The sequence below is a fragment of the Scyliorhinus canicula genome, chromosome 1 (assembly GCF_902713615.1).
Source record: "Scyliorhinus canicula chromosome 1, sScyCan1.1, whole genome shotgun sequence".
Lineage (NCBI taxonomy): Eukaryota > Metazoa > Chordata > Chondrichthyes > Carcharhiniformes > Scyliorhinidae > Scyliorhinus > Scyliorhinus canicula.
Window position 1 is genome coordinate 130,016,205 of NC_052146.1, and position 144,179 is coordinate 130,160,383.

Consider the following 144,179-nt stretch of genomic DNA (forward strand, 5'->3'; position numbering starts at 1 on the left):
TCACTGTCTGTGCAGAGTCTGCACATTCTCCGCGTCTCAGCGTAGGTTTCCTCCGGGTGCTCTGGTTTCCTCCCACAAATCCCGAAAGACGTGGTTAGGTAATTTAGACATTCTGAATTTTCCCTCTGTGTACCCGAACAGGCGCCGGAATGTGGCAACAAGGGGCTTTCACAGTAACTTCATTGCAGTGTTAATGTAAGCCTACTTGAGACAATGAAGATTATTTTTTTTAAAATAATGATTAAAACAAAGAATACTGGAAGTTCTCAACAGGCAAGACAGCATCCGTGAAGAGAAATTAACATTGCAAGTCTGATGCTTCCTGACTCGATTCCTGGCTTCGGTCACTGTCCGTGCGGAGTCTGCACATTCTCCCCGTGTGTGCGTGGGTTTCCTCCGGGTGCTCCGGTTTCTCCCACAGTCCAAAGATGTGCAGGTTAGGTGGATTGGCCATGCTAAATTGCCCTTTGTGACCAGAAAAGGTTGGTTGGGGTTACTGGGTTACAGGGAGAGGGTGGAGGTGTGGGCTTAAATGGGGTGCTCTTTCCATGAGACGGTGCAGATTTGATGGACCAAATAGCCTCCTGTACTGTAGGTTCTGTAAATTCCAGCATTTTGTGTTTCCAATAGTTTTATAGATTTTGGTTGAGGGAAAATATTGGCTCGGGTACTGGAGCGAACACCCCTACTCTTCAAAATAATGCCGTGAGAGCTTTAATTCTTCTGAGGTTCGGCTTGGAACCTGTTAACTGAGGGGACGTGCAGCCAGCAAGTCATTGCAGAGGAAACTATACATCAGCAGTCACCACTCCTCTTCTTCATTTGTGTTTCTACCCAGTCAAATGGACTTAACTTCTACTGGCATCAGTGAGATTATTGAAAGATACAGATACCCTGTAATCTACATGGAACAGCAGTTGAGTGAAGGAAGGTGAAAAATCTTACATAGTATTATATAGGATATATGGCACAGAAACAGGCCATTTGGCCCAACCAGTCATTGCAGATGTTTATGCTCTACTCAGGCTTTCTCCCACCCTCATCTAAATCTGCCATTGTTGCCATCTATCCTGTTCTTTCGTGCTTGTTTAATTTACCCTTAAATGCATCTATACTGTTCACATTCCTGTGATAGTGAATTCCACATTCTTATCACTCCTTGGGTGAAGAAGTTATTTTCTGAATTCCCTATTGGATTTTTTTGGTGACTAAATTTGGTGGCCCCACAAAAGGAAACAATCTTTCTGTGTCCATGCTTATCAAAATCTTTCATAACTTCAAAGATCTCTATTAGGTCATCCACAGCCTTTTTTGAAGAGGCCCTGACTATTAATCCTTACCCGATGTACATAGCCCACACATTTCTTGTATGAACTTTGTAAATCATCTCTGCACCCTCTCCTGTGCCTCTATATTTTTTTATTATAGGGCGACCAGAACTGAATGAAGTGCTCACCAAGATCCAATATAGGTTTAACATAAAGCTGAGTGTTTTTTTTTAATGGCCTTGCTGACATTTGGTGCAACTATTTCATTTTTGAACGTTCCTCCGATCTGGCACGTTTATATATTTAAACTTATTGTTTATTTATTATATTAATGGTGCCCTTCATGGGAACTTGCCATTTTGACCTTGCGTCTCAAGCAGAGAAGGTCCATTTCAAATTTGCCTCTGCAGCCCAGGCGTGGGAGAAGGCACCACTCAAAGCCGCCAGATGCCGCTGTGCTCGCGTCAATCATCGCTAAAACGGGGAGGGGTCACACCTCGACGTACTCAGCCTGGTGGGCGGGGACACAGGACTGGCGCGTGGGGGGCGGGGCCGGGTATTTATGGAGCTAAGGGGCGTGGCCTTTCCGGTCGGCGCCAATCAGGGGCAGCGCGCGGGACGGAGGGGCGGGGCCGGCGGCGGCCCTGATCGGGGCGCGTGCGCAATGAAGCTGGGCGGGAAGGCCGAATCGGGCGAGCTGCTGGAGTAGTTTTTGCGGCAGAAGCTTTCCCGCTGCTGGCGAGTGGAGGCACATTGTCTTCATGGCTGCTGTGAAGTGACTTTTAATCCGACTCTCTGAAGCCAACGGCACTTCGCGACCGCCGCCGACTCTATTATTTCGTTGTTGCTCTCTCTCTTTTACAAGGCCATTGGTAACTCAGCTATGTCTGTGTCGGAGCCGCAGCCCCGCACGGAGGTAAGAGCAAAATGGAGGCGGCCGGTCTGCCGGGGGCCTCCCACCCAACTTTCAGCCTCTGCCGCTGGGGCTCCGGGGGAGGAATTATTCCCACCGATAAGGCTTCTCGAGGCTTTTGTCTGTCGGGTGGGCCCGCTGCCTCCTTTCCGACAGTTATACCACTAAACTTGTGGGGCCGTTGGCGTTTTCCAGCCTGTCAGCCGCTGCGTTTTTTCCCCGTCTCCAGTGGGTTTAAATTTGTCAGTTGCTGCAGTTCAAAACTCCATCGTTTATTGAATGGCTGTTTATATCTTGAGTAACTGGAGATGATCTTGTTTCTCTCCGCTGTGTCTGCCCTCGATTCTGATTTTGGCGGGGGAGTTGATTCAGGTTAACACAAGATGATCCTTGTGATGTAAGGGTGGCAGATGGCGGTTTACTCCCTAAACTGCTCATTGGTGCAGCATTTACTCACTTTCTGCACCTTAAAAGTTTCCCTCCTCAATCGAGCCACCGCCCAATATCCTCGACATCACCCGCTGCTGTTCTGCGAATCTTCTTTGTCATTTTTATTGCACAATTTTGGAAGCATTTGTTTCATCTCATTTAATATTTCAATATTTTCGCCACCTCTAGAAAATATAACTGCGGCATAAAGCATATTGCCTGATGCGCGGAAAGGTTAACAAGATTAAACAGAGTGGCTAGAGAACTATTCTGCATTTTTTTTAACGTCTTGGCGCTCATGTTGTCCTTCTTGGACTGTTTGCTTCTCTGAGTAGAATAGACTTGTAATCTCATTGAGTTTAGAACAATGAGAAGCTATCTCATTGAAATTTAAAATTCTTCAAGGCTTGATTGGGGCACTTTTTGAAAGGTTCTGTACTGGAGAGGCAAGAACGGTGGTTGTCGTCTCACGGTTAAGGGCTGGTTCCATAGAACTGGGTCGAGCAGGAACTTCTTCACTCGGGGATTGTAAATCTTAGAATTACCTGCCCAGAATGCTATGGATATTCAGTTACTGTATATCTGAACACAGTAAGAAGTCTTACAACACCAGGTTAAAGTCCAACAGGTTTGTTTTGAATCACTAACTTTTGGAGCAAAATATTGTATTGCATCTTTTGCCTATTAAATATCTATGTTTTTGGAACCTACCTCCATTCAGCTGAGGAAGGAGCAGTGCTCTGAAAGCTAGTGATTCGGAACAAACATGTTGGGCTTTAACCTGGTGTAAGACTTGCTGTGCTCACCCCAGTCCAATGCCAGCATCTCCGCATTATGTATATGTAGACTAAGGTCAACAGAATTTTTGGATGTTAAAGCAATGCATGAAAGTGGAGTTAATGCAGTCACAATCTTATTGAATGGCAGAGCAGCTCCGATGGGTTATGTTCCATTCACACTCCTGTTTTTATGTTCTCATGGATTCCAGAAGATTCCCAAACCAATACATTAAGTGTTGTCCTTTGTATCTGACTCTCGTGGCTCACTGTATAAAATGCTCTGCACAATGTGCTGAGCTTAAACTGCACAGGCCCAGGTTAAGTATGCTGAGTCTGAGCTAGCTTTCTTACTTAAACTTGTTATCCAGTGATCTGTGGTGTAATGTGATTATTAGATAAGAATAAGGTGGGGGCTTAATTGACTTCTGGAATGACTTTATTTTAAGTTATTGTTTATGTGGGCTCCAGAGATTTGGATCAAGCATTTAGTACTTTTGGTCGCTGGACAGCGTTTGCAATTCTGTTGACCATACCAATCTTATTTTTTCCAAATGGACCATAAAGTTTCCATGTGCAATGGCTGGTGTGTGTCTCCATTGTAAACTCTTGCACGAGTGCAAAATGCAGTATTAAAATCACTTTTGTTTTTCATGTTGGTGCATGAAACAGTTAATTTATCTTCCTAGTGTTGTTGAATTGCATTGGTAAAATGGGTTTCTGTTATTTGTCGGAAAAACACTGGCCTTAGTGCTGAAGCAGTCTCTAAAAGTCCAGTACAACAGTCACATATCAATAGCTGTTTAGTTTTTGAACATTTTGTTTTGTACTCATGTCCTGTATTGTAGCTGCTTTCTCATTTATCTAGTTGCTAGGCTGTGATAGGTGCTCCAATTGAAGGGGAAACATAAGAAAGATGCGTTCTATAAATTTTGTGTCTTTATGATTTGCTGATGTACAGGTTTGTATCTGTGCATATTGGTACAAACTCAATTCTGGTTATTCATCCATGAGCAGTTTTGAATGCTAAATTGCCATCAGCAAATTAATTCCATGTCATGACTGCCAAAAACGAAAAGGTGCAATTGCCCACAAATCCTTAAGTTAGTAATGAAAATATTTTACTTGCAATATGCTGGGTGATGAAATTGGCTGTAAATAGGGTATTAATCCTACTTGTTTTTTGAACTACTTGCCCCAAAACTGTGATCCACAAAAATGAGTAATAGATTTCAAAAGTTAATTTTAAAACAATCCTAGGTTGAAGTACAATAGAGATCAGACAATTCTAACAAACAATAGATGAAGTGGAATAGGTTAGGTGGATTCATCATGCTAAATCGCCCCTTAGTGTCCAAGGTGTGTGCAGGTTAGGTGGATTGGTCACAATTCAGGGGCTGGTTTAGCTCACTGGGCTAAATCGCTGGCTTTTAAAGCAGGCCAGCAGCACGGTTCGATTCCCATACCAGCCTCCCCGGACAGGCGCCGGAATGTGGTGACTAAGGGCTTTTCACAGCAGGTTCACTGAAGCCTACTCGTGGCAATTTTCTTTTCATTTATGTGTGGGGTTAGTGTTCTTTCGGGGGTCACTACAGACTCGATGGGGCGAATGGCTTCCTTCTGCACTGTAGGGATTCTGTTCTATGAATGCCTGTGAAAGGCTGCTGTAAACTTTCAACTTTGTGCTGAGTTTTAAAATATCCTTCTTGGAAATTGAACCTCCATGCTTGAATAACGATACTTATTAATTTTATGGGTTTTTTTTTTGAGTTTCACATTAAGTATCAACCTAGGGAATGTAATATTTAAACAGTTTTCCCCTGAATATTCCCACTTCGAAGAAAGCTGAAGATTGGTGCATATGTACTTAATCCAATCAGGTATCTGAATAAGTTAAAGTTCGTTAAAGGATATCCGGGTCCTGGAGAAGGTGCAACAAATAACTACATGAATGATATTGTGCGGTTGTAACTATAAAAAAAGATCAATAGGTAGGGACACTATTCTGGAAAAGAGAAGACTGAGGGATGATGGAAAATTATGAAGGCGTTTGACACAACAGATGGTTCAAGCTGTTTCCCTTGTTAAAATTAGTATATGGTCATCAATATTAAATTCAACAAGGAATTTAGGAGAACCTTTTAAGAAACTATTACCATCCATCTTAAAATACATCTGTTCAACTCAACTGCTCTGTTTTGGTATTTTAAAGGGTGCTAGAGGACCACAGAGGGACAAAGGAACAGAAAAATATACTGATATATTAAGTTGGGTGGAAGTAGGCTTGAATGGAGCATAAACATTGGCATGGACCGATTGGGGCCAAGTAGCCTATTTCTGAACTGTAAATTCAATGTTATTGATTTGTGAATCTGCTTGGTTAAGACTGTTAAAAATTATTTCTCAAATAAAGATGGATGAGGAAATCTTTGTCCTCACTGGTCTAAATTTATGCCCAAAGTGGAAGTCAATGGTTGTAATAAAGTGCACCTAATTGTTCTCTTCCCTATCAACTTTGAAATATTGGGAAGATTCAGGGAAAATCAATTTGTACCTAATGAGTTGTGACCAAAATAAGATCATTTTTTGTATTTTCTTTACAGTTAACTTTTGGTGAGGAGAAAACAAATGACAGCGATACTGACAGCGGCAAGGGAAGTTGTGGAATGGTCTCTCCGAGTTTGAACAAAGAAACATGCCACTCTGACAGAGGTTTGTGTTCTTTCCTGTGTGGTCGCCAGCAATTTGTTCTCGATATCATCAAATCTGATGTTTATTGTCTTGAGCGCTTTGTCAAAAAATACTCGTGTGCCAATTGCACTGATCTAAGTTACCTGTTTTTTGCGTTTATTGAAATCATTCCCACTATCAGGTGGTGGAAAGCATTGTACTCTGCTTCCATTTAATTCTCTTTTCTTGGCTTATCTAACAATTTTTTTATGGAAATGGTTGAATGAAGCTGACAGCCAATGAGATCCTTGGCTTTATAAATAGAAACACAGGAAACATTAATAAACCTTTCCCAGTCACTGGTTAGGCCCAGCAGGCGAATCGGGTATAAATCTGGTACCGCATTTCAAGGAGGGTGTCATGGTCTTGCAGGAGATACAACATGAATTCTTTGCAGACGTGGAATGGTGATCCTTGAAGCACATGGAGATCCAATATGCAAAATTTAAGTGTTCTGATACAATATGGAGAAACTGTTTCATTTGGCATGTGTGTTGGTAACCACAAGCCGTGAAATAAAATCATTAGTGGAAAAACTGATGGAATTATGTGGTAGAATCTGAAATGTTCTATTGAAAGGGTGGTGGTAGCAAATTCCATAGTATCTTTGGATATATGCTTGAAGATGACCTGCAATCTGCAAGGTTTTGGAAGAAAGTCAGGGTATGAGATTAAATCGGACAACTTTCAAAGGCACAATGGGTGTTATTCAGCAGTGCTGTATGATTCCATGGTTCTTTTAGACTTTCAAATCTCAGAATGTAAACTTTAAATAAAAATTATTTCTGTATTCTCCTTTTTCACATTTTCTCCCAAATTTACACCCACCAACAATAATGAGTATCAAATATGTCAATCACCATATCAATAACAACGCTCCCATCCTCCCACCAAACCCCAAACATTTGCCCGCATGTTCACATAAACAAATGACAAAAAGGAATCAGTAATCACCCATTGCCACCATTAACACACACAGCCCCCACCCCCCCCCCCCCCCAAACTAATGTTCGATGTTATCCAGTTCTTGAAAGTGCACAATGAATAATGCCCATGAATTGAGGAAACCCTTCATCCTTCCTCTCAGTTCAAACTTAACCTTCTCAAGAGTCAAGAATTCCAACAGGTCCCACTGCCACGCCAGGGCGCAGGGTGGAGAGGCTGCTCTCCAACCCATCAGGATCTGCCTTTGGGCGATCAACGAGGCAAAGGCTACAACATCTGCCTCTGCACCCGTTTCCAACCCTGGCTGGTCTAACACCCCGAATATGGCCTCCCAGGGCCCGGGTCCAGTTTCACGTGCACCACTTTAGAAATTACCTAAAATTCTCCCTCCAGTAATCACACCTTCTATTCCTTCAAAGAATCAGCTCATCCTCATGAGGTGTGCTCTGTATACCAGTTCATCTGTATCAGCCCCAACCTCGCGCACAAGGTGGAGGCATTCACTCTCCAGAGCACCTCACACCAGAACCCCTCCTCCATATACTCTCCCAATTCTTCCTCCCACTTTGCTTTGATCCCTTCTAGTGGTGCCTTTTCCTCTTCCAAAATAGCCCTGTAAACCGCTGACACTACCCCCTTCTCAAGTCCCCCTATTGTCAGCACCTCCTCCAGCAATGTGAAGGCCGGCTCCACCGGGAAGCCCTGTATCTCCTCTCTGGCAAAATTTCGAAATTGCATGTATCTAAACATTTCCCCCTGCTCCAGCCCATACTTCGCTTCCAGTTCCTTCAGTCCTGCAAACTGACCCTAAGAAACAAATCTTTTAGTGTCTTAATCCCCTTCTCCTCCCTGGCTCATATCTGTGGTTCCCCCGAATCGGCATTTCCCTTGACCCTTCCCCCAACCCGAAGTATTGGTGAAACTCCAAATTCTCAATGAAGCTATTATTACCAGACTCCGAGTACTTTTCCGGGGCTATCGGGAGTGGCGCTGTTGCTAGTGCTTTCAATCCCGACCCCTGCACAAATTCTCCTCCATTCTGACCCGCTGGGAATCAACCCCTCTAACCCAGCTCTGCACCGTCTCCACATTTGCTGCCCAGTAGTAGGTTTGGAATACCCAAACCCCCTGCCAGCCTTCCCCTCTGTTGCAGCACCTTTCCAACTCTGGCCACATTCCCTCCCCCTATGAACGACGTAATTCTTCCCTCAATCTCTCTGAAAAAAGCCTTTGGCAGAAAAATCGGCAAGCATTGAAAAATAATCAGAAACCGCGGCAACACGTTCATCTTAACCTCCCGTAACCGACCCGCCAGTGACAGAGGGAGACCATCCCACCTTGCTAGATCAGCTTTCACTCTCCCCACCAAACTAGAAATGTTGTACCTGCAGAGCCCCCTCACCCCAAACTTCTGGGCAACCTGCACCCCCAGGTACCTAAAGTGAGTGCCTGCCCTACGGAATGGCACCCCCCCCCCCCCCACCCCTGGCTGAGACACCACAAAATACTCAGTCTTGTCTAGATTTAGTTTGTACCCCGAGAAAGACCCCAACACTCAAAGCAGCTCCAATATAATTCCCCCCCCCCCCCTCCAGCACTATTCCTTTCCATACCCCCAAACTTCCTTAATGCGCTGGCCAACGGCTCAATCGCAAATGAATACAGCAAGGGAGACATAGGACATCCCTGCCTCGTCCCACGGTGGAGAGAAAAGCATCTCGAGCTAATGTTGTTTGTGCGGACACTCTCCCTCGGCTCTTGATATAATAGCTTTACCCAGTTCACAAATCTTGGTCCAATCCCAAATCACTCCAGAACTGTCATCAAGTACCCCCATTCTACCTAGTCAAACGCATTAGCGTCCAATGCCACAACCACCTGCTTCCTTCCCCTCTACCGGAGCCATCGCGACGTTCAATACACTTCTAATGTTTGAAAAGTGCTGCCTCCCTCTCACGAACCCTGTCTGATCCTCACCTATCACCTTCGGGAGGCACTCCTCCAGCCTACCCGCCGGTACCTTCGCCGATAGTTTTGCGTCCACATTCAGAAGTGATATGGGCCTATACGACCCACACTCTGTCGGATCCTTATCTTTTTTTAGCAACAGGGAAATCGATGCCTGCCCCAAAGTTTGTGGCAACACCCCCTCATCAAACATCCCCACCACCAGGGGTGCCAGCTTATCTTTGAATTTTTTATAATATTCCACTGGAAACCGATCCGGCCCTGCCACCTTCTGCGACTGCTTCCTCCCAATCGCATCCTTTATCTCCTGCTCCACTATCGCTCCTTCTAATCTAGCCCTGTCCCCCTCCCCTAACCTTGGGTAATCCAACCCATCTAGAAATTCCTGCATCTCACGGTGTCCTCAGATGTCTCTGACCTGTACAATTTCTCATAAAATTCCTCAACCTTGTTAATCATATCTGGAGCCACCACCAACCTCCCTGCCCTAGCCCTCACCTACACAATTTCCCTTGCCGCTGCTTCCCTCCGGAGCTGACCTGCTAACATATGCCCTGCCTTATCTCCATGTTGGTAAACTGCATCCCTTAATCATCTGAGTTGGCACACCATCTTACTGGTAGATAGGTCAAAGCTCGCCTGTAGTTCATTCCTCTTTTCCAGATTTGCTGGGCCCCCATTCTCTGCATGACTCCTATCTACCTCCAACATCTCATCTAATCCCACATTGTCCTAATTGGGTCCGTACACACTTAACAGCGCCACTAGCCTCCCCTCCAGCGCCCCTTTCACAATCACATATCTGCCACCGCCTTCTCCATCTGGAAGCGTACTCTTTTTTTTTTTGCTGACCATTACCGCTACCCCCCGAGCCCTTCCGTCAAATCCAGAGTGAAACACATGACTAACCCAGCCCTTTTTAAGTCTCACCTGGTCCTTCACCCTCAAGTGAGTCTCCTGCAGCATTGCTAAATTGGTTTTAAGATGCGCAAGCACCCTTGCCCGGACCTCCTAACCCCCTCACATTCCACGTGACTATCCTAACTGGAGGTCTCTTCCTCTCTCTCTCTCTCTCCCCACCCTTCTTATCCACCATCATCATACCATCGGGCCCTGCTCATGAGCCTGACCCGCCCCTATCCATTATTAACATCAAACCCCCCCCCTTCCCAAAACCCCCCCCAACATTTCCTCTCGCAAAAACATCTCCCAGCATCAATCCCCCCTCATCTCGTAGGCCCATTGAAACCTACTAACCAGGCTCCAATGTCCGCAGCCCTCCTCTCATCTCACCTCCATTCACTAGCCGACTTTAGTTAGCTAGCGTGGTGGCTCCCCCACCAAGATATACCGTCCGTCTCTCCCCCCCCCCCCCCCCCCCCCCCCCCCCCCCCCCACCCAGTCCCAGAGAATGAAAAAACAACAATCCAACCCATACAATTCACTGAAATACTATATAACTGTCGCAACACAGAATGCCAATCAACCCAACCAATAACCTGAACTTTGTAACAATGTGAAGAGAAGTAAATTACAATATACGTCAGTAAAAAGAAAGTTGTATCATTTATACATTTTTCAGCTGCCCAAACACAGTCCACTGTCTCTCTTCCAGCTCTGCTCCTCACATCTGTCCCAAGCCTTCTGCCCTCATGCCTCCGCTGTCTTGAAATAAAGGTCTTTGGCATCATACGTCACCCTCTACTTCGCCGGGTATACCATACCAAATTGCACCCCCGTTTTGTACAATGCTGCCTTCACTCGCCTGGACGCCGCTCGAGTTTTTGCCAACTCCACCGTCGAGTCCTGGTAGATCCGAACTCCAGCACCATCCCACTGCACCTCATGTTTCTGCTTCGCCCAGCTTAACACCTTCTCCTTCATGCAGTACTTATGGAAGCAGATAATTACTGCTCTTGGCGGCTCATTCACTTTGGGCTTTGGCCTCGATGACTGATGAGCTCGTTCCGGGCGGGGTTCTCACCCTCCCCCATCAGCTCTGCCAACTTCTTAGCGAAGTACTCTGTTGGCCTTGGACCCTCTGTCCCTTCGGGCAAGCCCACAATTCTCAGATTGTGCTGCCTCGAGCGGTTCTCCAAATCCTTGAGCTTTTCTCGGAGTCTTCTGTTGACTTCCACCACCCTCTGCAGCTTGGCTCCTATCGAGGTGAACTGGTCACTGCTGCGACATGGCCTCCTCCACTTCCTTCATCTTCTCGTCCTGCTCTCTCACCTAGACCGATGTCTTTGCCATAGCTACTCCACCGGGCGATTGCCTCCACCAATGACTTCAATGCGACCGCCGTCTCCTTCCTCAAAGCCTCCATGTGCATCGCAAACGGCTTTTCCAGCTCCACCACTATCACCTTGGTCATCTTCGCCACCGTAAGTAGTGCAACCCCACCATGTGATCCAGCCTCCTCCATCTTGTCAGCACTTTTGCTCGTCCTCTCATTCAGTGGCGAGCCTGTGTTTCGTCACTTCCTCGCTTTTCACATCCTTTTAACAGCTTATTATTTTTCCTTTTTCGCACCCTTCCTTCCTCCTTCAATCTCAAATTTCTTTAAAACTTCTTTCTCTTTGTTTTTGTACACCTCCAGAATTTCCCTGGGACTTCAGTCGTCTTACCATATTCTAGGCGGGAGCCACCCGACGTGGGACATCTCACCTACGTCGCGCCCTGGCTTCGGAATCGCAGCCTGTGCCTCTGTTTGGCTCCGCCCCTGCTGCTCCTTTCAAGTTTTAAGGAGAGAGAGAGAAAAAAATTATCTCCGTGCTCTTTGAGCCCTTCGGCTTTCAGGTTGTTTCTGAGGGAACAAAGTTGCGATCCCCGCTCTTCCTCCACATGCAGCTGCTCCGCCGAATCCACCAGGACCAGACTCTCCTGTCCTGCCCTTCCAACCCTCTGGCTCCGTGAAACGGAGCTTTGACGCTTTAACAGGCCGAGGGAGGCAGGGCCGACCCTGGAGAGGTTTAGTTCTTTCAAAAAATCAGCTGGGAACCCCCTAAAAAAGACCGCAATATCGCGGACCGGCAGGAGCTTCTCCTCAGAATGTAAACTTGAACATTGGCTATTATGTCAGTGGGCCATTTGTGATCAAGTTTTGATGCGGCTTGAATTGATTACAGTAGATATTGGACGTGAGTTGTGCTTCCTGACTGAAAATATGGGTGATGAAAACGTATTTAAGTTTTAAACAATAACTACTACAATTCACAAGTTTGTTTGTGTCCTGGCATATGGTCAGGTTGCTCTGCAACGTGAGGATTAATATGCCCGACAAACGGCAGTTGAATAATACACCAATATTCAAATTACACTCTTCTCCCCAATGCTCCAGCGTTATGTTCATGCTGTGACAAAGTGCTTCTCTTGTGAAATATCATTTAGGCTGTTTCCTAGTTGAGTAGCAAATACTCAAATTTGTTTATTTTTCTGCGATAGTATAAATTCAATGAAGTTGACATATAAGTACTTCAGATAAATTGACAGTGTAATATATCAATTTGTGATCCAATCACTTTTTGTTTCCTTCCAGACTCCGAGGAGGAAATTTTTACTTGTAAGAAAATTACAAGAAAACCTCTACAGGAGAGTGATAGTGATGAGGAGGCAAGCATTGTTAACAAAATCAGCAATTTAAAAGCGGAGGGCGAAAGTGAGAACGAGAAGCAAAGCTTGAATGTTAATGCTGGAGACAAAAGCAAAAAATTACGACGTGTTCGGAGAGTGGCATTAGATAGTGATGAAAGTGACTTGGACGTTCTCAACAGTAAAGACCAAGCTAGGATGATAAAATCCAGTTGTGTTGGCAGTGAAGATGAAGAACTATCCACAACAAAAACCCATCACAAAAACTCTGATTCTGACAGCTCTTCACTTAGCCAAGAAAACTCAAAATGTTCAAAGTATCGTAAAGAACGGGCAAGCCGAAAGGACAAATCCCAAAGACAGCGAGAGAAAGCACAGAAAAAACTTGAAGTGATTGAGAAACTGAAGAGAAAGAACAAACAGACAAAACAGGTGTGGAAAATAGATATTTAACAGGGTGCCTTAAAACAGCGTAAACCTGACCACCTGAACTATTTATTATAATAATAATAATAGTTATTGTCACAAGTAGGCTTACATTAACACTACAATGAAGTTACTGTGAAAAGCCCCAAGTCGCCATACTCCGGTGCACATTCGGGTACACGGAGTGAGAATTCAGAATGTCCAATTCTCCTAACAAGCACGCCTTTCGGAACTTGTGGGATAAAACCGGAGCGCCCGGAGTAAACCCACGCAGACACGGGGAGAACGTGCAGACTCCGTACAGACAGTGATCCAAGCTGGGAATCGAACCTGGGAGCCTGGCGCTGTGAAGCAACAGTGCTAACCACTGCTACTGTGCTGCCCTTTATTTGACATAAAGATTTCTTTTAAGTCTTATTTATTCCAGCACTCTGAAGATAGTATGTAGTAGTAATTACATTAATCGCCTTTGTTAAGTTCTCTGAACTTCTTTAACTCTTCTATTCTGTTCAGGAAGAGGCTACAGAATTCAAGGTAGCAGATGACAGCGGCTACCTGCTAAGCAACAGTGACCTGTTTGAGACTGAAATGGATGATGAACATGAACTCGATGCAGAGGACGATGAGTTGTCATTGGATGCCATACGAACAGCAGTAAAAAAGAAAGCAAAGCAACACAAAGTGAGTGTAATCTTAAACTTTTTAAAATCCTTTGCCTTTTTTGTGTCATAAAAGGGGTAATTGGTGTTTGGTGCAATACCATGGGCTTAAGCAGTCCTTCCACTGCCTGGATTTTATCATCTATATATAACCTTCAACCCTTTGAGTACAGTAAAGTCCTGTCTTTCGTGACATCCTTGTTTGTGAATTTACTTACCCACGCTACCGTGCTGCAGTGGACAGAAGAGGGACTACACCACCCTGCCTAAGTGCTGCAGCCACAGGACAAGATGAGTGTACAGGGACCAGGGATGGCCTGGTGGATTGGGAGGGGATGATCAGGGAGAGGGTAGGGTGGAGGTGAGGCCTTAACGGTTAAGGCATCCAGTCAGGAGGTGGCTTCTGATGGAGGGGCTTCACTGTGGTTAGCACTGCTGCCTCAGCACCAGGGACCCGGGTTCAGTTCCAGCCTTGGGCGACTGTGTCTGAAGTTTGCACTTTCTCCCCATGTCAGTGTGGGTTTCCTTTGGGCACTCCTGTTTCCTCTTACATTCCAAAGATGTGCAGGTTAGATGGATTGGCCATACTCAATTACCTCTTGGTATCCAAAGATGTCCAGGTGGGGTTAGGTGAGGCAATGGGCCTAAGTAGGGTGCTCTTGCGATGGGCGAATAGAATTCTATGGAGGAACCCCCATTGCCACCAACAGAGATTTAACTTTGATTCTTTCTGGCCTTCTTCGTGAAGGTTTAATGCTCCCGCCAGCTTAAGAATTGAGGCTGATCAGGAGACAGCCCTAATTTAAGGGCCTCAGTTAGGGCAAGGGCCGGATTCCCATTTGAGATCATAGAACATAGAACAGTACAGCACAGAACAGGCCCTTCGGCCCTCAATGTTGTGCCGAGCCATGATCACCCTACTCAAACCCATGTATCCACCCCATACCCGTAACCCAACAACCCCCCCCCATAACCTTACTTTTATTAGGACACTACGGGCAATTTAGCATGGCCAATCCACCTAACCCGCACATCTTTGGACTGTGGAAGGAAACCGGAGCACCCGGAGGAAACCCACGCACACTGGGAGGACGTGTAGACTCCGTACAGACAGTGACCCAGCCGGGAATCGAACCTGGGACCCTGGAGCTGTGAAGCATTTATGCTAACCACCATGCTACCCTGCTGCCCCTAGATCGTGCCTACCCAGTGTAAAATTGCAATTTCATGCTCTCTTTCTTCACGTCCTCGTTCAACCCTGTCTAGAAAAACTGCTGGTGGGGGGCACAAAATTCAGTTCCATGGAAAAGGGCGAGGAGGGGGAGTAATGTGGATCCCTGATTGCAGTGGCTTATTTCATTGTGCAGGAATGGGTTTTGTGAATGTACATTTCATCGTTAAGCCTAAATTTAAGGTGGTGTGGTGAATCCAACCTGTTTGGAATTCAATAATCACCAAATCATGTACAGATGTAACAGTTATTCATTAACACAAGACGTTTACCAGAACCAGTGGTATTGGTTATTTGGAATCAATCATGGCCAAATTTCAGCTATTCATGGTAGCTACCACTTTGAAAGTGCAACCCTTATCACTCCTGTGTACATTGACTGACATTGGTTCCAAGTGAAGCAACATCTTGAAGGCAACACCTTGTTTTCAAATCCCTCCATTGTCTCGCCCCTTTCTTTCCCTGTAATCTCCCCAAAAGCCACGACCCGCTGAGAAATCTGTGTCTCTAATTTTGGTCTTGTTGATTCTCAATTTCTTTTATCATTATTGCTTTATCGTTGATGATTAGGCCCAAGCTCTGGAAAAACTCCAGATATCTCTCCGTTCTCTCTCAAGACACTCCTTTGTTACCTACCTCTTTTCCTGAGTCTTTGCTCATTTGACCTAATATCGTCTTTGTTGTGATTTGGTCCCACACTAATGTTTTTGTGAAGGGCCTTGATAAATTTTATGCTAAAGGTGCTATATAACATAAATAGTTTTTTAACAAACAATTTTTGATGAGGTATTTTTGGCATAACAAACGACAACAGTACAAAAACAATAGAGTACAAAGAACAGTAATCAAAAAGCAACTGCTGACATCTGACCCTCCAAGGCCTATTTAACCCCCTACTCTATACTGCCCTAACCCCCCCCCTCGACTATTGAATGGTTGGTTGACAATGAATGATTGCCACCTCCGGGCAAACCCTGACACCGACCCTCTGAAGGCAAACTTGATCTTTTCCAGGCCGAGAAAGCTCGCCATGTCGGTTAACCAGGCCTCTGAATTTGGAGGTCTAGACTCCCTCCAAGCCAATAATATCCGTCGCCGGGCTACCAAGGAGGAAAAGGCCAGAACATCTGCATCTCTCTCCTCCTGAACACCTGGGTCTTCCAGCACCCCAAAGATTGCTACCCCTGGACTCATTTCCACCCTTGTCTTCAATACCCTGGACATGACATTCGTGAACCCCTGCCAATATCCCCCAATTTTTGGGCATGCCCAGAACATGTTGACATGGTTCACTGGTCCACCCGCACACCTGATACACTTATCTTCCACCCCAAAAATCTGCTCATCCAGGCTGCTGTCATGTGCACCACCTTAAATTGGATCAAGCTGAGCCTTGCGCATGTAGCGGTCACGTTGAATCTGCTCAGCACCTCCGCCATAGGCCGTCGTCCATCTCTTCTCAAATCCCCCCCCCCCCCCCCCCCCCCCAAGTTCCTCCTCCCGCTTACGCTTCAGCTCTTCTATATGCGTCTCCTCCGCCCCCATTAATACTTTGTAGATGTGCGAGATGCTCCCCTCCCCCGCCCATCCCCTAGACACTACCCTATCTTGAATCCCTCTTAGTGGCAGGAGTGTGAAGGATGATGCCTGCCTGCACTGAAAATCCCGCACCTGAAGATATCTAAAGTCATTCCCTGCTGCCAACCCAAACCTCTCCAGCGCCCTCAAGCTAGGAAAGCTCCCTTCCAGAAATAGGTCCCCCATCTTCTCAATTCCCGCCGTTTGCCATACCTGAAATCCCCCATCTAGGTTCCCAGGAGCGAATCGATGGTTGTCACATATTGGGGACCAAACTGATGCACCCTCTGCACCAACGCACCTCCTCCGTTGACCCCAGATCCTCAGGGCCGCCACCACCATGGGACTGGTAGAATATCTTGCCGGCGGGAACGGCAACGGTGACATTATCAGCGCCCCCAAGCTGGTGCCCCTGCATGAGGCTGCCTCCATCCGCTCCCAAGCCGCCCCTGTCCCCACTACCCACTTATTGCAATATTGGCCGCCAAGTAATAATGACTAAAATTTGGCAGGGCCAGCCCCCCCTCCCGCCGATTCCTCTCGAGCATCACTTTTTTCACCCGTGGGGACTTACCGCCCAAACAAAGCCCAAAATAATTTTGTTGAACCTCTTAAAAAAGGACCGGGGGATGAAAAATCGGGAGGCATTGAAACACAAATAAAAATTAAGGCAATATTGTCATCTTAACCAACTGCACCCTCCCCGCCAGTTACAGTGGGAGCGCATGCCATTTCCGAAACTTGCCCCTCATCTGGTCAACCAGCCGGGGCAAGTTCAACTTGTGTAACCAGACCAAGTTGCGTGCCACTTGTATCCCCAGATATCTAAAATTGTCTCCCACTGATCTGAATGCTAACTTCCCCCAGCTGGCCCTCCTGACCTCTTGCCTGGACTACAAGCATCTCACTCTTCATCATATTCAATTTGTAACCCGAAAACTGGCCGAATTCCCCCAGAATCGCCATAATCTCCCTCATCCTTGCCCCTGGATCTGGTACATGTAGGAGTAAGTCATCCACATACAGCAATACCCTATGCTCCACAGCACCTCTCTCTCTCTCTCTCTCTCTCTCTCTCTCTCTCTCTCTCTCTCTCTCTCTCTCTCTCTCTCTCTCTCTCTCTCTCTCTCTCTCTCTCTCTCTCTCTCCCCCCCCCTCCCCCCAACCAGCCCCTGGAGGCTCTCGGAGCAATTGCCAGCGGCTCTATGGCTATATAATATAAACTGTTGTGCCAACCTGTCTTTTAGACATTTTTTCCCTTTGAGCAGCATTCACCATCTGAACCCAAATTAAATGTTAATCACTTGTATTCACCTTGCCTTCATGTCAGTGTACATATATGTGCACTTTGTGGCAAGAAACATTGGATGGCGATCAAGATTAGGAACCTAGGGAGATTCTATTTTGGTTAATTGTCCCATCACCTATGCAATACGAATATATCTTGCGATTGACTGAAAAAATGTTACTACTTCTGCTCGTTTTAAAGTCTGAAGATGTGCAGATTTGGAGCAGGCGATAAAAGATGGGGTTGGGAAGATGCAGTCGGGGAAGGTGGCAGGGCCGGATGGTAAGGGCGATGATGAGCCGGCTCTTTGAGGTGGTAGAAGATATGTGTGAATGTGGTTGGGGGGGGGGGGGCAAACCATTTTCGGATGCTTTGGGCCTGTCCAAAGCTGGAGGATTACTGGAAGGAAGTTTTTGGGGTAATCTCTAAAGTGGTGCACGTGATACTGGACCTGGACCCTCGGGAGGCTATATTCGGGGTGTTGGAAACGGGTGTGAAAGCAGATGTTGTAGCCTTCGCCTTGTTGATCGCCCAAAGGCGGATCCTGCTACAGCGGAGATCAACCTCTGTACCCTGGCGTGGCAGGGGGTACCTGCTGGAATTCTTGACGCTTGAGAAGGACAAATTTGAACTGAGGGGAAGGATGGAGGGGTTCATGGGCGTTATTCATTATGCACTTTGAGAATTGGAACACATCGAACATTGTGGGGGGAGAAGGACTGTATGTGTTAATGGTGACTACGGGTGATTCCTGATTCCTTTTTGTCATTTGTTTATGTTAACATGCGGGCTAATGTCTGGGGTTTGGTGCGAGGATGGGATTGTTGTTATTGATATGGGGATTGTCATTACATTCGTTACTGATTATTGTTTATTGGGTGTAAATTTGGGAGAAAAAGGAGGAGAATACAAAATATATATTTTTTTAAATGTGCAGGTTGGGTGGATTCCCCACGCTAAATTGCTACTTAGAGTCCAAAGGTGTTCTGGTTGGGTGGGGTTATGGAGTTACGGGGATAGGGGAATGGGCCGAGCGAGGGTGCTCTCAGAGAGTTGGTACAGACCTGATGGGCTGAACAGCCACTTGCACTGTAGGGATTCTTTGATTCTATGATTTCATGATTCTATGGTTTCAATCTAGCATTTAGACATTTGTAAATTTAATTGTGTTGGATGGAGTTGCTCACTTATACAGTTGCAGTGTTTTCTCAGTTGCATTTATTTCTGATTTTAGAAACCGATTCCATCTGCTGAAAATCTCCAGGATTATGACTGTGAGGAGTCTTCGAATCAAATGCAAGAAAAAAAGGTAATATTGGACTAAGCATAGGTCAATATTGATCATTTATCGCATCAGTATTTAAAATTAGTGTATTCTATCTGTAGGAAAAGCCTCTTCAAAGTTGTATTAGTGACTGAATAATTTTTTGACTTTGCCCTGTTCTGCTTTCCTTGGCATCATTAAAAAAGTTCAAGCTTTACAATTGTATATTCTTAAACTCCTTTTCTGAAAAGAAAATTTGACAAACCTATTAGGGTTTAGATATAAATAGCTTTTACAGAAGTTTCCCAGAGCAGATCATGTTCACTGCTATCTGCATTCTTTTTTTAACCAATCTGTCCTTTGATAGGTTAGTTCGGTTGAAGGTTATTTGCTGCAAACATTTTACGGGATTTACTTATTGTTACATGCTCACCTGTGGCAGTTCATGAGTACCTACTTGCTTGATGCAGAATGGTACCCTTCAAGCTGTTTAACCAATTATTTATCTGAGAGAGATGCCATCGGACTCTCATGGACTATGGCAAATTGCCCTGATTACTGCATCTTTAATTGATTTGTATTTTAGAACTCAAACAGATATATGAAGGGATAGACGTGAGCGAGTTCTGTATTAAGTTAAATTTCAATGAGGTAATTCACCTTGCTTAATTCATTCTAATCAGGCATTTACAAGTAAATCAGTAAACCCTTTTGAGTCTTATCAGCAACTCCGTTTGGGCCTATTTTCTCTGGCGTTTAAAAGAATGAGAGGCTGTCTTATTGAAACATACAACATTTTGAGAGATGCTGAGAGATTGTTTCTTCTGGTCTCGCAATCTAAAACACTGGGGCATATTCTCAGGATAAGGGGCCAATCATCTGAGATGAGGAGAAACTACTTAATTTAAAGGGTGTGATTCTTTGAAATTCTCTGACAGAGATGTTCCACCATTGAGTACCTTTCAGGCTGAGATAAACTCTCCGAATCAAGGGATATAGACAGTGGGCAGGAAAGTGGAGTTGAAGCCCACCTGATTAAATGGTGGAGAAGGCTCGCTCAATTTGTCGTTTGGTTGTCTTATCCTTGCAAAGGAGTTAAACAGATATTTTGCATCAGTCTTTACGGTGGAAGATACTTTGAACATCCCATTAATACTAAGAAATATGGGGAAGGAATTAAATACCATCACTAGAAACAGTAGTAGACAAACTAATGAGGCGGATATAAATTCTGCCCCTGATAGCCTGCATGCTAGATTCCTAAAAGAAACAGATAGAGTTAGTGGATGCATTGGTTGTAATTTTGCAAAAATCCTTGAATTCTGGAGAAGTACTTGAGGATTGGAAAACTGTCATCGTGACACTCCCTATTCAACAAGGGAGGGAGACAAAACACCAAATAGCCTAACATCAGTTGTTGGAAAAATGTTGGAATCCATTATTAAAGAGGTAATAGCAGCAGATTTGGAAAGTCATAATCAAATTAAGCATGGCCTTATGAATGGGAAGTAGTGTCTGACTAATTTATTTGAGCTTTTCCAGGAAGTCTCGACTAGAGTGAATAGAGGGGAACCAGTAGATAGATGTATTGTAGCGAGAACAGCAGAGGTGCCGTTACCCGTGCTCCAAAACTTGTGCCCCTACATGATACCGCCTCTACCCACTGCCGCCCATGCCGACCATTACCTCCACCTCCCTCCCCTCGGAGGTCATCATGATTACATTCGAGCGTTCTAACGGCCGTTAACTGCTTGCCTTTGACAAATCTCGTCTGGTCCTCCCCTATCCCTGGTACACTATTCTTGAGGCCAAAGTCTTGGCCAGAAATTTGGTGTCAACAATTAGTAGGGCGATTGGTCTGTATGACCTGCATTTTCTGGGTCCTTCTCCCGTTTCAGGATCCATGAGATTGAAGCCTGTGACATTGTTGGGGGAAGAACACCCTGCTCCCTTGCCTCATTAAATGCCCTTACCAGCGTGGACCCAGCATCCCAGAAAACTTCTTATAAAATTCCACTAGCCATCCAGTTCCAGGTCCTTGCCCGACTGCATAGCCTCCGATCTCTCTACTACTTCCACAATCCCGATCGGGGCTCCCAGCCCCTCCACCAACCCTTCCTCCACCTTTGGAAACTCCAACCCCTCCAAGAACTGCCTCATCCCCTCCACCCCAGCTGGGGGCTGCAACTCATACAACCAACTATAGAATTCTTTGAACACCCCATTCACCCCCACTGGATCCAAGACAGAGTTCCCCCCTCTGTCCTTCACTCTTCCTATCTCCCTGGCCACCTTTCTTCCTGACATGGTGTGCCAGCATCCTTTTCCCCATACTCCTAGATCACCCCTCTCACCTTCCTCAACTGCCCCACTGCTGAATCTCCCCTGCGTCATTCAGGCCACTTCTGGTCCACAAATCCATACACTAGTGGGGAGTCCTTCTCCTCTACCTCACCAATTTCCTGTTTTGGTGATCAAATCCCTTATAAATGGGGGGGGGTAAGGTCCACGAGCAGGTGCTACCAAATAAGCGACCACTCAGTCCAAGGTGACAAAATGAAATGCTGCACGTTGTGATAAGTGCACCAAGCTCAATATTGTACATAACCATCAAGGACTTTTTCAGATTTGAAGCATATCTTTTTAGATATTATTTTGTGATTCAAATGAAATTACAAACTTTTATTATTGCCTTATAGCACTAGCTGAGCATAGATAAAACCAGTTATTGATGATGAGATTAGGTTACCACTGGTGGTATGCTGCATCCTGTGCAGGTTCCTTCTGGTATCAGTGCTCAAAAATAAACATTTTATAGTTAATTTGGATGTTGTATTTCATTTGCTTACTTTCTTTGACTATGTGCCTTTCCATCTGATAGAATTCTTATTGCTTTTGACCTTTAAAGGTACGTACAGAGAGGAAAGCAGCTAAACAGAGTAAGGAGGCAATACGTCAGATTCACAGTGAAACTCAGCGATTGATGCGAGGTGAGGTTTAAAGAGACTTGAGTTGACATCATCTTGTGCAGGCAGTCCTCGACTTTAGAATTTACTGTGCAGAAGTTGGCCATTCGACTCATCGAGTCTGCACCGGCCCTTGGAAAGAGCACCCGACTTTTTTTTTTATAAATGTTTTTTATTGGATTTTTGAACAAAGTATATTTACCGTTATGTACGCAGCATAAGGGAGATATATAATATATATATATACACAGACACACACATTCCTCCCGTCTTTCGTCTTCATTCTCCTCGTTCCCTGCTCCTGGAGATGCCATGTTCGTTATTGTATCCCGTGCCTTCCTTCCGGCTCTCATTTCCCTGCCTCCCCACCTCCTTGGTTCTCCTCGTCTCCGTGTTCGTATAGGGTCCCACGTGCCTGGTGGAGTTGGTGCACTGATTTCCTGGTGGAGAGCAGGTCAAAGCTCCTTTGTAGCTCTTTCCTCTACGGTCGGGGCCTCTGAGTATTTACGGTCTACCTTCAGTATGGAGTCGACCAGCTGCTGCCTAGCCGCCCTTTCCTCCCTATCTCTTCGCGCTTTGAAAGCAATGATTTCCCCTCTTAGTAAGGCCTTTAGAGCTTCCCAGAACGTGGAGGGTGAGACCTCCCCGTTCTGGTTGTTCTCTGTGTACTCTGCTATGGCCCGCGCTATCCTTTTGTTGAAGGCCTTGTCAGCTAGTAGGGCAACGTCCAACCTCCCTGTGGGACGTTGGGCCCTGCCCGTCTCCAGCCTCACGTCCATGTAGTGTGGAGCGAGGTCTGATATCACAATTGCGTAGTATTCCACTTTGTCTATCCCCGGAAGCACCGTTTTCCCCACCACAAAGAAGTCAATTCTGGTGTATACGTTGTGTACTGGGGAGAAGAAGGAGAATTCCTTCTCCCCTGGGTGGGTGAGCTCCAGGGGTCCACTGCTCCCTTGTGCTCCATAAAGTGGCTGAGTTCCCTTGCCATGATTGAGGTTTTCCCCGTTTTGGGGTTTGATCTGTCTTTGGATCCTGTACACAGTTGAAGTCCCCCGTCTCTCTCTCTCTCTCCTTCTTCTTCTCCTCCTTCTCCTTCTCCTCCTCCTCCTCCGCCTCCTCCTCCTTCCTCTCTCCTCTCCCCCCAATGATTAGTCGATGCGTCGTTATGTCAAGGATTTCTGCCATGGTTTTCTTGATGAAGCTCGTGTCGTCCCAGTTGGGTGCGTACACATTAACTAGTACTACCGGTGCCCCATCCAGGGCCCTGCTGACCATGACATACCGCCCCCCTAGCCCTAGTCCCATAGCAGGAATGGTAGGTTTGTCCCACCCAGCCCTTTCTTACCCACAGTCGGTCCTGCTCTCTCAGGTGTGTCTCTTGGAGGAAGACTATGTCGGCCCTCAATATTTCTTAAGTGGGTGAGGACTCTGGATCTCCTCACTGGGCCGTTGAGTCCTCTTACGTTCCAGGTGACTATCCTGGTGGGGGGCTTCTGCCCCCTCGTTCCTGTGGGATTAACCATACTTAACTGGTGGACACACCCCTGCCCACCGGGGTTTCCCTTTGTTAGGGGGCCGTCCAGGATGGCCGCTGTCACTGCTCTCTCCATGCGGTCAGGTCCCTGCGCTCCGGGGTTTCCCCTTGTCCCGGGGGCACCCAACATGGCCGCCCACTGTGTGTCCGCCATGCGGGTAGTCCCCACTGGGTGGTTGCTTGCAGCGATTCCTTGTTTCGAGCCCTTGGTTGTGGCACTTTGTATCCCTATTCCTTTTCTCGCCTTGTTTGTCCCTCCTTCCCTGTCTCTCCCTGTTCCTCCCTCTCCCGTATACCCCTCCTTTGTCCCTCTTACCCCCGTTTGCTCTCCCGCCTCTGAGTGATCACCCCACCCCCTGCCTGGCACCCCCCCCCCCTCCTGTTTCGGGCGTGCTGCAGCCCTGCTTTGTTGCATGCCCCCAGTGCTAGCTTTCCTGCTCGTGCGGTGTCCCCCCTCTCAGGAGCTACTGTCTCGCTTCTTCCCTGCCCGGCCTCTGCGGTTTTCTGCCCGCTCTTCCACTATCCTACCCTGCAGTCCTCTTGCTTGCTCTCCCTTCTCCGCTACACTCATCCCCTCGTGCTGGGGCCTGGCCTGCCACCTGAAGCGGTCCCTCAGGCAGTGGTTTGTTCTTTGTTCAGGGTACGCTCGTGGGGCGGGGGGCCTGGCGTTGCCTCACACCCCCCTTCACACCCTCCCTTGCCAGGGGCCCCTCGTTTCTACCCTCGCTGCTGGTTTCCAGCCCATTTTCCTCAACAAACTTGTTTGCTTCGGCGGGGGCTGTAAAGAAGTATTCTCTTTTTTGCTATGTGACCCAGAGTTTCGCTAGGTACAGCATACCAAAACGCACGTTGCTCTTGTGAAGAGCTGCTTTCGTTCTATTGAACTCTGCCCATCTCCTGGCTAGGTCTGCCCCAATGTCCTCGTAAATTCTAATGGAGCGTCCTTCCCATCTGCAGGTTCTGTTTTTCCTGGCCCAGCGCAGGATTGTTTCCCTGTCTTGGTCCGGTGCAGTTTGGCTATGACTGCTCTCGGGTGATCCCCTGCTTTGTGCTTTGGGTGCAGCGACCGGTGTGCTCTGTCCATTTCTGGTGGGTTGGGAAAGGTTACCCTTGTCACTAAGTTGCCCAGCATCTCAGCCACGTATGTCGTGGGGTTTCTACCCTCGATCCCCTCTGGTAGGCCCACTATCCTGACATTTTACCCTCGAGCGGTTTTCCTGGTCGTCCGCTCTGCCCTTCAGGCTCCCCTGTGTCGTGCCCAGTCTCGCCACCTCCCTCTCCAGGACCATGATCCAGTCGCTCATGTCAGTCGCTGCTTTCTCCAGCTCCTTAATGGTCGCCTCTTGGGCTTCCAGCTTCTCCCCTGGGGCCTCCAGTTTCTCCTCTGCTCTGACCAGGGCCTGCTGCACCTCTGTCAGGGCCTTGGCCATTGCTGCCTGCACTGCGGCCTCGATGTCTGCCCTAGCCTCTGCCTTGTTTACCTGCTGATGTTCCGTTAGTGCCTCGGCAAAGGCTGCCTTCCAGTTCCAGTTCTCTCTTCCCCCCCCCGGCCCCAGGGGAGAATGCAACTGTCTGCCCAGCTCTTTTTGATGCGGCGATACTTCCATTCCGCCGCTTTGTGCGCTGATTAGCTCTTCTGAACTGGCTCGCCCATTGCCCCGTCTGCCTTTGGTGCCCCTTCTGCCTCTGCTTTGGCTCCCTTCTGGCTTTTTTCCCCCCCTTCCCTTTTTTTTCCCCTCCCTTTCTTTTCCCCCTTTTTTTTTTGTTTGTTTCTTCCCTTTTTCTTTTCCCCTCCCTACTCTCCTTTACCACTTTATTTTTCCAGTTTTACAAAATTATTTTCAGGATAACTTGTTTTGGGTGAGAAAAAAGTGCAAAAAAGATTTTTTTGTTTTTTGCAAAAGTTGATTTTTCCATTCTTTTCCCTCACTGACCCAGGGTCGAGAGAGGGAGGCTTCTGGTTGGGAGTCACTCTTTGTTCCTGCCTCGTGGTGGGGGGGGGGGGGGGGGGGGATCGGTCGGTCGGTCGGTCCCCGCTGCTTAGTCCGGACCGCCGCTCGTTGCACCCTGCGTTCTGCTGGGGGAGGTGTCGTTGGTCGCTCCTCCATTCCTTCCTCCCTGCAGGTTCGGCCCCCGCTTCGGTCTGGGCCGCCGCTTGCGTTTGGGGGGGTGCTGCCGGATCGCTCTGCTCCCGAGGGTCCAGTTCTCCTGATTTCGCGGAACTTTAATTTTTGTTTTGGGGGGCCCCCTGCAAAAAGCCCTGACTTCATGGACCTGCGACCGCTCTGCTGACGAACCCTCTAACGCATTTTAATCAAGAGCACCCTACTTAACCCCACACTTCCACCCTATCCCTGTAACCCAGGAACCCCAACTAACTTTTTTTGGACACTTGAGGGCAATTTAGCATGGCCAATCCACCGAACCTGCATATCTTTGGACTGTGGGAGGAAACCGGAGCACCCACCCGGAGGAAATCCACACAGACACGGGGAGGACATGCAGACTCCGCACAGACAGTGACCCAGCCATGAATCAAACCTGGGACCCTGGAGCTGTGAAGCAACTGTGCTAACCACTTTATGACGTTTACGCTGCAGCGTGGTTTTTGGGAACCAATTGTGTTGCAAGTCTGAGGACTGCCTGTACATATGATTCCTTTTGTTACTTCCTGCTGCTCAGTTTTAGCGATTTGATGTAGAATTAGTCTTTCGACAAAAGAAATACATTTGTTTGGTGTACATATATTACGTATATGGTTGAGGAGTACTGCAAATTTTAGGAAACTGTTCAAGAGGGTAAAGTAGTATGGATCCACAGATGGATATAGGGTTGCACAGTGGGTAGCACTGCTACCTCACAGTACCAGGGACCCCAGTTCAATTCTGGTCTTGGGTGACTGGAGTTTGCACATTCTCCTGGTGTCGCATTGGTTTCCTCTAGACTGCACCGCTTTTGATTTGGTACTTTACAGCCTTTCAAACTTGGTATTGGTTTCAACAATTTTTGATCATAACCATTGCCTGATTCTTATATTCCCATTTGCGCTTCCTCAGACCCATCTTTGTACCTTTATTTGTGCCACTGCAATTTCCTTTTGCCTTGTATTATTAGATCTTGTCATTTAATGTCGCCTGCCTTTAAGCCTATTATAAAGTTCAAGAATCTTCAAGTTCAAGACGGCAGCTCACCACCATCTTCTCGAGGACAACTAGGGATGGGCAGTCGCTGGCTTGGCCAGTGACGCCCTCATCCCGTAAAATTACTTTTTTTGAAAAAAACTTTATTTTCATTCATCTATGGCTATGTGCTTGTCCTTAACCTGTTGCACATCTAAACTTATACAGTTTTTAAAGACGATTATCCAACTGAAACATTAAGTCTGTTTCTCTACAGGTGTTGCTTGACTTGCTGAGGATTTCCAGCATGGGTAGTGGGGTTGCGGGCAAGTTGTTGAAGGGCAAGTGCATGTTTTTATATTTTTTAAAAAAGCAACTGAGGTTGGTATCTTGGGCTTTATAAATAATGGTGTATTTTGAGAAGGAGTTAATTTGAACGCTACATTTATTTTTTTTTAAAATCCCTCTGTGAACCACAGTTGCATTGTCATGCTCAGTTTTGGGTGTTTTGATTTTGGAAGAATGTCCAAGTGATGGAGAGGATCATAAATCAATTTATTCAGATGATAACCAGGATGCGAGGCTTTAGTTTGGGGAGAGAGAGACAGAGCAGGATGGGCCATGAGGTGGAGCAGTGCTGGGGAAAGTACAAACCATTGCCCCGCCATGCAACAAAAACATTCTGACCTGGAATGCCAGTTGTTGAAAAGCCTGTAACCCTGTTAGTAACATTATGCATTTCTTTACTCAGAGGCAAGTTTATCTCTACCATATCATCTGCCACAACCAAAAACTATTCATGACTTCTTCAAGAAACGACCACGACCAGCTTGCCAAGGAAGTGCCATGTCCTTGCTCAAGTAAGAGAACAATTTTAGAGATATCTTCTGTATGATAACTTGTAAATCTAGAGTAAATCTCCTGAGGGTTTTGGTAAAGGGTAGTATCATGACTGGTAGAGGCTTGGAGAGCCGAAGGGCCTGTTCCTGTGCTGTATTGTTCTTTGTACATCAGAAGCATCTCATTCTGTACTTGTGCAACACTCCAGTTTCTCACATTTGCCATCTTTTTTTATAAGCAGATAGGTAGTTTTGTAATCCAGACTTGCGCAGCCCAGAAAACTGACTTTCGTAAACTTTAGATGCTTACAATTGCTAAAACACAGATCGACTTTAGTTTGATCTCCAAAGTATAAAGAGCAATCTCTTCATCAGCTTGGTGACCAGCTAGTCAATTTGAAGACTACAAGAATGTATGGATGTTTCCAAGAATTAAATTAAACAAATGACATTGTACTGAAAAAGTTAACATTCTGTCCAGATGGTGGCGCAGTGGTTAGCACTGTATCCCGGATCACTGTTGTTGTGTAGTTGAACATTCTCCCCATGTCTGCGTGGTCTCATCCTCACGACCCAAAAGGTGTGCAGGGTAGGTGGATTGGCCATGCTAAATTTCCCCTTAATTGGAATTTTTTTTTCTTAAAAAGAAAGCGTTCTCTACTGAAAATTTCCCTGGAAATATTCAGTATTCTGAAACCTATTGAAAAAATGCAGGTAGTAACTGTTTTCAGCAGCTAGATGTCACCATGTGCTTCACATTGGTGTCTAGGATATATATTGTCTGTTTATTTGTCATGCAGCATAACTTACAGCAAATTTTTATTTTATTCACACTGGGCTAAATAGCTGACTTTTAAAGCAGTCCAAGGCAGGACAGCAGCACGGTTCAATTCCCGTACCAGCCTCCCCAAACAGTCGCCAGAGTGTGGCGAGTAGGGGCTTTTCACAGTAACTTCATTTGAAGCCTACTTGTGACAATAAGCGATTTTCATAATTAGAATTTCTTTTTTTTTAAATAATTTTAATTGGAATTTTTTGAAAAATATATATCAACAGAGCAATAATAACAATAACAGTAATAAACACCCCCTGGCACCCGTAACAACGCATGTAACAAACCCCCCCACCCACCCCCCCCAAACCCAATAAACAACAAAATAAATTAACAATAAGCAAATTAACTTAAACACTATCCCCCTAAAACCCCCTCCCCCCTGGGTTGCTGCTGCTGCTGACACAGTTCCTTATCGTTGAGCCAGAAAGTCGAGGAAAGGCCGCCACCTCCTAAAGAACCCTTGTACCGACCCCCTCAGGGCGAATTTAACCCTCTCCAGCTTAATGAATCCCGCCATGTCATTAATCCAGGTCTCCACGCTCTGAGGTCTTGCATCTTTCCACTGCAACAAGATCCTCCGCCGGGCTACTAGGGACGCATAGGCCAAAACATCGGCCTCTTTCGCCTCCTGCACTCCCGGCTCCACCCCAACCCCAAAAATCGCGAGTCCCTAGCCTGGCTTGACCCTGGATCCTAGCACCCTCTACACCGTCCTCGCCACCCCCTTCCAGAACTCCTCCAGTGCCGGGCATGCCCAGAACATATGGGCATGGTTCGCTGGACTCTCCGAACACCTGACACACCTGTCTTTGCCCCCAAAGAACCTACTCATCCTAGACCCGGACATGTGGCCCCGGTGCAGCACCTAGAACTGGATGAGACTAAGCCTCGCACATGAGGAGAAGTTCACCCTCTCCAGCGTGTCCGCCCATGTCCCCTCCTCAATCTGTTCCCCCAGCTCCACCTCCCACTTAGCCTTCAGCTCCTCTACCGATGCCTCCCCCACCTCCTGCATCACCTTGTAGATGTCAGACACCTTCCCATCCCCGACCCACACCCCCGAAAGCACCCTATCCCTTACCCCCCGCGGGGGCAGCAACGGAAACCCCTCCACCTGCCGCCTAGCAAATGCCTTGACCTGAAGGTACCTGAACATATTCCCCTTGAGGAGCTCAAACTTCTCCAGTTCACCAAGGCTCGCAAACCTCCCGTCAATGAACAGGTCTCCCAACTTCCTAATGCCCGCCCTGTGCCACCCCCAGGAACCCGCCATCCATGTTCCCTGGGACAAACCGGTGGTTCCCCCACAGCGGGGCCTCCACCAAGCCCCCCACTTCCCCCCCTGTGTCGCCTCCACTGCCCCCAAATTTTGAGGGTAGCCGCCACCACCGGGCTCGTAGTGTACCTCGTTGGAGGGAGCGGCAGCGGCGCCATTACCAGTGCCTTCAGGCTCGTGCCTCCACAGGACGCCATCTCCATCCGTTCCCATGCTGCCCCCTCCCCATCCATTACCCACTTACGTACCATCGAGATGTTAGCCGCCCAATAGTACCCAGAGAGGCTGGGCAACGCCAGCCCCCCTCTATCCCTGCCCCGTTCCAAAAAGACCCTCCTTACCCTCGGAGTCCCGTGCACCCAAACAAATCCCAGAATGCTGCTGTTCACCCTCCTAAAAAAGGCCCTCGGAACGAAAATGGGGAGGCACTGAAACAAAAACAAAAACCTCGGGAGCACCGTCATTTTAACGGACTGTACTCTACCCGACAACGGCAGCATGTCCCACCTTTTAAATTCCTCCTCCATCTGCTCCACCAACCTAGTAAAATTGAGTTTGTGCAGAGTCCCCCAGCTCCTAGCCACCTGAACCCCCAGGTATCTAAAACTCCTCACTGCCCCCTTTAGCGGGAGCCTACCAATCCCCTCCTCCTGATCTCATAGGGTATACAACGAACAGCTCACTCTTGCCCAGGTTCAATTTATAGCCCGAGAAACTCTCAAACTCAGCAAGAATCTCCATCACCTCCAGCATTCCCCCCACCGGGTCTGCTACATACAACAGCAAGTCGTCTGCATACAGCGACACTCGGTGCTCCTCCCCACCTTGCACCAAACCCCTCCACCTTGCACCAAACCCCTCCACCTCCCCGACTCCCTGAGAGCCATGGCAAGAGGCTCAATTGCCAACGCAAGAAGCAAGGGGGACAGGGGCACCTCTGCCTCGTCCCACGGTGGAGTCTGAAGTACTCGGACCTCCTCCCATTTGTCGCTACACTCGCCATTGGGGCCTCGTACAGCAACCTCACCCATTTAATAAATCTCACCCCAAACCTCTCCAACACCTCCCACAAGTACCCCCACTCAATCCTGTCAAAGGCCTTCTCCGCATCCAATGCCACCGCAATCTCCGCCTCTCCTTCTGCTGCCGGCATCATTATCACAATTAGCAGCCTTCGCACATTAGTGTTCAGCTGCCTCCTCTTCACAAAACCCGTCTGATCTTCATGTACCACCCCCGGCACCCAGTCCTCTGTTCTAGTGGCCAAGATCTTTGCCAGCAACTTGGCGTCCACATTCAGCAGTGAAATTGGCCTGTATGATCCGCAATGCAAGGGGTCCTTATCACGCTTCAGGATCAGGAAAATCAGCGCCCGAGACATCGTCAGGGCAAAACACCCCCTCCCATGCCTCATTAAAGGTCCTAACCAACAGGGGGCCCAACAGGTCCGTGTATTTCTTATAAAATTCAACCGGGAACCCATCCGGTCCCGGCGCCTTCCCCGACTGCATGTGGCCAATCCCTCTGACCAGCTCCTCCAACTCGATCGGCGCCCCCAGTCCCTCCACCTGCTCCTCCTGCACCTTTGGAAATCGCAGCCTGTCCAAAAAGCTCTCCATTCCCCCTCCCACCAACGGCTGCTCTGACCGGTACAGTTCCCTGTAGAAGTCCCTAAAGACCTCATTGACCTCTGCCCCCTGCCGCACCACATTCCCACCCCTATCCTTCACTCCACCAATCTCCCTAGCTGCGTCCCGCTTACGAAGCTGATGCGCCAGCATCCTGCTCGCTTTCTCTCCATACTCGTAGACCGCTCCCTGCGCCTTCCTCCACTGTGTCTCCGCCTTTCTGGTGGTCAATAAATCAAACTTGGCCTGCGAGCTACATCGCTCCCCCAGCAATCCCTCCTCCGGGGCCTCCGCGTACCTCCTATCTACACTCAACAGCTCCCCCACCCCACCAGTCTCTCCCTCTCCCCCCTCTCCCTATGGGCTCGGATGGAGATCAGCTCCCCCCTAATCACTGCCTTCAGAGCCTCCCACACCATCCCCACCTGGACCTCCCCAGCATCATTGACCTCGAGGTACCTCTCGATACATCCCCGGACCCTCCTACACACCTCCTCATCAACCAACAACCCCACGTCCAGACGCCAAAGCGGGCACTGATCCCGCAATGCGGCCCAACATACGCCTCATGAAACCAGCATCATCCCAATTTGGGGCGTACACATTTACCAACACCACCCTCTCCCCCTGCAGCTTACCGCTCACCATCACATATCTGCCGCCACTATCAGCCACCGCCTCAAACGCCACCCTCTTCCCCACCAGGATCGGCACCCCCCGGTTCTTCGAGCCGAGCCCTGAATGGAAAAGCTGCCCCACCCACCCCTTCCTCAGACGGACCTGCCACCTTCAGGTGGGTGTCCTGGAGCATGGCCACGTCCGCCTTCAGCCCCTTCAGATGCGAAAACACCCGGGCCCGCTTAACCGGCCCATTCAACCCCCTCGCGTTCCACGTAATCAGCCGGATCAGGGGGCACCCCTCCCCCGTCGACTAGCCATAGCCCATCGACTGCTCGCCCCTAGCCAGCACCCATTCGGCCCGTTTCCCATGGCAATAGAACCTTCCCCCCCCCCCCCACCCACCCACACCAACTCCTCGCTGGCCAATCCAGCAGCAACCTTGGATATCTCTCTCTCTCTCTTCTCTCTCCTCTCTCCTCTCCCTCCCCCCCCCCCCCCCCCCCCCCCCCCCCCCCCCCCCCCCCCAGCCGCGACGCTCCCTCCATAGTACTCCCGTGAGCCAGCTGACTTCTGCTGACCCCGGCAGCTTCTGCCCTAACTCCGACCCCTCCCAATATGAGGTCACCCCTCCTCCCCTGCATCAGCTCCTTGGCACCGCTTGAGCGCGGGAAAACGGATCCGATAGCCACGCCCCTTGCCACCAGCTCCACCCCCCTCGTCCCGCAGCGCGGGAAACCAGAGAAAAGCCCGCGCTTTCACACTGCCCCCCCCCCCCCCCCCCCCCCCCCCCCAACGCAGCTCCCAAACAGCAGTCCCAACCCATCCACCAACTCCGTACAAACAAAAACACAGATCAACCACAAACCCCAGTACCCCCCTTAAAACACAAAACCATAACCCACATCGTCCGAAAGCGAGTGAAAAAACAGAAACAAACAGAATAACCAGCAACAGCATAGACAGTGATACAAAAATAACAAAACTCCCACAGCCCCCAATCTCTAGTTTGAGTCCAACTTTTCAGCCTGCACAAAGGCCCACGCCTCCTCCGGGGACTCAAAATAGCAATGCCGGTCCTTGTAGGTGACCCACAGGCGCACAGGCGGCAGCATGCCGAACTTCACCTGCTTTCCGTGGAGCACCGCCTTCGTCCGGTTGAACCCGGCCCTCCGCTTCGCCACCTCCGCACTCCAGTCCTGGTAGATACGCACTACCGAATTCTCCCACTTGCTACTCCTCACCTTCTTGACCCATCGCAGAACACACTCCCAGTCACTGAACCGATGGAACCTCACCAGCACCGCCCGCGGGGGTTCATTCGCCTTAGGCCGCCTGGCCAGTACTCCAGCTCCAGGGGCAGATGGAAGGATCCTGCCCCCACCAGCGAGTTCAGCATCACGGCCACATAGGCCGGCAGGTCCGACCCCTCCAGCCCCTCCTCGAGGCCCAGGATCCGCAAGTTCTTCCTCCGTAACCGAAACTCCATCTCCTCGAACCGATCTTTTTATGAAGCGCCTCGTGTATCTCCACCTTCCCCACGAGGGCCGAAACCTCATCCTCGCGCTCAGAGGCCTGCTGCTGCAACTCGAGTATCGCTGCACCCTGGGTTGTCTGGGTCTCCAGCAGCTTACTCGTCGTTACCTTCAGGGATTCCAACAACTCCCCTTTCAGCTCCGTAAAATAGCGCAGAAGGGCCGCCTGCTGCTCCTCCGCCCACTGCCTCCACTCCTCAGGGGCTCCACCGGCCTCCATTTTGTCCACCTTCCCCCGCTTTTCCAAGGGAGCTGCTGCCGTTTTTCTCCTTGCCCCACTCCGAGTCCGCACCATAAATCCCGGGGGGTTTTGCTCCAGACCCCTTTATCCACTGGGAATCGTCGAATCAGCGCCGTTTGGGGCCCTTAAGAGTCCACAAGTCCTATTAAAGCAGGAGCTGCTGAACGTGCGGCTTAGCTCCGCATAGCCGCAACCGGACGTCCCATAATTAGAATTTCAAGAGTTAATTCAGTACACTAGACGACTGGTTAAAAAAAAGAAATAACTATGATGCCTTATTTCCTTTCGGCATTGCAAAGTGCTTCATAGTTGATTATTTTTGAAGTGTAATAACTATAAGATTTGCTGGTTTCAATGCTGTACTATTAGGAGCATGTCAATGTGTCAACCTTTGCACAGTGAAAACATGCCCATCTCTGATTAATAAAAGATCACGTGTCCGAAGCACATCATGAACACACTGCATTATCTGTTCTGACACTTCAGTACAGAACTGAGAATGTGCTACTGTGTTGGCAATGTTGAGATGGAAAACAAAAGGTCCTACCTGCTTGTTCAGGTGAATATAAAATACCTTGTGGCACTAATGAAAGTTCACTTTTGAGTTTTGGCTGTCACATTTCCCTACACTACGGTGATAACATTTCAATTATCCTGCATTGGTTGTGATGGATCTACTGATTTGCATAAAGATACGCTTTTCTTAAATGGGCTCAGGAGTAAAATATAATAATTGGATGTTATAACATTTTAATTCTCCACGTAACTAGGATCGAGAAATTTATAACTACACTGGATTTACTTTTCAGTGAGCTGGATTTAAAATGTCTTTGGTGGGAGGGGGATAAGAGACGGGATCAAATCTGTGTTTAGCTTTTTCAAATTTCTGGTTTCTGCATATTTCGTCCTCTACTGCTGCTGAAAATATGAATGGGTTTTTTCTACTGTATTTGTGCTTCTGTATAATATAACTAGAAGTGTATAACAATTTTGTACAAATCACCCCTTTGGACCAATCCTCTCCATCTTTGCCAAGTCAGAAAAATCAAACCACTGCTTCAACATAAATTACTTCTTGCTTCCCAGTGCTGCTTTGGTCCATGTGTTGTATTAAAAAGCTCTATTGCTAAAAAGCACATTGTTTAAATACTAGAGAAATGTCTTAAACTAATCTAGTAAGAGAGAAAAGCCACATGTGAGGATAGAAATGTTCTGTTCCAGTAGAACAGCTTGTTATTGCACAACATCTGCCATAAAGTATGTTTTGCTCCTGGAGTAGCTGCTTTTGTGTTCTGAAGTTATGCAAAGCATTACTACATTTACAGGACTTGCCTAACTTGTAGTATAAAGTGTTATTCATTAACAAAAATATTCTTTGTAGAAGTGTGCTTTATTTCAAAACTGTTCCTGGTTGAAATTGTTTCTTTGGCTGCGAAATTAATTTTTGATCGTAACTAAACGATGCACAATTTTCTTTAAGGTCATCTAGGTATCAACCTTGCTTCCTGCAGAAAGCCTCGGATTCCACAACAGAGATGGAAATATTAAATACCATTCCTCAAGATCCTGGACTGATCAATCAGTTGATTCTTAACAATGAAAATGTCACAACTGCAGAGATTCCAGAAATCGAAGAACCCAACTTAAACAATTCAAATAATAAAGAAAATACATGTCCTAATTCAGCTGGAAGTGACATTCCAGTGGAAAAGAATGAAGGACTGGTTGAGACAATAGAACAGCTTGATATTTCCACTGACCTGGAAAACAAAGAAAAAGACTCTGTAAATACTGAACCTAGCGTAGTACCTGACAATTCCTCTTTTTGTTTGGAGCTAGCTGAGGAAACTGGGTCCAGTGACAGGCTAACAACTGTGCACGAGAATCCGTGTGTAGAGCTTGGTATGGTAATAGCTGATGCTGTGGTGAAACCTCCCAATGATGTACCAGATGTCACGGAAGAAGAACGAAAACAATTTGAGACAACTTCATTAACCAAGCAACGGAAATCCAAATTGGATAAATTACGGGTGTTGGGCGTAGACCTAACATTGAAACCTCGCCTTTGTGCAGATGAGGGTGCATTTGTAAACCTGGAAGAGCCCCAAGAAAACAAAGGTTGTCTTTCCCAGATGTTATATTTACTATTAAGTATTGAATTTTAAGCCAACAGGCATTTATGTTGAGGCACACATAGCAACAAAATGATTGACTTGCATTTTGTGGTCAGTGGTGAAGCAATTCGCTCTTGCCTCTGGCCTTGAAGAAAGAAAGCTGCACACAATGACATGTCAATCTCTCTGGTATGAATTTCCCCTTTTCTGACTATGGTTTGAATATGATGTCAAGTCACGAGGATAGAACAGTACAGCACAGAACAGGCCCTTCGGCCCTCGATGTTGTGCCGAGCATTGTCCGAAACCAAGATCAAGCTGTCCCACTCCCTGTCATTCTGGTGTGCTCCATGTGCCTATCCAATAACCACTTGAAAGTTCCTAAAGTGTCTAACTCCACCATCACAGCAGGCAGTCCATTCCACACCCTAACCACTCGGAGTAAAGAACCTACCTCAGACATCCCTCCTATATCTCCCACCCTGAACCTTATAGTTATGCCCCCTTGTAACAGCTAATCCACCCAAGGATCTCTTATAAGGAGAAATTCCTTCACCCAGAGAGTGGTGAGCCTGTGCAATTCACTACCACAGAAAACAGTTGAGGTCAAAACATTGTATGCTTTCAAGAAGGAGTTAGATATAGCCCTTGGGTCTAAAGGATCAAAGGATTTGGGGAGTAGGCAGTACCAGGCTGTTGAGTTGGATGATGAGCCATGATCATAATGAATGGCAGAGCAGGCTCAAAGGGCTGAATGGCTTCCTCCTATTTTCAATGTTTCCAAATGACCAGCAGGGATGTTTATCAAGCAGGGTAATCAACTAGTCACACACAAGTGTTCCCATGAATAGCAAACCAGGGAGTAAAATGTACCAAATTTTTGACTTCTAATTAATTTTATGGAATAGAAAACAAATGATTGAAACGTACAAATGGAATTGAGGTGGAAGCTGAAAATCAAAACTTTAAAATAAATTCTAAAAATGTGAAGGCAAGAACATGACACCAATAACATGTATGTCTAATTTTATTATCATTGAATTAGTAAATGTTATAATTATATAATTTATTTTGGTTATTTTAGCCAGATTCCCCACCGCTGTTAAATGGTATAACAATGTGACAGCTGGTAAAAGGCATCTAAAAATTGAAAATGTTATGCTGCTTGCTACACATGACCTTTTATGTTTAAAAGATTATTCTTCCTTTTAAATAGAAAACAATATTTCAAATTGAGTTATGGATTGTAGTTAAAGCCAATCTTGATCAAATAACAGGGGCTAGGTGACCTTCATGCTCTGTTGAGGTGGGATCCTACTATGCAACCAATCACCTGGCCCAGTTCTCCATCAGACTTCTTAGTGAAACTTCTCCCACCACAGATATCTAATTCAAAATCTCTCTGTTTAAACTCAGGCCTACAGCTATAGAACACTAGAGTTGGCACAACATGGAATCCCGACAGTGCAGAAGGAGGCCATTCAGAACATCAAATCTGCATAGACCCTCTGAAAGAGCACCCTACCTATGCCCACTCCCACCCTATCCCTGCCGTCTCACGCATAGATCATGGCCAATCCACCTAACCTGCATATCTTTGAATGGATAACAAAGAAATGACTGACCAAATAAATATATACTTTGGTTCTATCTTCGCAAAGGAGGATACAAATAACATCCCTGAAATGTTGGGGGATGCAGTTTAGTGAGAGGGAGAAACTAAAGGAAATCCGTATTAGTAGGAAATTGATAGTATTGAAGGCTGATTAATCTCCAGGGCCTGACAATCTGCATCCCAAAGTATTTAAGGAAGTGGCTCTAGAAATAGTGGATATATTGGTGGTCACCTTCCAAGATTCTATAGACTCTGGAACAGTTCCTACAGATTGGAGGGTAGCTAATGTAACTCCACTACTTAAAAAGGGAAGTGGATTTAGATTGTTTGGAGACCTGGGTGGAGAGATGGCAGATGGAGTTTAATCCGGACAAATGAGGTAATGCATTTTGGAAGGTGTAATGCAGGTAAGGAATATACAGTGAATAGTAGAACCCTCGAGTATTGAAAGTCAGAGATCTAGGTGTACAAGTCCACAGATCACTGAAAGGGGCAACACCGGTGGAGAAGGTAGTCAAGAAGCCATACGGCATGCTTGCCTTCATTGGCCGGGGCATTGAGTATAAGAATTGGCAAGTCATGTTGCAGCTGTATAGAACCTTTGTTAGGCCACACTTGGAGTATAGTGTTCAATTCTGGTTGCCACAGTACCAGAAGGATGTGGAGGCTTCGGGGGTGGGGGGGTGTGCCTGATATGGAGGGCATTAGCTATGAGGAGCGGTTGAATAAACTTGGTTTGTTCTCACTGGAATGAAGGAGTTTGAGGGGTGACCTAATAGAGGTCTACAAAATTATGAGGGACATAGACAGAGTGGATAGTCAGAGGCTTTTTCCCAGGGTAGAGGGGTCAATTACTCGGGGGCATAGGTTTAAGGTGCGCGGGGCAAGGTTTAGAGGAGATGTACGAGGCAAGTTTTTTTTACACGGAGGGTAATGGGTGCCTGGAACCCGCTACCGGAGGAGGTGGTGGAAGCAGGGACGATAGTGGCATTTAAGGGACATCTTGACAAATACATGAATAGGATGGGAATAGAGGGATATGGACCCAGGAAGTGTAGAAGATTGTAGTTTAGTCGGGCAGCATGGTCGGCACGGGCTTGGAGAGCCGAAGGGCCTGTGTCTGTGGTACTTTTCTTCTTTAAAAATGATCATAAAAATTTGATCATATTGGAGCAATTTGTATTCACACATAAAACTATTTTCAGAGTCAACGATGCTGTTCAGCAGTAACATTGAATGCCATTTAAAACCCAGTTGCATCTTATTCAAGAAGATGCACCTTTTATGGTTTATACAGTGAGACAAATGGCATGAAAGGGCAAGTTTCATCAGTTCATTAATTTCTGATTGACTGCAGCCTTTGTTGGGGTGGGGAGGGCAGTGGGCAGTCTTCAAAAGCGCGCCCTATGGTGAAGCATTGAATCACTTGGCAGCAGCTTTTGGGAGTTCCATGTTTACCTGCACATGTGGAAACTCGAGAAATTGCTGTTGATTTTAGTGGTGTAACAGAAGCACATCCAGATAACAGTGCTGCAGTGTGATAGAAAACAAATTGTTATTTCTTGATTTCCCCACGTCAAGAATTAATGATTACAGTAAACCACTAATTGGGCCTGTATCCTTCACAAAAATGAAGGCATATTCAGAAGGTAAGTAGTTCTGGATTATTTTGGGAGTAGTCTTGGAGTGTTAGACATCGATATTGTAAACTATGTGGTGTCAAAAGCTATTGAATATAACGTTGAATATTTAGTCATTTTCAATTGTCTGTTTGGAATGAATGAACCCAGAACCATTCAAATGAATGCTGCATGTCAATGAAGTGACAACAGTGATTTGAAATGACCGATCTCTCAGTCATGCAATGATACAGCACAGAGGGAGGCCATTTAAATCATTGTGCTTGTGAAAGAGCTATCCAATTAATCCTTCTCCCCACAGGACTGAAACATCATTCCTTCTAATATTTAATTTCTCCTTGGAAGCAGATTCAATAATATTCACCTTTTTCAGGCTGTGTATTCCAGATCTTCTTAACCGGCTGAATTTTAAAAACAAAAACCTATTCGTCCTCTTTCTTGTTCGTAGCCAAGTACCTTAAATCTGTCTTTGATGACATGCCATGGTTTCAGATTTAATCTTAAACCGTAACTTTTTACATGCATATTGGATTGGATTTGTTTATTGTCACATGTACCGAGGTACAGTGAAAAGTATTTTTCTGCAAGCAGCTCAACAGATCATTCAGTACATGGGAAGAAAAGGGAATTAAACAAAATACAAGAAAATACATAATAGGGCAACACAAGATATACAATGTAACTACATAAGCATTGGCATCGGATGAAGCATACAGGGTGTAGTGTTAATGAGGTCAGTCAATAAGAGAGTCATTTAGGAGTCTGGTGACAGTGGGGAAGAAGCTGTTTTTGAGTCTGTTCATGCGTGTTCTCAGACTTCTGTATCTCCTGCCCGATGGAAGAAGTTGGAAAAGTGAGTAAGCCGGGTGGGAAGGATCCTTGATTATGCTGCCCGCTTTCAGCGATTATTTCAGTGTTTTTGTTAAATGCGCCAAGCTAATTTCTGCTCCATGAAAGCAAATTTCAAACGAGCTTGCTTTGGTGCTGTTAGTGCAACATGTCCAATATCTATATCAAGGTGTTTCTTCCCCCCCCCACCCCCCCCCCCATTCAGAGCTTCAAGCATTAAAGGAACGATTTCTGAAACATAGCATCAAGCCTGTTAAACAGAACCAAGAGCGGCATGTGGAGCTTAGCATAATTCGGAAAACTTATGCTGATGGGAAGGAAGAACTTAAAGCAGATTCGGTAGCAGTCACCCTGGGCACAAAAGAAATGGAGGAATTTGGACCTACAAAACCAGGCAGGTATTTCAATGATAAGAGATGCATAGGAATTAAGAGCATGGTAGGTCACTTGGCCCATCGAGCCTACTCTGCTGTTTGATAAGACCACAGCTGATCTGATTGTTGTCCCAACTCTACTTTCCTGTCTACCTGCTACACATTCGGAGTCCCTTGTCAATCAGGAAGTCATCTAACTCTGCCTTCAAAATAGTCAATGACCCTACCTGTACTGTTCTCTTCGGAAGAGAATTCCCTAGGCTAGGACCCCACTGAGAGAAAGAAATTCTCCACCACCATTTTAAATGGGATACTCCTTATTTTTAAACTGTCCCCAGCTCAGTCTCATGAGGGGAAATATCGTCCCCGTATCCACCCTGTACAGCGTCTCAAATCTGGCCATCTGAGAACAAGCCATGTCCAAAAATAGAACAGTTTTTTTAAGATGCCATCACCTGACTTTCCCTCATCATCAACAACCAAAGACTGCCGCAAGAGGTGGGTGGATGAAGCTGACGAACAGGATTTTGGGGGAGGGGGCGATTGGTGCTGGGCCAACCTTGCTCAAAACCTACGGGAAAGGCCTCCCGAGACACCATAAATGTGGGACAAGCCACGTTATACCCTATCTTTAATATATTGTAATAAAGGTGCTGCATAGGGTGCACATGACTGGGGCCAGGCTGAACGGTTCTTTGGGGGTGAGGACAGGTGTGGGAGGTGTTCGGGAGGCCCGGCGAATCGAACCCACATGTTCTGGGCGTGTCCGGCGTTGGAGGGGTTCTGGAAGGGGGTGGTGAGGCCCTTGTCCAAGGTGGTCGGCTCCAGGGTGGAACCAGGCTGGGGGCTCGCTATCTTTGGGTAGCATCGGAGCCGGGAGTGCAGGAGGCGAGAGAGGCCGGTATTCTGGCCTTTGCGTCTCTAGTAGTCCAGCGTAGGATTCTTTTACAGTGGAGGGACGCAAAGCCCCCGAGCCCGGAATCCCGGATTAAGGGTTCTTCCGGCAGTGGCAACCTTTTCTTGACTTCCTGGTGGAGTGTTAGGGGGTGAGGGGGTGGTCAATCTCAGCAGCAACCCGGGGGGGTGGATTATGGGTCTGTTAGGGGGGTTTGTTTTTGCAACTATATGTTTGTTACTTTTTTGTTAATTTATTGCTTTGTATTGGGGGAGGGGTATTTCTTTCTGTTTTTTCTATGCCTTGTTTATTTTGTTGAGAGAAAATTTGTTGTTGAAAAATTTGAATAAAAATTATTTTGAAAAAAATATGTTATAATATAATGCAGATAACTGTTACCAGTACATTATATATGGCTGTTGATCAGTCTGTAGCATTGATTTTCCAACATGGAGCTTTAGTCCAGATCTGCAACTATTACAAACACCTCCTCTGGCCATGAGATTGAATAATAATCATTATTGTCACAAATAGGCTTATGAAGTTATTGTGAAAAGCCCCGAATCATAGTTCATAGAATTTACAGTGCAGAAGGAGGCCAATTGGCCCATTGAGTCTGCACCAGCCCTTACGAAGAGCACCCGACTCAAACCCACGTATCAAACCAATCCCAGTAACCCCCACTTAACCTTTTTGGACACGAAGGGCAATTTAGCATGGCCAATCCAACTAACTCGCACACCTTTGGACTGTGGGAGGAAACCTGAGTACCCAGAGGAAACCCATGCAGGCACAGAGAGAACACAGACAGTGACCCAGGCATGAATCGAACCTGGGACCCAGGGGCTGTGAGGCAACTGTGCTAGCCACTATGCTACCGTGCAGCCCCTGTGCTCAGGGTGCAAAATGGTAGTTATAGTAAAGTAAAGCATTTAAAATTAATGACTTTGGTACCTGGGCAATAATCACTACACGGAGTCCACTTTTGATTACTTCCAAGGCGCTCATTTGCAAACTAGTCCCTTTCACTGCACATCATGATTACTTAATTGTCACTGCAGTCCGTAAAACGTGACTCAATTATGTATGGTGAGTTTGAACATATGTTAATCCCACTCTTAAAGTTTAATATGAATATATTTGGTTCTGTTCTGGTTGCAGGTCAAAGCTTTTAGCTAGGTTAAATGAATAGCAGCTTATAAGAAGAGATAAGAGAATTTTTTAAAGCGCCACGATTTGTTGACAGTCAAAAGTCTGCAAAATTAAAGCTGTATTGTGTGTGAAAACTATATTGTACCAGCAATCTGCTGTTTTCACAAAATAGTGTATACCAGAAGCTAGGCAAAATAATGAAGTGCCATGCAACGTTTGGCCTAGGGCCGTAGAATTGTAAACGGCATAAGAGGGTAATCAATTTATGAATCAAGTTTTATGACAAAAAAGTAAGTTATTGTAGTTGTATACTGCTGTACATTTAAAAATGATCTTGCAGGGCAGCACAGTGGTGCAGTGATTAGCACAGCTGCCTCATGAGGCCGAGGTCCCAGGTTCGATCCCGGCTCTGGGTCACTGTCCGTGTGGAGTTTGCACATTCTCCCCGTATTTGCCTGGGTTTCGTCCCCACAACCCAAAGGTGTGCAGGGTAGGTGGACTGGCCATGCAAAATTTCCCCTTAATTGGAAGAAAATGAATTGGTAACTCAGTTTATTTTTTTTTTCAATGATCTTGTATTTTACTGTTGTATCTTTGTATTGTACAGGGGAAAAACTTCAAGTTTTGAAAGCCAAACTCCAGGAAGCCATGAAATTGCGTCGCATGGAAGAGCGTCAGAAACGACAAGATTTATATAAACTTGATAATGAGCAGGGCTTTGAGAATGAAGAAGATGAGGAAGAAGAACTGACCGAGTCTGAAGAAGATGACAACCCTGAGGTATAATTTTTAAAACGGTTTGGCTTGACGACAGTTGAAGTACTGGTACAAGGAAAATGGTGAAAGGAGAGTGCTTCCTGTGCAAAGTATTTTCCCATTTGTGATGATATAAATGAGATATTCCCTGTATATTGGGTTTGGTTTTTTTTTTCACTGCTGGAGGGAACTCCACTGCGGTCTTCATTCAGTTCTGACCAATCTGTTGATATATTTCGCAGCGGGGTAGAGAGGCGAGGTCTTCATGCATCCCAGGGCAACACTTGTCCTCCATACTTGCCTAAAAGGAATGGAAATGCTCTGAATTATTTGGACCAGTTGAATGTCTGAGGCATCAAAGTACTAAAATGGAGGGAGTAAATTTTCTTAGATGGAATGGGAATTATGCACAAATAGAATGATTAAATATACTTGAATGCTCTGGTTGACCTGTGGTGTGGCCTGTATTTGTCGAGTCCTGTTGTATTTCATTTAGGTTGACACTGGTGATTTTGCATTTGTCTCAGACTATAGAATTCCTGCTTGGTGATGGAGAGGAGGCTGTGGAGGAAGCAGACGATGACACACAATCCACTGATACAACACCGAGTAAGAGAACCCCTAAAAAAGCAAGCTTCTTTATTAAAATGACTTCAGATATCCATAATGCAAAAGTAAGCCATTTGGCCTATTGAGTCTGCACGAACCCTCTGAAAGTGCTCTCCCTAGGTCCACTCCCCGCCCTATTCTCATAACCCATCCATTTATCATGGCTAATCCATCTAATCTGCGCATTTTAAGGCTGCAGGAGGAAACGGGAGCACCTGGAGGAAACCCATGCAGAAACGGGGAGAAAGTGCAAACTGTACAGTCACCCAAAGCCAGAATTGAACCCGAGTCCCTGGCACTGTGAAGCAGCAGTGCTAACCACTGTGCCACCGTAAAGTATTAATTTTCTATAGGGTGCTATGAATTGTCTGAATTGGCACAACCCTATGATTATATGTGGCACAACTCTGATCTGTATGCTCAGTGGCACTAGATACTGCCACTGAGCTATATGAGGGGGCGAAAGAGGAGGACATAACCATATCAAGCATGATAAATTCATGGGAGGGGGAAAGACAACTTTTTTTGGTAGACACATTTGTTGCAATAAATCTACAATTTTTTATAATCTTTATTAGTGTCACAAGTAAGCTTACGTTAATACTGCAATGAGGTTACTGTAGAAATCCCCTAGTCGCCACACTACGGCACCTGTTCGGGTGCACTGAGGAAGAATTCCGAATGTCCCATTTAACCTAACCAGCACGTCTTTCGGGACTTGTGGGAGGAAACCCGAGCATCCGGAAGAAACCCACGCAGACACGGGGAGAACATGCAAACTCCACACAGTGACCCAAACCAGGAACTGAACCCAGGTCCTTGGTGCTGTGATAAAGCAGTGCTAATCACTGTGCCACCGGGATGAATCTTTCAATACTGGTGTTCTGGTCTGACTAGTTTTTACATGTCCTAGGATTTGATTTTGTTCAGTTTTTCAGCTGAAAAGAAACTGAGTGAAAGTTAACTTAATAGAATTTTATTGTTTACACGAGTGTAAAATATTGAACATCTAGTTTGCAATATCATCTGGTTTTTCCATGCCGTATACAGTTCATGCAGATTTTGGCACCGTAGACGGTGTAGTGAGACAAGCATTTAACTAATGGATGTGTAACATGCTCATTATTTTAGCTTTAAGACTTCTGTGAATAAGAGTTTTTGAAAAGTGACTAATTGAAGCAAGATTTATTTTTTTTTAAATCCAAAGTATATCATGGAATCACCATTGTCTCCTTTCGACTTTTTATGGGATAAAGGTTTGAAGCTTCCTAAAGTTGATGTCTCGGCCCAAGAAAAATTCTATTCATCTGAATTTATACATTGAAATGCACATCTTCCAAACCTTGATTACAAAAAAGTTGCAGTTTTATATTCCAATAAGTGGATTGATTAAGGTGTTCAGAACGCTATTAAACTTGCTCAATTCCACTTTAAAAGGTTCCTCCAAACACCCAGATCATCTCTGTTGCTTCTAATGTAATAGTTTCATTTTGCGGAGATGCCGGCGTTGGACTGGGGTGAGCACAGTAAGAAGTCTTACAACACCAGGTTAAAGTCCAACAGGTTTATTTCAAACACGAGCTTTCGGAGCACTGCTCCTTCCTCACCTGAGGAAGGAGCAGTGCTCTGAAAGCTCGTGTTTGAAACAAACCTGTTGGACTTTAACCTGGTGTTATAGTTTCATTTTATCATGCTTAACCAATACTGCATCTCTCACTGACCACCTGTTGATGTTTTATTTCAGATCAGGATCTTGTAATACAAAAGGAATCTACACCTACACCAAAACCTATTGCCTTGGAATATTCACAATCCTTAAAATCTGGAACTACTTCGGCCTTTAAATTTGGGTAATTTAAAGATATTTTCAGCTTATTTCATTCTCTGGAGCTTTAAACCGGAGGGAACCCTAGAATTAACTGCCAATATATTAAAGATGATGTGATCTTCTGAGAAATATTTCCCTTCCATCAAGTTTTTTTTTCTCTCTATCTGTGATTTGTCTACGAAATTTATCTTGTACTTAACAATTTGCACTTTGAGCTTGTCAAAAATGCATTCTACGTTTTTGCTTGGTTGCAAAAACTGATTAATATTAGTGCATTTGTAACTGCATCTTAGTTTTAAATTAGTAAGTTAGTTGAGGTTAATGATTTATTTGAATTGTAGCCATGTTTATAGCGAGTCGGATCTCCCAAGAATATCTTTGTATAGCTACATTATCCATGTAATAGGCCAGTGTAGATTTTGTCGGATGACAGAGTATTCATAAGACATAGGAGCAGAATTAGGTCACTTGGCCCATCGAGCCTGCTCCGCTATTCAATCATGGCCGATATTTTCTCATTCCCATTCTCCTGCCTTCTCCCCATCACCCCTGATCCCCTTATTAATCAAGAACCTATTTATCTCTGTCTTATATACACTCAGTGATTTGGCCTCCACAGCCTTCTGCGGCAAAGAGTTCCGCAGATTCACCACCCTCTGGCTGAAGAAATTACCCCTCACCTCTGTTTTAAAGGATTGTCCCTTTAGTCTGAGATGGTGTCCTCTGATTCTAGTTTTTCCTACAAGTGGAAACATCCTCTCCACGTCCACTCTATCTAGGCCTCACAGTGTCTTGTACGTTTCAATAAGATCCCCTCTCATCCTTCTAAATTCCAACGAGTACAGACCCAGAGTTCTCAAACGTTCCTCATACGACAAGTTCTTCATTCCAGCGATCATTCTTGTGAACCTCCTCTGGACCCTTTCCAAGGCCAGCACATCCTTCCTTAGATTTGAGGCCCACAACTGCCTACAATACTCCAAATGGAGTCTGACCAGAGCCTTATATAGCCTCAGAAGTACATCCCTGGTCTTATACTCTAGCCCTCTGGACATGAATGCTAACATTGCATTTGCCTTCTTAACTGCCAACTGAACCTGCACATTAACCTTAAGAGAATCATGAACAAGGACTCCCAAGTCTCTTTGCGCTTCTGATCTCCGAAGTATTTCCCCATTTAGAAAATAGTCTAAATTCCTCCTTCTAAAGTTTCATTTGCCACTTCATTGCCCACTCTCCGACCTTGTCCAAGTCCTTCTGCAGCCCCCTTGGTTCCTCAATACTACCTGTCCCTCTACAGATCTTTGTATCATCTGCAAACTTAGCAACAGTGCCTTCATTACCTTCTTCCAGATCATTAATGTATATATGTACTGAACAGTGAATTTTGGATTTGGTTAACTGAGAGGTGGAGAGAAACTCTGAGATGACATTCTCTGCCAGACCTTTTCAAATTAATTTGCGCTCCTGACCACTCAAAATAATGAGAATTTGGCGGTGTCCTCGAACATAGTTCTGGTGAAATATTGAATCAAATCTTAGTCAAGGAAAGTTCCTTTATGTTTTTAGTGGACATTTGTGAAGTGCCTGCTTGACAATTACTAATAAATGTACTTGGTTTAACTGAGTTGTTGTAATCTCTTCCAGTGAACAGACGTCTGGCAACAAATTGAGACTGCAGCTTCAACAAAGTCCACCCAAAGGGGAAAGCAAACTTGGTAATAAACTTTGGTTTCTGTCTGACGTGTTATTATAAATATCACATAAATTATCAGTGTACTGTTAATTCAAAGGAGGTACTTTCAACATATGTAACCTGAAGTCTTTTTCTCCCTACTCCATTTATTAAATCAAAAGTAGTTTTTGATGTGTATAGAATGAGAAGCAAGGCTTTTAGCCCTTTATCTTTCTTCTGGTGGAATTCAACTTGATTAGCGTTCTTGATATTTTGTAAATTTAACAAAAAAATGGTTGAATGCAATTCAGCAGCACCTAAACCCTCTGTGGAACTCATTTTTAGCAAAATTGCCAAATTGTAATCTAAATTTTTCTCATGGGTCTTCCTTCCTAGAATAGATATTGAGGCAATTCTAACATATTACTGACCAAACTAGTTTATTTTACCTTTATGTTGTAACTCAGACTATCTGTGCCTGGTGATTTTGTGAACCGCTACTTCCTTGCTAAGTGCTAGTTTCTCCTGAAACTGAAGAGTCTGAATCTTGGAACTACCTATGGTAGCTAAATGTACTTTAGAAAACCTTTTGTAATAGTTTTTTAACTTTAGGAGAAACTGGTCACTGCTTCAGTTAAGTTAAGCAATGTGTTTTCAGAAATGACAGGGCAGTTTTGGCCTAGAATTGCTAGTCGTTATTGTACATTTCTCAAACAATTTAATGTGCGTTTCAGATGAAGATGATTCCACTTCACAGGCCTCAACGGCCAAGGAGAATAGTCACAACAGTAGCTTTGAGCTAATTGGGTCAATGATTCCCTCATACCAACCATGTAACAAACAGCCAGGCAGATTTGGAGTTGCTCTGCTCGGTGGATTCCGATCACCATCACCTAACATCTTTAATCCAAACAGTCAGTTCAAAACCAGCTTCATGAGTTCAGCATCTAAGGTAAACTTGAATTGCAAAACTTGAGATTTCAATTTTAAAACAAACTTGATGTCTTGGACCAGAGTACTGGCTTTAGTGTAGCTCCAACGCCAGCAGTTCTGAAATTTAAGAAATTAAATGTACATTTTTAAGACTTGGGCCTTTCTATCTATCTAGCCTGAAGAAAAGTAACAATGGTAATTGGAGAGATCAACTCAAAACAGTGTTGAGAAGTTGACCTTTTTAAAAATATAGGTGGGATTGGATATTGTACATTTGACAGTAAACGAAACAATTTTGCCAAAAGATGATCATAAATACTAGCCCACCAGTCTTTTCTACTTACATTTCAGGTTTAAAAAATGGACATTGTATATCGGAGAACTACAGTATAAATTGCCAAAAATAAAATGTCCATGTATCTTTCATACCAACAGAGTTCTGGAAAGCTATCTGAGCCCTCAATGCCAGTAGAAGATTCGCAAGATTTGTACAATACATCTCCAGAATCGAAAAACTTGACTGGTGAATCTCAGTTCAGGTTCTCTCTTGAAGATGAAACGCAAAGTCAGTTACTAGATGCAGATGGGTGAGTTGGATCTATTAGATGTCTTGAGGTAATGAAAATGGTAACTTAGTGAAAGTTATTATTTTCTGTTGCTCTGACTGTACAATTATTTTTAACACTGCGAGCCGCAACGGGCTCCAGGGTAGGCGAGCCTCAATGAGCTCCAGGGCAGGGTATCTAGTGGGGGTTTCCCAAAGATGCCCCAGGGAAGGATTGCATTACAATTATTCAGAAAGTACAAGCTTCCTTTGGGCAATTGCTCTGCACTGGGAACCATCCAAAAATGCAAATCAAATCACAAACTTCAGACGGTTCTGGCTCATGCAGAAGTAGTGACCCAGAAATAGAAGAATAAAAACCAGCTGTGCTGCGCAGCTCTCGTCTGGCCTGAGTTGGAAGATTGGGCAAGATAAGATTTGCTGGATTTCCAACTTCACCAGAAGTTACAGGAACATTCTTTCCCAGTTATAAAGATTGTAACATATGATGAGTGCTGAAGCAGCATTATTGAAGTGCTTGTGCATTTTACTATCAAGTTACTTTCCCCAAATAAATATTGGGCTACTTTAATCTGTTTCTTGCTGCGTATTAGTAAATGTATTTTTTCAGTTTGTCTGCAGTATATGCATGAAAAATTATGTATTTAAAAATAGTAATTAAATTGAGAACCGGTACGACTTGTAAGTAAACTTTGATTTTTTTTTTTAAAATTGTAGGTTTTTGAATGTAGGTCATCGCAGTAATAAGTGGCAGCTATCAAAACGTCAACTGCTCCTGGATAATATGGATGAAAATGCAATGGATGCAAACATGGGAGAGTTGCTGGGTTTTTGTTCAGGAGAATTTAAATCTCAAAATCTTGATACACTAAAGGAAAAAAACAACGAAAAAGAGGAAAATATTGATGAGTTGCTTGGACTTTGCTCTGGCAAGTTTGTATCTCCAGGTACCAGTAGTTTTTTAAATATATCAATTTTAATTGTATTCTGCTTTTATTCTGTGTGTGTGTTTTGGGAGGGGGTCAGGAGATTGGTGCATGAACATACGTAATGTTCCTGTCTTTATTCTTATCTCACGACATAAACTTGGCAAATATAAATTTGGCACAGTTTCTCGTAACAATGCCGCCCAAATGAATCGAATGATAATTTTCATCTTCTCTATAGCTGAATCCTCGTGTTCCATCTCTTCTGCTGCAAAGCAGCCAAAACCAACCACGGCATCTGATGATCTTATGACTGAGGTGCTTGCACTTTGCTCGGGCTCTTTTCCAACAGACAAGTAAGACAGAACTTCAATTTTGCAATGCTAAATCTTGATCCAAGCACAATGTTGTCTAGATCAGGAGTCCTTTTTTAATATCAGCTGGAATATTACTCTTGAATGAAATTTGCATCTTATTATCTTTAGCACTTTTTTAAATCTCTACTTAGGGAAGATGATGAGGAAAATGAAGATGACCAGTTTCAGCTGCTAACAGACGATGAAGTCTTTGAAAGTGAGGTGAGGGATTGTAGATTTGAAATTTTAGGAATGTGATTTGGTTCCGGTTCTGAATATTAAGGCCACTCAGTAGTTATACTGAAACTGGGCTCTGACAGCAGCATTGTAGGTTCAAATACAACCTTCAGCTAAGGCAATGAACACACTTACTGAACCATAACATTCATGGGAGGGTAGGATAGATGCAGTCCGAGACTTGGTCATTTCCTTTTGATGTAATCTTGTTTTTCTGCTGTGGTGTGCAGGATGGAGAGTTGAAAATAGTGTGAACAGCTGAGGCTGCCTTGCTCATGTGGGAGTGGGTGGAGGGGCAGAGGAGAAAGGGAGATTGGATAATTATTCAGTGGAGATGAGCAGAGGAAAGGGTTTAAACTGCTATGTTTCCTGTGAAATAAGGAAAGACCCACCTTTTGTAGGTTTTGGTTATAACAACAGTTGAGCCTCAGCGAACAGACAATTAAGGGCAATAAGTAGAATGCGACTGAAGAGATTTAAGGAGATAACTCCAGTGTGAGGTCTAAGGCACTTGAAGGCACAAGAGTGAACAGGGTGGGGATCCATTTGTATTTGTAGTGCAGAGGAGACCAAGAGATATGCAAAGGCTAGATAATGGATTGATTTAAACATGAGAATGAGTGCTTTAAATAATTATTGAGACATTGAAGGACTGGAAGTTAACGGAGAACAGTGAAGAAAAGGTTAATAAATAAGTAAGCAGCACTAGAGTACCATACGAAGTGGATGCTGAGTTTTGCTTGATCTTGGTGCTTAGTAGGTGATGGATAGGGATAACTGGGCTGCAGGGCAGTGGATAGTATCTGTAGGTAATAAAGTAATTGATAGGTTTTCAGTAATGGGTTTACAGAAGTAAATGTATAATGGAAACCATGGCTTCAAGGCTTGTATTTTTCTGAAAAGGCAAACAACCTGAGTTTGAGGGATATTAAACAAACTAAGTCTGGAAGACAAAAATTCTCAGGAAACAAACTGGTTGAAACTATATAAAAGGATCCTGAGCCATCCAAGCTCAGATGATCCCAATGATGCAATGCAGGCAGGCTGGAGAATATGGAAGCTCGGAGTAGCCAAATAGATGATTGCTACAGCTGTTTTGGTTACATAAAGATGACAGTGCATCTATGCCATCAAGACTGTTGGAAGCAAAGTTGAGGCATTGCATTTTGATGAAAATCATGACGGTGAAACTCATAGTTGTGTGCTGCTGTCAACTGGAGATCAGACAAAACCCTTTTATGTAAAGGGAGCTGGGATTTACCCGAAGTGGTTCAGCTTTGAACGATTTGGGTTGAAATTTAACACCGTAAATGCTGGGTGGACTGGTGAGTAAATCTGCAAGATCTGTCTTGGTTGTAACTGCCATTTAATGTGCAAGTTAGTTTACAATCGACTGCGTTTGGCCGATATGAAATCCATTTGGGCAATCTCAACAGTGGTTACTGGACCAAAGAGCAAAATGCAACTATAAATTGGCAGCCCTGCTTAGATGCTGGAAGGGTGTCTGGTGAAATGAACAGAACAGGGGCAGCAGGGTAGCATAGTGGGTAGCATAAATGCTTCACAGCTCCAGGGTCCCAGGTTCGATTCCCGGCTGGGTCACTGTCTGTGTGGAGTCTGCACGTCCTCCCCCTGTGTGCGTGGGTTTCCTCCGGGTGCTCCGGTTTCCTCCCACAGTCCAAAGATGTGCGGGTTAGGTGGATTGGCCATGCTAAATTGCCCGTAGTGTCCTAATAAAAGTAAGGTTAATATGGGGGTTGTTGGGTTACGGGTATAGGGTGGATACGTGAGTTTGAGTAGGGTGATCATGGCTCGGCACAACATTGAGGGCCGAAGGGCCTGTTCTGTGCTGTACTGTTCTATGTTCTAACAGTTCACACTGGTTTAGTTAGGGGTGCCCTTCCAGGATTGAAGATTGCTGTCAGAGGATGTTTCATTTGTGTTGCTTCCAATATGCCAAACACTACTTCTAATAAATTTCTGCAGAGAATATGATGTAATTGAAGTCTTGTGTGGTATTTTTGTTTCTGAAATTGATAATGCGAAAAAGATGAATTTGTCAAATTTCTGTAATCAGGATGAGAAAAGTGGTAAAGAGGAAGATAGTGAAAAAGAGGAGAATGAAGAGGAGCAGATGGCCCGGGAAGTTCTCAAGAAACGCAAAATGTAAGTACAATAAAGATTTTTTTTCTCTCTCCCTTCCCCCGAACCACAGCTGCTCCATTGATTATATTTCTAACATGTATTATAATCTAGAACTGGGGATCACTGTTTAAAAATAATGGGTCACTTGTTTAAGACAGATGAGGAGAATTTCTCTGAGGTTAGAGTGTCTATGAAACTCTTCAAAGGGCCGATGGAAGCAGAGTCTTTGTGAATGGTTTTGAGGCAGATCTACATAAATTCTTGACGGTATCGGGGGCTGGTGCGAATGTGGGGTTGAGGTTGCAGTTTGATCAGCCATGATCTAATTGAATGGCGGAGCAGGTTCAAAGGGCTGAGCGACCTACTCCTAATTTGCATGTTTGTATTTCCAACATAAATCTCCTTTGATCATTATTTGACTTAATTGGAAAAGGTTTGTATTCAGTTTAATATTGTAATCTGTGATCTGCTGAATTCTCTGCATCCGTTTTTATTCCATTTATTGGAAAATTAATTAAGACTTCAGAAAGAGGTAATATCTGGCATTTTCCTTTTGGCTTCTGGTATGGTATGGTTGTGATGCCCTTTGGTCAAGTGGCCCTGAGATGCACACTCCAGACCACCTGAAAAGTCACCATTTGGCTGATGTATGTGGGTTGCTGCTGGCCAAAAAAACATACCCCAGCCTTCTGAAGTAATAAATATAGAGGAATATATCTTCATCAAGGTACTGCATCAGATTATTGGTTATTTTAGTCCCAAGTGTGTCTCTGATCTGACATTATTTTATAGGAAACTAAACGATTTTGTAGAGGATGAGGCTGAACTCTCAGGTAGTGAAGTGGCAAGTGATGATGAATATGATGCAGAATCAGATGACTATGAAGAGGACATAATTGATGAGGAACTGCCATCAGATGAGGAGCTGCAGGAACAAGTGAACAAAATTCACATGTGAGTACTTGCCCAACATGTCGGCCCATTTTTCTATATGTAATATTGCAGAAAGGCTAAGGATGAAATAAAGGATTTGATTATTTCACTAAATTACCTTTATCGAACTTTGCCTTTTTGCCAGATGCCGTAGTACACTATGTTTAAACAGGATTAACCAGAAAGTGTTTTGGGACAATAAAACCTATTTCCTAATCTAACAATTCAATGCAGATTTAGATTGAATATAGAGATAGGATGAGCAGAATTGAAATGTAAACTTCAGTTTAACTGCATAAAAGCAGAGGTCTGCATTTTGCAATAATAGAGAGGCTAACCGTGCAAATGAATAAATTAGGCAGCAGCTTGAGTATGCTCTTGTGCAGGCCAGAGTGGAAATCCAGACATCATGGTCCAATTTACTCTTTTTCTTCATAAATTGTAGTAAAACAGAAATTTGGCAACAGACTCTGCATTGAAATGCGTGTAATATATGAAGTTGGGGGACATATCCGCAAAGAAAAAGTTGGGGCTGATGCATTTTGGAGTAATTTTTAATGTCACGATAATTCGTAATTCTGGCAACTTCTCTGGTTCTGAAAACTAAAATTTTATAAGTATGGAATTTTGAGTCCTTCAGTGGAATATTCTTGTTAGAAGTTTAAACTTTTGAACTTTTGTTTTTCAGTCTCTCATCCTTCTTTGTAGTCCATCTATCTCATTGTTTTTCCGTGTGTATTTATGCTTTTATGCTATTGGTTTTATACATCCTAGTTTAAGCTCTGCATGGCTCATGAGAATTCTTCAATCTAACATATGGACCCTGGACCACGCACTGCATTCAACCAAGCCCACAAAGTTTGTGGCAGCTGTCAGTGTCTGACTGCAGAATCTGGGCCATTTGTGTTGCCTGGATGCATCTTTTTCTATGCACTGATGATTCTCCCAGAATTTATGTTCTGCTTTTTCCCCCTCCCTTTTGAAATATGGTTACTTCAACAAGATTTCTGGTCAGCAATTGTGGATTTTTCTTGAAATATGAAGAAGCTTCCTTAGAGTATTAATATAATGTAATTCCAAAGGACAAGTTTAAAATTTGTGTATTTTGGTTGTATATCTATTTCTGGAAATCCTGTGATCTAATTACACAGTAAATCAAATTAAATAGCTTATTGTCCCGTTAATTAACCAGATCGATACTTGGCAAGGCCATCTGGAATTAAACATAACCTGAGAAACCATTAGCGTCCTCTCGACTTGTCCTAGAAGATCTTAAGTTAAATTCCACGCTCAAATAAAAAATGAATGTTGGAGGTTAACTCTTAAGGAGAAGAAAGATACCATAGATTTTTACTGCTCAGCACTTGGGAGCAGATCGTATTTTCTGTTGATTTTTTTTGTTATCGCAAAAGTACTGATTCCTTTCTTCCATTCCATGACCCCACCACTTGCAGGAAGGTATTGATGGATGAAGACAAGCGACAATTGCGTCTTTACCAAGAACAATACCTGGCTGATGGGGATCTGCATAGTGAAGGACCAGGTCGTGCACGGAAATTTCGTTGGAAAAATATTGGTATGTTATATACAGTGTTTTTCCAATTTTCAAAATATTAAGATGAGATCATCATGGGAGTTTATTTAGTCTGAATTTTTCTTTTTAAATAGGACTTCCATTAACTATCAACAAACATTTGTCTCTAAAATATGTTGTTTGATATGGGGCTTTTACTTTAACTTGAGTACATGATCCTCAGGGAGACGTGAATAGCAAGTAATAATGGCTCATTAAAAGAAGTGTTACTTAAATGTGGATAACTTGGTTCTTTAACATCATTTGGGTTGAAGCAGCTGTAGCTTTAATCTGTTGGTCATGTTGGTGACTCTTTCACTGTCTTGAGCAAAGAAAGACACCATCTATTTATTATAGTCTTCTTTTACTTTGACCTGAGATGCAGTATCTATCTTCTAGTGGATTGTGAATAGAACCATTGTGTTGTAGGTGACCGTCTGTTTTGAAAGGCAGACAGAGGAGGGGAATGTGAATTGCTCCTGATCTCAATTTAAAACCTTCATTATTTTGAGTAATATAACTTTGTTTTATTTTCAGATGATTCTTCTCAGACTGACTTGTTTCGTGGAGATTCTGAGGATGAACCAAATGAGGAGGAAGTTGATGAGACAGAAGTAAAATGGCGAAAAGATCGGTTTGAAAGAGAGCAGTGGCTTCGTGAGCAGGTATTTTTATGTCAGCTGGTTTTGGTTCATCTGTTAGATGCACTTAATTTTACTGTGAAATGCCAAAACTGAGGGCATGATTCTCCAGAAAGATTTCTAAGTGTGGTAGCGAGCTGGAACTGCTGAGAGCTTCCCGGCACTCTGCCCAGTGAGACCGGAAATGCTATTCCTGTCGCAAATTTTTTATAATTTAAAAAAATCTTTATTGTCACAAGTAGGCTTACATGAACACTGCAATTAAGTTACTGTGAAAAGGTCCCAGTCGCCACATTCCGGCGCCTGTTCAGGTACACAAAGGAAGAATTTGGAATGTCCAAATTGCCCAACAGCACGTCTTTTGGGATTGTGGGAGGAAACCCGTGCAGACTCCGCACAGACGGTGACCCAAGTGGCAATCTAATCTGGGGCCCTGGCGCTGGGAAGCCACCATGCTAACCACTTTGCTACCATGCTGCCCTATTTACAACTCAACAGCTGATTCGCTGAGACCGTGCTTGCCAGCTCCCCCATTAACTTGCACAGCCAATCCCACTCAGCTTGCAACCATGGCACCGAGAAGAACGGACCCACGATTTAGGGATGCAGAACTGAGAAAGCTCCTCGATTTGAATGCTAGGTCAGGATGGATGTCCTTTTCCCCCTGAGGATCGCGGTGAGTGAGCCACAGGGCAGCCCGTGCCGCCTGGGATGATGTGGCGCCAGCCATAAGCTTGGAGTGTGACCAGGAGGACCAGTGCCATAGGAAGGTCAACGACCTACACCGGGCAGCATGAGTGAGGTGAAACAACCCTGCCCCTCCGAGACCATTTTGCCCACATGCATGCATTCCCCCAAAAAAGAAAACCTTCCTTCTACATACACGCACCACCTCCCCCCACCACCACTGTGAATCATGTGTGTGGCTAATGATTCCTTTTCCGTGTCCCCGCAAGAGGAGCTTTCCCACAATTGCCAGGAGTGGGCACAGAAAGGCAGAGGCGTGCTGGGCATGCGATCCTCAGCACCTTTTAACGAACCTGGAGGTGACGGGAATGGGGCCGAGGACACCGGTCAGGAACACTGAGGTTGCCGGAAGCTGCAGAGTTGAGGATCCACCGGGCCCCACCCGGAGGATCTGCCAAACATCTGTTGTTTTTACATTCTTTATTATTGTCGCAAGTAGGCTTACATTTGCCAGACTGACTGATCCATCTCTCCCATTGACCACATGTCCATTCTCCCCCAGGTTCTCCAGCCGATGGTGCCCTCCCATCCTAGATGGCCCCCTCTTCCGCCTCCCAGGAGAATACCTCGGAGGAGAGCTCCGAGGATGCCATAATCGATGCGTCATCCCCACCCTCCACCAGCGCAGAGACCCACACCTCAGTGGGCAATGTTAGTAGTCAGGCTTTTGGGGCACAATCTGCTGAGCACCACACAGCTGCTGATGCACATCACGAGGAGGCAAGAACCCCCAGATGAGACGGTCTCTGGTACAGGGTTACCCAAAGTTGATGGAGACATTAGGGTGTGGCCAGGACATTCAAATGGAGCTGTCAGTGGCACTCCAGAGGTCCATAGTGCTTTGAAGAGTCCCAGAGGCTATGGGCACAGGAGATGGCACCGACAATGCGTGGCACCGAGGCCAATGCTGCTAGGGTGGCGACCGCAGTGGAGAGCCTGGTGCATGACATCGGCAACATGAGTCATGGTGTCCAAGGCATGGCGCAGTCAGTGACTACCATGGCTGAGGGCCTCGGCTGGATGTCCAACTCACTGAAGGATATTACCCAGTACCAGGCTGGCCGTGATGATGTGCTGTGGAACATGTCCCGCCCTCGGGTGAGAATGGCCGAGGTGCTGCACAGCATGTCCCAGTCAGTGAAGGGCATCGCCGAGGGCATCAACACCTTAGTGCAGGCATCAAGGAGCTGCCAGGGCTGGCAGAGCCAGATGGTGCAGGGACACCCGGGGCTTGAACCAGTTTCCCCTCCGTCCCGAGATGAACCCCAGGGCCATCTGGCCACCTAGCAGAAGGAGGGGGAGCCAACCTGGACCCATCCACCAGCTCCCCCGAGTTCTGCCCCCTATAATTGGGTCGAGCCTCTAAGTCAGCGCGTGCGACAGGGCGGCACGGATGTGCTTGTGTCATCGACAAGTGCCCCGAGGACCTCCAGCCCCAGAGGACGCCTTCCAGAATCATCGAAGGCAACGGGACAAGCTAAGTGGTTGAACTAGGAGTGTTAAGCACATTGAGGATCACTGAAGGCACTGGAGGAGGCAGAGGGTTGGCGGTTAGGGTGTTGGGAAATGAGGGTGTGTTGGGGAATTGTTGGACACCTGCGACACATTACAAACCCCCGAGCACAACCATTATGACGCCTCTGCCACTTTCTTCTGCAATGCGGTCTGACCTCTAACCCTTGACCCATCGATCCAGGCATCCCCTGCCCCAGGCACACTGCATGCAGATGGTGGGTGTGAACGAGCACTCAACAGATAAGCAGGGGCCAGCCTATGGCACAGACAGAAGAGCATCAGCACTCAGCCTACTGCAGATTATCACCACCCACCCCCTGCCCTCGACAGTGAGGCTGACAGTGCCGACAGTCCTGGCACCCTGGAGTGATGGAGCTCATACCGTGGGAGGGTGAGAAATGAAGATGGGTAAGGCAGTGATGGCGGACCAGGCCACGTTTGAAGTGAAGCGGGAGAGTATAAGGGCCTCTCTGGCCCTTCGGGTGCTGGACCCTCACTGCTGCCAACTGTCCTGCAGCCTCCTGCTGGTCTGGTGCCACCTAATCCTTGTCATCCTCCTCACAGGTGGCCACCTGCTCCTCATCCCAAAACTCCAGCATGTCACTTGCTGCTGTGCCAGATTGTGGAAGATACAGCAGACCACCATGCCAGGTTGTGGAAGACACAGCAGACCACCACAAAACAGGCGATCCTCCGGCATTATACTGCAAGGCACCACCAGAGTGGTTGAGGCATTGGAACCACCATTTAAGCACTGCTCAATGACAGTTTAAGTGGCCACATGGGGCTGGTTGTATTGGGTTTCTGCCTCTATCTCTGGCTTCTGTAGTGGCGTCATTAGACAGGTCCTCAGCGGGTACCCCTTATCCTCCAAGAGCCATCCATCCTGGGTGGTCCTCAAAGAGGCCGGGGTTGACTAACTGCCAGAATGTAGCTGATGTGCACACTACCTGGGAAGGGTGCACACACGTTTATGATCTTCATGTGGTGTTCGCGCATGAGCTGTATGATGAGGGAGTGGAACCCCTTTCCTGTTAACCTAGGATACTCCCAGATGGCAATGTGAGTGCAGGGCAACATGCGTGCAGTCTTGCAGACCATCAGCCCCTGGACCTGGGGCACCCCGACGATGCTGGAGAATCCTGCTGCCCGGGCATCTTGGGCTTGGTCCATGTCAAAGATGATGTTTTCCGTCTGGACAGACAGAGCATCCGTGGCCTGTTGGATGCACCTATGGGCTGTGGCCTGCGAGATTCCATGCGGGTCCCCACTCGAGCCCTGGAAGGGCCCTGGGGTGTAAAGTTCAGAGCTGTAGTTGCGGGTGTTCTCCTCATCCTGTGGTGCCAAATCTGTGACGACATGGCACAGGTGCCGCACCATCTCCTTGTTGAGGCGGCGCCTCTTGCGGCACGTGTTATCTGTCATTTGTTCAAACGACCAGCGATGCCTGTACACTCTGGGCAGCCGCAGGACTCCCCCTCTGGGTCCCTCCCTGGCCTAATGGGCAGCTGGGTCCTCGGGGTATTGGGTGAGGTCCGACACATGAGCCACCGTCTTGAGCATCTGCAGACGCTGCTGTCGGTGCCAGGCCGAGCAGCCGCACTACTAGGGCAAGTTCTGCAGGGTCCGAAGTACTGTCTTGTACCCTTCAATATCTGTAGGGAATTTGGAGCGGGTGGTAAACTGACTAACAGCAATGGCTCCCATCCCGGACCCTCCATTCCCCCATTGATCCTATTTCCCCCATGCCCGGAACGCCCTGCCCATGCACATCCAGCCATAGCGGGTTCCCCTCACTGGACCCCAGACCAAGGACACCCACTCATAACTCCTGGATGGGGCGCTGGTACACTCTCCGTTGCACTCACCCACCCTACGGCTGTGGACTTGTCTCGAGCTGTGTCCCATCCCTTGGGCGTTCGGATGTTGACTGCTGCATCTGTGGTGTTGCCTTCCACAGTGTTCAGCCTAACGGTCTGATTGGTATGCTAGGTAATGATTCCCCCAGGCTACGTGGTCCGCCCACCTACGGGAATCAACTTGGGTTGCGTGAAGTGCTCACTTAACCACGATTGCCAATTCCCTATTAGCCATAGTCTTCAGCCTCAAGGCTCTGTGCTATAGCCCTTCTGCCAGGTTCATGTCATGTTTTAAAAAGGAGTATTATTCAGCACCAGCATGACCATTTGCTGGGGTGGGTGCTGAATCATGGGAGGCCATTGGATATGGGGTAGCTCCCATTAATTGTATGGAAATAGGGCTTTGGGGCAGCACAGGAGCAGAATGGTTAGCACTATGGCTTCACAGTGCCAGGGTCCCAGGTTTGATTTCTGCTTGGGTCACTGTCTGTGCGGAGTCTGCATGTTCTCCCCGTGTCTGCGTGGGTTTCCTCCGGGTGCTCCAGTTTCCTCCCACAATCCAAAGATATGCAGGTTAGGTGGATTGGCCATGCTAAATTGTCCTTGGGTTAGATGGGGTTGCTGGGGGTAGGGTGGAGGTGTGTGCTTAAGTAGTGTGCTCTTTCCAAGTGCCGGTGCAGACTTGATGGGCCGAATGGCCTCCTGCACTGTAAATTCTATGATTAAGTGGGGATTTGGTTTCTCGCCACATTACGGTGGCATCCCGATTTTGCCTACAAGAGCTTGCCGGTTGCATCGTAAATTGTTTGGCACCTGGCACGGTTCTCTTTTTCAGCCCCTCTCTATTCACCGGTTTGGTTTTGCTCGAGCGAGAGTGCAGCAAGGCCTGAGAATCGCACCCTAACCTTTTGTATTCTTGCATCAACCATATTTAGTAGTGCTCAAATCAACATTGGCCCGTTAGTTACTTACCAGGTTTGTGCAGAATTGGTGAGGGGAGAAAAGGGACCACAATAATAAGGGTTATTTGCTTACATACTCATGTATTGGGTTAAGAGACCCAAAAGTGGTTACGAAGTGATTCAAGACTTATGATTCGGCATTTTTGGCTCAGTGATACTGTAGGCAAGTAGCTTTTTATAAGATAATGTTTTGATGGGGCTTTGATCAATATTCAAACTGGTCAGCGTGAACCAGCTGACTCACGGGAGTACGATGGAGGGTGGAGGGTACATCGCGGCTAGGAGGGGTCCTAGCCTGGGGGGGGGGGGGGGGGGGGGTTAGGGAGGGACACCGGGTTGCTGCTGAAAAGACCAGAAACGGGAAGTGGAGGACTGGAGAGGTGGGGGGAGGGGGACATCGCCATGGGGAGCGGGTCAGAAGGGGAGGGTTGACCCGGGGCGAGCTGGGAACAGGACATGGCTAATCGGCAGGGGAGGGGGGGCGGGTCGTCCCGCGACCCGGCTGATCACTTGGAACGTGAGGGGGTTGAATGGGCCGGTCAAGAGATCAAGGGTATTCTCACACCTGAAGGGACTGAAGGCTGATGTAGCAATGTTACAGGAGACCCATTTGAAGGTAGTGGACCAGGTTCGCCTGAGAAGGGGGTGGGTGGGACAGGTGTTCCACTCTGGATTGGACGCAAAGAACCGGGGGGTGGCGATTCTGGTGGGAAAGAGGGTGTCGTTCGTGGCGGAGGAGGTGGTGGCGGATAAGGAGGGTAGGTATGTGATGGTGAAGGGTAAGCTGCAGGGTGAGAAAGTGGTGATGGTCAACGTATATGCCCCGAACTGGGATGACGCGGGTTTTATGAGGCGCCTATTGGGCCTCATTCCGGGACTGGAGGCAGGGGGCTTGATCATGGGGGGGGACTTTAACACAGTGCTGGACCCCGGGCTAGACAGATCGAGCTCAAGGACCAATAGGAGGCCGGCAGCGGCAGAAGTGCTGAGGGGGTACATGGAGCAGATGGGAGGAGTGGACCCATGGAGGTTTGGTAGGCCGAGGGCGAGGGAGTATTCCTTTTTCTCCCACGTCCATAGAGTGTACTCCAGAATCTATTTCTTCGTGTTGAGCAGGGGGCTGATCCCGAGGGTACGGGAAGCTGAGTACTCGGCCATTGCGATCTCTGATCATGCACCACATTGGGTGGATGTGGAAATGGGGGAGGCGCGGGACCAGCGCCCGCTGTGGCGGCTGGATGTGGGGCTGTTAGCGGACGACGAGGTGTGTAAAAGGGTCCGGAAGAGCATTGAGAGCTATCTGGACTTGAATGACACGGGTGAGGTGGAGGTGGGGATGGTCTGGGAGGCCCTGAAGGCAGTGATCAGGGGAGAGCTGATCTCCATAAGGGCGCACAGAGAAAGAAAGGAGAGGCAGGAGAGGGAGAGGCTGGTGGGGGAGCTATTGGAAGTGGATAGGAGATATGCGGAGGCACCAGAGGAGGGGCTGTTGGGAGAACGGCGCAGCCTGCAGGTCAAGTTCGACCTGCTGACCACCAGGAAGGCAGAGACGCAGTGGAGAAGGGCACAGGGCGCGGTCTATGAGTATGGGGAAAAGGCGAGCAGGATGCTGGCACACCAGCTTCGCAAACGAGATGCGGCTAGGGAGATTGGGGGAGTGAAGGAGAGGGGCGGGAAGGTAGTGCAGAAGGGGCAAGAAGTGAACGGGGTCTTCAGGGATTTTTACAAGGAGTTGTATCGGTCTGAGCCGCCGACGAGGAGAGGGGGAATGGAGGACTTCCTAAACAAATTGAGGTTCCCAAGGGTCGAGGAGGGGCTGGTAGAAGGGCTGGGGGCGCCAATAGGGCTAGAGGAGCTAGTCAAGGGAATAGGTCAGATGCAAGCGGGGAAGGCGCCGGGGCCAGATGGGTTCCCGGTGGAATTCTATAAGAAAAATGTGGACTTGGTGGGACCGGTACTGGTACGAGCCTTTAATGAGGCGCGAGAGGGGGGGGTTCTGCCCCCGACAATGTCGCAGGCTCTGATCTCCCTGATATTGAAGCGGGATAAAGACCCCGTGCAGTGCGGGTCCTACAGGCCTATCTCGCTTCTGAACGTGGATGCCAAGTTGCTGGCAAAGATCCTGGCAGCTAGAATAGAGGATTGTGTGCCAGGGGTAATCCATGAGGACCAGACGGGGTTCGTGAAGGGGCGGCAGCTCAACACGAACGTGCGGAGATTGCTGAATGTAATTATGATGCCGGCAGTGGAGGGGGAGGCTGAGATAGTGGTAGCGCTGGACGCGGAGAAGGCATTCGATAGGGTGGAGTGGAAGTACCTGTGGGAGACGTTAGAACGGTTTGGGTTTGGGGAAGGGTTTATTAAGTGGGTGAAGTTGCTCTACTCGGCCCCGACGGCGAGTGTAGTGACAAACGGGAGGAGGTCGGAGTATTTCGGGCTCCACCGAGGGACCAGGCAGGGATGTCCCCTATCCCCCCTACTTTTCGCACTGGCGATTGAACCGTTGGCGATGGCACTGAGGGGTTCAGGGGGGTGGAGAGGACTGACTAGGGGAGGGGAGGAACATCGAGTATCGCTGTATGCGGATGATCTACTGCTGTACGTGGCAGACCCAGAAGGGGGAATGCCGGAGATAATGGAACTATTAGCAGAGTTTGGGGACTTTTCGGGGTACAAAATAAATTTGGGCAAAAGCGATGTTTTTGTGATACACCCGGGGGACCAGGGAGAGGGTATTGGGAGACTCCCCTTCAAGCGAGCAGGAAAGAGCTTTAGGTACTGAGGGGTGCAGGTGGCAAGGAACTGGGGGACCCTCCACAAGTTGAACTTTTCCAGGCTGGTGGAACAGATGGAGGAGGAATTTAAGAGGTGGGACATGGTACCGCTGTCGCTGGCGGGGAGGGTTCAGTCAATCAAAATGACGGTCCTCCCAAGGTTCTTGTTTTTATTTCAGTGCTTGCCCATCTTCCTCCCTAGGGCCTTCTTCAAAAAGGTGACGAGTAGCATCATGAGCTACGTGTGGGCGCATGGCACCCCAAGGGTGAGGAGGGTCTTTTTGGAGCGGAGTAGGGACAGTGGAGGGCTGGCACTACCCAATCTTTCGGGGTACTACTGGGCGGCAAATGTGTCAATGGTGCGCAAGTGGATGATGGAAGGGGAGGGGGCAGCTTGGAAACGAATGGAGAGGGCGTCCTGTGGCAACACAAGCCTGGGGGCCCTAGTAACGGCACCATGGCCGCTCCCCCCCACGAGGTACACCACGAGCCCGGTGGTGGCGGCCACCCTCAAGATATGGGGGCAGTGGAGGCGACATAGGGGGGAAATGGGAGGTCTGTTGGCGGCGCCAATAAGAGGGAACCATAGATTCATCCCGGGGAACATCGACGGGGGATTTCAGAGCTGGTACAGGGTGGGCATACGGCAGCTGAAGGACCTGTTTATAGAGGGGAGGTTTGCGAGCCTGGGAGGGCTGGAGGAGAAGTTTGAGCTCCCCCCGGGAAACATGTTCAGATATTTACAAGTGAAGGCATTTGCTGGGCGGCAGGTGGAGGGGTTTCCCCTGCTCCCCAGTAAGGGGGCGAGTGATAGGGTGCTCTCGGGGGTCTGGGTCGGAGGGGGGAAGATATCAGACATCTACAAGATAATGCAGGAGGCGGAAGAAGCATCAGGGGAGGAGCTGAAAGCCAAGTGGGAAGGGGAGCTGGGAGAGCAGATAGAAGACGGGACGTGGGCGGATGCACTGGAGAAGGTCAATTCTTCCTCCTCGTGTGCGAGGCTGAGCCTCATTCAATTTAAGGTGCTGCATAGAGCTCACATGACGGGGACAAGGATGAGCCGGTTCTTTGGGGGTGAGGACAGGTGTGTCAGATGTCTGGGAAGCCCAGCGAACCATGTGCATATGTTCTGGGCATGTCCGGTGCTGGAAGGGTACTGGAAGGGGGTGGCAAGGACGGTGTCGAAGGTGGTGGGGTCCAGGGTCAAACCAGGATGGGGGCTTGTGATCTTTGGGGTCGGGGTAGAACCGGGGGTACAGGAGGCTAGGGAAGCCGGAATACTGGCCTTTGCGTCCCTAGTGGCTCGACGAAGGATATTAATTCAATGGAAGGACGCGAGGCCTCCAAGCGTTGAAACTTGGATTAACGATATGGCTAGCTATATTCAGCTGGAAAGGATCAAATTTGCCCTGAGAGGGTCGGTACAGGGATTCTCCAGGCGGTGGCAACCTTTCCTTGACTTTTTAGATCAGAGATAGACGTTCGGGGTCGTGGCAGCAGCAACCCGGGGGCCGGGGGGGGAGGGGGGGGGGAGGGGGGGGGGGGGGGGGGGGGGGGCAGCAAGGGTCGTGGGGGGACATGCACGACTGTAACACGGGCAAGTCTGCTCGCTGCTCACGTCTGAAACTGTAGGCTGCCTTGTTTGTTAAGGTTGCTGGGGGGGGGGGGGGGGGGGGGGGGAAGAGGACTGGTGCGCGCAAGAGGGCGAGGGAGGGACATTTGCCTAGAGGGATTGTGTTGTAAATAAATTAAAAATTAGTAGGGGTAAATGTTTGTATGGAAAAACTTTTTCAATAAAAATTATTTTAAAAAAAAATATTCAAACTGGCTAAAATTCCAAATTCTGTTTGACTAATCAAATCTCATTACAGAGGTCATCAGTGTTTTAAACTAAATCTATTCTTTTACTTCTATTGCCTTAATAAACCAACATATATTAGTTGAGTTTTTGAAGATCTGTAATGTAACTGCAGGATATCTTCCCAGATATGATATGTTGCTGCAACAGGCTGTGACTTTACTCAGTCAACATATCAAAACGAGGAAGAACTTCCTCCTCCTCCTCCTCCTCCTCCTCCTCCTCCCCCCCCCCCCCCATAGGAAATGAAATACAACTGTCGTTGGGAACCAAAGGTCCATGTAAAGGTGGGAGAAGATTGCTCTTCTGACTCCTGATAAGGAACTCGGCTGGCTTAAGATATCGACTTTTGTATTTGGTTGCAGGCAGAAGGCAAGGAGATGTGAAAATCTACAACACTGAGGTGTAATTTTAGTTCAAATGCAATTCAAGGCTTCTTTTGCCCTCTACTTTGAAGATAGGAGTCAGATAGAATTTCTTATTCACTTAGTAGCATAGTCCAAAATAAAATGCTTTGTTCTGCGTGCAACTTTAACATACTGGCACAGTAGTTAGCACTACTGCTTCACAGTGCTGGTGACCCAGGTTGAATTCTGGCGTTGGGTGACTGAAGTTTGCACTTTCTCCCCGTGTCTGTGTGGGATTCCACCGGGTGCTCCGGTTTCCTCTCCTAGGTTAGGTGGATTAGAACATAGTGCAGAAGGAGGCCATTCAGCCCATCGAGTCTGCACCGACCCACATTAAGCCCTCACTTCAACCCTATCCCTGTAACCCAATAAACCCTCATAATCTTTTTGGCCACTATTGGCAATTTAGCATGGCCAATCCACCTAACCTGCACGTCTTTGGACTGTGGGAGGAAACCGCCGCACCCGGAAGAAACCCACGCAGACACGGAGAGAACGTGCAGACTCCACACAGACAGTGACCCAGCGGGGAATCGAACCTGGGACCCTGACGCTGTGAAGCCACAGTGCTATCCACTTGTGCTACCGTGCTGCCCAACGATTGGCCATGATCTGCACGGGATTACGGGGATAGAACAGGGGTGTGGGCCTGGTTGAAGTGTTGTTTCGAAGGGTCAGTGCAGACTCTGGGTCACATGATTCCCTTTTTCACTCTAGGGATTCTGTGGAAGCAAATCTTTCCAATTTAAGGTTAAATCTACTGGATTTCATCAGATAAAGTATAATCTGTCTTCCTTTCGCTCCAGTCACAGGATGCAGGTAGTGAAGAAGAGGTTGGTGAAGACAGCCAATTCATGAAACTGGCAAAGAAAATTACTGTGAAAGCTTTGCAGAAAGGTATTGTGAACTATTGAAATGTTTGTCACGGCATTCTATTACTTAGCAAGAAACATCTTCTGATTTAAATTGAATAGGTGAAAACTAAGTGTCATGTCACAAGTGGGACCAATTTCATTCTGTTCTTAAATGTATTTTAGTTACAGTAACGTAATCATTACACCAAATTTTATCAAAAGTATATCCTGTGTGGAAACATGAGGATACTTGTCCATTTGAATAGGGTTTAGATTATACCATAAAATGTAGAACTAATCTTCAACTGTTTGGATTACCTTGTGTAAAGCACAGATCATTAGAAGGTGGATTACCCTAATGCTTGCCATATGTGGGTTTTCAGGTAGTTCCATGGAAGCAGTAACAGAAAGGCAGCAACAGGAATCGATGGGACTCCAGCCCCAGAAATCCTCCTCTGTCCTTTGGGTATGTGTTGATTATTGAATTGGTTGCTTGCACACGAGTTTCAGAAAATGCTCCCAAATTTATGTTTTCCAAAAATGAGGGAGGGATATGAGAGTTTTAAAAAGTGTTCTTGGTTATTTCAAAATTTTATTGCCTTTTTGTAACCAGTACTTAAATAAAACCCTTCATTTTGTAGAATCATTACAGCTCTTTTGAACTCCTCTTATACAGAGTCTGCCCCCGTGAACTAATGCTGAAACTTGAATGTAATTTGTTTGTTGCATTTAATTTCGAGTTGGTGTTTTTGACCAGTCTTGGGAAGTAATCTGGAACAGTCCAACTCTGAAAGTCCCCAGCCATCACTAACTTTCTTCTTAAGCGTATATAAAGTCATCATAAGACTTTTTTTTATTATTCATCACAAATATTCAGGGGTCAGCTTAGATCGACTGAGTAGGCAATGATTGCATTTCGTTCAACTTTTTTTTATTCTGCAGGATATTTTGCGAGGTACCACAAGGTATACCAGTGTACAGCCATTGCATTAGAGTGAGACTTGACTTTATAACTGGTATTTCCACTGAGAACAAGTTCATGATAGATGTGTACTGGTAATTTGGTGAAGGGAAGGGATGCATTATGCAGGCAGGATATATTTTCTTTGGAGTAAAGGAAGAGAGAATTAGGTGATGTTGGCGTCAGTTATTATGCAGTGCCAACTGACCACTGCGAGAGCTGCAGGACAGAATCTAGAAGCAATGGTTTACCTCCCTACCCTTTTCAGTCAAAGCCAAAATACTAACGGGGAGAGATTCCAGTGTTGGGTTTCTTCAGTCTGGTTTTTCTGTAAGAATCTGTTTCACCAAAGAAATAAATTTAGTGAAAATAAGAAAATCTAGTCCCATCAATAGATTTCCATGCCAATTGAATTTTAAGCAATTTCCCACATATGAAAATTGGGTTAAGCTCAAAGGCATTTCTCCTTCAGTTTGTAATGGGGTTCTTTTTGGGATGATTGACAGCAACCATTTCTAAGGCTGTCAGATTCAAGAATATGTCACTTTATCGGACTTGATTTAATTATATGTGGAAATATTAAAACTTATATTTCTCTGTGATACAGTGCCTTGTTTCATACCTGCAGAGAATCAAAAGTCTACAAGGCGAGGGAGGGAGATGTTACTGACTTTTCATTGCATTTTTTTCATATAAATTTATTAGATGAAAAATGGATCTCTATTAAATCGACCCCGTGAAGTACTACAAAAACTAGCAGCGATGTCAGATGTGAATCTAAATGCTCCTCGTGCCAACTCCCGTAACTTTGTCTTCCATACATTATCTCCAGAAAAGGCTGAAAAGAAAACAACAGAATCGAAACCACAGGTAAAAACAGAAAAAGATGATTATGCCGGATATGAATAACACTTCATTCTTTCTATCTCTGATGTCACGTGGTTCACTTTCAGATTGGCCATCAGTATTTTATCAATGGTGGTAATGCTGCAGCTTGGCTTGTGGCAACATGTAGATGAGAAATATGAGGGGACAAAGGATCAATCTCTTGGTCACCGAGTGCTTCTGGATAATTAACTAATAACATCTGTGAAAGACAAATCAGAATATTTGTGGAAGAGCAAAGTATTTGGGTGCCCAGGTACGCAGATAGCTAAAAACCAATGCAAAACCTAATCTAAAAGACAAATGGAATATTGGCCTTTACCAGAAGGGGGTTGGAATTCAAAAGTGAAATGCTAGTTCAGTAGTACAGACCCTTTGATAGACCCCATCTGAAGTATGTTTTTATTTGGGGATATTTAATCTTGGGAGGTATATTGACCTCATGAGGGGAGTACAGTTCACATTCACCAGAATTCAACCAGACTTTAAGTGTTACTTGAGGGCAACTTGCAAAGATTTTGTTCATATTCCCTTGTGTTTAGAAGGTTGATGGGTGATCTAATCAAGATGTTATACATTCTATAAATGGACGTGATAGGATTGATGCATATACTTCCTCTTGTGGGGGAACCCAGTATAAGGAAGGGAAATTTAAACTGGAGGTGTGCATCAGAAATCGCTTTTCCATTCAATAGGTAATGGAAAACTGGTACACTCCCAAAAAAGCAGCAGAGCTGGGTCAATTAAAATTTTCAAGACTTGATAGTTTTTTTTGTTGGCTAATGGTATTAAAGATGAGTAAGTGGAAAAATTTGTTAGGAGCTGATGGGACAGACTTACACAATTGGTCGTCTTGTGCTCCATTCTTTTTCTAAAAGTATTTTAATTCAAGTTTTTAACATTTACGAAACATTGCAACACAAAATAAACCCAGCACAAACACCCCTGTTGTGCTTTCTTTTCTACTTGGTCTTTTCTGTGGCTCTGTTCCAATTATGGCACTCGGTGAGTTTGCCCTTCTTTCTGTGCTATCTATGTCCGATTGCTTAGAGTCGCCAGGTATCGAAGAGACCACCACAAGTTTCAACCGGCTATCAATCAAAGAGCCAAACAACAGTTAGTTCAAGGTCAAGGGTACTTTATTTACACACAATTAGTCATGCAACATAAACACTACTAGTTAACTACACCTATTAACTAAGACAACCTGTACTTAACTTCGGGCACCTGGCTTAGGTCAGAAAACCGTGGCCGCTGTTCAATTCTGGATCTCTCGGGTTCGAAGGAGTAACTGCTGCTCAGCTGGGCTCATCCGTCTGGTAGCGGGTGTTGAATTTGGACTCACTTCTGGTGTTGCTACGATTGGCGATGATCGTGACTGGGGTACCAAGGCCAAAAGAGAGCGAACATATGGCGAACTCTTCTTATACGCGGGGTTTTCGCGTTCTTTTGAGCGGTCCTTTGATTTGGGCCTTACTAATTGGGTGATCCCTGATCACTCCATTCGATTCCTTAACCAATAAGTGGGCGAGGATCTGGATGGCTGGGCGTGTCTCAAGCGGTCATTGACCCCGTTGTTTGTTTTTCCCTTGGACAGGGAGTGGTGCCGAAATGTCTGGGACTATCCCGGTTGCTTGAGTACCAGTCCTTTGTTTTGGGGAAGATGGGCTATCAAATGCTCATCGGCCTGATTAACATGCTAATTGGACGGAGTTTCGATGCCGTCTGAACTTTTGCTGACAAAATATGCATTTCAGGCTCTGAGCCTGCCTGATTCTTGGCTTGTCCATTTTACCCGCCAGGCTTTGCGAGTTGCTCTGTACCTAGTTGGAAGTGGCCATCCCAGATGGCGACACCAAATTTTTTTTTTTTTTAATGAACTCCATTATATCCCCCAGCCATGCCGAGGCACGGGTGGAGAAGCTGAACTCTATCTCAACAGAACCCACCTATGAGTGATCAGCGAGGTGAAGGCTAAACAATTTCCCTCCAGCAGGTCTGACACCTTATGACCTCCAGGGGATCAGGCTCCAAATCCACATGCGAGACCGCCAACATGGTGCTGAAGAATGACTCCCAAAATGTCTACAACTTTGGTAGGGCCAGAACATATGTACATGATTAGCTGGGCCCCTCTCACACAACTCTCAAATATCCTCTCTAGCCCCCCACCCCCCAAACAGCCGGCTCGTCCTCGACTTCGTCAGGTGCACCCGATGTACAACCTTCAGCTATATCAACCCAGCCTCGCACACGTGGTTGAGGCATTCACCCTCCGCAGCACCTCCCGCCGCAACCCCCTCCTCCAGCGCCATTCCCAACTCCCAGAGACCCCATCTCTTCCAAAATCCTCCCATAAATTACCGAGATGACCCCATCCTCCATTACCAATAACAACACTTCTAGCAATGAGGAGGAAGCTACCAGAAATGGCGGAAAGACCTTTTTCACAAAGTCCCCACACCTGCAGGTACCTAAAACCCTTCCCACGCGGGAACCCAAACTTTGCTCCTTACTCCTTTTAAACTCACGTACCACCCTTCTAAAAGCAAGGGCTTCATCTCCTTCACCCCCTTTCCTCCCATTCTCTCATCCACCCACCCCGGCACAAACCCATGATTCTCTCGGATCGGAATCAATCTCAACCCCATCCCTAACCTAAAGAGCTGCCTCTATATTTTCAGCATGGCAACCATCACAGGACTTCCCGAATACCTCACCGGGGCAAACTGGAGCGGCGCCGTTGCCAGCACCTCCAACCCCGACCCCCTACTGGAACCTCGCCCACAAAGCCTCCATCTCCCAACTTCTACATGGAACAAAGAACAAAGAAAATTACAGCACATAAACAGGCCCTTCGACCCTCCCAGCCTGCGCCGATCCAGATCCTTCATCAAAACCTGTCGCCTATTTTTCAAGGTCTATTTCCCTCTGTTCCCGCCCATTCATATACCTGTCTAGATGCATCTTAAATTATGCTATCGTGCCTGCCTCTACCACCTCTGCTGGCACAGCGTTCCAGGCACCCACCAGCCTCTGCGTAAAAAAACTTTCCATGCACATCTCCCTTAAACTTTCCCCCTCTCACCTTGAAATCGTGACCCCTTGTAATTGACACCCCCACTCTTGGAAAAAGCTTGATGCTATCCACCTGGTCCATACCCCTCGTAATTTTGTAGACCTCAATGAGGTCCCCCCCTCAACCGCCGTCTTTCCGATGAAAACAATCCTAATCAACTCAACCTTTCTTCATAGCTAGCACCCTCCATACCAGGCAACATCCTGGTGAACCTCCTCTGCACCCTCTCGAAAGCATCCACATCCTTCTGGTAATGTGGCGACCAGAACTGCATGCAGTATTCCAAATGTGGCCTCACCAAAGTCCTGTACAACTCTAACATGACCTGCCGACTCTTGTACCCCATACCCTGTCCGATGAAGGCAAGCATGCTGTATGCCTTCTTGACCACTCGATCGACCTGTGTTGCCACCTTCAGGGTACAATGGACCTGAACTCTCAGATCTCTCTCAATTTTCCCCAGGACTCTTCCATTGACTGTATAGTCCGCTCTTGAATTGGATCTTCCAAAATGCACCACTTCGCATTTGCCTGGATTGAATTCCATCTGCCATTTCTCTGTCCAACTCTCCAATCTATCTATATTTTGCTGTATTCTCTGACAGTCCCCCTCACTATCTGCAACTCCACCAATCTTAGTATCATCTGCAAACTTGCTAATCAGACCACTTATACCGTCGTCCAGATTATTTATGTATATCACAAACAACAGTGGTCCGAGCACAGATCCCTGTGGAACACCACTAGTCACCCTTCTCCATTTTGAATCCTTCCACCACTACTGTCTCCTGTTGCCCAGCCAGTTCTTTATCCATCTAGCTAGTACACCCTGAACCCCATATGACTTCACTTTTTCCATCAACCTGCCATGGGAAACTTTATCAAACGCCTTACTGAAGTCCATGTATATGACATTTACAGCCCTTCCCTCATCAATTAACTTTGTCACTTCCTCAAAGAATTCTATTAGGTTTGTAAGACATGACTTTCCCTGCACAAAACCATGCTGCCTGTCACTGATCAGTCTATTTTCTTCCAAATGTGAATAGATCCTATCCCTCAGTATCTTCTCCCAACAGTTTGCCTACCACTGACGTCAAGCTCACAGGTCTATAATTCCCTGGATTATCCCTGCTACCCTTCTTAAACAAAGGGACAACATTAGCAATTCTCCAGTACTCCGGGACCTCACCCGTGCTCAAGGATGCTGCAAAGATATCTGTTAAGACCGCAGCTATTTCGTCCCTCGCTTCCCTCAGTAACCTGGGATAGATCCCATCCGGACCTGGGGACTTGTCCACCTTAATGCCTTTTAGAATACCCAAAACCACCCCCTTCCTTATGCTGACATGACCTAGAGTATTTAAACATCCATCCCTAACCTCAACATCCGTCATGTCCCCCTTCTTGGTGAATACCGATGCAAAGTACTCATTAAGAATCTTACCCATTTCCTCTGACTCCATGCATAAATTCTCTCTTTTGTCTTTGAGTGGGCCAATCCTTTCTCCAGTTACCCTCTTGCTCCTTATATACGAATAAAAAGCTTTGGGATTTTCCTTAACCCTCTTAGCCAGAGATATTTCATGACCCCTTTTAGCCCTCTTTATTGCGCATTTGAGATTTATCCTACTTTCCCGATATTCCTCCAAAGCTTCATCAATTTTAAGTCGCCTAGATCTTATGTATGCTTCCTTTTTAATCTTAGCTAGTCTCACAATTCCACCCGTCATCCATGGTTCCCTAATCTTGCCAGCTCTATCTCTCATTTTCACAGGGACATATCTGTCCTGCACTCTAATCAACCTTTCCTTAAAAGACTCCCTCATTTCAAATGTGGATTTGCCCTTAAACAGCTGCTCCCAATCCACATTCCCTAGCTCCTGCCGAATTTTGTTATACTTGGCCTTTCCCCAATTTAGCACTCTTCCTTTAGGACCACTTTCGTCTTTGTCCATGAGTATTCTAAAACTTATGGAATTGTGATCGCTCTTCCCATAGTAATCACCGACTGAAACTTCAACCACCTGGCCGGGATCATTCCACAATACCAGGTCCAGTATGGCCCCTTCCTGAATTAGACTATTTACATACTGCTCTTTAAAAAAACTCTCCTGAATGCTCCTTACAAATTCTGTTCCATCTACGCCTCCAACACTACATGAGTCCCATTCAATGTTGGGGAAATTAAAATCTCCCATCACGACTACCCGATTGCTCCTACATTTTTCTATAATCTGTCTACGTATTTGTACCTCTACTTCACACTCGCGTTTGGGAGGCCTGTAGTAAAGTCCCAACAATGTTACTGCACCCTTCCTATTTGTTAGCTCTACCCATATTGCCTCAGTGCTTAAATCCTCCATAGTGCCCTCCTTAATCACAGCTGTGATATCATCTCTGACCAGTAATGCAACTCCTCCACCCCTTTTACCTTTCTCTCTATCCCTCCTGAAGCATCTATACCCTGGGATATGTAGTTGCCAATCTTGCCCTTCCCTCAACCAAGTCTCAGTAATACCAATAACATCATATTCCCAGGTACTAATCCAAGCCCTAAGTTCATCTACCTTACCTGCTACACTTCTTGCATTAAAACAAATGCACCTCAGACCACCTGTCCCTTTGCGTTCATCATCTCTTCCCTGTCTACTCTTCCCGTTAGTCACAATGAGCTAATTATCTAGTACCTTACTGGCTTTAGTTGCTGCCTCTTTACTGACCTCTAACTTCCTAATCTGGCTCTCATCCCCCTGCCACATTAGTTTAAAACCTCCCCAACAGTGTTAGCAAAAGCACCCCCGAGGACATTGGTTCCAGTCCTGCCCAGGTGTAGACCAGCCGATTTGTAATGGTCCCACTGCCCCCAGAACCGGTTCCAATGACCCAGAAATCTGAACCCCTCCCTCCTCTCAAGCCACGTATTCATTCTGACTATTATTGAATTTCTACTGTCTCATGGCACTGGTAGCAATCCTGAGATTACTACCTTTTGAGGTCCTACTTTTTAACTTATCTCCTAACTCCCTAAATTCTGATTGTGGGACCTCATCCAGTTTTTTACCTATATCGTTGGTGCCTATATGCACCACGACAACTGGCTGTTCACTTTCCCCCTTCAGTATGTCCTGCAGACGATCGGAGACATCCCTGACCCGTGCACCCGGGAGGCAACACACCATTCCGGAGTCTCGTTTTCGACCACAGAAACGCCTGTCCTCTCCCTTTGCGATTGAATCCTCTATGACTGTAGCCCTGCCAGTCTTTTTCCCACCCTTCTGTGCAGCAGAGCCAGCCATAGTGCCATAAGCCTGGCAACTACTGCTTTCCCTTGGTGAGTCATCTCCCCCAACAGTATACAAAACGGTATACCTGTTTTGGAGGAGATGACTGCAGGGGACACTTGCACTGCCTTCCTGCTCTTTCTCTGCCTTTTGGTCACCCATTCCCTGTCTCCCTCACCAATCCTAATCTGCGATGTGACCAACTCACTGAACGTGCTATCAACAACCTCCTCAGCATCGCGGATGCTCCAAAGTGAGTCCATCCGCAGCTCCAGAGTCGTCATGCGGTCTAACAGGAGCCGCAGCTGGAGACACGTCCCGCACATGAAGTGGTCAGGGGCATCGGCCGCGTCCCCAAACTCCCACATTGAGCACGAGGAGCATAACATGGGTCTGGGATCTCCTGCCATTTTACACTTTACCTTAACTGATTACAAATATAATATCAAAAAATGAATAAGTGAAAGGAATAAAGATTTTACTTACCAATCACAATACTTACCAACACACGAAGAGTTAAATTTCTCCCAGCTACTGATAATTGGAGCACTTTCCTTACCAGCCAATCAGGTCACTGCTTTGCTGTGATGCCACTTTTCAAATTTATCCCCAAAGACCCTGTGGCCGCTGTTTAAGCAGCAAAGCAGCTAGTTTAAATACTCACCGCTCGACTCTGTAGCTCCGCCCACTCCAACAGCTGAAGTCCCGCCAAAAAGATTCAAATCCGCGAAGCAGCTAGTTTAAATACTCACCGCTCGACTCTGTAGCTCCGCCCACTCCAACAGCTGAATTCCCGCCAAAAAGATTCAAATCCGCGAAGCAGCTAGTTTAAATACTCAGCGCTTGACTCTGTAGCTGCGCCCATTCCAACAGCTGAATTCCCGCTGAAAGTCCTTTCCACAGTCACTGCCCAGTAATAGTACAACAGATTCGGAATGCCCAACCCCAAGACTGCCACCCCCTCTGAAGTACAGTCTTCCTAATCCTAGCTACCATACTGCATGGACAAATGAGGAAACCAACCTATCCACACCCTTAAAAAAAAAAACCGATTTTAGGCAAAATGACCGTCGAGCACAGAAATACAAATGAAAACCCTGGCGAAATATTCCTCATTGACTGCACCTGACTTGCCAACAACAGGGGAAGACTATCCCAATTTAGTAGATCTGCCTTAATCCAACCTACGAGACTAATAAAGTTCAATTTGCGAAGCAGTGTTCCATTGTTCTACCTTGTTTTTTTCGTTAATGGGATGTAGGCATCGCTGGCTAAGCCATCATTCATTGCTCATCACTAATTGGCCTTGAGAAGGTGGAGGTGAGGAGTCTTTTAGGCCTATTGCAGTCCTGTTATGCTGTTTGGGAGGGGGTTCCAGTGTTTTGACCCAGTGACAGTGATATATTTCCGAGTCAGGATGGTGAGCAACTAAGACGGGAACTTCGAGATGTTAGTATTCCTCGGTGTCCTTGTCGTTCAGATAGTCACAATCATGGGTTTGGAAGATGCTATCTAAGGAGCCCTGGTGAGTTTATGATGTGCAACTTGTAGATGGTACACACTCCTATCACTATGTATTGATGGTGGAGGGAATGAATGTTTCTGGAGTGGGTGCCAGTTAAGTGGGCTTCTTGTGTTTGTTGGAGCTGTACTCGGGCAAGTGGAGAGTATTCCATCACAATCCTGACTTTGCCTTGTAGATAGTAGATCGGCTTTGGGGAGTCAGGTGAGTTACAGCAGGCTTAAAGGGGCAATGGTTGGATTCTCTCTAGTTGGAAACGGTAATTTCCTGGCACTTGTGTGGCACAAATGTTACTTATGTTACAAATGTCAGCCCAAGCCTGTTTGGCCATGTCTTGCTGCATTTGGACATGGTACTGCTTCAGTATCTGAGGAGTTGTGAATTGTGCTGAACATTGTGCAGTCATCAGTGAACACCTCTGCCACTGACCTTAGGATGGAAGGAAGGTAATTGTTGAAGCAGCTGAAGATGGTTGGCTCTATAATATATCCTGCGGAACTCCTGCAGTGATCTCCTGGGGCTGAGAAGATTGACCTCCAATAAGCGCAACCATCTTTATGCCAGATTTGACTCCAGCCAGTGGAGAGTTTTCTCCCCGATACCTATTGACTTCACTGGGGCTTCCTGATGCTGTACTCTGTCAAGTGGCAAGGGTAGTCGCTGTCACCTCACTTCTGGAGTTCAGCTCTTTTGTCCATGTTTGAAACAAGGCTGTAATGAGGTCTGGAGCGGATTAGCCCTGGTGAAACCCCAACTGAGTGTCCGTGAGCAGTTTATTGCAAAACAAGTGCCACATGATGGCACTGTTGATGACCCCGTCTATCACTTTACTGATGATGGGGAGTAAACTGATAGGGTGATAATTGGCCTGTAATTTGTCCTGCTTTGTGTGCACAGGACATGCCCGGACAATTTTCCTCATTGCAGGGTAGATGCTAGGAACAGCTTGGCCGGACAATTTTCCTCATTGCAGGGTAGATGCTAGGAACAGCTTGGCTTGGGATGTGGCAAGTTCTGAAGCACAAGCCTTCAATGTTATTGCCAGAATATTGTTAGGGCCCATAGCCTTTGCAGAACTGGCTGAAATCTGAGATGCTGGGGACCTCCAGAAGAGGCCATGGTAGATCATCCACTTGGCACTTCTTGCTGAAGGTTATTGCAAATGCTTCAGCCTTATCTGAAGATGACTGTTTTTGCTGAAGCCGCTGATAATGTGTGGAAGTATATCATCAACAGAACTAATTAATCCACTTTATTTTGCAGACAAAAAGAAAGGCAGCTGTTACTCCAACCACTTCATTAGCAAAGCGACCACGGACTGAGAAAACACCAACAAATAGCACCCAAAACAGAAGTATATTCCGATATCTAGAGAAATGATTATTGTAATTATAATGTAGCTTCCACTTGTATTCGGCTTGTGTGATTGTAAATTAGCTGTGTTGTAAATGTATATGATATAAATGCTCTTTTAGATTGTTTTATCCAAGAAATAAATTACACATTTTTATAATTGTCTGGATTTTTTTACATTTTCACTGTTTTAAAAATGTTTGGATGTTTGATGTCGGGGTTAAAAATATCTAATGTGCTGTGTGTATTGATTCCAATTGCATCAAATTATCATCCAAGTGGAAACGTAATATTCAAATTTGAAAAAGGAGCAGTAAACAAGACTAACATCTACAGAGAACAAACACTTATGATCATTGCACGTATTTCTGTTTGTGTGATAAAGACCATTTGAAGAATCCAGTAGAGTTTGAAGAAATGGGCATACTTCAATCTATAGCAGTCCCTTAAACGGCTAACTAAATCAGTGACAAAAAAATGTCCGGAGAATAAACCGATTTTCAGATAAAAGCAAATTACTGCAAATGCTGGAATCTGAAGCAAAATCAGAAAATGCTAGACAATCTCAGCAGATATGACTGAATCTGTGGAGAGAGAACAGAGCTAATGTTTTGAGTATGGATGACTGTCAAAGCTAGAGAGATTTTAGGAGTTCTTCATTTGGAATTTACAGAAACAAGTGTATCGGAGTTGTGATACTGCACCAGATTGAAAAGTAGCTGCATGGAATCTACAACATAAAAATGGACTATTTGTCCCAACTGATGTTTCGATGCTACAAATTTGTCCTTTTATTTTCTTCTCAAGGGATAACAATCCCAAGATGCTCATTTTTTCCTAATAATAGAAAGCTCTCTATTCTGGTGTCGCTTTTGTTGCACTTTCTCTAGTCCTTTAATATTCTTTCTGCAGTTTGCAGCTGGACCTACACGGCCTAACCAAGATTCTATTCAAATTTCTCTCCCTGTTTTGTATTTCATTCCTCTTGACCATGTCCAGTTGCATTGCAACTCTGTTCTCAGAACTGTGTTCCTCTACTCCCATTTAATTGTAATTTCCAACGAACAAATGGCCTCGTTAATCATCGTACCAAAATGAACCAGCTGCATTGAATAAGCCATTTATTCACTCACACTCATGCAGAGATGCCAATATATGGATTAAGCTGCTTGAATCATAGAAAGTAAAAGGCGCTCCAGCTCATTGTGCTGTGCCAGCTCTTTAAAAGTGCTCCTCAATTTGTTCTACTCCCCTGCCCCTTTCCAATAATTCTGTGAATTTTTCCTCATTAAGTATCATCCATTTTTAAAAAATGAAAGTTATTACTGAAACTCATTCCAGCACCCTCTCTGGCATTGCATTCCAAATCACAACTTTTCTGGAAAAATATGGTCCTGATTCTTCTGAATGTCACTTTCTATACATGTCTCCTGGTTGCTGACTCGCCTCTGGACACAAAGTAAATGAAAAACTGAACTGCATATGCTTTTAAACACCTTTAGTAAATCTCCCCTCCACCCTCCAAGGCTTTGGCAGTTTCCCATAAAGTGTGGTGTCCAGAATTGACCACAATACACCAGCTGGGACGCTGGTTTATAAAACTTTAGTCTAACTTCCTTGCTTTTGTATTCTATGACTGCTTATTTAGCCACTGTTTTATGCTTTTTTAACTCTGCTCTCAACCTATCCTGGTGCTTTTAAAGGTTACTTGTAAAGTCCTTGTATTGGCTCACGAGAGATCCGGGATACTGGTCCAAAGGTAAAAGAACAGCAATATATTTCCAACTTGGGAAGGTATGTCATTTGGAAGTGACAGAATTGCTGCTCTTGTGATAAACTAAATTTAAGCATGAAATCAGAAAGGACCATTATTTCCATGAAATCCATTCCTTTTACAGATTATGTATAAAACCATAGCCACCTTCATGTACTTTTCAATATACCTATCTCTCCTGTGATGACAGATTAAACTTACACAAAGGTGAAGCAAAATCCAACCTGCAGCTTCCATTATTTAATCCAACAATTTAATTTTAACAATGCACTGATAGCGCAATAACATTTGACTATCTGCAAAGATTGTATGCTTGCAACTCACAATTCTATTAAAATCGACTGGAAGATTTAATCTTTAAATCAGTAGGTGCCCAGGCATCAATTGCTACGTTCCACCCTTTGCATCTTTCTCTAGAACTGCATCCTTTATCATTGTCAAATATTTTAATATATTCGTAAAATTTATCAGATTACTAGCCTTTCCCAACTCAATATTCTAGGACCGCTTGCAAGGCCTGAGTATTAAGCCAGCCTTTACATGGGATTCCTCCCTCATTAGCTTAGTAAACAGCAGACGCACAACCTGGTTAAGATGGCTTTATTAACCCAAGCTTGATTTCGTGTACAGGAGAGATGGACCTGGATAATATCAAGATTGATCTGCTGAACACTGGCAAAAAAACATCAATTATATGATTTCCAAAAATCAATAGCCCACCCCAGTTGGACTTGATCCAATCCCTGTCATGTTCAAACTATCCAATAAAGTTGTGACAAACCCATGATTTACTCCCATCCTGTCTCCTGTTGTTTACCAAGGTGCTGTGTCCATTTTAAGTTTTTCCTCAATCGCAATTTGATCCTGTCCACCCATTGTCCAGCTCGGGACAGGATGTCAGAACTGGCATCCTCTTTACTCCATGGATTGTTTCAGAGGATATTGGGGCCACTGATAAAACTTGTTTACTAAGTCCACTATGTAATCTGCTGACCACACATCGTGTGTCTCAAAAACATGGGCAAATTAGTTAGCTTAAATCCCATCATGCATTGTGGCCACTGCTTGAAGCCAGAGCATACATGATTATCACTGCTATGTCCTAAAATACAGGTTTAATCATTAATAATGATTACTGGGTATACTTTCTATAATTAATCTCAATCCTAACTTATGTAGAACTACTTTAGTGGCATCCTAGCTATTCAGTTTTAAGAGGTCTCATCGCTGGACATCCTTTTCAAATATTCCAATAAGTTATGGTATGATATTTACACTATTTCAGTTCTTTATGATCACAATCTCTTACAACAGAACTACCTACTCATTGTTTTTTAAAATCTTTTTATTGCCATTTCTCACATTTATGTATACATTACAGTTTTCTTGCCCGCTCTAACTTACTTTATTTACCTACTCATTGTTAATTTTGGTTATTTATGAAATCTAATATCTGCATGTTACATAGCAATTCTTGGAATTTGATTGAACCTAATAAAGAGGCCCATCAATTGATTAACATTATGAAAGGATGTGATTGCCCCTATAAGGAAAAGCAACAAGACTGTGTAAATTTTAATTAAAACCCACAAATCCTATCAGACTTTATACAATTGAAGTCTGACCATGCTAGAGTCCTGCTTACAACTCTAACATGGTCACAATGTGGGTGTCTCAGTTTTTATTTTTCAAGAAGTTACAAAGATGGAAATTTTTGCACATTCTAAATCTGAAGTATCATAAATTCACAAGTGTGGTAATTTGCCCCTGCCATCTCTTAGAGTTTTGTAGCATCTGTTAACGTTGAAATTTTGCCTCATAAAGTCCGGAACCTTAGATATATCATGGGGAAGTGCACAAGCCTGTTGCTCTCTTGTTTAAGCTTCTTATAGAGCACGTGCAGTGATTTCTGTAGAGGGGATTGTTAGAAAAATAAGAAATGGAAGATTGAGTTTACTTCGGAAAATGGAATCCACTGGTACAAAATGCAACTGGGTACACACATTGTAGAAAGTTGAGAGGTAGATGGAGATTGATTCTGCAACTTGGGTACATTCGGAGAATAATTTAATTTCTGGTGAATTGTGGGTGTCGGAACAAAATGATATTGGCAAAACAAATGTTTGAAACAAAGTTTAACTCGCTAGTTACCAACTAGCCACGATTGGAGTCAAACGGGTTGGGGCTCTCTTTCTTCACCACCCATTGGAGAAACTGCCTGCAAGTTTCCTTCTTTGTAAATACATTTAGAGTGCCCAATTCTTTTTTTCCCCAATTAAGGGCAATTTAGTGTGGCTAATTCACCTAGCCTGCACATCTTTGGGTTGTGGGGGTGATATGGAGAGAATGTGCAAACTCCACACAGACAGTGACCCAGAGCCGGGATCAAACCCACGTCCTCCGCTGTGAGGCAGCAGTACTAACTACTGTGCCACCCCTGTCTGCAAGTTTCCTGATGCCTGGATGATATGTGTAGTTGTAAGAATATTGGGGAAAATGAGGTTACATGTGGATCCAGATGCAATAAGGGAGATGGATCTGTGACAAATGGTCTTTTAATACGACCAGAGCTATTGTAAAATAGAATGAGGTGTCAGGACAATTACGTTTTAAACAAATACCATAATTTCCTTGTACGTAACCGTGTTCAGACCACATTTAAAATAGTGCCCAATTTTACCCCCCCCTCAAGTAGTGGCAGATATCGAGGCCCTTGAAAAGTTTAGAGGGCCACAAGGTTGACATCTTGCCTAAGGGTCCATGGTTATCAGGACGAGTTTAGAGAGCTGGGATTTTTTAACTTTGAAAAGTGTACACTTAATTTCTAGACATGGAAGGAAGGGTTGGGGAGTTGGGGGCTATGCCGAAGCTACAAAGTGATGCAACTAAATTGGATGCAGTGACTATAATTGTGCTGACAGCCAGTAACATTCCGGAAAAATGTTGAGAGGTCGAAAGCAATAGGTAGGCAGACAATACAATGTTTTATTTTTATTAAGATAAGCACCCAAGGAAATATAGTGAAGAACAATGTTTGCTAAAAGCTGATTTCTAAAGAGATATTTTAGTATATTGCATTCAGAAGTGGTCGGAATGTGTCACTCTCTTGTTTATGGTACTGGCTGTCTCAACAGGGAGCTAAACTGAAAATGTTAAATGTTCCCTTAAGTAAAGTTTTATAACGTGAACTAAGCCGTTGGCTCTTTAACACTAGAGGGAGTCCTTGCAGTGCAGTGTTCCAGCTGCTGAGCAGGTTGCACTTCACCAGATTATGTGAAGATAAATATTCCTGCTAAATTACAACCAAAAATTAAATGGCATCCATCTTAAATATCTCAAAGTAAATTGTCGCTTTGCATTATATTGGACTAAAATACAGCAATTTGTATCAATTACATTTTTCCTCATTAAACAAAATGTCAGGTTATTTTCTGTGTGCAGTCAGGCTGGAGAAAATTATTCCTGCTGTGATGGAATTGAGTGTGGAAGTATGCTAATGGAAATAGTAAAAAGGTGGTTATTAATGCGCTTAATGGGCTGAACTATGTCATCACATATACCTGCTGCTTGTTAGCAAGAAGATGCATTAAACTGAATTTAACTCTGTTTCGAATGCTGAGCACATCATTAAATCAAGGCAGATTAGTACAAATCGTTAATCTCGCTCTGTGTACGCAATACTGATAATAGGTAATGCCCACTTGCTGTGTATGTTTAACGGGTGAATATTGCTAATGTTGCTCTTACACTGGCCCAGATTTTCAGCTTTGTTTTTAATATGGCACATTGTGATGTAAAATATACAGTTTTAATCTGCATTTGAGTCCATACAACATATTGAGACTTCATTTTTCATCTATTCGTGGTAATGGGAAGGAAGGAGATTTTTATCCAAATGTCATTAATGTGAGAAAAAATAATCTTACTGTAAGTTTGCATAATTTATTCAGCCACAGATGTTGCACAAATCTGTACATGTAGTTCATTGCTCTACTGACACCCAAATCCTGCATCACTGCCTCTTAACGATTCCAGAGTTTCTATCTCCATTTTATTTGACCGCGTCATTCCATGTATTAATGACTAAATGCTTTTGAGGTGTTAATCCAGTTCCTGCCTTTTATTTTATTGGATCTGTGTTCTCCTTGTCCTGCAGTTTTGCATTAACTTAAAATAGTGCTCCTGGTTTATCTTCCATACGCCTCCGATTTCTCTTTTTTTAAATTTAGAGTACGCTATTCATTTTTTCCAATTGCGGGGCAATTTTAGCATGGTCAATCCACCCAGCCTGCACATCTTTGGGTTGTGGGGCCAACCCTCGCAAACACTGGGAGAATGTGCACAGTGAAACTCCACGCAGACAGTGACCCAGAGCCGGGATCGAACTGGGACCTCGCCGCCGTGAGGCAGCAGTGCTACTCACTGCGCCACCGTGCTGCCCCTCCTCAGATCCCTCCTGCTTGCCGTCTTTAAAAGCAGAAAAGTTTTGCGTTTTTCTGGCTGATCTTCAGAAGTCAGTAATGTGGCACGAGTAATCAACCTTGTGGTCCTTTTGCAAACAGCTTCCGAAGTCTGGATAATTCCCTTGTGCTTTCATGACCCCAGAACTGAATACTGGGCTCGATGTGCTTGATGGAAAAATGTGCAGTTTTAGCACGATGGCCTCAGACTTGTACTCACTGATTTGGCAAAACAGTTCGACATTCTGTTAGCTATATTGATTGCTTCCTCTTGAAATGTATTAAACATGCTAAATGCTGGCTATACCATCACTGTGAAATCTCGTGACAGCCTCTTCCCCCAGCTGGTTCAACACTCATTGAATTAAGAGTATGTCTCATTCTTTTCATTATTGTAATACATTTAACTTTTCTATATTAAATTACATCCGCTGTAGTTTTGAATAGATAATCTTTCTGCAACTCCCCATAGCCCTGCCATCAGCTTTGTATCAGCTGTGAAATTTACTTCTGAATCCAAGCTGCTAATGTTGATTAGGAACAGTACAGACTCGTAACAATCCCTGGGATATTCCACTTCGTTCATGTCTTTAACCTGACTCTAGATATTGATGGTTAATACTATGTTAAATGCATGAAACAATATTTAATGTAAACTATTAAGGTAGTCTAGGAAAATGACACCATTGTACTGGCCATGAGAAGGATGAGACGGTGGAGGTGCTAATAAATTGAAAAGGGGTTCTAATACTCATAGACAAAAAAGGGAAATTAAACAACCTTAACTCACATTTAAGATTTATTCTGAATCTGTTTTATGAGGAGATACTGGATTTTTCAACATTGAAACAAGGCGAGTGAGAGGTGACATTCAAGCATTATGGAAGATACTAAACGCAGCAAAAAAGATTATCTGAAATTCTACCTCAAGTAAAATGTTGGGAAGTAGAAATAGGTAATATAGCTATATATCAAGAGGTCTTCACGCAGAGAGTAATCAACATTTGGAATGAACCCCAGGTGGAACGTCTGATGGTGAAAGCTAAAATGCCCACTGAGTGGTCTTCCTCACACCTAAGAAGATGGCAGCAGAAAATGGGATGAGGGGATATGGGCTGTGAGAGTTATGTAGAAATGGTTGAATAGTCATGTCTCTGATAGAGACTGTAAACAGGGACAAGGCCATAAGGAAGGAAACGGCTGAGTGGATGATCACAAATATGGGTAGAAGAGTTAAGGGAATAGAAAAAGGGAGTGAATTCGGAGGCAAGAAGATGGAGATTCGAACCATCAAGAATACAGATCACTTAGTGTGGAAGGTAAGGGAGGAAAAATGAAATATCAAGAAACTCAGGTTGAGGCTTGGAGGATGGTGATATAAAACAAATATTTCAAATGAGGAGCTAGCTGAGACAGAAGGGAGGAGATAGGACTAGAGGAGTAGGGTGGGCAGCATGGTAGCACAGTGGTTAACACTTGCTTCACAGTTCCAGGGTCCCAGGTTCGATTCCCGACTTGGGTCACTGTCTGTGTGGAGTCTGCACGGTCTCCCCGTGTCTGCATGGGTTTGCTTCGGTTTCCTCCCACAAATCCCGAAAGCCGTGCTGTTAGTAAGTTGGACATTCTGAGTTCTTCCTCTGTACGCCGGAATGTGTCGACGAGGGGATTTTCACAGTAGCTTCATTACAGTGTTAATAATGTAAGCCTACTGTGACAATAAAGATTATTATTATGAATTAAAGAGAACAAGGTGTGACTTCATGAGCTTGGCCATGTTTTCATTTTGGTGGTTTGGCTGAACATGTAGTTGAAAGTATGCCCAGACGAGGAGAGTTTGTTAAGAGACAGGGCGTCACCACTTTTGATCCTGGTTTTGGCTCAAAACCTTGATGTCAAGACTCATTCACAAAAAGACCATGGATGGCATGGGAGGGAATAGTTGAAGGTCGAGTATTGTCGTCTGGAGCAAGTCAGGTGACTCATTAAATTGTCAAGTAGCTTCTTAGTTTCAATTTCTTTACACCCAGTTCCAATTGATTGGTTTCCAATACCTTTTCCCAGTTACAAATGCAAGTAATCTGCCACTATGCATTTGTCAATTCATATTTTAATAGATCAAACAAATCAAATGTGTGCCCGAAAATGACTAACCATTCATACTTTCCTTTTGGGAGGTCAGTTGGTCCATTTGGTTGGATGGTTGGTTCAGTGCAGAGCAATGGCAACAGCATGGGTTCATTTTCCAAACCGCCCGAGGTTGCCATGAAGGCCCTACCTTCTCAAGCTTGTCCCTTGCCTGAGGCATGCTAACCGTCAAATTAAACCAGCAACCAATTAAATCAGCTCTCTCACAAAGGAGAGAGTAGCATCTGGTCCTCTGGTACTATGGCGACTTTCACTTCTTTTCCCTCCTTCATACAGATCAGACACAATAATCAACTTTAACTGATAGCACTTCCTTTCATATTCCCATTTATTGATATTGTTATACAATTATCATTGCACTTGAAGATAGTTATCCATTTGTCCGGTTGGTATTTTTAGGTTCTGCTCATAGCTTAATAGCTATTGTAGTTTCAGAACAGAGTTTCCTTGGTAGAAACATTACAATCATTACATGCTTTAATACTTGCATTGACGATCTTATTTTATTTGTGAATTTTCAGCATTTACAGTATGGCAGACCTTTACTAAATGATGAAACCAAAGCAGAACATTAGGATATATGTACTACCCCCAGAGATATGGTTGCTTTCCTTCCCTGTGATTGTTAATTACCACCTCCCCAAGATAAATTTCATTATTGGTTAAAATCTTGACCAATCCTTGAAATGCTATTCTGGTGTGATCCACACAGTTGCTTCAACTGGTGTAGTGAGTACTTCATCCTTTCTCTGTATAGATACCTACTGTCGCATTTTCTCTTCACAGTCTACTCAGTGCATGTTCCATATTGTGGGACATCACCCCATCCCCAATCAGTACATTCAGTTTTTAACGGGGATTTTATGAATATGATTCTTTCCTTTATGAGTGAATATCGTTCACCTACTAAATCGACTGCAGCTTTACCAGAGACAGGTCAGTCAATTCATGCAGACAATTCAGTATATAGGATCCCTACAGTGCAGAAGGAGGCCATTTGGCTCATCGAGTCTGCACCGACCCTCCGAACGAGTACCCTGTCCAGGCCCACACCCTGCAAACCCGTAACCTCACCTACGTTTTGGACACTAAGGGCCAATTTAGCATAGCCAATCCACCAAACCTGCACAGCTTTGGACTGTGAGTGGAAACCGGAGCACCCGGAGGAAACCCATGCAGACACAGGGAGAACGTGCAGATTCAGCACCGACAGTTACCTGAGGCTGGAATTGAACCCAGGTCCTTGGCATTGTGAGGCAGCAGTGCTAACCACTGTTCGTCCCATTTATTCTCAGGTATTGCAACACATGTAAAGCATTGCTTCTTAAATAGTCTGCAACATTACGTATGATGCAGTGTATCTTCTTTAAGATCTGCAGGAATGTGTTTGATATCTTGTCTGTGCCTTCTACCGATTGCAAGGAAGAGACGAAGAGCTCTCTCAGTGAAAGATTATGGGAGTGAACCTGCATCCTATCACTCATCATGATGGCTTCACTAATTTATTCTATCTTGTGACCATATCCAGTCAGCTAAGTGTTGCGCTGTTTCTTAGGTACAACAATTTCAATAAGTCAAAAAGCAACTTGAATTTGAAACAGTAATCTACGATCCACATCCATCTGTAGTTTGGTTATCCCATACTTAGATTAGTCAGTGAATTACCTTGATCTTTTAAGTTTATCCTTTTTAATTATTTTGCAATCTTTCTAAGAAGCTCTATTTCTTTTAATATTGTTCCTCCTGAGTACACCTCATTCTGTATCCATTCTCTTAGCTTCAGTATCTGTTTATTGTCATTTTTAGTTTTGATTCAACCTTCTTTGTTTTTTTCTGAGCAATGTCACAGCCTGCAGAATAAATCCAGATGAGAAATTGGGGATTATAATAAGAGTGCTCCACTCCAAACACAAATAAATTTAGAACAGACTTCAAAGTACTGAACAGACTGATGGGGCAAATTATAAAATAGGTGTCGGAACCAAAGAAAACAGTTTTTGCCATTGATTTTTGGTATTGTCGGGATAATTATATTTTTAAAGATCAGAGATTAGGTTTCTGAGAAACCGCCATGTTAGCCGCAGGGCCTGGGACCCGGTGAAATAAGAGTTATTAAATGTGACTGAAGGTTGTATTGCAGTTCAATCTGTGTACTCTATCTCTCAGCTCAAGTCCAGGAAAAACTGCAAGTAGCATCTGCACATTTTTACAGCAGTAGCATCCCAAAGCCCAGGGCAAGGTCCCTGCAATCTGCAGCACTCCATCTTAACTCCAATTACCACGTTTAATCTGGGGCCAACAATCAGTTAGGGTCTGAGGGGTGCCCGAGGGGAGGAGCTGTGATTGCACAGACTGATTTGAAGGGATGCGGCGCTTAATAACATAGTCAGGACAATAAAAAATTAGAGAACTGCTCAGCCAAGAGTTTCCACATATTTAAGGCATTCTGGTCTTCAATGGAAAAAGCAGCAGTTGCCAAAATCATATTCCGTGTTGCAAAATGCAAGGCAAATGAAGCAGAAAGAAGAATTGGAACTGTCATGATTATGTACAGTAATCCCTCGGAACATGCCAGACAACTAACTTCCAGACCCTGATGTGGTGTTATCACTGATTACATCGATCCTCCTGTGACCTCATGACTCCAGAAACTTTGGTAGTATTTTGACCATCTTGTTCGATCTGGTGGAAAGGATCATTAACACTCACGTGTATTGTGATATGTAACTTTTACGGGAGCTTTTTCACATTGCATGTCTTTTTTTAATGATTCCTCACACTACCTTAAGTCGTGGAAATTATTCTGGATTAGTTTTTCACAGAAGGAAAGTCAGGAGGTAATTGCAAAGACCAAAGGTGATTGATTATCCAGGCGGACACTTCAGTTCAGTCCTCAGGCCTATTTCACCTGTGCCAGCTCTTCATAATTCAGTAAAGGCCAAGGAGTGAGAAGGAATCTTCAGTACTACAGTGTCACAGATACTATAGAAAAAGATGTCCATTCAGCCCAGTTTGTCCATCTAAATATAGCCAAGCTCCCACTACCGCTACTGGCCCCCACCTTTCACATTACCCTTCTAACAAACACCCAATCTCACCCAAAGGTGAAAGAACTACATATAAATAGTAACCAGCTGTTCAATCAAATCAAATCAAGTTGTTGTTCAGCCTCCACGCTAGTTAGCCGTCCTCATTCTCTGTGTCATTTCGGCTCTTCATTCAACCACCCATCAAACTGATTACAAAAAGGGTGACATGGCCTCTGATTCATTGACCCTGTGTAAAAAAAAGATCCTTCTACTCCCTATTCTATATCCCTACATATAATCTCACCCATTGTAGTAACCCCCTCAACTACTAGAAACAGTCCGCTTCGATCTATACCATTCTATTCAATCATTATTTTATATAGCTCTCTCAAAATGGTAAAGCAGTGGTTAGCACTGTCGTTTCACAGCACCAGGGTCACAGGTTCGATTCCTGGCTTGGAGTCATTGTCTGTGCGGAGTCTGCACATTCTCTCTGTGTCTGCGTGGGTTTCCTCCGCGTGCTCCGGTTTTCTCCCACAAGTCCCGAAAGACGTGCTGTTAGGTAATTTAAACATTCTGAATTCTCCCTCTGTGTACCTGAACAGGTGCCGGAATGTGGCGACTAGGGGATTTTCACAGTAACTTCATTGCAGTGTTAATGTAAGCCTACTTGGGACAATAAAGATTATTATTACAAATCACCAACTGATCTTTTCTGTATCCCGAATTAAAAGACTTGATTTTTCACAGTTTTCTTCATATTTGTATTTAATCGTATCAGGCAGGATCCTAGTGAATCTGTGCTGCACCTTCAATATTCAATATTCAATAGGGGCTGGTTTAGCACAGTGGGCTAAACAGTTGGCTTGTAATGCAGAACAAGTCTAGCAGCGCGGGTTCATTCCCGTACCGGCCTCCCTGAACAGGCGCCAGAATGTGGCGACTAAGGGCTTTTCACAGTAACTTCATTGAAGCCTACTTGTGACAATAAGCTATTATTATATTATTATGTTGCTCCAACATTCTTTCCACAGTGTAGCATGCAAAACTGCACACAGTACTCAAACTATAGCCTCGGTCTTTATGTTGATTTGACTGCCACTGTTACATTCTGTACATCTTAACACTGAATTCCATTAGCATTTTTGTGATCTTGTTCATTTGAGGTTCAGCATTTAATGTCTGAACCCGTACATTCCTCTGCTCTGCCACATTACACCTTCTCCAAAGTCAAAAGTATAAAATGTTACATTTTTAGCCACGGCCTACGTTACATGTCACAACTCCAGGGTTTATTTCTCATGTTTTGGCAGATCAGTGGAAATGAGATAAGTACATAAAGGTGTACAGGAAGAAATATGCCGATAGGCTGAGAAATATGGTGAGAGGAGACTCTTGTGGAGCCAAAACACTGGCATAAGGCCAAATGGCCAGTTTGTGCTATAACATATAATATAAACTTTGGAAAAATGGTGTAGGTGGTAGTTTATATCATTACTTTGGTATCTGAAGGCACAGTGGGAGGTTGGGAGAATGTCCATGGAAATTCTACCCCTCTATTTTCAAAGGACTTTGACATATTTAGATTTACCAGACTGATTCCAGGGATGGTGGCACTGTCATATGAGGAGAGATTGACTCGGTTGGGATTGTTCTCGCTGGAGTTCAGAAGAATGAGAGGGGATCTCATAGAGACTTATAAAATTCTAAAAGGACTAGACAGGGTAGATGCAGAGAAGATGTTCCCAACGATGGGTGTGGCCAGAACCAGTGGTCACAGTCTGAGGATTCAGGGGAAACCAATTCGGACAGAGATGAGGAGACATTTCTTCATCTAAAGAGTGGTGAGCCTGTGGAATTCATTACCACAGGAAGTATTTGATGTTAAAACATTGAATATATTCAAGAGGCGGCTGGATGTAGCACTTGGGGAGAATGGGATCAAAGTTTATGGGGAGAAAGCAGGATTAGGCTATTGAGTTGGATAGAACATGGAACAGTACAGCACAGAACAGGCCCTTCCGCCCTCGATGTTGTGCCGAGCATTGTCCGAAACCAAGATCAAACTATCCCACTCTCTGTCATTCTGGTGTGCTCCATGTGCCTATCCAATAACCACTTGAAAGTTCCTAAAGTGTCCGACTCCACCATCACTGCAGGCAGTCCATTCCACACCCTAACCACTCTCTGAGTAAAGAACCTACCTCAGACATCCCACTTATATCTCCCACCCTGAACCTTATAGTTATGCCCCCTTGTAACAGCTACATCCACCCGAGGAAATAGTCTCTGAACGTCCACTCTATCTATCCCCCTCATCACCTTATAAACCTCTATTAAGTCGCCTCTCATCCTCCTCCACTCCAAAGAGAAAAGCCCTAGCTCCCTTAACCTTTCCTCATAAGACCAGGCAGCATCCTGGTAAATCGCTTTTGCACCCTTTCCCATGCATCCACATCCTTCCTATAGTGAGGTGACCAGAACTGCACACAATACTCCAAATGTGGTCTCACCAGGGTCATGTACAGTTGCAGCATAACCCCACGGCTCTTAAACTCAAGCCCCCTGTTAATAAATGCTAACTCACTATAGGCCTTCTTCACGGCTTTATCCACTTGAGTTGCAACCTTCAGAGATCTGTGGACATGAACCCCAAGATCTCTCTGTTCCTCCACATTCCTCAGAACCCTGCCATTGACCCAGTAATCCACATTCAAATGTTTTCTACCAAAATGAATCACCTCGCACTTATCAGGGTTAAACTCCATCTGCCATTTTTCGGCCCAGCTCTGCATCCTATCAATGTCTCTTTGCAGCCTACAACAGCCCTCCACCTCATCCACTACCCCACCAATCTTGGTGTCATCAGCAAATTTACTAACCCACCCTTCAGCCCCCTCCTCCAAGTCATTAATAAAAATCACAAGTAGCAGAGGACCCAGCACTGATACAAATTGCTAATACATCCTTCCTCAGAACATCTACCTCCTCCAGCCTACCCGCTTGTATCACACTCTCGTCCTCAAACACATGGCCCCTCTCCTTTGTGAACACTGAAGAAAAGCATTCATTCAACGCCTCTCCTATTTCTTCTGACTCCATGCACAAGTTCCCACTACTGTCCTTGACCGGCCCTAACATCACCCTGGTCATTCTTTTATTTCTCACATAAGAGTAAAAAGCCTTGGGGTTATCCTTGATCCGACCCACCAAGGACTTCTCATGCCCCCTCCTAGCTCTCCTAAGCCCTTTTCTAGCTCATTCCTTGCTACCTTGAACCCTCAAGCGACCCAACTGAACCTTGTTTTCTCATCCTTACATACGCTTCCTTTTTCCTCTTGACAAGACATTCAACCTCTTTTGTGAACCATGGTTCCCTCACACGGCCATTTCCTCCCTGCCTGACAGGGACATACCTATCAAGGACACGCAGTATTTGTTCCTTGAACAAGCTCCATTTTTCATTTGTGCCTTTCGCTGACAGTTTCTGTTCCCATCTTATGCTCCCTAATTCTTGCCTAATCGCACCATAATTACCCCTCCCCCAATTATAAACCTTGCCCTGCCCATTGCAATAGTGAAAGACACCAAATTGTGGTCACTATCTCCAAAGTGCTCTCCCACAAACAAATCTAACACTTGGCCCGGTTCATTACCCAGTACCAAATCCAATGTGCCCCCCCACCTCTTGTCGGCCTATCCACATATTGTGTCAGGAAACCCTCCTGCACACACTGCACAAAAACTGCCCCATCCGAACTGTCCGACCGATAGAGGCTCCAATCAATATTTGGAAAGTTAAAGTCACCCATTACAACTACCCTGAGACCTCCACACCTATCCATAATCTGTTTTGCAATTTCTTCCTCCACATCTCTATTACTATTTGGGGGCCTATAGAAAACTCCTAACAACGTGACCGCTCCTTTCCTATTTCTAACTTCGTCCCATATTACCTCAGTAGGCAGATCCCCTTCGAACTGTCTTTCTGCAGCCGTTAAACTATCCTTGATTAACAATGCTACTCCTCCTCCTCTTTTACCACCTTCCCTACTCTTACTGAAACATCTATACCCTGGAACTTCTAACAACCATTCCTGTCCCTGTTCTAACCATGTCTCCGTAATGGCCACAACATCGTAGTCTCAAGTACCAATCCACGCTCCAACTTCACCTACCTTATTCCGGATGCTCCTTGCATTGAAGTAGACACACTTCAACCCACCTTTCTGTCTGCCGGTACAGTCCTGCGACCTTGATACCCTCCTCAGTACCTCACTACTCTCAACATTGGCTTTTGGACTACAGCTCGTTTTCCCAGCCCCCTGACAAATTCGTTTAAACCCCCCTGAAGATATTCCCTCCCAGGATATTGGTGCCCCTCTGGTCCAGGTGCAAACGGTCTTGTCTGGTCTTGTCTGGACAGGTCCCACCTTCCCCAGAATGTGCTCTAATTATCCACGTAACTGAAACCCTCCCTCCTACACCATCCCTGCAGCCACGTGTTTACCTGCACTCTCTCCCTATTCCTCACCTCTCTAGCACGTGGCACCGGCAACAAACCAGAGATGACAACATGGTTTTTCCTGGCTCTGAGCTTCCACCCTAGCTCCCTAAATTCCTGTTTTAAATCCCCGTCCCTTCTCTTACCTATGTTGTTGGTGCCGGTGTGTACCACGACTTGTGACTGTTCCCCCTCCCCCTTAAGGATTCTGAAAACACGGTCCGAGACGTCATGGACTCTGGCATCAGGAAGGCAACATACCATCCGTGAGTCTCTTTCGCTGCCACAGAACCATCTATCTGTCCCTCTAACTATCGATAACTATTGCTCTCCTGCTCTCCCTCCTTCCCTTCTGAGCCACAGGGATCCGTTGGAGTGCTGGAGATCCGTTCACCATGGCTTACCCCGGTCGATCGTTCCCCCTCAACAGTATCCAAAGCGGTATACTTGTTACTAAGGGGAATGACCACAGAGGATCCCTGCACTGACTGCTTCCTCCCAGCCCCTCTCACCGTCACCCATCTATCTTGATTCTTTGGAGTAACTACATCCCTGAAGCTACTATCTATGACCACCTCTGCCTCCCGAATGATCCGAAGTTCATCCAGCTCCAGCTCCAGTTCCCTAACGCGGTTTCTGAGGAGCTGGAGATGGGTGCACTTCCCACAGGTGAAAGCAGCAGGGACACTGACGGCGTCACTCACCTGATCAGCCATGATCGTGATAAATGGCAGAGCAGGCTCGATGGGCCAAAAGACCTCCTCCTGCTCCTATGTTTCTTTGTATATTGGAAAGGGTACAGGGAAAAGTGAGCATAATTTCAAGTATCAAACTATTAGCCTGCAATTACTGCTGAGATCCGTGCACAGACATTTTAGCATTTAATGGTAAGCTCTGTGTTGCCTTGTTTACATTAAATGGGCTGATTCCTCCATTAAAATGCCATATATTAGTCTTTCCCAGGCTATCTTTATCACAGTATGATTGAGAGTGGACATTATCAAGGTGTTTCAAACGCTGTAAGGCACAAGTAATGCAGATGTAAATAGATCATTTAGCTTAAATGGTAATCTCAGACCGAGAGGACAAATTTCAGTACAAATTTGGCAAGCCTCAGGTGAGCCTATAACCTGGGGATTTGATGCTAAATGTGCTTGTCACCCTTACAAAAGCTGTTAATTTTTGTTGATTAACTTCCTCATGTAGTTTGGGTCAATGCAGAATGGGACTGAAGGTTATAAAAGTTAGTGAGGATCCCTTCTGTGGAACTCATTCACGCAGGTGGTAACGATGCATTGATATACTAACCTGTTGTTAATCAGGGACAAAGCTTACAGGTTTATTTTCTAAATAAAAGTCACAATTTCCTTCCCAGATAAATCCAGCACTATCCATAATATATAGGGAACGTCTTGGCAAAATGGGCCTTTTTCATTTCATTTTATGTTGTCCTTACACATAAGGGGTGTGGTAATCCACCACTGTATATATATGTTTGCGCCTCTATTAGGGGATGTACAATAGTACCTGCTATTACAGGTTTGTCGGTAAGGCCCTGCCAGCTAGCTCCGCCCACAGGGAGCAGTATAAATATCCATGAGATCTCCTGAGCTGCCATTTTACAGCTGCAGTTGAGGGAATAACATCTCACGGTAATAAAGCCTCTTTGTACCATTTCGTGTTTCTGTGTGCAATTGTTAGCGCATCAATTTATTACCGTGAGATTTCCCAAATCATGGACATCAGAATTAAACCCGACCGACTGCAGCTGGATCCGCAATCGCCAAATGCCAGGAAAGACTTTAACCACTGGCTAGCTCTCTTCGAGGCCTACATCACCTCAGCAGACCCTGCACCATCGGAGGCTCAGAAGCTACAACACGCAACGGGGCAAGATCAAAAACGATAAAATCTTGCGGTGGAGAATCGAGCTCTCCACCTATAATTACGAGATCTTGTATCGTCCCGGCAAGCTCAACGAGCCCCCAGACGCCCTCTCCCGAGGTCAGCGCACAAGTGAACCAGCGCCGTGCCTTGCACGAAAGCCTTTGCCATCCAGGGGTCACTCGTTTGTACCACCTAATCAAAGCCCGCAATCTGCCCTACTCCGTCGAGGAAGTACGGACAGTCACCAGAGACAGCCAGGTCTGTGCGGAGTGCAAGCTGCACTTCTACCGGCCAGACCGTGCGCGCCTGGCGAAAGCGTCCCGCCCCTTTGAACGTCTCAGTGTGGATTTCAAAGGGCCCCTCCCCTCCACCGACCGCAACACCTACATCCTTAGTGGTCGATGAATTCTCTAGGTTCCCCTTCGCCATCCCATGCCCGGATATGACGTCTGCCACCGTCATCAAGGCCCTTGATTCCATATTCGCTCTGTTCGGTTTCCCCGACTACATCCACAGTGACAGGGGATCCTTATTCATGAGTGATGAGCTGCATCAGTTCCTGCTCAGCAGGGGTATTGCCTCCAGCAGGACGACCAGCTACAACCCCCGGGGAAACAGGCAGGTAGAGAGGGAGAACGGGACGGTATGGAGGGCCATCCAGCTGGCCCTACAGTCCAGGAACCTCCCAGCCGCTCGCTGGTAGCAGGTCCTCCCAGATGCGCTCCACTCCATTCAGTCACCGCTGTGCACCGCTACTAACAACACACCCCATGAACGTGTTTTTACCTTCCCTAGGAAGTCTACTTCCGGGGTGTCACTCCCGACGTGGCTCGCAGCTCCAGGGCCCGTCCTTCTTCGTAGGCATGTCAGAATCTACAAGGCGGACTCTCTGGTGGACAGGGTACGCCTGCTCCACGCGAACCCCCAGTATGCCTACGTGGAGTTCCCCCTCGGCCGCCAGGATACAGTCTCGCTCAGGGACCTGGCTCCCTCGGGTGCCGATCCCACGCCCACACACCTCCCCACCCACGTGCCACCCTCCTTTTCCCCGGCACCCCCAACATCAGCCCCACCAGGTCCATCCCTCGTTCCCCTGCGCACACTAGAGGCCATGAAAGATTTCGGCACGCTCCCGGAGTCGCCCAGCCACTGGCCAGCACCAACACCGCCACCACCGATGCCGTCAATGCCGACACCACCTGTGCAGATGTCGCCACCGCTGTTGCATCGCTCTCAACGACCGGTCAGACCACCGGACAGACTCAACCTATGATGGGCACCGGGTTGCAAGATGGACACCTGATTTCCCCCCCCCCCCCCCCCCCCCCACTCTGTAAATAAATCACTGCTTATGCATTATAGTTTTACTTCACGCCGCCGGACTCATTCTTAACAGAGGGTGAATGTGGTAATCCACCACTGTATATATATGTGTGTGCCTCTATTAGGGGGTGTACAATAGTACCTGCTATTACAGGTTTGTTGGTAAGCCCCTGCCGGCTAGCTCCGCCCACAGGGAGCAGTATAAATATCGACGAGATCTCCTGAGCTGCCATTTTACAGCTGCAGTTGAGGGAATAACATCTCACGGTAATAAAGCCTCTTTTGTACCGTTTCGTGTTTCTGTGTGCAATTGTTAGCGGATAAAGGGGTTGGATTCTCCAATTTTGAGACTAAGTGCTGATGCCGGTGTGGGAACAGTGGTGTTTTACAACAGCAAAAACAGCGCAACAGGTTTACTGATTCAGCAACTCTAAATGGGCTAGCACCATCGCCACGTTGAACGCAATCGGTTCCATGCGAAAAGGTGCCGGATTTGCCGGGTTCATGATTGTCGCACATGAGACTCATACGCTGCAGCCACACTTAAACGGTCCCTCCCCGACACACACCGTCCCAGTCAACAAGATGGCTGCAAGGAAAGCAGCACCATGGTTCAGGGACGCTGAGCTGGACACCCTCCTGGGCTCCGTGGAGGAGAGAAGGATAACCCTGCCCGGGAGAAGGCCACCAGGCGGCAACATTCGTCGTGCCTGGGTGCAGGTGGTAGAGCCAGTCAGCGCCATGGGCAACAGCGCCCGGACTGGCCAGCAGTGCCGGGATCTCCTCAGGGCGTCCAGAGTGAGTTGGCTGCTCCGTGCCCCTGGCACTAACCCGCCCCACCCCCACTCACCCGTAACCCTATCGCCCCCCCCCCCCTCTCCCACCTGAAGGGGACAGCCGAACCCCCGCCTTGCCCCACATGCCAGCACCCATACCACCACAATGTCCGGGTGATCTGGCCATTGATACTATCGTCGACCCAGCAAAAGGGGCTGCACATGTCGGACCGTCTAACGGTGTCGTTGTTTTTGTTCCCCCCCTCCCCCCGAGGAGAAGGTCGCGCACAACCGTCGGGAATGGGAGATGGCCAGAGGGGGAACACCAGACCTGCGACCCCTCACGGTGCCCAAGCAGAGGGCACTGGACGTGGTCGCGGCCCGCAGGAAAGGGAGGTCGGCGGCGGGCGAGCAAGTGAGATCCTGCTTAGTTGCGGATCCTCATGACACATGTGTGGGCACTCCTCTCGACCCACAACCCCCTCACTGCCACCGCCCCCCCCCCCCCACACCCCCCTCAGCCCACACCACCCTCGACCCTGTTGTACCTTCTAACCAACAGAACGTGTAACCCGTATACGGTGGACAAATTACCACACAAGTTGTTTAATACGGGAATAGTTTATTACCCGCACACAGTGGATACACACATACAAGTTGCACTCTAAACTAAGATAAAAGAACGACCCTAACTTCACGTCCAGGTGACTGGCAAGGGCAGAGCATTATCTGGAATCCGTCGGCTGGCAATGCTGGATGTTTGTTGCTGGTCATCGGTGTCCCTGGTTCTGGTCCCTCTTTGGATGGAGTGGATGGTCCCCTCCTTGGCTGGTGCAGGTATCATCTTTTTTTAAAATAAATTTAGAATACCCAATTCATTTTTTCCAATTAAGGGGCAATTTAGCGTGGCCAATCCACTTACCCTGCACGTCTTTGGGCTGTGGGGGGGGGGGGGGGGGGGGGGGGGGGGGCAAATCCCACGCAAACACGGGGAGAATGTGCAAACTCCACGGGGAGAATCGATGTTCCCCACCGAATCGGGCCCGGCGCCATTCGTCCAATCTCGACCAGCTGAGTTCCCGATGGCGTGGAACTAATGTGGTATGGCCGGTCGGAATTCCCGCGCGGTGGCTGCGAACTCAGTGGCTGGCGCCCTGGTGGGGGTGGGAAGATCAAGCACCATGGCAGGGGGGTGGTGGCCTTATGGGCGGCTGGGGCAGAGATCGGGCTGGCCTGTTCAGAGGTGCGCGGCTGATCGGGGAGGTCTACATTGTCCGCGGTCCAAGTCCGCCCTCCATCCCTTCGGGCAGACCCACAATTCTTTTTTTTTTTAAATAAATTTAGATTACCCAATTATTTTTTCCAATTAAGGGGCAATTTAGTGTGGCCAATCCACCTACTCTGCACATTTTTGGGTTGTGGGGGCGAAACCCACGCAGACACGGGGAGAATGTGCAAACTCCACACGGACAGTGACCCAGAGCCGGGATCGAACCTGGGACCTCAGCGCCGTGAGGCGGTTGTGCTAACCACTAGGCCACCGTGCTGCCAGACCCACAATTCTTAAGTTCTGCCGCCTTGATCTGTTTTCCAGGTCCTCCACCTTTGTGCTCTGACCTTTGTTGGCCTCCACCACCCTCTGCAGCTCCTCACGATCGAGGTGAGCTGATCGCTGTGTTGCGACAAGGCCTCCTCCACCCCTTTCAGTTTATCACCCTGCTCCTGAACCTCGGCCGATGTCTTCGAGACCGCTGTCTTTACCGGGGCAATTGCCTCCTCCACCAACATCTTCACTGCCGCCATCACTTCCTTCCTCATCACATCCATGTGTTTAGTGAACTGTTTTAAAAATTCCACGGCCATCACCTCGGTCATCTTTTCTGCCGTGAACGGTGCGGCCCCACCCAGCGACCCAGCCTTTGCCATCTTTCCTGCTCAACGGCAAACCTTTACTTGTCCCCTTCTTCCCGGCGACCTTCTTCTGATTTTTAGAAATCCCCCTCCTTCCTTATGTCTTCCTGCGCCTTTTCGTTTAAAAATTGCCCCTGGAATTGGGCATTAAGTTCAAAAAATCGAGCTTCGAGCAGGAGCTACCCAACATGCAACTTCCTCCTCCATTCCACCAATGGAAGTCTCCAGAGTGTAGCTCATACCGAGCTGCTAAATGTGGATGCCAAGTTATTGGCTAAGGCATTGGCGGTAAGGCTGGAGCCCTGTCTTCCCAAGGTGATAGTGGAGGATCAGATAGGCTTTGCAAGAGACAGTAATTGTCAGTCTATACCCGGAGGCTGTTTATCGTGGTTCTCTCCCCTTCCGAGGCGTCCGCACCGAGGTGATGGTGTTTTCAGATGCCAAGATGACAGTTGACAAGGTGGAGTGGAGGTACTTGTTCGAAGTCCGGGAGAGGTTCAGTCTTGGGCCAAAATTGATTTAATGGGTATGGTTCTTATGTGGGGCCCCTTGGCTAGCGTTTGCACTAATACCTTGAGTTCAGAGTACTTTCATGTGAAAAGGGGGACCATACAGGGGTGTCCGATGTCCCCCCTCTTATTTGCGTTAGCAATTGAACCCTTAGCCATAGCACTGAGGGCTTTGGGTAAGCGGAAGGGGATAAAGAGGTTGGCCTGGAGCATAGATACTGATGATCTGCTGCTTTATGCTATGGACCCAGTCTCCTGAAAGATCATAGATCCCTGAAAGTTGCCACCCAGGTTGATAGGGTTGTGAAGAAGGCCTATGGTGTGTTGGCCTTTATTGGTAGAGGGATTGAGTTCCGGAGCCATGAGGTCATGATGCAGCTGTACCAAACTCTGGTACGGCCGCATTTGGAGTATTGCGTACAGTTCTGGTCGCCTCATTATAGGAAGGACGTGGAAGCTTTGGAACGGGTGCAGAGGAGATTTACCAGGATGTTGCCTGGTATGGAGGGAAAATCTTATGAGGAAAGGCTGATGGACTTGAGGTTGTTTTCGTTAGAGAGAAGAAGGTTAAGAGGTGACTTAATAGAGGCATACAAAATGATCAGAGGGTTAGATAGGGTGGACAGCGAGAGCCTTCTCCCGCAGATGGAGGTGGCTAGCACGAGGGGACATAGCCTTAAATTGAGGGGTAATAGATATAGGACAGAGGTCAGAGGTGGGTTTTTTACGCAAAGAGTGGTGAGGCCGTGGAATGCCCTACCTGCAACAGTAGTGAACTCGCCAACATTGAGGGCATTTAAAAATTTATTGGATAAGCATATGGATGATAAGGGCATAGTGTAGGTTAGATGGCCTTTAGTTTTTTTTTTCCATGTCGGTGCAACATCGAGGGCCGAAGGGCCTGTACTGCGCTGTATCGTTCTATGTTCTATGTTCCACTATGGGTGGTATAAGGGAGCTATTGAGGAGCTTTATTTCATAATTGGGCTACATGTTAAATCTGGAAAAGAGTGAATGTTTTCCAGTTAACCTCTCAGGGAGGGGAGCCAATTTGGAGGTGTTGGCTTTTGTTTGGCCAGTTCTAGCTTCAGACATTTGAGGGTCCGGATAGCCCATGATTGAGGCGGGTTGCATAAATTGAATTTCGCAGGTTTGGTGGACAAGGTTAAGTCCGATCTGCAAAAATATTGGACAATCTCCCTTTGCCCCTGGTGGGCAGAGTCCAATCTATCAAAATGAATATTACTCCCAGGTTTTTGTTTTTATTTCAATGTCTTCCTATTTTCCTCCCTAAAGATTTTTTTGGAGAGGCTCAATAGGTTGATTTAATCTTTTATATGGGTGGGCAAGACTCTGAGTATTCATAAAATGGTCCTTCGGCAGTCGGGAGGGGAGGTGGGGCAGGGGGCCTTGCATTGCCGAATTTGCTTTTTTATGACTGGGCGGCCAATGCTGAGAAGGTGCTTGGGTGGTGGAGTGACCCGGATTCCATATAGTGGCAGATAGAGGCGAGGTCATGTGGGGGGTCTAACCTGTGTGCATTGGTGACGGCCTCACTTATGTTTTCTCCAGCTAGGTACTCCTCAAATCCAGTGGTCGTAGCTGGTTTTAGGATACGGGGATAAATCAGGCAGCGTTTCAAGTTTGGAGCCATGTCGAGGCTGACTCCTATCTGTGCCAATCATTTATTTGAGCCGTTGAGATTGGACGCAACGTTTGGGGTGTGGGAAAGGAAGGGACTTGAGAGATTCGAAGATCTGTTTATAGAGGGATGATTTGCCAGCTTGGAGGAATTGACGCAAAGTTTGAGCTGGGAGGGACAAATGTGTTTAGGTACCTCCAGATAAGGAATTTTGTGCGTCTTTATTGGAAAGGTTACTTTTGCTGGCAGGGTCAAAAGAGGGGATATGGGTGAATTTATCTGAGGAATCCGATTTGGCAGATGGAGTGAAGGCTAAGTGGGAGAGGGAGCTAGGGCCTAACGTAGATGATGAGGTGTGGAATGAGGCCCTTCACAGGGTGAACTCCACGTTTTCATGTGTGTGGCTAGGTCTGATCCATTTTAAGGTGGTGCCAGGGCGCACCTGACCAAAACTAGGTTGAGTATTTTTTTTTACTTGAGGTACAAGACTGGTGTGAGTGGTGTTCCAGAGGGCCGGCCAATCACACACATATGTTATGGTCTTGTCCCAAATTGTTAAGCTTTTGGGTCTTCTTCTTCAACACCATGTCGGCGATTCTGAATATGGAGCCTTGTCCTTTGGAGGTCAAGGAAGATTTAACCTGAGGATCACCATGGGCAGCACGGTAGCTACCGGAGATGGCAGCCATTCTTTACTTACTTTAAGGAATTAAGCACCGTCAGTTGCTGCGGTTGGGTGGGGTGGGGTGGGGTGGGTGTGGGGGGGGGGGGGGGGGGTGTGGGGGGGGAGTGGGGGGGGGTGTTCTGGGGTTATTTTGTTTGCGTGGTTGGTTGTTGCTTTTTTATCTTGGTGGATGGGTGGGCATGATTGATTGGGGTTTCTGCTATGTGGGTTTTGTGTGTCATCTACTATGGTGAATATGGGTTTTGATGTGAACTGTATTGTAGAAATGGAAAATTTTTAATAAAAATACTTTAAACAAAAGTCTTGCTGGCAATTTTAATGAGTTCAACAGAATGCATCATTTACGAAAGTCGAAGCCCCCGTGATGTTGCTTCTTCTTTGGACGCCAATGTCTTCAGACATCATCCCGCTGGGATTAAGCACACAAACTCCCAGCGGTGAATGTCATCAGTAAGACAGCGAGGGGTTAAACACTCAGCCACTTAAAATCTGTACAATACCTAATGATGGTGCTTTCCAGCCAGCCCCAACCTACCCCCACCAACAGACCCCAGCCAGGAGAAATCATTAGACTAAATGAATGCAAACCAGACTTAACAACATCCACAATTACTGAGGTCAGGGGAGCTGTTAGGCGAAGGTTAATGGGGAAATGCATGGGGAAGTAATCATAAAATGAGCTGAATACAATCCCAGTGTCAAACACATAGGGAAAGTGTAATTTTTGACGTGGAAATATCTGGAGACATATGCGTTTCTTTATTGACCATTTTCCATTCCAGTGCTGGCAGTTTTATTGTCCATTATGGATCCACACATATTTACAAAAATGTAATTACATCAGTGCCAACTGCGCAGAACTTCATTCACAATTTAAAACAAACTTACGAGTTGTTCTCAAACTTTCCTTTCCACCATTCTCGCTTGTGCGAACCAAAACTTGTCATGTGCTGATATATCTCTGACAGGTCACACACTAGAGCATTCCCCTCACAATAAAATGGAGGTTACGAATGCATGTCACTCTGGACCCCCTGCCACTCCTAATTCTTTTGTTTTTCATATTCCCGCCATTGCATACCTCGCAGATCCTGCTGGTCTTCCTGTTTTATCCGGAGTTTTTTCCCTCTGCCAAAGCTCCTTTTGTCCATATTGTCCTCTTTTGATTGATCTTCCTCCTGTGCTTCCAATGGTCCTTCATCTGCGTGTCCGTTCAACCAAAGTCAACCCAATCTAGGCGACCTCGAGATGCTCACTTGCAGTTAGGATGCACCTGACTGAAAGTCGAATAGTGGACAGACGGTTCACTACCCTATTTATTTATTTATTGATTGATTATCTTCATTGCCATACACTGCGAAGCGCACAAGTTTACAATATTACCGCGCACAATATTAAAAACAAGAACATCAACAACAATCAACATCAGACAATACGTACAAAGAAATCACTCTGTGTTTCTGACAAATCTTCTAAAAGTCACTCCATTTTCAGCATTCACAACAAAATCAGGTGAAGCATTCCACGTATCAACAATTCTATGTTAAGTTTATTTTTTAGGAATATAAAGGTGTGAACCAAATTTCTGTAGTTAATACCGATGGCCAAGCAAAATACAATAATTGCGAGTATTGTCCTCCGAACTCCAAAAAGCTGGAGTTCCATTAATACTGGTTACAGAGATGAACACTAACTTTCCCTTCTGGCTGAAATAAAAGATGCTATTATTAGAAAAATCCTCTGCAGGGAAAGAATCCTATAACACGAACAACCTTTGGTCAAAAGCACCATTAAACGTTAGCTCCAATATTGTTCAAATGGAATCATATTTGTGATGTGCTATTGAACTCTTGGTGATCAAATTCCAGCAGCTGCTCACAGTGATTCTTGTTTGACACAACAAGGATTGGTATAAAAGAAGAATGGGATGTCAAATTAACCTAGAGCGGAAGAAAAATCATTCAAGTTCCTTGAGACCATCAAACTGATGTACTGCTAATTATACACCTGTAGTTATACGTCTGAATCTCAGGCACAGGTAGAATCTCACTTTTTGATAGCTACAGTGTTACCAGTAGAATGTATTAGCTTTATCTGTTTATCTTGAGGTACTAGAACATAGAACATACAGTGCAGAAGGGGCTCATTCGGCCCATCGAGTCTGCACCGACCCGCTTAAGCCCTCACTTCCACCCTATCCCCAATAACCCTTCCTAAACTTTTTGGTGACTATGGGCAATTTATCATGGCCAATCCTCCTAACCTGCACGTCTTTGGACTGTGTGAGGAAACCCACGCAGACACGGGGAGAACGTGCAGACTCCGCACAGACAGTGACCTAGCGGGGAATTGAACCTGGGACCCTGGCGCTGTGAAGCCACAGTGCTAGCCACTTGTGCTACCGTGCTGCCCATGGTGATCCTCAGGTTAAATCTTCCTCAGGTTCAACTTCCATCAATATCACATGTTTGCTCTGGTGCGCCTAGTTCACATTTTAGACAGTTAGTATTGTCTGAATTGCACGTAAGTGTCAAACTACTAAGTTATAAAGACATACTAAATTAGGCCTGTTCTGACTGGAGAAAATAAAACCAGGTCTTAAAATGCGAAAGGGCATTAATGGATCTTTTGAGTGCAAATAGTTATCTTACTTAAGGCAATTGGAGAACTAGAAGATGTTAATACAAAATTGACAAGTAAAGTCGCCATAGTTCCAGATGACTACAGGTTGCTTTCCCCTTTGAGGCAGAGAGCTGACTGGTGGTGATTTAACCTGAGGATCACCAAACCTCAGGTAAGGAGCAAGGTTGAGAAGGCATGAATAACCACAGCCAGTATGGGAGTTGAACCCATGCTGTTGGCCTTACTCTGCATCATGAACCAACTGTTCAGCCAACTGAGCTAACCTGGTCACCAAAGCTGTGGTGTACATAGGGGGTAGAATTGTTTCCTCCAGAGGATTCAGGCATTTATTTCTACTTTAGCTGGGAGTATCTGAGCATGCATAACAGTAACCTTTGAACGCGCCACGGCACAGTGACTTTTTATCTTTGTGTATTTGCCGGTAAAACCTCTTCAAGAGTTAATCATTGTACGAGATCTGTCCAGGTGCTCATACTACAAACTAATCTGGGAAGTGTGAAAAGGTTGGGCTCAAGTTCTCTGCTTCGATCAGAGAGTTTGGGGGCGATTCTCCAAAATTGGGCCCAAGTGTTCGCGCCATCGTGAACGCCGTCGCATTTCACGACGGCGCGAACCGGGCCCGGTTACGTATGATTCTGGCCCCCACAGGGGGCCAGCATGGTGCTGGAGTGGTTCACGCTGCTCCAGCCTTCTTACACAGCGGCAAATGGGCGCCGCGCTAACCTGCGCATGCGCAGTTGGGCCAGAGAATCGGCGGCCCCGCCAATTCCAGCGGCCCGCCGCCGGCACCGTGGTAAACGCACCGGTGCAAATGGTGCCGATTCTCCGCACCTCAGAGTATCGCGCTCCGGCGTCGGGGCGTCGTGGTGCGGTTGCGCCATTTCTCCGGCCGGTGCGGGGCTCGGAGAATCGCCCCCAACGTGCTTGTCAAAATAAACCAATAATCCTTGGCACCTCTCAAAAGATTTTTAAAATGCTTTTGCATTTTCTTTGGTTAAAGCAACATTTTATTGTCAAGAAAGGGTTTGCGCTTAAATCTCTCTTGGAATAAGTCAATAATGTTTGTATGTGTTCATGTGATGTGGGGCAAATGTTGCAAGTGAAACAATTGCATTGATGTCCCTTCTGTGACGAGGGTATGTTGAGAATGAATGGTTTGAATGTATTATTATTTATGAAAGCTTTATTTTATATTTGGTTCTTTGTAATATAAAGCAAGTATCTCCATAATAATTAATACTGTCATCAAGTACAACAAACCATTCCTCAGAAGATTTGATCTTACTCTGTCTCTTATTGCATTAATTAGTTATAGAAAATCAAATAATCAAATTTTGATAGTCAGTTTGATGCCTGAGTGCTTAGTTAAACACTCTCAATTGATATTTATCTCATCCTTTCATGGGTGGGACTATACTTAAATTTACAAGACAGAAAAAGAGTGAATCATATCAAATCAATGTAGGTTGTTTATAGATGGGTAAGGTGAATGGGCCTGCAGCACGTGGCCTGACTTTTTAAGGTGGACCTACCATACAGAGGTGTATCAAAAAAAGAGTGTAACAACTGACCATTCATTGACGGTACACAGCAACTGCCTGTTAAGAAAGCTAATAAGGATTTGTGTTGTTCCGCTATGACATTGTCCATTGGGACAGATTGTTGAAAGACCTCATACAATTATTGTCAAGTTCCTGAGAGAAGAGAGTATTTCTGGGGGGCGATTCTCCAATATGGAGCCCAAGTGTTCGCGCCGTCGTGAACGCCGTCGCTGCTCCAGCCTCCTTTCTTGGCGCCAAATGGGCTACGCCAACCTGCGCATGTGCGAGGGACTTCTTTAGTGCACCGGCCCCGACTCAACATGGCATTGGCGTTCAGGGGCAGGCCGCGCAGGGAAGTAGGCCCGGGGGATGGGGGGAGAGGCCGGCCTGCCGATTGGTGGAACCTGATTGCGGGCCAGACCCATCGGAGGCACACCCCCCCCCGGGCCGGTGAAGGAGCCCCCCACCCCCCCCACCACAGGCCACCCCCCGACTATTCGTGCAGAGTTGCTGCCGGCAGCAACCAGGGGTGAATGGCGCCAGTGGGACTCTGTCGTATCCGGGCAGCCACTCGGCCCATCCAGGCAGATTCCAGCGGCCGGTGCCGTGCCACATGCGCCGCCGCAAATGGCGCCAATTCTCAGCACCTCGGAGAATCGCGCGCTGGCGTTGGGACGTTGTGGCGGAGGTTACGGCTATTCTCCAGCCCGGCGCGGGGCTCGTAGAATCCCCCCAAGTTTATTGAGGGTAAATTGCCAGTTAGTTTGAGAATGTGGTTTCTGGATCCTGCTGTATTGTTTTCAGGGACATATAGCGGAATTCCCTAGTGCTTTTCCAGCATTGGCTGCAGACTTTGTTGTGTATTTGCCTCCCTCAGAGGAGGTCAGGAAGAACGGTGGTTGTGTTGAGATTGAAGTGCATCACGAGGGGATCTCACGGAATTATAGAATCCCGACCGTGCAGGAAGCCTTTCGGCCCATCGTGTCTGCACCAACCCTCGGGGAGAGCACTCCACCCAAATCCACTTCACCGCCCTACCCCATTAACCCCTTAACCTAACCTACACATCCCTGGACACTAAGGGGCAATTTAGCATGACCAATCCATCTAACCGGCACATAGTTGGGCTGTGGGAGGAAACCGGAGCAGCCAGAAGAAACCCTCGCAGACACCAAGGGAACAAGTTTCCCTTGTTCATGAGTGTCCTGTTATTATACAGAAATACAGATCAGATTAACAAATACAGTTTTTTTACTTCAAGAAATTGCAGAATGAGGCTTGACTTTAGTTTATTTCATTTAGGTGGCATGGTAGCACAGTGGTTAGCACAGTTGCTTCAAAACTCCAGGGTCCCAGGTTTGATTCCTGGCTTGGGTCTCTGTCTATGCGGAGTCTGCAAGTTCTCTCCATGTCTGCGTAGGTTTCTTCCCACAGTCCAAAGATGTGCAGGTTAGGTGGATAGGCCATGATATATTTCCCTTAGTGTCCAAAAAGATGGGGTTGCTGAGTTACGGGGATAGGGTGGAGGTTTAGGCTTGGGTAGGGTGCTCTTTCTAAGGGCCGGTGCAGACTCGATGGGCCGAATGGCCTCCTGCTATACTGTAAATTCTGTGATTCTAATTAAGAAAATGTAAGAAGGATCCTACACAAGGACAGCATGATGATGCAGTGGATAGCCCTACTGCTTCACGACGCCGAGGTCCCAGGTTCGATCCCGGCTCTGGGAGTCTGTGTGGAGTTTGCACATTCTCCCCGTGTTTGCGTGGGTTTCGCCCCCACAACCCAAAGATGTGCAGGGTAGGTGGATTGGCCACACTAAATTGCCCTTAATTGGAAAAAATGAATTGGGTATTCTAAATTAAAAAATAAATGGGGCGGGATTCTCCCGCAACCGGCGGGGTGGGCTGTACCGGCGCCAAAGAGTGACATGAACTACTCTGGCATCGGGCCACCCGGAAGGTGCAGAATCTTCCGCACTTCCGGGGGCTAGACCGGCGCTGGACGGGTTGACACCGCGCCCACTGGCGCCGAAGGGCCTCTGCCGGCCGGCGCGAGTTGGCGCATGCGCAGGAGCGCCAGCGTGTTCTGGTGCATGCACAGGGGGTTTCTTCTCTGAGTCGGCCATGGCGGAGCCTTACAGAGGCCGGCTCGGAGGGAAAGAGTGCCCCCAAGGCACAGGCCCGCCTGCAGATTGGTGGGCCCCGATCACAGGCCAGGCCACCGTGGGGGCCCCCCACTCCTGGGGCAGGATCCCTCTACGCCCCCCCCCCCCAAGAACTTGCAGGCCGTCCTCCAAGCCAGGTCCCGCTGGTACGAACCTTGTCTATTTCACGCCGGTAGGACTGGCCGAAAACAGGTGGCAGCTCGGCCTATCGGGGCCCAGAAAATTACCGCGGGGGTCACTGCCAACGGCCCCCGACCGGCGCGGTGCGATCCCCCCCCGAAAACCGGCCCCGGAGAATTCAGCAGCCGGCATCGGAGCGGCGGGGCGGGATTCACTGAGCCCCCAGCAATTCTCCAACCCGGCGGGGGGTCGGGGGGGGGGGGGGTCGGAGAATCCTGCCCAAGGATCCTACACACGTTTGATTCAAAGTCTTCATTTCAAATGTTACTAAATTTAAAGTGAGTTACTGCATTTGGCAACACATTTCTCAAGGGAAGTATAGACATTTTCAACTCAGATATCTTTAATAGCTGATACCTTTCTATGGTGTGGCATTGCATGAAACAATCATTCCTCTCTCTCTGATCTTCAGATGTATGGGTTGGGTGGCCTAGACATTAAGATAATGGACTGCTAGTCCATTGTGTCTTGCACGCATGGTTTGAATCACATCCTTGCCATTATTGTAAGAAATGTTTGATGCATCGCTTCAGTGACAGCAGTTGCGCTCAGTTAGTAACACCTCTCTATCGGAAGGTTGTGGGTTCAAGTCTTACTGCAGACACTTGAGCACAAAATTCTAGACTGACACTCCAGAGGGAGTGCTGCACTGTCAAAGGTGTTGTCTTTTAGGCGTGAGATTAAGTTTTCAAGTGTGAGATTGAATTAAGGCCCACCTGCTCTCAGTTGGACATAAAAACAAATCCCATGGTACAATTGCAAAGAAGGACAAGGGTTTTCTCCACGAACCCTGGTCAAGCCTCAATCAACATCATTCAGAATGGATTATCTGGTCGTTGGCCTGAAATTTGCAGAAGCAATGATGGTGAAACTGTCAGTTAAATGTGGAAAGCAGGTGCTGCTGTCAGTGATTACTGAGTTCTTCAGAGGTAGTGCTGTTGAAGTGACTCTGTACTGTAATTAATTAGAAATCACTGAACTGACAAGAATGTGCCTATTACACCTGCTGCAAAACCCAATTGGAAAAGGTTACACATTGTTGAATGAGATATAACTGGATTTTTAATGGCATAATTACTGATGAATAGCCTTTCTGACCCTGGAAATTTAAATTATGCTTGTAGAATGTTGAGTTTCTATTGTAATAAAAAAAATCTACATTTTAAACGTATTTTAAAAAAGTTGTTTTACAACGTTTCAACTTTTAAATAAATCCTGTGTGTCTGTCTTAGTCGTACATATTGCTGGCTATAAAATTTAATTAAAAGTGAAGTAGAATCAGTGAATTTAATTTCCTCGCAGATCAGGCTGAAGAGAGCAGCACTTCAATGTGTGCAGCTGCCTCTGTGAACCACGGATGTGCAAAGTTTGACCCACCCCCATTCCCATCCCATTAAGATGGTTCCGGCCAGGTTGAGGGTTAGGACCTCTGGATTCAGGCCTAGGAGCCATTTTTCTCAAAGATAGGGAGACTCGCCAGCTGCACAAAACTTCTAGCCCAAGTATAGACCCAAAGGAACTTCAGCGAAAATGGATTAAGATCCATTGGATTACCAAGGAAGCATATACATCATCGGGAAGCCATGAAGAACCATAGTGAAAATGTCAGATGGAACATTTCTTTTTAATAATCAATTAAAATGGAGAACTTTTTCTATGCAATCCGCTAATCCCATCAAACACAAAATATGTTTGTTGGAGCCTCCAAAATTATCTTTGTGATTTGTCGTTAGCCCCTCCCTACTATACACCTTTATATTAAATTGACTTAAGGCCGGGGTGAAACCTGAACTGATTACTGTCTGCCAGCTGCTACTGATATAACAGACAAGTTTGACTACGTTTTATTTTTTTGCCCAGATCATCCTAGCTCCAGGGATTCCTTTAGTTTGCCAGCATGATCTGTGGGCTGAGTGCAATGCTGTGCAGCTTCTCATTTTGTCTTAATCGTTTCTGTTATGGTTTTTACCTCAACTTTGGCCTCTAAATACAGGGGATGGGTATTACTTGCTGTTACATCCCGCTTAATCTTTCCCTCACTCTGTCCATGTCTTTCTCTCTCCACCTTCATGAGTGTTGTTTTATTGTTATGTGTCTACATCACCCTGAGGCAGCATCTCTCCTTGGAATTTCTCTATTTTCTACATTAATGTCTATCTCCTTCCAGTGTTGCCAAGGACATGATTTGTATCTTTTTTTTCAAACGGCATTTTAAATATGTTTTAATGATTTACGTTATTTTCAGTGAAATCAGAATCATATAAAATAGTCATTGAAAGTGATTTGTGGTTAGTTTTCATAAACTGCTTTGGTTAAGCAAATATTGGCTGTGGTTGAGAACATAACAAGCTATTGACCTCAGGCATTACTGCACATAGCTTCATTTTGACACTTGAGCTGCAGAATACCCCAAACCGAGGGAGATATGAAGGTTGAGATGGTTAACAGAAAATGCCGGAAATACTCAGCAGGTGGAGCAGCATCTGTGGAGAGAGAAAAACAGGGTTCAGATGGATGACCTTCAATCAGAGCTGGAAAGTTTTGGGATGTTGCATTGTTATAGAATTGACAGTGCAGAAGGAGGCCATTTGACCAACTGGGTCTGCACTGGCTCTTGGAAAGAGCACCCTACCCAAGCCCACACCTCCACCCTATCCCCATAACCCAATAACTCCACCCAACACTAAGGGCACTTTTGGACACCAAGGGCAATTTAGCATGGCCAATCCACCTAACCTGCACATCTTTGGACTGTGGGAGGAAACCGGAGCACCCGGAGGAAACCCACGCACACACGGGGAGAACGTGCAGACTCCCCACAGACAGTGACCCAAGCCGTGAATCGAACCTGGGACCCTGGAGCTGTGAAGAAATTGTGCTAACCACTATGCTACCATGCTGCCCCCAAATGAACATGTGCTTCTTTTAAAAATTATACAATTTCTACTTTTCCTTTTCTGGCTGGATCTTTAAAATTAAGAAAATTCTCTCAAGACAATGGTGACTATCAAAGGGCGACAATATACATCCTGCATTTCATCAAGTGGGATGAGAAATAAAAGACACTCAACACCCTGGGGAGCACGAGGGGGCAGATTCTCCGTCGGCGGGATCCTCCGCTTCGCTAGCGGCGCACTCACGCCCGGGGACTTCCCAAAGGCTTTGGGGTGGGCACCCCATTGGCCGACTGCTGGGACAGAGAATCCCGCTGCCGGCGGGGTGCACTGCAACAGAAAACGGGTGCAGCGGGACAAAGAATCCAGCCCCCCATCGTTTGGTGGCTTTATACTATCCTGAAACTTTTCAAACATTATGAAGGTGAGACATCAAAATGCAATGACCCGCTCTAATAACAAAGAATGCAGCACACATGGATTAATAGAGTTTCATTGGAATATGCAGCCATCAGGCACTTTAAGCGACTATTAACGTACAGAGATATGGAGCTGGATTCTCTACTGTTGGGATTCTCTGTTGCGCTGGCAACCCAGGGATTTCCCAACCCCACTGGCCGGTTGGCGAGACAGAGAATCCCGGGGGCGCGCCGCACCGGAAATCTGGCAATTTAACTAAATGGGAACAAAGTCCCATAGCGAGCGCATTTAGCCACGTGTTTCCCAGTGCTCGTAACGCTGAGAAACACAATGCTATCGCACGGCACTCGGGTTAGATAGAGGGCCTCAGCGGGGAATGCATGGCTGAGGACGCACATAGACCCGGTTTCTGCACTGAAGAGCTCCTCAGTGTAACGAGAGATCGGGACGCAATTTTTAAACGGTGTCCTGATCTCTGGAGCCCCTGATGTGACAGCCGACCCACCCAAGCCCTAACTCATTGTGGCGCTAACAATTGTACACAAAGACTCGAGTGAAGTACAAGAGAGGCTTTATTACAGTGAGATGCTATTCCTCCGGCGGCAGCTGTAGAATGGCATCTCAGTGAAACTTACGAATATTTGTACAGCTCCCTGTGGGCGGAGCTAGCCGGCAGGGGCTTACCGGAGACACCTGTAATACAGGTACGGCCATACATCCCCCTACTGCAAGCACACATATATACAGTGGTTAGATCACCACACTCACTATGAGAGGGTCACTGGGCCCCCACTCCACCTCCCCCAACACTTGCACAGGGCACCCTGACCCAATCGCCATCACATGAAAAATGACAAATTAGCAGCACCAACCTGGTTTCCTTGCAGTGCCCCTGCCAGCTGGCAGGGCTACCTGGGCACCTTGGCAATATCAAGCTTCAGCTCACCAACAGGAAAGGCTCCTCGCTCATTGGTGTGCCATTTTGGAAGGCTGCCCTGATCTAACCCCCTTCCTTTTTCCAGGGCCGGTGCTAGGAATTGCGGGCCCAATTAGAAAAGTGATGGCGGGGCCCCTACTCTACAAAAGTAAAAATTTATGTATGTTTATATTTCGTGTAGTATGCTCGTCTTTAACCAAAAAAAAACATTAAATGCTTGATATACTAAAATTTTGAAACTTACTTACCCGGGCGGAAGGATTTGTCGACGGTAATGCGGTGCGTTCCCCAAAAGTAAAAACTACCCTATAGTTCCTCTTAGAATACAGAAAAGGCTTCAAACGGTAACTCTGTCGCCGCTGGCGCGGGGCCCCCTTAAGGTGCGGGGCCCAATTTGATGAAATTGGTCAAATAGGCTTAAAACCGGCCCTGCCTTTTCAGGCCTCCCCCTTTTTTGACATCCCAACTCCAAACCTAAGGATGCCCACAGGAAACCCCCCCTCTACCAGGCAAGGTCCCCCCCCCTCCCCCCGGGTCCAATCCCTGGCAGTGCCAACCTGCCACCTGGGCACCTGTCACTGCCAGCCTGGCACCCTGGTAGTACCAAGCTGCCCAGTTGAGAGGGGGAGAGTCAGGGTGTCATCCTGCTCTGTACCTGACCACCCGTAGGTCTCCAATGGCCTGGGAAAGTCCCAAAGGTGCTTTTATGACTGGTCCACGTTTGTATATAGACAGTACTAAACAGCGCACTGGCGAGGTCTCCCAGGCTTGGCTGTTAAGTCTGGGCAACGGGTGAATTTGGTGAATGTATATTTAAATAAGCCTCATAGTTCATTGAAATATGCAGATATGGATCACATGTGGTGAGATCTAGATTGGGGTGTCTCGCCAGATTCCGATGAATCTCGCGAGACATTTTGAGAGTCGCAAATCTCGCAAGAGGCCTCTCACGAGAATCAACGGCCTCGTCCCGAAACCAAGTCAGTTGCGATAAGGCTGCTGAATCACGTCCCTTGTTATGGTCAGACCTGCAGTGGGAGGATAGTGGAGTTATTTCATCCCCTCCTCAGGTGGTCGGAGCAACAAGTGTAAAGGTTGTACAGAGTCAGGAGAAGGTAATGTGGTGCAGAGAAGCAGGGCGGGAGAGCAAAAGAGAACGTCTGTGTTCGCAAAGGAGATGGGGGAGATTAAATGAAAAAAGGAATGAAGATGTAATGGAAAAAGGGGTTGTAATGGAACTAGCAAAGAAACAAAAGACAGGTCTAGAGGAGGGGTAAATGGGAAAGGCAGAATCAATGCCAGCTGCCATCCACAGACTAAAAAAATGAAATAAATGAGTGGTTATGGTCTAAATTATTGATCATAATGTGATGGCACAGTGGCACAGAGGTTAGCACGTTGCCTCATAGCGCCAGGGACCCAGGTTCAGTTGGGTGACTGTCTTTGTGGAGTTTGCACGTTCTCTCTATGTCTGCGTGGGTTTCCTCCGGATGCTCCAGTTTCCGCGCTGTCAAACGATGTGCAGATTAGGTGAATTGGCCATAGTAAATTGCCCCTTCGTGTCTAGGGATGTACAGGTCAGGTGGGGTTACAGGGATAGATCGGGCAGTGGGCCTAGGTAGGGTGCTCTTTCAAAGGGTCGGTGTAGACTCAATGAGCCGAATGGCCTCCTTCTGCACTGTAGGGATTCTATGCTTCTATTCTATTCTGCATGAATTTGGAAACCTGTGAAGCATTGAGTCAAATGATGAGGTGCTGTTAATCTAGATTATATTGAATTTAATCGCAACCTAAGAGGCTGAGGTCAGAATGAGGAATGTCATGGAGAATTAAAATAATAGGTGACTGGAATCTCAGGCTAACAGGTAATAATAATCTTTATTATTGCCACAAGTAGGCTTACATTAACACTGCAATGAAGTTACTGTGAAAATCTCCCAGACGCCAGAACTCCGCTGCCTGTTCGGGTACACAGGGAGAATTCAGAATGTCCAAATTACCTAACAGCACGTTTTTCGGGCCTTGTGGTACGAAACCGGGGCATCCGGAGAAAACCCACGTAGAAACAGGGGGAACGTGCAGACTCCACACAGACAGGGACCCAAGCTGGGAATCGAACCTGGAACCCTGACACTGTGAAGCAACAGAGCTAACCAGTGTGCTGCCGTACCGCCCAATGGACTGAATGGAGGAGTTCAGTAAAGAAGGCACCCTATCCCTGGCTAGTATCCCCAGTGTAGAGAAGACAGGCCAGTGAGCAGTGAATGCAATATACTAAATTAAAAGAGGTACAACTAATTGCTGTTTCACTTGGAAGGAGTATTTGGGGCCTTGAACAGTGAAAAGGGATGAAGTAAATTTGCAGTTATTGCACCTCCTCTGTCCCATGAAAAGGGGAAAGGGTGTTGGGGGTGGTTGAGGAGTGGACTAGGGTCATGGAGGGAGCAGTCCCTTTGGAATATTGAAAGCGGAAGGGAAGGGAAGCTGCTATTTGGTGGCAGCATGCTCGAGGTGCTGGAAATGGTGGAGGATGATCTGTTGAATGGTGAGGAGGAAGGTGAAAATGAGGGAAATTCTGCTTTTGGTCTGCGAGGGAAGAGAAGGGGTGAAAACAAACAAGTAAAATGGAACAGACAAGATTGAGTGGCCTGTCAACCATAGCAGTGAGGGATGGAATCTTCAGCTGAGGAGAAGGAAGGACATATTGGAACACTGATATGAAAGGTTGCATCGTCAGAACTGATGAAACGGAAACTGAGAGAATGGTATAGAGTTCTAACAGGAAGGAAGTGTAGTCATGTTGGTTGTTAGACTCAGTTTAGCTCACTTGGCTAGATAGCTTCCTTCCTGATGCAGAGCAAGGTCAGCAACGTGGGTTCAATTCCCATACCGGCTGAGGTTATTCATAAAGGCGCAACCTTGTCCCTTGCCTGAGGTGTGGTGAGCCTTGGGTTAAACCCAGTCAGCTCTCCCCCCCTCAAAGAGGAAAACAGCCTATGGTCACCTGGGCTATGGTGGAGGACATTGGAGGAACTGTGGATGTAGGTGGGAAGAGACTAGGCAAAGTGAGAAAAACAAAGCAGAGTCAAGATAGGAAATAACCTGCTCTGCGCGGTAAGAACAGGCTGAAACAACAAGTCTTCCAGGGCTTTTTAAAAATTCATTTACAGGATATGGGTGTCGCTGGATTGCCAGTATCTATGGCTCATTCCAAGTTACCCTTCAGAAGGTGGCGGTGAGTTGCCTTCTTCAACCGCTGCAGTCCTTGAGGCGCAGGTACACCCACTGTGCTTTTAGGGTGGGAGTTCCAGGAATTTGCCCCAGAGACAGCGAAAGAATGACGATGTACATCCACGTCGGGGTGGTGAGTGACTTGGAGGGGAACCTCCAGGTGGTGGGGTTCCCAAGTATCTGCTGCTCTTGTCCTTCTAGATGGTAGTGGTCGTGGGTTTGGGATGTTCTGTCTAAGGAACCTTGGTGAGTTGCTGCAGTGCATCTTGTAGATGGTACACATGACTGCCACTGTTCATCGGTGGTGGAGGGTTTGAATGCTTCTGGAAGGGGGAGCAATCAAGTGGGCAGCTTTGTCCTGGATGGTGTCGAGCTTCTTGTGTGTTGTTGGAGCTGCACTCATTCAAGCAAATGGAGAGGATTCTATGACACACCTGACTTTGCCTTGGAGATGGTGGAAAGGCTTTGGGGGGGGGGGGGGGGGGGGGGGGGGGTCAGGTGATGAGGTACTCACCATAGGATTCCTTGTCTTTGACCGGCCCTGGTCTCTGCAGTATTAATATAGAACATAGAATATTACAGCATAGTACAGATCTTCACCCCACGATGTTGCGCCAACCATTTATCCTAATCTACGTTCAACCTAACTTACACCCCTTCAATTTACTGCTGTCCATGTGCCTGTCCAAGAGTCGCTTAAATGCCCTTAATGATTCTGACTCCATGACCTCTGCTGGCAATGCATTCCACGCACCCATCACGCTCTGTGTAAAGAACCCACCTCTGACATCTCCACTATATCTTACACCAATCACGTAAATTTATGTCCCCTCGTGACAGCCATTTCCGTCCTGGAGAAAAGTCTCTGGCTATCCATTCTATCCATGCCTCTCATCACCTTGTACACCTCTATCAAGTCACCTCTCTTCCTTCTTCGATCCAGTGAGAAAAGCCCTAGCTCCCTCAACCTTTCTTCATAAGACATGTCCTGCAGTCTAGGCAGCATCCTGGTAAATCTCCTCTGCACCCTCTCCAAAGCATCCACATCCTTCCTATAATGAGGCAACGAGAACTGGACACAATATGCCAACTGTGGTCTAACCAGGGTTTTATAAAGCTGCAGCAAAACCTTGTGGCTCTTAAACTCAATCCCCCTGTTAATGAAAGCCAACACACCATACGCTTTCTTAACAACCCTATCAACCTGGGTGGAAACTTTGAGGGATCTATGTACGTGGACCCCAATATCCCTCTGTTCCTCCACACTTCCAAGAATCCTGCCTTTAACCCTTAATTCAGCAGTCAAATTCGACCTTCCAAAATAAATCACTTCACATTTATCTAGGTTGAACTCCAACTGCCACTTCTCAGCCCAGCTCTGCATCCTGTCAATGTCCCGTTGCAACCTGCAACAGCCCTCAACGCTATCTGCAACTCCACCAACCTTTGTGTCATCGGCAAACTTACCAACCGAGCCTTCCACTTTCTCATCCAAATCATTTATAAAAACCACAAAGGGCAGAGGTCCCAGAACAGATCCCTGTGGGACACTACTGGTCACCGACTTCCAGGCGGAATACTTTCCATCCACTACCACTCGCTGTCTTCTTTTGGCCAGCCAATTCTGTATCCAGACAGCCATATTTACCTGTAGCCCATGCCCCCTAACTTTCTGAATGAGCCTACCATGGGGAACCTTATCAAATGCCTTACTGAAATCCACATACATCACATCCACTGCCCAACCTTCATCAATGTGTCTCGTCTCATCCTCAAAGAATTCAATGAGGCTTGTGAGGCATGACCTGCCCCTCACAAAGCCATGCTGACTATCGTTAATTACTATGTTTTTCTAAATAATCAGAAATACTATTTCTCAGAATCCTTTCCAATATTTTGCTCACCAAAGACATAAGATTGACTGGTCTGTAATTCCCAGGGATTTCCCTATTCTCTTTCTTGAACACAGGAACAACATTCGCTTCCCTGCAATCATCCAGTACTACTCCAGTGGAGAGTGAGGATGCAAAGATCATCGCCAACGGCGCAGCAATCTCCTCTCTCACTTCCCGTAGTAACCTTGGGTATATCCCGTCAGTCCCAGGGGACTTATCTATCCTGATGCTTTTCAAAATTTCCAGCACATCCTTCTTCTTAATATCAACCTGTTGGAGTCTATTAACCTGGTTCATGCTGTTCTCATGAGCAACAAGGTCCCTCTCTCTAGTGAATACTGAAGCAAAATATTCATTTCGGGCCACCCCTATCTCCTCAGACTCTAGACACAAGTTCCCTCCACTATCCCTGATCGGCCCTACTCTCACTCTGATCATCCTCTTATTTCTCCCATAAGTGTAGAATGCCTTGGGGTTTTCCCTAATCCTTCCCACCAGGGCTTTTTCATGCCCGCTTCTAGCTCTCCTTCGCCATCTTTGAGTTTCTTCCTGGCTACCTTGTTACCCTCTAGAGCCATGCCAGATCCTTGCTTTCTCAACCTTACGTAAGCTTCCTTCTTCCTCTTGACCAGAAGCTCCACTTCTCTTGTCATCCAAGGCTCCTTCACCTTACTCTTCCTTCCTCGTCTCAGTGGGACCAAACTATCCAGCACTCACAGCAAGTGCTCCACAAACAACCCCCACATTACTGTTGTGCATTTCCCCGAGAACAACTGTACCCACTTTATGCTCCTCAGCTCCTGTCTAATAGCAGTATAATTTCCCCTCCCACGATTAAATACCTTCCCATACCGTCTATTCCTATCCCTCTCCATGACTATGGTAAAGGTCAAGGAGTTGTGGTCACTGTCACCGAAATACTCTCCCACTGAGACATCTGACACCTAGCCTGGTTCGTTGCCGAGCACCAAATCCAATATGGCCTCTCCCCTAGTCGGCCTAACTGCATATTGATTCAGGAATCCTTCCTGTACACACCTGACAAAATCTGCTCCATCCAAACCATTTGCACTAAGGAGGTCCCAGTCAATATTAGGGAAGTTGAAGTCGCACATGACAACAACTCTGTTACTTATGCACCTTTCCAAGATCTGCCGCCCAATCTGCTCCTCCATCTCTCTGCTGCTATTGGGGGGGGGGGGGGGGGGGGGGGGGGGTCTACAGAAAACTCCCAATAAAGTGACTGCTCTTTTCTTGTTTCTGAGTTCCCCATACTGACTCAGTAGACAAATCCTCCTCTGCTACCTCCTTTTCTGCAGCTGTGATGCACCCCCTAATTAACAGTGCCATTCCACCTCCTCGTTTATTTCTCTACCCATTCTTCTTAAAACATCTAAACCTGGAACATCTAACAACCACCCTGCCCCTGTGAAATCCATGTCTCCCTAATGGCCACAACATCATAGTTCCAAGTACTGATTCATGCTCTAAGTTCATCTCTCTTATTCCTGACACTCCTTTCATTGAAACAGACACACTTTAACCCATTCCACTGAGTGCAACTTTGTCCTATCAACTGTCTAGCCTTCCTTACAGACTCGCTGCACACTATTTCTGCCTGTTCAACAGCTACCCTATCCTCTGATCCGTAGCTCTGGTTCCCATACTCCTGCCAAACTAGTTTAAACCCTCCCGAAGAGCCCTAGCAAACCTCACACCCAGGATATTGGTGTCCCTCCAGTTTAGGTGCAATCTGTCCTTCATGGACAGGTCCCACCTTCCCCAGAAGATATCCCAATGATCCACATATCTGAAGCCTTCTCTCCTGCACCAGCCCTGTAGCCACGTGTTCAGCTGCACTCGCTCTCTATTCCTTGCCTCATTTGCACGTGGCACTGGTAGGAATCCTGAGATCACTACTCTGCATGTCCTGCTCTTTTGCTTTCAACCTAACTCCCTAAAACTACTTCTTGTGGCTAGTCCAGTTCCGTTTCTGATCAATGGTATCCCCAGGATTTGATTGTGGGGGAATTCAGCAATGGTATTGCCATTGAGTGTCAGGGGGCGGCGGTTAGATCCTCTCTAGTAGGAGATGGTCATTGCCTGGCACTTGTGTGGTGCATGAGTGAGATATTGAGGAGTTGGCAATGCCATTTGTGAATCTTGATGTACTATAAAAAACTTTTTGAATTTTTGATTTTCCTTCCTATTCTCCCATTTTATTCTGATCTTCCCATCTGGTCACGACAAACACTGGCACCTACCTTGAGGGTCAACCCCTCAATACCTCACTCATATGCATGTACTCTGCCTGCAAGCTTAGACACTGTGCTGAATGTAACTCCGTAATTCACGCTGTATTGTATATACATGAGACCATGCATTTGTAAGCGCAGTTGTGTTGCCCAACCACTAGGGGGAGTAGTGCTGGGACTGCTTAGGGGTTTGTACAGGGCTCCACCCTTGGCTCCGCCCACAACTCCTCCCCCTGGACTGCTGTATAAATACCAATGCTCAGAACCAGTCATTCAGTTCATCGAGAGTTCAAAGCGGAACAGGCTGGCTCTGTTGTAAGTAGATTAAAACCACTGTTCATATCTTAAAGCACGTGTCTAGTGAATTGATGGTTCCATCAGACACCAATAGGTCAGAAACCTTTTACTGTAGAATAATTAGGACTACACCAGAACCTGTCTCTAATCTGATGTTGAATCCTCTAATCTGGTGTGTATCCTGACAAACCCTTCTCTCCCTCGATGGTTCCAATCAAGAGAGCATGTCTCTGGTGGGAAGCAGTATTTGTCAAGCATCTTTCCTTTGATAAAAGCAGCTATGAAACCAAAGCCTTTACATCTGATTTTGTCATTTAGTTGAGTGCTCATTTGTATATCAGTACTATCCTTGGACTGTTGAGTGGGCCAACATGTACCCAATGGTTTCTAAAACATGTTAGATTAGTTACCAAACCTTCTGTGTCTCCTTTTGCACTTTTATCACTAACCTGCCCTCCTCCCCCACGCCACTCTCTCCCTCTCTCTCTCACTCCCTCATCTTTTCCAGCTGTCATCCGTCATGTTGTGCCTGCTCCCAGTGGCTGCCACACTGGTGGCAGTGTCTTTCACATTAAAGCCAGCTCAGTTTGTAATTTTCAGCTATTGATCGGCAAGGCTCCTATTTCCCTCCCAGCACCGGGAGGCCTAGGTTCTGCTGACAGAGAGAAACCTGCCGTGCACACAAGCAGAGAACAAAACAAAAGGGCCAAATCAGCCCCTTATTTTTCTATGTCTGACAGAACATTCTGACAGCAACACGCTGAAATAGGGAATCTATTGATTTGGGGGGGGGGGGGGGAGCATTTCAAAATGAATCAGAAAAACTACAATGCGCAGCAGTAGGCAGAGATCTGTTCCTCTTTAAATGCTGCTGTTGTCCACCCTTTGGTTCCTCTGAAGAACAAGTTTAGCAATCCAATCCATTTAAATTAGAATTTAGCTAATCTATTCTAAAATTCACCATTTTAAATTAAACTATTTTCTGTAGGCTTGTGCCCTGCTGAATGAGCAGGAATCTGGAGATGAATGATTATAGATGCCGGTTAGTGCTGTGCTGCACAAAATCAGAGGGCAATTTGATGACCCTCCTCAAATGGGTGCAATTGATGGTCTTATGAAATCCATTCATTCTGTGCCTCTGTATGCTGTGTAAGCGTGTAGTCTGTGAAGATTGCAACATTTAAGGTACAAGATACTCCACTGATAGTTACATTCGTTTCTGCCTAATAACAAGGGTGGGACCCGCTTGGAGTGTAGTAATAAGTTCCCAGATCAGCACAAAGGCAAGTGAACAACTGTTAGGGAGCCAGTTTGAGTCAGCCAGCGACAAAAGGGACTAAAACGGGTCTCAGTTATGTAAAACGAAAGAAGCAGAGAAAGAGGCTCCAAGTTAAAGAACGGGCTGAAGGAGCGGAGGTTAAGTGGACTAGTCTTGCGAGAAGCCCTGATATTCAAAGAGGGCTCAAAAGATGCCCTGAAGATCCAAGAAGGAAGTTGAAGGTTGGTGACCTGTGCTGCAGGCCCATGGCCAAATGTACACCTTTGGAGCAGTGGTGTCCGTGTCCTGCCTGGCATAGCCAAAGATCTGAAACTGTGATAGTGAGTTTGTGTTCGAGTGTCCTCTGAAATCCAGGGGAGCTAAATCTCAGAAGGCAAGATTGAAAACTTGCAAGGTTATCTATCTTTGAAACTGTCTGAGTTGGAAAAGATTCCGAGGCAAGACCTTTGAAAATGAAGACCTCATGAGAATCATGGAAGTTGAGTGAGGTTGGATGACTCACAATGTGATTAAAGTCTGAGTGGGTTGTTGAGAAATCTATGGGGCTGGATTCTCCAATTCTGGGGCTATGTCCCCACGCCGGCGTAGGAATGGTGCGCCACAAAAACTGGCAAAAAACGGCCACCAATTCCCCGTTTTGCTGAGGGCTAGCAGGGAGGCAGCGTAGAGCACCCGGCTCTAGCTGCCGATACAGCCCGGAGAATTGGCAGGTCCGTGGCCGCGCATGTGCACGGTGGCGGCCTGCAGTGGCCGCGCCGTGCTTCATGGCGGATGCCGCTTGCGCACCCGGCCCGCAAAATAGTCCCCCCCTATGGCCGGCTCGTGCGCCCTGGACTGCCCCACCACTGTGCCCCCAGCCCACGGATTGACCCTCCCCGACTGTAGTGGCGCTTGACTGAGTCCGCAGCCACCACGCCAAGTTCCCGACGGGTGAGACCAGACGTGCCCCACGCCGTCGGGAACTCAGCCGGTCAGGGGCAGAGCATTTGGGCAGGCCACAGGCAATGGCTCGAGTACGCTGCTTTAGAGGGGGCTGAGCATTGCGGAAGCAGCACCACCCCCGACTTCATCTGGAATTTGGATTCTCCAGCCGATCACCGAACACGATTGTTCATGGACTCTGTTTTGATCTCATCTGTCGTTTATTATCTAGGGTGGTGTGCTTGACCACAGTTTGCTTGTTAATTCACATGTAACTCATACTTACCCTGAATGACAGAGTATAAGGTAGAATTTGTAAATTGACTTACCTTTTGATGAGACCATCAATTCACCAGACACGTGCTTTGAGGTATGAACAGTGGTTTTAATCTACTTACTACAGAGCCAGCCTGTTACATGTTGAACCCTCGATGAACTGGTCGGCTGGCTCTGGGCATCGATATTTATACAGCAGTCCAGGGGGAGGAGCCGTGGGCTGAGCCAAGGGTGGAGCCCTGTACAAACTCCTAAGCATTCCCAGAGCTACTCCCCCTAGTGGTCGGGCAACGCAACTGCGCTTACAATCGTACGGTCTCATATATATATCACAGTGTGAATTACAGAGTTACAGTCACCACACCTTTATGAACTTGTAAAGTTTAATTTTGTCTGTTCAGAACCGGTGGAATCTTGTGGCTTAATTCATCTGGTAACCATCTTGAATCTCAAACTAAATCTACTTTAAACAAAATATTATTGGTCCCTAACTGGATCTCACCCACAACCCAGGGTCCGACCAAGGACCATAACAGTGGAAACTAGCTCTCCTCATTATTTCAATCTGGGCACGTGGCTGGTTTTGTGGGTGGGCTGACTTTAAGCAAAACCCTTTAAAGACAATGTTAAAGATTGAGGGTATGCTACTTACACTCAGTAAATAATATTGGATTTTGCTTGAACCAGTTTGGCTGATTTCACCCTGGTTGTGTTGATAAAACCAATGCTAATTAGAGGAAACTTTGGGCCTGAGGCTTAATTTCCGTTTCCCTCGGTAGTTCAATGATTGTGATATTTGGGGTCCCTTCATGGTTCACCTAATAAATGCACCCTCCATTCAATATTCATAGAATAGAATTATAGAATTTACAGTGCAGAAGGAGGCCATTCAGCCCACCGAGTCTGCACCGGCCCTTGGAAAGAACACCCTACTTTAGCCCACACCTCCACCCTCTCCCCATAACCCAGTTGCCCCACTTAACCTTTTTGGACTCTAAGGGACAATTTAGCATGGCCAACCCATCCACCTGCACACCTTTGGACTGTGGGAGGAAACCGGAGCACATGGAGGAAACCCGCTCAGTGACGGGGAGAGCGTGTAGACTTCATACTCGACAGTGATCCAAGCCGGGAATCGAACCTGGGACCCTGAATCAGACATTCTCACTCCTCATTGGTGAGCAGTGATCCCTTCGGAAAGTGTGTGCCTGTGGGCATTGGGTTGGGACAAAATCAGTGATTAATCTCTCCCACTTGAAGATACTCCTATTGTTCACTATTCAAGCTCATGCTTGTAGCCGTTTGGACAAGGGACTGGACAGGGCTTTGCGAGCGCCGGTGGAAATGTATCCCAGCAGGAGTGTTATCCCCTACAGTAGAGGATGCAGAGAAGGAAAGAAAATGGGGCAGGATATGGCGGAAAGTCTTTTCACTCATCTCCTGGAAGAAGCTGTTGCTGCTGCAATGATGTTCTTGAGATGATCTCTGTTTCTGAAACATCTGCAAAAGTTTAGCTGAGGTGGGGGCCACAATGGCCATTTGGAAATGTTTCGCCAATGGACAATTTGGCCACTGCAGGACCACTAACATTTTTGAAAATTGATTTATTTTTCCGAGCTTTGTTAGCATTAGTTTCAAAGGTCTGTGCACCATCCAGGTGATCTTATTGTGGCATAGTTTGTATTGTTAACTCTCTCCTTTCAACAGCTGAGGTAAAATATTGCTTTCCTTTTAAGCCATCAACCTTTTAAGAGAAAAACAAGTAAAGCAACACAATAAATTGTTGGCAAATCAAACTTTGTTTAATAGCTGACAGTTTGACCAGTCAGTGAGAAAATCCAAATCATGAGGACATGTTTAGCCAATGGAGTTTACCCTTCAGTTTATCCAAAATATGCTGAGCTGTTGGCCTGTGACTTGAAACCATTAATTTCTTGCAAGCCACATTAACATTTCTGCGGTGAAATCAAGATTGCAATTTTTATTGTTTCTCTTGAGAATGATGTGGGTCAAGGCAAAGTGAAGCAGTGCAGATGATTCAGTGGGCTGCACCATGAGTAGGAGGGTGTGCAACCGTGCTTGTCGTTCCTCCACACACTGTGTTCCTGACCTTGGTTCCACCATTCAAGAGGAACACCTGGTATTACCCACAGGCAGCACGGAGAACATTGGACAATTGGGTTGGCACCGAGGGTTGCAAACCGGTCTCAGTCTGGAATTTGGCATACAGCAAAAAGGTGAGATAAAGCACAAAATTGCTTTGCCAATTTCCCATATAAAATTGGGGACAGTAGGAGGGGGCGAACGCAGAATTTCCTCCAGAAACTAAAATCGAAAGCATTAGAGAGCATATGGAAAGTTGAAAAGTGTTGCAACACTCCAAGCGTTAGGATAGGATTAACGGATTGACAGACACTGGACCACCTTAGATCACGAGATATATTGCAGCTAAACAAATGTGGTTATTAGACAACTGCCTATTGTCGAGTGCCTCCCCAATAAATGGCAAAAACCTTTTGATGAATCCGGTTGCTTTTATCTGAAGTGTATACACCTGTAGTAACCTTTTCCAGATAAAGTATTAGTTAACCCCAAAAGGGCCAGTTGGAATTTAGCAGAACCAAAATTTTAAATTCTCCAGACACAAATTATTCCTTGCAGGTTACGATGCCACATTGTTCCTGGAGAGTTTGAGTGGCATTGCAGGAATATAAAGCTTAATATTAAACATGCCCTTGCATTGTAACTCACTACAGTAAATTTAATTTGCACAAATTAAAGTTGATGTGGTGTATATGGATTTCAGTAAAGCGTTTGATAAGGTTCCCCACGGTAGTCTATTGCAGAAAATACAGAGGCATGGGATTGAGGGTGATTTAGCGGTTTGGATCAGAAATTGGCTAGCTGTAAGAAGACAGAGGGTGGTGGTTGATGGGAAATGTTCAGCCTGGAGTTCAGTTACTAATGGTGACCACAAGGATCTGTTTTGGGGCACTGCTGTTTGATACTTTTATAAATGACCTGGAGGAGGATGTAGAAGGATGGGTGAGTAAACTTGTGGATAACACTAAAGTCGGTGGAGTTGTGGACAGTGCGGAAGGATGTTGCAGGTGACAGAGGGGCATGGATAAGCTGCAGTGCTGGGCTGAGAAGTGGCAAATGGAGTTTAATGCTGAAAAGTGTTAGGTGATTCATTTTGGAAGGAGTAACAGGAATACAGAGTACTGGGCTAATGGTAAGATTCTTGGTAGTGTGGATGAGCAGAGAGATCTCGCAGTCCATGTACATAGTTCCCTGAAAGTTGCCAGCCAGGTTGATAGGATTGTTAAGAAGGCGTACGGTGTGTTAGCTTTTATTGGTAGAGGGATTGAGTTTCGGAGCCATTAAGTCATGTTGTAGCTGTACAAAACTCTGGTGCGGCTGCATTTGGAGTATTGCGTGCAGTTCTGGTCACCGCATTATAGGAAGGATGTGGAAGCATTGGAAAGGGTGTAGAGGGGATTTACCAGGATGTTGTCTGCTATGGAGGGAAGATCTAATGAGGAAAAGCTGAGGGACTTGAGGCTGTTTTCATTAGAGAGAAGAAGATTAAGAGGTGACTTAATAGAGGCATACAAGATGGTCAGAGGATTGGATAGGGTGGACAGTGAGAGCCTTTTCCCTCCGATGGTGATGGCTAGCATGAGGGGACGTAGCTTTAAAATTGAAGGGAGATAGATATAGGACAGATGTCAGCGGTAGGTTCTTTACTCAGAGAGTAGTAGGGGTGTGGAATGCCCTGTCTGCAACAGTAGTGGACTCGCCAACCTTAAGGGCATTCAAATGGTCATTGGATAAACATATGGATGATAATGGAATAGTATAGATGAGCTTTAGATTGGTTTCACAGGTCGGCGCAATATCGAGGGCCGAAGGGCCTGTACTGCGCTGTAATGTTCTTTGACTATCTATAAATGCAGAGAGTTCTTCAAACTGAGGAGTGGTTGAGGGCAAGCTATTATTTTTGCAAAGTTAATGAGGGATCTGCACAAATAGTCCAGCAAATTGTGGTGATCTGCGACTGTATTCGCCAAATATATTTATACACTTATACTGGTGTATGTATTAAACTTGTTGCTATTATCCTGCAGATTCGGGACCAGTGTGACACTAAACACTCAGTAATGTTCAGCTGGTTTTAAACATTGCTTCAACTTTAGGAATTCTGCTGTTGAATTATTTTTCTAATAATTGAACTGGGTTTTCCGGTCAGTAAATTTTGCATCGATGGAAAGTAAAGTGCTGAAAGAGAAGCAGCCAATTGCCCTTGCAACAGCAGATAGAGGGGTATAGTGAGAAAGGGTTTATTTACTGTTAGAAACAGATCAAGTTACTTAATCGCATTATAACAAACCTGGTTTGGTATTGGCTGGAAGTTACTCCAACCAATCAATTTTGTTATCAATGTGTTCAACCATAGATAAGGTGAAGGTATTTCACAATAAGGACTTGTTAAATTTGATCAAGCCCCAAGATATCCTTTGTAATAAGTATATTACTTTCAAACCCAATGCAGCGTTTACAGCGAACATTAATTAACATGTGATCATGTGGACAAATGTATAAATTATAACTCTGCACCCCACACACCAGACATTAGTTAGTTAGTTAGTTATCTTCCTTGTCCCATGTGAGACATAAGGTCGCAACAATGTTCTTCCATCGTCTCCTGTCTTGTGTTGTGGATTGTGCTTCGCCCCATGTAAGCTCCATCACTTCCAGATCAGTCACTACAGTCCTACTTCATGTTGTTTTTGACCTTTCATGTTTATATTTTCCGGCTGGTGTCCATCTTAGAACAACCTTTGGTATTTATCTTTTGGGACATCCTTCGCACGTGCCCAAACCATTTTATCCTGTGTTTCTTGATCTCGAGGACAATGTTGTAGCAACCAGTCTTCTTGTACAGGTCCTCTTTGGACATTTTGTTTTGGCTAGTAGATGTTACAGATCTTACATATGCAACTATTATGAAAGGTGTGGATTTTGTCCATGTCTATCTTCACTACCCTCCAGCATTCAGATCCGTACAGCTGGACTGACTTTACATTACTGTTGCTTACCCCAGACATGCAGGTTGTAAAATCCTGGTGAAGGTTATTCCGTGCATTTTATGGTCACTTCATTATATTTTATTCTTGAGAAGAAGTCTTTAAAAAGTTGTTCCTATAAAGTTAAATTCTAGAATAATATTGTAAAAGCAGCATTGAAAATATTCTTTGTGTAACAAGTGATACTATCAGTATCAGCAGAAGCTCACCATGCATTTTTGGAAGGAATTTTCTAGTGTAACATGGCTATTGTAGGAAATTCCCATGAAGTGACAATGGCACTTGGCACTGAATGCCCAACAGTCCGGCAAGACTGGGCAGCTGGAAAAATCCACCATCTGGTTCCCTGCGGAGTAAATGCAGGTGTCCTTAATTGCTATTAATTCATGCCACTTTAAAACAGTCACTGACTCTTATATTTTTAATCTGGGCTGATAGTTCTCATTTCCATATTCACTTGATATCTATTGTCATGTGGTGCTAAGGCATCCATAAAAAGGTTTGAGGGCAGCACGGTGGCACAGTGGGTTAGCCCTGATGCCTCACGGCGCCGAGGTCCCAGGTTCGATCCCGGATCTGGGTCACTGGCTGTGTGGAGTTTGCACATTCTCCCGTGTTTGCGTGGGTTGCGCCCCCACAACCCAAAGATGTGCAGGGTAGGTGGATTGGCTACACTAAATTTCCCCTTAATTTGGAAAAAAATGAATTGGGTACTCTAAATTTATTTTTTAAAAAGTTTGAATGAGCAGCATGATGGTGCAGTGGTTAGCACTGCTGCCTCATGGCGCCAAGGTCCCAGGTTCGATCCCGGCTCTGGGTCACTGTCCCTGTGGAGTTTGCACATTCTCCCCATGTTTGCATGGTTCTCACCCTCACAACCCAAAGATGTGCAGGGTAGCTGGATTGGCCACGCTAAAATTACCCCTTAATTGGAAAAAAATGAATTGGGTACAATCAACTTATATTTTAAAAAGTTTGAAAATATAGCACATTATTTGGCAAGTCGAGCAGCTATATCACAGTGTACCTGAATTGTGTACCACACCTGCATTTTAAAAATTCCTGAGTCATACTTAAAATAAAATTTCCATTCAGAATTTGCCATTCACACATTTCTGAATCATTAATGTCAAAAAGTGGCCAGACAACAGATAATGTGATCTGCGAAATATTGAAAACTGACTGCTAAACCATAACAACACAAGTTACAGGCAGGCAATCTGTGAATCCTGCCAGTATAACTGAAATATTCAAACCTCAAGGCCTTGGTTGCCATTGTCAGGAATTAACACAGATCTGGTGCACAATGAAAAGCCATGGTTACTTCATTTTTGGTAAGTAGATGTTGAATAGTTCTCCTCATTTGACAGCAACAGGTATGTTTTTAAAAGGGTACACTCGCCAATTTAGTGAATGTTTAACTAATTAAGCACCATGATGGTAAAAGAGCAAATTGGGCATGTTTTTTTCAGTTTATCAAAGAAAGAGGTTAGTTAGCTTTATTATGCTTAAACTGGAGCTCGAGTCCGGGGATGACACAGATTTTCCGTCACAGTTGTTTATATAGTTACATGTTATGTATTTGTGTTATGTATTTTCGTTTTATTTTCTTTTCATGCACAAAATGATCTGTTGAGCTGCTTGCAGAAAAATACTTTTCACTGTACCTCGGTACACGTGACAATAAACCAATCCAACCCTCCACCATCTCACACTCAGCACTTCAGTGAAGAGGCTTCTGGGACACTATCTGGTGCGATCCACACACATGCTCCGGTACAGCAGGTGGAGGTAGGATCTCCCAAGGGGGCGGACGGTCGGAGGGTGGGCTGAGCCCAGGGACTAGCTGACGTCCAGACGGGTTTTGGGATTTTGGAACGGATGGTCCCATCGATTGTGGAGATGCAGTCGCGGAGCCAGGGTTGTGAAGGGTTGTCAACGAGCATCTAGCCCTCCATGCAGATGAGTCCAACTGCATGTAGGAGCAGGAGGTGGTGCCGACCAGTTCAACACAACACGGGTGTCTTCCGATATGGAGCTCCTGGGGGCGAAGGTTTCAGCTATCGATCAGCATGTCCAAGGCCTGGGGCACTCTGTGCAGGCGGTGGCTGAGGCCCAGGAAAGGGCTGCAGGCAGCCATGTGCCAGAGCCACCTGGACATTGCAGGAGAGCTTCTGAGCGTAGCCCAGTCTCAGCTGGTCATGGCTGAGAGTGCTGGTAGCATTGCCCAGGCACGGCCGATGTGGCACAGACACAGAGGGAGGTGGCCCAGTCCATGAGGGATATGGCGCAGTCACTGGCTGATGTGGCACAGACCCAAAAGATGGTGGCACAGTTGCAGCGTGAAGTGGTACAGTCCCAGAAGGAGATGGTCCACTTCTGATGCTCCATGGGTGTGAACAAGCAGACCCTGATCGATATGGCCTCCAGGACTGGCAGCACCAGCTGACGGGGGAGCCTCAGGGGATAGCTTTCACCCCCATCCCGCGGAGTAGCCTGAAGGCCACCAGACACTCTGAAGGAGGAGGAGGTGATGGGGTTCGTGTCAGTAATTCCTGCAGTGGAGATGCCGGAACATCGCAGCACCTTGGACTCCCCCTCTCATGTCCGTGGCACATCACATGGGCAGCGGGCGTAACAGGGTGGCACCATGCCACCGGGGACACCTGAGCAACAGCCAAGCCCATCCAGGCCCGGTCGCCCCAGAGGACCCAGATCGCAGGGTGGGAATCACAGCAGGCCACCTCTACCCCCCGTTGTACCGCCTGGTGATTCATCTGGGGGTAGCATTAGGAACCGTAAGGCCAAAAAATTAGATATCAGTTAAGTTGGCACGGGTCCAGGGCACAGTTTAGCGACAGGGGCTAGGGCTGAAGTTAAGAGAACAGAAACCGAAGTTTTGTTTAGAACAATTCAAGTAAGAGTAAACAAAGTGGTCTGGAGTTAAAGAGACAATTGCAGTAACTAGATTTAAAGTGGGTCAGTAGACTTCAAAGGTAGTTGAAACATTTGATGTCATTTTAATACAGTCTGGGAAACAAGAGTTAAAACAATTGTGAGCAGTTTGCATAGTGGTCAAGACAAAGAAATCCTAAAGGGATTGGTGTAAAATCCTGTACTGGATTCACTATTAAAAGTGGAGTTGAAACTTTGTTTAATAATGTCAGATGGAAATCGTGGCCTAGATTTTAGAATGCAAACCACTAGAAGAAGGCATAATTATGAGAGAAGATTTTAAAGTGTGTATTTTGGAGTGGAGTTCCTAAACTCCCTCATGACAATCACCTGGGGGGATTTTGAGGAGACACCCACAAACTTTCACTTGGGGTTCAGAGAGGACAGTGTTTTGGCCCATATTCATTTTGAGTGCTTAAAAGGGACTTTGTGTTAATGAGACCAATCCGTGTTAATCTTAAAACCTACATGTAATTGTTGAGATAACAACCTATTCATCATCATCCAATTTTTTCATATTTAGCAAATGTCTTTTTCTTGTTGCTAAAACTAATTTGTGGTTCTCCGACCCTGTTCCTCCACATTTTATTAAAAAAAGGTTCCAGTTCCATTCTGGGATCTTCCTGTGTCGCTATAACATCATCTGGGATTGTAACACCTGGTTTTCCAAAGTTCTGAAACAGCTCAGTATTGGTGACTCCAGGAATCGAATATTGCACAATTGTGGAGTCACTCTGATTTGGGACATGCAGTGTGATTGAAGTGCAAAGCCTTGCAAAGGAGTTTCCACCAATGATTTCACTGGAAGTCTCTCCCCTCTCAGCAACCTTAGCCTCCAATAAGCCTGTGAATCTAACCTATAAACAGAGAAAAAAACCAGATTTCTTGCACCTTATGCAGCCTGCAGAGAATGGACCCCGTCAGCAACTGGAGCCTAGTGAACAGTAGCATGGCTGGGAAGCACCTTACCTTGATCACCATCAATGAATCTTAGCAACAAAACAGACTGTCCACTGCATCCTGATAGATTTGTGAACCCTGTAGTGATCTCTGTATATGTAAATACATGAAGGGTTACAATGCACTCAGTACAGTCAGATGATCACGAGAGGGCAACACTAACAGGGAGTATAAAAACAAGCTCAATCTGTTTTCCAGCTCTCTTTGGGTGTGTTGTAGCTAGAGAACTGAAGCATAGTAAGCTCAGAGTGTAAAGTATAATATTCATAGTTAATCTAATTCTATCTTGTTTAATTTGACTACTTGTAAAAGTATTGAAGAATGGAATTCACAAGTAAATTGATCAGTTACTCAATAAATTATTTGTTATCACTGGACGACGTTGAGTATTCATCATCAAAGTTAAGTTCAACTTGGCATAAACAAATGAGTACATATATTACTCCAAGTAATATAACAACTCCACCAAAGGAACTGAAAGATTCCTGCCTCCAGTCACCTGCAGCAAACTGCAGTCAATTTAGGTGGATAGCATGGTAGCACAGTGGTTAGCACAGTTCCTTCACATCTCCAGCGTCCCAGCTTCGATTCCTGGCTTGGGTCACTGTCTGTGCAGAGTCTGCATGTTCTCCCCGTGTCTGCGTGGGTTTCCTCTGGGTGCTCCGGTTTCCTCCCACAGTCCAAAGATATGCAGGTTAGGTGGATTGACCACGATAAATTTCTCTTGGTGTCCAAAAAAAAAGTTAGGTGGGGTTACTGGGTTATAGTGGTGGCGTGGGCCTAGGTAGGGTGTTCTTTCCAAGAGCTGATGCAGACTTGATCGGCCGAATGGTCTTCTTCTGCACTGTAAATTCTATGTTCTGTGTTCTAAACCAGTGGACCATCAAGTTACCCATGGGCACTCAAAAAGCTTTAATGAACATGAAGGCTCTCTTCGTACCAAGTAGTTTTCAGATCATTATGAAACAGAAGTTCGATTAGAACAACTTTGCAGTCCTTGTGAACTGCCTTGATTGTCCTTTTTTGCAATTAGAGTCTAACTGGTAGCTAGTAAAACCAGACTGCAGGCAGCCGCTTTGTTCTCGAGAATTCTACTGAGTGATAACTAAGGAGGATGTCAGGGGTTACAAGCCTCTTGGTTTCTCTCGCCTGTGAACGTTTATTGATCACTTTGAACCTGCTTTGACTGGAAATATACACTTGCCATTGCCTGGTAGTAAAAGCTGCTTTACTCTAGTTTATAGAGTGAGCTCGGAATTGCATAAACGGTGACCTTATAGTGAAAGATTTCAGCACAGTTTATGATGCATGTTTTTTGCCAGTGTTTTTCAGTGCTTGGGAAAGTCTATTTGTTTGTCTTCAGTAATATAACTGATGTTATTTATCAAAGAGACAGGTTATTTGGAGAAAGAAATGTACCTGAGCTACAATCATTAACATTATAAAATTGAAAAATTACATCCGATGGACATATTCTGGAATAATGGTTTAATGGGAATGTTCTCTTGTGTGTTTAATCTGTCAGGCAACTGGAGTCAAAGGGCAACAACAGACCCTGGGGTCCGAGTATTAAAGAAATACAGTCACTTCTTGTTAAGTGGAGGAACTGTTTGCCACAGAATTGTATTCACTTATCCGGAGCTGAAGAAAAGGGACTGTTCTATAAGGCAAGCAGTCGCAGTAAGATTCAGTGATTAACAATCCAATTGTAAATAAAGCAGTTGAAAGCCTGATCATTTATTTAAAGCAAAATATAAATTAGTTTAGCTAAAAAGAAAGAAAAGCACAAAAATAAGTGTGTTCCGTCATCATGATGCCTAGCTTGTATTGTTTTTTTTTCTTTTAAAAAAAATAAATTTGGAGTACCCAATTATTTTTTCCAATTAAGGGGCAATTTAGGGTGGCCAATCCACCTATCCTGCACATCTTTTGGGGTTGTGGGGGCGAAACCCACACAAACACGGGGAGAATGTGCAAACTCCACACGGACAGTGACCCAGGGCCGGGATTCAAACCCGGGTCCTCAGCGCCGCAGGCAACAATGCTAACCACTGTGCCACCATGCTGCCCTTAGCTTGTATTGTTCTACTGTAGATAGCTAGTTTGACCTAAGAAATTCCTGCCATTCGTCTTCCATCTGTCCTTATTGTATACATACTGGCTCAGTGCTGTGATTGGTTCCCGAATCTGAGTCCTGGAGGATTGTTAAAATGAATGGAATTAGCCAAAGGGAGTGATGTGCCATTTTGAGATGTTAGAATTAGGAGATTGTTTTTCATACTCGGTGTCATTGGCTGGAAAGTAGCTTTTCGAGCTTTTTTAAGAACATGAACAGCAAAATCCACAGATAATGAATCAAAATTAAACTGGAGTGTTGCGATTACATTGTGATATACAGTTTCAACAGAGCATATACAGATTATGTTTCATCACCCAAATGCTTCGGAATCATCTTGCCTCTGCCACCAATGAATCCTGTCAGCAATAGCAATGCGTTAAAATTGCTGGTGTTTCGCAGTATGTGGTAGTCTGGAAGTTTGAGATCTCCCAGTGTGCAGCCTGTCAATGGAACCCCCACTCTCTTCTTGGCCATGCTGCTCTGCCCAGTGTCCCAGCAGCTATGAAATTCCAGTCTTGAATCACAATTGTTTGAACAGTTATTCTAGATTGCACGTTAAAGATAATTTGCCGTACTTCAATGGAAGTGTATTAATCCCAAATGACATGAAAACCATGTCTGAATTGGGCTGTGAATACAGTCTAGCATGATTTGTCCCTCTATTGACTTATTTGTTTCTTTCAGCCAGTTTGAACCAACCCTATCTGTACAAATCCAATTTGCCCTATGGGTTTCCTGAATCAGGAGGGGTCAGTATGTTGAGTTGAGTGATACATTTTTCAATTGTGCATTTGAAATCAGACCGGAACTGTTGCTATTTGTGCTTATTTCTGTCCCTTTATCTTACACTGAGTTGAACCTGTGAATCTGTGGAATTCACTACCCCAGAGTGCAGTGGATTAAGAATGGGTTGAAGGGTTACGGAGAACCGGCAGGACGGTGAGTTGGGTCTATGATGAGATCAGCCATGATCGTATTGAGCGGTGGAGCAGGCTCAAGAGGCAAAATTGACGACTACTAGTTCTTTTATTCTAAGAAAGAATTATTCTGTTTGTGGTGAACGTATTGCTATTACAATTCACCACTGTATTGTATTGTATTATGTTGATGCCCTTGTGGGCTCCGCCTGTGGCTCCGCCCCCTCGGGGGTGGTTTTTAGATCTGCAGCCTGTAGGCGGCACTCAGTACAGAGCAGTCACAGGCAGGCAGAGATCTAGCTTATTAAAACCACGGTTCACTTCTACTAATCGTCTCGTGTGAATTGATGGTCGCATCACTGTTTAATTCCACCTTCCAGCTCTTGGCCTGTAGCCCGTAGGTAACAGCACCTCAAGCACAAATTATGGGTGGTATTCTCCGACCCCGCTCCGGGTCGGTGAATCGTCGGTGGGCTGCTCGAATCGCGCCACGCCGCCCCGACGCCGAGATGCGATTCTCCGCAGAGCGGAGAATCGGTACCATTGGGGCCGGCATGGTCAACGCAGTGCTGGTCAGGGGCTGTTCTATGCAGCCCCCCCCCCACAATTCTCCAGCCCGGATGGGCCGAGCGGCCGTAAAAAAGGAAACGGGTCCTGCCAGCGCCGTTCTAACCTGCTCTGAGACCCGTTTCCTTTTTTACGGCCGCTCGGCCCATCCGGGCTGGAGAATTGTGGGGGGGGGCTGCATAGAGCAGCCCCTGACCAGTGCTGCGTTGACCATGCCGGCCCCAATGGTACCGATTCTCCGCAGACCCGGCGTCAGGGCGGCGTGGTGCGATTCGAGCAGCCCACCGACGATTCACCGACCCGGAGCGGGGTCGGAGAATACTGCCCATAATTGAAGGGTCCGGGGGCGGCCTGTGGGGGGGAGGGGTGTCTGACCCCGGGGGGGCCTCCGATGTGGCCTGGCCCGCGATCATGACCCACCGATCGGCGGGCTGGCCTCTCTGTCTCCTGGCCTCCTTTCTTCGGCGCCGGCGCCTGTACACCTGCGCCATGTTGGGTTGGGGCCGGCGTGGACAAGGGAGGCACCGCGCATGCGTGGAAGTCGTGCCGGTGGGACTGCGCATTTGCGGGTTCGTGCCCGACCCACTGCGCATACGCGCATTCTCCGGCGCCCATTCCATGGCCGGATGAGCAGCTGGAGCGGCGTGAACCGATCCAGCGACCAGGGCCAGAATTGCTTATCCTGGGGCCGTGTTGACGCCGTGTCGCGTTTCCGAAGGGGTCAACACTTAGCCTCAGGATCAGACAATCCCGCCCCTGGTTTTCTTGGTTAATAAGGGGGTTTCTTGATTAATTATAGGATCAGGGGTTATGGGGACAAGGCAGGAGAATGGGGATGAGGAACATAGCCATGATCGAATGGCAGAGTAGACTCGATGTGCCAAATGGTCTAATTCTGCTCCTATATATTATGGGCTTATAGAGATGGAAATTTCTTTCCGAACCATCTAATTGGTCAGAACTAATCCAGGAGTGCTCTCAGGTTGTGAGGTCCTTGTAGTTGCCTACCTTTACCTGAGGCGACCTCTGTCCTACCAGTCAGATAAAAACCCAGTTTACATAAGAAGGATTTCAGCAAATCGGTGACTACCTCACAAGATGGCAGTCTGTTCTAGAAGGTCACTATTCTCTGCGAAAAGATTCATCTCCTGGTTTCTAATGTCGATCTGGACCTAAGTATACACTTAGAATTGTGATCCCAGGGACAAACTGTCAAGTGGAATGCTGTCTATTCCTTTCGTAACCCTTATAAACCACTATCAGATGAACCCCGAGTCTACAATTCTCTAAAGAGTAGAATCTCAACTTTTCTTGATAACTAAGCTAATTTACACTGTGAACTCGTCTGGCTACCATTTTTCGGCACCCTTTCCAAAGCCTCAATATGACCCAGTGAGGAGACCAAAGCTGGACACAATATTCCACGTTACGTGTGATCAAGGTCAAAACAGCATGAAAGCAAAATGCTGCAGATGCTCGAAATTTGAAATAAAACCCGAAAATGTCAGAAATACAAAGCGGATCTGACAGCATCTGTGGAACGGGCAACAGAACTAACAGGCCTGATTCAGCGGATTGAAGTTAAAATCTGCTGAACAGTGCATTTAGTGGGTGTTTCTTGGTGGCTGCAGCACTGAGAAACATCCGACTATCCAACGGCACTTTGCCAATTTATTTGGCCTTGGGGGTTCCTCCTCACTGAGGCCGCACTGCGAGGGATTTCAGCTGCCAGCGGGAAAGGCTCCTCGAAGATCAGGATGCCAGTTAGTCAGGCAGCCCCAATCTCCACCCCCCCCAACCCCTTTCAAGCTCACCCTGTGTTTTTGAGCCCCCCCCCCCCCCCCCCCCCCTCACACCCCCCCCCCCCCCCCCCAACCTTGGGGAGGTCTGGGTAACACACCCTCACTCCCCCTACCTGGCAAGGCCGCCCCCAGAGCCTGACCCCATAACAGCTCCCTGACAAGGTCTCCCAGGTGCGGCCATGTGAATCCAGTGTCCGACGATGTAACTGAGCAGTCGTGCTCATTTAAATACCTGGATCTTGCCCAGTGAGGGGGAGATCCAGATCCTGCCGGGTGTAGGGGGTCGTTGAATCATGCCCACTGTTTCAGCTGAATGACCTTTCATCAAAACAAAGTCACATGCCGTGTCTTAGAGTCATCCTATGAACGCAGCTGGTGGGCGGCACGGTGGCGCAGTGGTTAGCACAGCTGCCTCATGACGCTGAGGACCCAGGTTTGATCCCGGCCCGGATACTGTCATTTTCCCCATGTTTGCGTAGGTCTCACCCTCACAACCCAAAAGATGTGCAGGATAGGTGAATTGGCCACACTAAATTGCCCCTTAATTGGGAAAAAAATAATTGGGTATTCTAAATTTTTATTAAAAAATGAATGCATCTGTGAATCCAGCTATTGCTTCGCAGTTTTGTTCTCACTTTCCACCTTCTTTCATACTTCGAATGTCTCTTGCTTCATTTTACACGCTAACTAATATTAAACTCTACAGGGCAATGACAGATATCAGCTAGAATAATAATCTTTATTATTGTTACAAGAAGGATTTTACACTGCAATGAAGCTACAGTAAAAATCTCCTAGTTGCCACACTCTGGCGCCTGTTCGGGTACACTGAGGGAGAATTCAGAATGTCCAATTCACCCAACAGCACGTCTTTTGGTACTTGTGGGAAGAAACCTGAGCACCCAGAGGAAACCCACTCAGACACAAGGAGAACGTGCACAGCTGGCTGTGAGATAGAGTAGTGGAAATGATGCTAATGCTCAGTGTAAAGTTGTTGGGTTGTACGAAAATGATGACCACGGACTATCAACTTAAAACGATTACTTAAGAGTCCTGTAGCAGCTCTTACATGCTGAGTGTGTGGCCATGCAGGGGAGAACTCTAGCGCCATGGATACGTCACTTCCTGTGTGATGTGACTATCAATTCACAAGACACGTGGTTGGAAGTGAACAGTGGTTTTAATAGTCTTACAACAGAGCCTGCCTGCGACGAGATGAACTGGCAGGCAGGCTCACGACTGCAAAGCTTTATACTTCCGGTTAGTGGGAGGAGCCATTGGCGGAACCATGGGCGGAGCCAAGGGTGGAGCCTAGTACAAACTCCTCATCTCCCCCTATGGGCAGAGCCGCGCAACTGCTTGTATACCGAGCTTACAATAACACAACACATACAATATAACACAGTGTGAATTACTAGATTGTGATTCACCACACTGTGTATAGGTCATTGCAATTTACACATGAATGCATAGTCTACACTCAGGTTAGCTGAGTATTGCAGAGAGAGATTGCAGAATCTTTATAGCTCCAGCATTAATTGTGGTTGAACTTTTACATCCTCATTCGCGACTGGGATTTTCCGGTGCCGCTAACAGTGAATGGAGTTTAGGCTGGAATGCTAAATTTTCCGTTCTCACAATGGATTCCACCACGGGCCAGACCAGAGAATGCCACCCTATGTTTCAATATACTACTTAATATATGCAGATAATGACAGTATAGCAGAATCATGCAAATCAAAAGGATATTGCACCAACTTGCTTTGATGGAGCAACATGTATATATTAGATATGGGGTCGGAGAATCGCCGGGGGGGGGGGGGGGGGGCGGCGTGAATCCTGCCCCCGCTGGCTGCCGAATTCTCCGGCGCCGGGGATTTGGCGGGGGCGGGAATCGCGCCGCGCTGGTTGGGGGCCATTGGCAGCGCCCCCCCCCCCGGCAATTCTCCAGCCGCGATGGGCCGAGTGGCCGCCAGGTTACGGCCGGTCCCGCCGTCATAAATTACAACAGGTACTTACCATCCTCGGGGGGGTCGCGGGGGGATCTGGCACAGGGTGGTGTCCCCACGGTGGCCTGGCCAATGATCGGAGTCCACCGATCCTCAGGAGGGCCTGTGCCGTGGGGGCACTTTATTCCTCTGCGTCGGCCGCTGTAACAGTCCACGATGGCCGATGCGGAGATGAACCCTCCTGCGCATGCTCTGGGATGACGCCAGCACAGGCTGGTGCTCCCACGCATGCGCCAACTCGCGTTGGCCGACGGAGGGCCTTCTGTGCCGGTTGGCGTGACGCCAAGCCCCTTCCGCGCCGGCCGGCGTGGCGCAAACCACTCCGACACCGGCCTAGCCCCTGAAGGTGCGGTGCATTCCGCACTTTTGGGGCGGCCCGACGCCGGAGTGGTTCACGCCACTCCTTCGCGCCGGAGTGCCCGCCCCGTCGGTTCGCAGAGAATCCCGCCCATGGTATTCAATGTTTAAACATCATAAAGGGTTATGGATGTGAGATGGGTACAAGTTTGAGTTTGACCATAATACCTCTCATAGGTTAGTTAGTGTTTATTAGTTTCTTCAGTAGACATTAATATCACTCTTTACTAATTATTAATGCTGTTAAGTTCCTCATTCTCATTAGACCTTGGTGCCTCACGATTTCCAAGATATTCTTTGAGTTTTTAGCTGTGGTAACAGATGCAAAGTATTTGTTTAATGTCATTGCCATTTCCTTGTTACCTGTTATAATTTCTCTTGTCTCTATCTATAAGGTTAACTTTAGCTAACTTTCCCCTTTTTTACCAATTTAAGCTTTAGTAAACCATTTTTATGTCTCTTTCTAGTCTTGTCTCATTATATTTTCGCTCTAATAATCAAATTCTTGATCAGCGTTTCCTGAATTATGAAATTCTCCTAATCCTCAGTACTCTATTTAGCACCACAAAGCTTCTTTAATTGAATGTTGGCCAGAATTCTCCGGTCTCTTTTCCTGCTGGCAGCGCACCCCCACCTGTAGGTTTCCCGGCAACGCTGGGTGGTTTCAATAGAAAATCCCATTGACGAGCGGAGGGAAGAGAGAATCCTGCTACCAGCGAACAGCGCGCTGCCAAGAAACACGTGGCTGGGGGATTGGCGAATACTGCCCGTTGACTTTAACTTCACTTGTTCGCTACTATTCAACCTATTTTTCTGTAGGATTTTTATTCCTTAAGGAAAATGTTTCCATTCCCCGTTCCCTCCATCTATATTGCCTGTCTCTTTGAGGTTGGCTCAATCACTGCAGAATTATCGGCAGTTTTGCGCTACGGACTTGCATCCACAGGGGATGAGATGGAGTCAGCCCAAACATATTTTTTCGGAATCTTACTAGCTATCAGGAAAGGAAGAAAAATGTGGCGTTGGTCGGACAACAAGGTAACTGTTTAACAAAGAGATTCCAAGTGAGAAAAGCAAAGAGATTTTACATTGCACCCTACCCTGCGAGTCAGCAAAAAGAGGGGAGTAATGAGTTGTAATGATTTATAAGTAGAAAATAATTGGACTTCGTGGAGATGGATGGTAGGACATTTCACCTCTTTTATTGCAGAATTTCGTGGAATGATACAGACTCGCCTCATCTATAACAGGCATTGCACTGTCAAGTGCAAGTACCGGCACCTTCACAAAACCTGAGACACAAGACACAAAAATGTACAGCACACACACACTGTGAAATATCGTATACATCCAAGGCCATTTCAGCATTTAAAAATTCTCCTTGGACTGAACCGGGTGACTGTGTAATGTCGAGTTGTGATCTGAAAAATCCAAAGGGTATCAGTAATAATCAGTTCAAAAATTGGGATTAGCTGGATTGGAATTAAATGACTGGATATTCTTGTTTTAAAAAAATGATAATTATCTTTTTAAATGTACTGTTTTCCTTTTCTTCTGCTTTGTCTTCCCTTGGACACTTCTCATCAAAAGTTTGCTTTCATTGGGGAATGGGTTAAAGGGGAGAAAGGGTCTGGCTCAAAGGTTTCCCTGACTGACCGTCGAGAAATTTGGATTCTAGCAGGTCAAATGGATGATCATTTTTCCCTCCTCCACATTTCCTCTTTGACCCTCACCCTCCCCAACCCACTTTCGTTCATTGCTGGAGCACCACACTTGCCCAAAGTGCTGTGTAAAGCAGCCCTCTGCAGGGGCTGTTTAGCACAGGGCTAAATCGCTGGCTTTGAAAGCAGACCAAGGCAGGCCAGCAGCACGGTTCGATTCCCGTATCAGCCTCCCCGAACAGGCGCCGGAATGTGGCGACTAGGGGCTTTTCACAGTAACTTCATTTGAAGCCTACTTATGACAATAAGAGATTTTCAATTTTTCAATTTTCAGATGCAGAAGTGGTTGAATTCACGTGTTAGAGGCAACTAAATGATTGTTCAGCCACCCCATAATATGACAATTATCTTGAAGAAGTGCGCAGCATATCAATAAACATAGTTATAAAGTTACTTTCAATCTTGATTATTTTCTTGAAATTATTTAATTTTATTTGCCTATTAAAGCTAGGATTGTAAACCATGAAATGCATTTTGACTCGAGTTCCAAATTGATTCAAGCAATTACATTGATCCAACCATGGGCTTTAGGCACTGAGCATCTTCTTTTTTTAAAATTTTAGATTACCCAATTCATTTTTTCCAATTAAGGGTCAATTTAGCGTGGCCAATCCACCTACTCTGCACATCTTTGGGTTGTGGGGGGGGGGGAAACCCACACAAAAACGGGGAGAATGTGCAAACTCCACACGGACAGTGACCCAGAGCTGGGATCGAACCTGGGATGTCGGTGCCGTGAGGCAGCAATGCTAGACACTGGGCATCTTCACTGGGGCTTTTAAAATGTCAAATGGTACAGTGTTCTCCAAATATACCATCTATTAGCAAAGCACCGGCACACCAACTTTAACCTTTTAAACAAAATGGAAAATGTTGTAAAAACACAACAGATTGGTTAGCATCCAGAAAAAAAAATTGAAATGAAATGAAAATGAAAATCGCTCATTGTCACGAGTAGGCTTCAATGAAGTTACTGTGAAAAGCCCCTAGTCGCCACATTTTGGCTCCTGTTCGGGGAGGCTGGTACGTTCCAACCTTTCAGCACGGTAGCACAGTGGTTAGCATAGTTGCTTCACAGTTGCTTCACAGCTCCAAATTCAATCCATTGTGGATACTATATGCCAACTGCACTAAACCTAATTCTTCACAGGACTGGTCACCTAATCAGGGCAGCATGGTAGCACAGTGGTTAGCACAGTTGCTTCACAGCTCCAGGGTCCCAGGTTCGATTCCCGGCTTGCGTCACTGTCTGTGCAGAGTCTGCACGTTCTCCTCGTTCTTGCATGGGTTTCCTCCGGATGCTCCGATTTCCTCCCACAGCCCAAAGATGTGCAGGTTAGGTGGGTTGGCTATGCTAAATTGCCCTTAGTGTCCAAAGAAAGGTTGGGTGGGTTACTGGGTTACGGGGATAGGGTGGAGGTGTGGCTTTGGGAAAGGTGCTCTTTCCAAGAGCCAGTGCAGACTCGATGGGCTAAATGGCCTCCTTCTGCATTGTAAATTCTATGATTCTATGATTCCTTCAATAGCACTGGAAATTAACAGCAAAGAAAGAGGCCATTTGGACCATCTGGCTTGTGCTATCTGTTTGAAAGATCTCACCGGTCCCAGCTCTTGTGCATTGTTTTTTCAAGTGTAGATTTATTTTTATTTTGAAGTTACTGTTGAATCTGCTTCCACCAGCCAATGCATTCTATCTCATAATAACTCAATGTGTAGGAAGTGTTCTCTTTGTCTGCCCTTTTCATCGTTCTTTTACCGAGTACCTTAAATCTGCCAGTGGAAGCAATGGGAGGAATTTTCCAACCTCGGGTAAGGCAGCCCACCATTGGCCGGCCGTGGGATCCTCTGTTCCCGCCACTGTCAGCGGGTTTTCTCGTTGTTCGTATCTTCTTCTGTTGGGGAACCCGTGTTGGGAGCTCGCCAATGGTGGGACTGGAAGATCTCGCCGCCGGGAATGGGCAGAAGGTTTCAGCCAGTTTCTCATTAAGTATTCTTATTAAATCCCTACAATTGTGAACATTAAATTTCCCCTTAATCTGCCCTGCTCAAATGAGAACAGTCTGGTGGCAGGATCTTATGCCCGTACAAATTTGATGCTGCAGGAGCATTTAATCAGGCGGGAGGGTGGCAGATAGGGATCCCATCACCTTTCCATCTCCACCCCAATTAATTTCATGTCAGGAATGCCCGTGGATGGCCTTCTCATCCAGTTGCCAATTGAGGCCCACAAATAGGCCATCAATAGTCACTTGAGGGCCTCATCCCACTATGGCTGGTATTACCTCAGTGGCAGGCAAGAGACTAGTCAAGCAGGGAGCATGACAAGCAAATCCATATGAGTTTGCATGACATGGAATACCTGAGTTAGTAATGAATGACAATTGACCACGCTTTAACAGTAAAGAATGGCAGGAATTCGCACGGCAATAAGATTTTAAGCATGTAACATCAAGTCTATTATACCTGCAATCAAATGGCAAAGCAGAAAACGGAGTCTGAAACCTTTGAAACAAAATGACATGGTGAGAGTGGAAGATCCTGATGGCTGGTCAAAATGTGCTAAGGTAT

General features: G+C 46.1%; 1 protein-coding gene across 1 annotated transcript; it reads left to right on the forward strand.

The window, feature by feature from the left end:
- Nucleotides 1-1,935: 1,935 nt before the first annotated feature.
- LOC119967462 (claspin) lies at nucleotides 1,936-77,696 on the forward strand. Its single transcript, XM_038800030.1, has 26 exons — nucleotides 1,936-2,184; nucleotides 5,990-6,098; nucleotides 12,568-13,052; nucleotides 13,560-13,727; nucleotides 19,037-19,111; nucleotides 21,975-22,056; nucleotides 27,440-27,548; nucleotides 35,141-35,778; nucleotides 40,084-40,272; nucleotides 42,907-43,079; nucleotides 43,583-43,664; nucleotides 45,409-45,514; nucleotides 47,140-47,210; nucleotides 47,902-48,119; nucleotides 48,536-48,687; nucleotides 49,383-49,612; nucleotides 49,833-49,947; nucleotides 50,100-50,169; nucleotides 52,262-52,350; nucleotides 53,122-53,283; nucleotides 54,717-54,838; nucleotides 55,373-55,500; nucleotides 66,405-66,495; nucleotides 66,836-66,918; nucleotides 68,119-68,283; nucleotides 77,447-77,696. The coding sequence occupies exons 1-26, from the start codon at nucleotides 2,152-2,154 to the stop codon at nucleotides 77,561-77,563; spliced, it is 4,062 nt and encodes a 1,353-aa protein (XP_038655958.1). The 5' UTR covers nucleotides 1,936-2,151; the 3' UTR covers nucleotides 77,564-77,696.
- The last annotated feature ends 66,483 nt before the right edge of the window (nucleotides 77,697-144,179 follow it).

Coding starts and splice junctions, on each gene's coding strand:
- LOC119967462 (XM_038800030.1), top strand. CDS start 2,152: ATGTCTGTGTCGGAGCCGCAGCCCCGCACGGAG. Junction 27,549..35,140: donor AGTGCCATGTCCTTGCTCAA/GTAAGAGAACAA, acceptor ATTTTCTTTAAG/GTCATCTAGGTATCAACCTT. Junction 53,284..54,716: donor CAAGTGAACAAAATTCACAT/GTGAGTACTTGC, acceptor CACCACTTGCAG/GAAGGTATTGATGGATGAAG.